General features: G+C 40.3%; 16 protein-coding genes and 1 long non-coding RNA gene across 23 annotated transcripts; 5 read left to right on the top strand and 12 right to left on the bottom strand.

Annotated features, from left to right (window-relative positions):
- Positions 1 to 3655: 3655 nt before the first annotated feature.
- On the top strand, positions 3656 to 14703 carry LOC141013258 (N-terminal kinase-like protein). Of its 2 annotated transcripts, none has more exons than XM_073486917.1 (18): positions 3656 to 3828; positions 4491 to 4631; positions 6213 to 6335; positions 6437 to 6663; positions 6900 to 6990; positions 7244 to 7399; positions 7621 to 7779; positions 8000 to 8107; positions 8363 to 8476; positions 8597 to 8752; positions 8839 to 9027; positions 9425 to 9500; positions 9712 to 9909; positions 10382 to 10530; positions 10653 to 10742; positions 11058 to 11369; positions 12037 to 12115; positions 13158 to 14703. In XM_073486917.1, exons 1-18 carry the CDS (start codon positions 3721 to 3723, stop codon positions 13280 to 13282), a joined length of 2601 nt encoding a protein of 866 aa, XP_073343018.1. In that variant the 5' UTR covers positions 3656 to 3720; the 3' UTR covers positions 13283 to 14703. The 2 variants fall into 2 exon arrangements, with proteins under 2 accessions (XP_073343018.1, XP_073343017.1); XM_073486916.1 differs by having other exon boundaries at positions 3659 to 3828; positions 10653 to 10727; positions 13158 to 13367.
- Positions 14704 to 16793: 2090 nt separating this feature from the next.
- LOC141013031 (phospholipase A and acyltransferase 3-like) lies at positions 16794 to 17415 on the bottom strand. The gene is made up of 2 exons (XM_073486570.1): positions 17292 to 17415; positions 16794 to 17146 (listed from the first exon to the last, which is right to left on the bottom strand). Exons 1-2 carry the CDS (start codon positions 17413 to 17415, stop codon positions 16794 to 16796), a joined length of 477 nt encoding a protein of 158 aa, XP_073342671.1.
- A 12853-nt stretch (positions 17416 to 30268) lies between these two features.
- LOC141013369 (phospholipase A and acyltransferase 4-like) lies at positions 30269 to 38875 on the bottom strand. The gene is made up of 6 exons (XM_073487072.1): positions 38502 to 38875; positions 37897 to 37951; positions 36534 to 36610; positions 31489 to 31609; positions 31002 to 31270; positions 30269 to 30843 (listed from the first exon to the last, which is right to left on the bottom strand). Exons 3-6 carry the CDS (start codon positions 36546 to 36548, stop codon positions 30754 to 30756), a joined length of 495 nt encoding a protein of 164 aa, XP_073343173.1. The 5' UTR covers positions 36549 to 36610; positions 37897 to 37951; positions 38502 to 38875; the 3' UTR covers positions 30269 to 30753.
- A 240-nt stretch (positions 38876 to 39115) lies between these two features.
- LOC141012787 (uncharacterized) lies at positions 39116 to 40166 on the bottom strand. Its single transcript, XR_012180408.1, has 2 exons — positions 39627 to 40166; positions 39116 to 39410 (listed from the first exon to the last, which is right to left on the bottom strand). It is a non-coding gene; the product is annotated as an uncharacterized lncRNA (long non-coding RNA).
- An 11659-nt stretch (positions 40167 to 51825) lies between these two features.
- On the bottom strand, positions 51826 to 93984 carry LOC141013030 (phospholipase A and acyltransferase 4-like). Its single transcript, XM_073486569.1, has 4 exons — positions 93934 to 93984; positions 52843 to 52925; positions 52330 to 52444; positions 51826 to 52181 (listed from the first exon to the last, which is right to left on the bottom strand). The coding sequence occupies exons 2-4, from the start codon at positions 52861 to 52863 to the stop codon at positions 51826 to 51828; spliced, it is 492 nt and encodes a 163-aa protein (XP_073342670.1). The 5' UTR covers positions 52864 to 52925; positions 93934 to 93984.
- On the bottom strand, positions 54272 to 56463 carry LOC141013029 (phospholipase A and acyltransferase 4-like). Its single transcript, XM_073486568.1, has 3 exons — positions 56383 to 56463; positions 54783 to 54900; positions 54272 to 54561 (listed from the first exon to the last, which is right to left on the bottom strand). The coding sequence occupies exons 1-3, from the start codon at positions 56461 to 56463 to the stop codon at positions 54272 to 54274; spliced, it is 489 nt and encodes a 162-aa protein (XP_073342669.1).
- Positions 56693 to 61866, top strand: LOC141013028 (N-terminal kinase-like protein). Its single transcript, XM_073486566.1, has 7 exons — positions 56693 to 56716; positions 56948 to 57056; positions 57528 to 57676; positions 57799 to 57888; positions 58204 to 58515; positions 59183 to 59261; positions 60312 to 61866. The coding sequence occupies exons 1-7, from the start codon at positions 56693 to 56695 to the stop codon at positions 60434 to 60436; spliced, it is 888 nt and encodes a 295-aa protein (XP_073342667.1). The 3' UTR covers positions 60437 to 61866.
- Positions 62075 to 64962, bottom strand: LOC141013027 (phospholipase A and acyltransferase 3-like). Its single transcript, XM_073486565.1, has 3 exons — positions 64839 to 64962; positions 64441 to 64709; positions 62075 to 62098 (listed from the first exon to the last, which is right to left on the bottom strand). The coding sequence occupies exons 1-3, from the start codon at positions 64960 to 64962 to the stop codon at positions 62075 to 62077; spliced, it is 417 nt and encodes a 138-aa protein (XP_073342666.1).
- LOC141013026 (phospholipase A and acyltransferase 4-like) lies at positions 70058 to 79315 on the bottom strand. Its single transcript, XM_073486564.1, has 6 exons — positions 79277 to 79315; positions 74814 to 74906; positions 74159 to 74305; positions 72763 to 72880; positions 72288 to 72541; positions 70058 to 70180 (listed from the first exon to the last, which is right to left on the bottom strand). Exons 1-6 carry the CDS (start codon positions 79313 to 79315, stop codon positions 70058 to 70060), a joined length of 774 nt encoding a protein of 257 aa, XP_073342665.1.
- Positions 81984 to 83116, bottom strand: LOC141013024 (phospholipase A and acyltransferase 4-like). The gene is made up of 3 exons (XM_073486563.1): positions 83043 to 83116; positions 82509 to 82623; positions 81984 to 82291 (listed from the first exon to the last, which is right to left on the bottom strand). Exons 1-3 carry the CDS (start codon positions 83055 to 83057, stop codon positions 81984 to 81986), a joined length of 438 nt encoding a protein of 145 aa, XP_073342664.1. The 5' UTR covers positions 83058 to 83116.
- Positions 85653 to 89427, bottom strand: LOC141012786 (phospholipase A and acyltransferase 4-like). Its single transcript, XM_073486309.1, has 5 exons — positions 89326 to 89427; positions 87488 to 87570; positions 86952 to 87072; positions 86467 to 86735; positions 85653 to 86249 (listed from the first exon to the last, which is right to left on the bottom strand). Exons 2-5 carry the CDS (start codon positions 87506 to 87508, stop codon positions 86106 to 86108), a joined length of 555 nt encoding a protein of 184 aa, XP_073342410.1. The 5' UTR covers positions 87509 to 87570; positions 89326 to 89427; the 3' UTR covers positions 85653 to 86105.
- On the bottom strand, positions 90627 to 91334 carry LOC141013023 (phospholipase A and acyltransferase 4-like). The gene is made up of 3 exons (XM_073486562.1): positions 91050 to 91334; positions 90751 to 90813; positions 90627 to 90665 (listed from the first exon to the last, which is right to left on the bottom strand). Exons 1-3 carry the CDS (start codon positions 91317 to 91319, stop codon positions 90627 to 90629), a joined length of 372 nt encoding a protein of 123 aa, XP_073342663.1. The 5' UTR covers positions 91320 to 91334.
- A 781-nt stretch (positions 93985 to 94765) lies between the features above and the next one.
- LOC141013419 (phospholipase A and acyltransferase 3-like) lies at positions 94766 to 98464 on the bottom strand. 2 transcript variants are annotated; one of them, XM_073487137.1, is made up of 5 exons: positions 98381 to 98464; positions 97843 to 97899; positions 97474 to 97582; positions 96987 to 97255; positions 94766 to 95688 (listed from the first exon to the last, which is right to left on the bottom strand). In XM_073487137.1, the coding sequence occupies exons 2-5, from the start codon at positions 97855 to 97857 to the stop codon at positions 95563 to 95565; spliced, it is 519 nt and encodes a 172-aa protein (XP_073343238.1). In that variant the 5' UTR covers positions 97858 to 97899; positions 98381 to 98464; the 3' UTR covers positions 94766 to 95562. The 2 variants fall into 2 exon arrangements, with proteins under 2 accessions (XP_073343238.1, XP_073343237.1); XM_073487136.1 differs by having other exon boundaries at positions 98347 to 98423.
- A 1294-nt stretch (positions 98465 to 99758) lies between these two features.
- ints5 (integrator complex subunit 5) lies at positions 99759 to 105592 on the top strand. Its single transcript, XM_073486296.1, has 4 exons — positions 99759 to 99987; positions 101140 to 101392; positions 101899 to 103875; positions 104216 to 105592. The coding sequence occupies exons 1-4, from the start codon at positions 99893 to 99895 to the stop codon at positions 104933 to 104935; spliced, it is 3045 nt and encodes a 1014-aa protein (XP_073342397.1). The 5' UTR covers positions 99759 to 99892; the 3' UTR covers positions 104936 to 105592.
- An 828-nt stretch (positions 105593 to 106420) lies between these two features.
- On the top strand, positions 106421 to 121805 carry ganabb (glucosidase II alpha subunit b). 4 transcript variants are annotated; one of them, XM_073486617.1, is made up of 25 exons: positions 106421 to 106496; positions 107341 to 107442; positions 107885 to 107993; positions 108315 to 108442; positions 109873 to 110052; positions 110217 to 110282; positions 112685 to 112742; positions 112857 to 112938; positions 113087 to 113183; positions 113312 to 113492; positions 113585 to 113738; positions 114575 to 114810; positions 114938 to 115064; positions 115231 to 115310; positions 115858 to 115998; positions 116344 to 116440; positions 116800 to 116901; positions 117267 to 117510; positions 117753 to 117817; positions 118164 to 118240; positions 118348 to 118422; positions 118555 to 118668; positions 118798 to 118907; positions 119030 to 119130; positions 120310 to 121805. In XM_073486617.1, the coding sequence occupies exons 1-25, from the start codon at positions 106477 to 106479 to the stop codon at positions 120417 to 120419; spliced, it is 2856 nt and encodes a 951-aa protein (XP_073342718.1). In that variant the 5' UTR covers positions 106421 to 106476; the 3' UTR covers positions 120420 to 121805. The 4 variants fall into 4 exon arrangements, with proteins under 4 accessions (XP_073342718.1, XP_073342720.1, XP_073342719.1 ...); XM_073486618.1 differs by lacking the exon at positions 106421 to 106496 and adding an exon at positions 106718 to 106735; XM_073486619.1 differs by lacking the exon at positions 110217 to 110282.
- A 1349-nt stretch (positions 121806 to 123154) lies between these two features.
- LOC141012779 (pre-mRNA-processing factor 39) lies at positions 123155 to 130932 on the top strand. The gene is made up of 15 exons (XM_073486300.1): positions 123155 to 123237; positions 124787 to 125055; positions 125171 to 125296; positions 125399 to 125517; positions 125633 to 125800; positions 125934 to 126114; positions 126224 to 126328; positions 126849 to 126966; positions 127074 to 127228; positions 127331 to 127457; positions 127860 to 128131; positions 128697 to 128881; positions 128986 to 129060; positions 129383 to 129554; positions 130423 to 130932. Exons 1-15 carry the CDS (start codon positions 123180 to 123182, stop codon positions 130492 to 130494), a joined length of 2202 nt encoding a protein of 733 aa, XP_073342401.1. The 5' UTR covers positions 123155 to 123179; the 3' UTR covers positions 130495 to 130932.
- Positions 130933 to 132416: 1484 nt separating this feature from the next.
- On the bottom strand, positions 132417 to 138319 carry ubxn1 (UBX domain protein 1). 2 transcript variants are annotated; one of them, XM_073487471.1, is made up of 10 exons: positions 138257 to 138319; positions 137612 to 137676; positions 137463 to 137516; positions 137256 to 137383; positions 135701 to 135791; positions 135303 to 135494; positions 134665 to 134716; positions 134433 to 134555; positions 134002 to 134185; positions 132417 to 133288 (listed from the first exon to the last, which is right to left on the bottom strand). In XM_073487471.1, the coding sequence occupies exons 2-10, from the start codon at positions 137668 to 137670 to the stop codon at positions 133248 to 133250; spliced, it is 924 nt and encodes a 307-aa protein (XP_073343572.1). In that variant the 5' UTR covers positions 137671 to 137676; positions 138257 to 138319; the 3' UTR covers positions 132417 to 133247. The 2 variants fall into 2 exon arrangements, with proteins under 2 accessions (XP_073343572.1, XP_073343573.1); XM_073487472.1 differs by lacking the exon at positions 138257 to 138319 and adding an exon at positions 137813 to 137822 and having other exon boundaries at positions 133153 to 133288.
- Between the last annotated feature and the right edge of the window lie 289 nt (positions 138320 to 138608).

The following is a 138608-nucleotide window of genomic DNA, read 5'->3' as shown; positions in this document are numbered from 1 at the left end:
TCCCTTTTGGTTTCTCAGGTCAAATTACCTAAAAATTGTCTTAATTTGTCATCTGGGATGGCCTAACCTGTGATGGAACACTGAGAATCCAGTCACATTAAGATCAAGAGCTGCAAGCTTGTCTCGCTAATACTGCATCACTTCAGTCTCATGGGTGCTAAGTTAAGTAATTTCGGTTCCCTTGATTTTTCTTTAACATACCATGGCTTTAATGTGTAACTCAAACATGTTGCATGCACATCAGCTCTGCATAACATTTATTTGTAATACACGACATAATGTTCATGAAGTCGTTGTCAAACATTGCAGTAGTATTTGGTCAGGGGATTATTGGGGTGGGGCAACGCTCTTCTTTCTTCCTTTCAGATTTCTCGTTCAGCTTAACTTGAAACTGAGCCAGGGGACTTAAACCTCTGCAGGAAGTCATGGGATCACTTGGTACAGCCAACCTCTAGGGTACAGTCTTAATTTCTTTGAAGAATTGAGCATCGCTCCTGAAGAATAGCCTTGGTAAACGCTGCTACGCCAGTCGCGGTAAACGATAACCATATTGACATCATTTGTCATTGGATGAGTATTGGTTTGTTGGGTTTATGTGGGAGGGGGGTGGGGAGGCTTACATTGTCTGTCTTTCTTCCGTTACAGCTTTAAATTTGGCGACAAAGCCTTGACTGTCCATTTTGCCGTGCAAGTCCTGCCGAATTGCAAAGGGGAAACGGCTTTGAGTATCACCAGGGATGCTGGTATCGTGGTCTTGTTAATATGGATCAAAAGGATTTCGTGGAATCAGTCATATTTGCCAATACAGTGTCGTGGGGAAATGCTGGGGAATGGGGAAACGGTTGTCTCTTTCTTCTAGTTTCAGCCTCGTGACCAAGAGAAATCCCCATGTGGTGACAGGATAATATAGCAGCCAGGTGTTTAGGGGTTTTCTTTTCCTGGAGGAACAAATTTTTGTTCCTCCATGTTTTGCTTTTGCCCTTTATTACAGCAACAACAAAAAAGCAAAAGACTCCGGTGGTGGCACTCCTGACTTTGTCGGGACAGGGTTCAATCCCCTGCGGTGTCTTGCTTTTTTTAGTATGCTGCGTGGGGAAAACTTATGTCATTAAAGAACCATTCCAGGTTGTAATATTAGATAAAATATGGCTTTTACGACCCATTTATGTATTTAAAAATGATTCTCTAGCTACAGGGCTAAAGTCGTCATACATTAAAATTGGATAAATTGAGCCTAAAGTTCATAGTGGGAATGTTGAGCTAGCATGTGCATAATTGCAATGCATTTTAAGACATTAGGTAACTGCTAGAGCCTCGAGGTCCATTATCTACAACAGTGACAATTCATTTGACAAGAGATAAAACGGTTACAAGCAATGGTCTTTTTTTGAAATGTATTAACGTTTTCTTGTGTGAATTGTTTTTGAAAAGCGATTTAAAGCAAATCATGTTTACATCTGTGAATGTTTAAATGATCAATAAAACTGTTTCTGCCATTCTGTTACCCTGACTTGAAATGTGACAATTCATTCTCCCATAATACTGCTTATTTTTTCCAGTTGAAACATGAGTCCTGAATAAAATGTGGTCTAAATATCAATAAATCCATATACTAATAGTAATTATAGGCCTTTTGGTATCAATAATTTGGTGAGTATCAATGTGATAAAGGTAATAACGTTATCTCGTGGTATCAAAGATCTTAAACTATAAGGTACAGTATCAACCATGCAATGTAAAAATTAAGAATGAATTGTCAATGTTTGCAAACGTAACATCTGATTCATCTAACTGGAGTGTTGATCTAAGCATCAAGTAAAGACAGGCTATTTGTTAAAACTGTCACATGTGTCCTTTAACTTTGTTCTGGTTGTCATGTTATAATCTCCAGTACACCTATCCCATGGAGGACATATCTGTGACATCATTTGGACATTTTCATGACGATATCTGACATATCTGAATGATGAATGAAAGATAAACGGGACAAATACCAGGATGGGTCGCTGAGCCAAAATCTACGGAAGCCCTAAAGGGCCATGCATTCATAGATTGTATATCCTGTTTCATTTGTTTTCTCGAGATCTCAAGTTATTATCTCGAAATAATAACTGCCGTTTTCCCGAGATAACAGGATACTTTTCTCAAGATCTCGAGATAACGAAACTTTGTTTTCCCGAGATAACAATATAATTCATTCAAGCTCTTGAGAAAACAAAACTATAGCGTAGTCTATTAAATCATTGCAGGAAACATCATTCAGTGTAGCAATGTCAGAGGAGCAGGAGCATATCGATCACCGCGTCACATATCTTTTCAATCAAGGCCTGACACAGGCTGAAATAGCATTATGCCTTATGGAGACATCCTCCTGACAAACATCCTCTCGTAAAGAAACAAAGAGTTCACTTTATTGACACTTGTGATTTGGGTACAGCAGGAGAACTATGGGGGAGGACAAGCCTGTCCTGGGCATCTAAGTCCAGTACACCTGGATTAACCCATATTTGACTCCCCGTTTGTGACAATTTGGTGAAACACAAATTTACCATTTATAATTATGGCCTGGTTTCTGTACAATACAGCTGCACAAGACAGATATGCATGACCTGCCCAGAAGCCCTGATCATTTGAGATATGCTGGTCTGGTGGTGCATATCCCCAGATAAAATTAAAATCCTATTTCTAAAGGAAATACTTCTGCTTTGCTTCTCAAGATTATGTTGTGACTCACAAAAAGAGGCTTGGACAGAATTTTTAAGTATAACATCTCCTAGACTGCCTTTACATGAAGAGGAACTTAAGTAAGATAAATATAATCTAGAATAAATTTGATATGGGTAAGAGCTGGACTGAAAATGAAGCTATCGCGGCTACATGAAACATAGTTTAATATTTTGAAACTCCCAGGTCTCTCCTTTGTTAAAAAACTTTAAGTTACATACTCATACTTCTCCCATTGTTTTGGTCTTGTCATATAATCTAATCTTTCAGGGATGGTTTTTAACTTAATTTCCATCAGAATATTAATGTTCATCCATCCTGTTTTCTTCTTGATGTTAACCAGGGGACATTACACCTAAATATAAGTTTAAACTTTTGGGGAAACGTTTGTCACCTGCAAGAAAATATATATTATCTTGAAGGATTGAGTCTGAGCCCCCTTCAGGATATATGTGGTACAATTAAATACTTATAATTCTTCCCTCAGAAAGGCCAATGAAGTTAATGAATATCGGTATAAAATACACACTATAAACATGCTGTGATCAGCAATAATACTAATTAATTATGAAAGGGGGCATCTACCTTAGCATTCTCTTTTTTGTTTTCCTGAGCTTTGTTTTAGCATCAGGGTGATCTTTTATCTTGTTTATGATTTTGTTACAGAACATTGACTGAACCTGCTGTTTGTTTGTGTTTATCTGTAGTGTTGTGATTGTTGTCTGGGTTGATTGGATTGGGATGAATTTGGTGGTGTTACTGTCAATTTATGTTATCTTTTTGTCTTATACGTCGGGTTCACTATGAAACAATAAAATATTATCTGAAACAATAAAAAATAAAAACTATGGCGGAACGAATGTGCAGAAACAAAGTTTTACACGGAGCCGTTTTACATCCGTGCCATATGCTAGCTAGTTAGCTCCTTGTAGCAGTCTGTGCACTTCTGCAGTCGCTGCTGTGTGTGTGTTTGATGAGGTGTGGAGGAAAGAGGAGATGTGGTCCTTTTTTGCCAGGGATCCTGTCAAAGACTTTGCTTATGAACTTCTTCCAGACACCCAAGAAAAGTCTGGAATATGGACTCTACATCGAGGGAAGCGGAAGGTAAAAGCGGCAGACCGCTGCCGATCCCCCGCTAACAGTTCACGTTAGCCCGCTTCGTTATGGAGGCCTGTCAGTTAGCCGGCTAGCTAGCTAGCTAGTTACTGTCTGCTCGCGACTTTGTTTTAGCCTATAAACACGACGTCCGGTGTTTTTAATGGCGTGGTTTCATATCCAATCTATCAGTGTAATCCACGTCTTTCTCGCTGATTCAATGTCAGCGCTCATTACTTTTATTCTAGGTGCTTTACGTCTCGTTAGGTTTTGCTAACAAGGTGAGCTCAGGCTTTGTTTACTCCGAGACACGTATTTCTCGCCACGTCACCTCATTTTAGCTTCGTTAACAACTGTTTTCATAATCGTTGTCAGGCTAATGCTTCACGACATTAATACAGGTCCAGTTCTTTAACACTTACAGCTCCTCACATAACTAACTGTCCTGATTATTATCGCTGAGCAGCTCAATCTGAACTGTCATCATCATCATCATCATCACTGCAGGGCCGGATAATAACAACCAAGCCTCCTCCTTCATCATGTTTATTGTCATTTCTTTACATATGACGCCGTGGTTGCGATTGTTATTTATTTGATGTGATTTCACAGCATAAATGTTTCACATGGTAATGGTTGAAGATTCGTTTCACCCCAACCTGTCTCCTCAGACCAACGGAGAGCCGGTGTCGGTGTTTGTGTACGAGGTAGCACAGGGGACGGAGCAGCAGACCCAGCTGGCCAAGGCTGCCTTCAAGCGGATGAAGACCCTGCGTCACCCTAACATCCTGGCTTATGTTGATGGATTGGAGGTATGTGTTAGTATGAGTGCACCCATCTGTAGCTCCACACACAGTGCCATTGTTGGTAATGTTGAGAGGAAAATGTCACTCGGCTTGCTCGATGACATGTTGTAGATTAGTGAGAGTTTTCTTCTGTGACTAACATGTAATTAGTGTCTCATCACCACCATCTGCTTTTCTCTGCATGTTTGCGTTCAGATAGAGGTGAGTGTGAATATGTCACAGTAGATCTGTAATACTTGTGCAAAATATGTGGTGAGTAGTGTGCTATGTAATGTAAGCAGATCCTCACAATGCTTTCTCAGTTTAGTCAGGCTCAACAAGATCAGAAAGTATCCCAACTATTAGTTCAGTTAGTTGGACTTTAAATGATAGTACAGCTTGATACAGGGTTTTTGTGGCCGATGTCGATACCGATAATAGGAAGTAAACAGAATTCCAGTATCGATTTATCAGCTATCAGAATATAAACAGAAACACACATGCTTCTGCAATGATCTCTCAATTTTGGTTGTCAAACACTTTATTGTCCCAGATGACATCAGTACACTGAAACAAAAACCCTCGCTGGGAATTTAATAGTTATAATTTAACCCAAGGATCTTTTTTTGCAAATATGTTCTGTTAAAAAGAGAAAAAAGTTTTCATATGGGCACATATCTGTCAACATATCAGTGTTGTGAAAGTCACCAATACAAATAGTACTTGAGTTAAAGTCATTAAGTATCTGATATGACATGTACTTAAGTATTAAAAGTAATTTTCTGGCAATAAATGCACTTAAATATCAAAAGTACAAGTAAAAGTACATTAAAAATACATGTGTAAACTGTATACTTAGTGTTGGCGTTATCAACCCGGCCAATTATGGGATCTGATAAACAGCATTTATTTGGTCACAGAATCAGTATTTTTTCATCCAATTGTGGATAAAACACATCAATTAAAAAATGCATTGCTTTGGCTCTGATGCAGCCTGCAATCTACAAAGAAACTAGTAACTAAAGTTATCAAATACATTTAGTGGAGTAAAAAGTACAACAGTGGTGGTCTACTATTGTTACTGTTTCAATTCTAAGTGATGCATCTATTACATTTTTTGCCAAAAGAATGAACTGAGAATCAAAAACATCAAGAGAAATTTGACAGTTGATTACTGGCCAGGGAGACTATGTCTTCCTCCTTGTCCGTGTTTGTTAGTTGCATATTTATAATCTGAAGACGCTTACCACTCATAATACTGCCCGAGATTGAGCAGCAGCTGGGAAGTTTCAAATCTCATTATCTTAGTATAATACCCACCATGAATCCCTTTTAGATGTTACTGTGTGTACAAGGCTGTGCTGTGTTTCACTTGCTCTAGTTTAGCAGCTCTGGGTTATAATCCAACATTTACATGTTTTGCCTTTTAATAGAATAGATAGTTGTTAGAATAATAAACAACTGAGTACTAGTAACTAGTACTAGTACTGTTATTGTGATATTTGTTTAACCCTTTTCATTCAGCCAGAGAGATTGTTCAATGAAACATACACAATGGTTCCATACACATAAAGTAATAATTGCTTTTAAATGTGGTTGTTTTCGCAGACAGAGAAGAGCCTGTACCTGGTTACTGAGCAGGTGACACCTCTGGCAGTCCACCTGAAGGCCCAGGCAGAGAAGGGTGGATCAGGGGAGCTGGAGGTCTCCTGGGGACTGCACCAGATCGTGGTAAGGATAGGAGCCATCTGATACTAAGAGGAGAGCCATTGTTCTGTCACCTGTCCTCTGTGAGCGCTTACTCCACTCCTGATGTTCGCCTCCTCCCACAGAAAGCTCTGAGTTTCCTGGTCAACGACTGCCACCTGCTCCATAACAACTTGGGCATGTGGTCTGTTTTTGTGGATCGTGCTGGGGAGTGGAAGCTCGGCGGCCTCGACCATGTGGTCCCAGAGCAGGGTGACCCAAGCGGGGTCTCGCTCCCTGCTCCGAAGGCTGTTTACCCAGACATGGAGAAATATGACCCACCAGAGATGTCCAATAGCAGTGGAGAGAAATGGTAAGAGAGGGATGCAAAAAAACATAAACTGAGAGAAGCAAGTCATAATTATAACAATATGTTATACAGGAAGAAAAGGGGAGCAGCAGTAAGAATATGTGCAGAAGTGGCAGAATGAAGGGGTTCATAATAGGAATTAAGACACCTGAGTAAAGTGTTGATGTAATGTTTAAGCTGGTCTTGGTTACTGCAAGTTTAGGAACTTTTGTGTTGAAGTCTGTGTATGTTTGTTGCAGGGCCGGGGAGGTGTGGCGGCTAGGCTGCCTGATCTGGGAGGTGTTCAACGGGCCGCTACCTCGCACGTCCTCCCTTCGCTCACTGGGAAAGGTACAACACCTGGACAGATCCTTTGTCGATTCTATTTCAATATTCTAAAGATATTTCAGATTGTCGTTTTAGTTATTGAAGTGTTGTGATGATCTCAGATAAAATAGAAATATTGAGATTATTCTGTTTTTTTGTATTTTATGTATGGCATTTGGGTCATGTAAAGAAAAAGCTAGTTGTCAAATTGAATGAGAGCGGGACGGGACGTTCACAGAGTTGTGTTCTCTCACGTGTGTCCTCTTTGTGCCCACAGATTCCCAAGGGCCTGGTTCCGCATTACTGTGAGCTGGTGGGGGCTAATCCCCGAGCTCGGCCCAACCCGGCCCGCTTTCTCCAGAACTGTAGAGCCCCCGGGGGATTCCTCAGCAACAGCTTTGTGGAGAGCAACCTTTTCCTGGAGGAGATACAGGTCAGCATAAAGACACACCTGTATCATCACATCAGTTGTGGTTTTATTAGTGGTAAAGTCAAACTTGACCAGTAAAGCCACAACCAAGAGTATCAAGATAGAAATAGATCAAGTTCTAATGGAACTATCCTGTCCCACTGGAAACTGTATAACAGTATAACAATTAAGGATAGTTTGATAGATTTTAATTACAGTAATAATAATTCTAACTTTCTCTCCAGATCAAAGAGCCAGCTGAGAAGCAGCAGTTCTTCCAGGATCTGAGTGACAATCTGGACTCTTTCCCAGAAGACTTCTGTAAACACAAAGTCCTGCCTCAGCTGCTCACCGCCTTCGAGTTTGGTAATGCAGGTGCCGTAGTCCTCACACCGCTGTTCAAGGTGAGTCCAAACCTCCCAGCACAACTTTAAAACCTTATTAAACATCAGACGGTAGACTGCAACATCTCCAAGCATCCCTGATCACTTTTAAAGCAAATCATAACCCTTTTTCAAAACAAATTAAAAGTAGGACATGGTTATACTGGTATCAATATCTTAGTACAAAAGTGCTTAATACAAAAAATTTCCCTGATCTCATCTCCCTCTGTCTGTCTGCCAGGTGGGGAAGTTCCTGTCAGCAGAAGAGTACCAACAGAAGATCATCCCTGTTATCGTCAAGATGTTTTCCTCCACAGACAGAGCCATGAGGATACGACTGCTGCAGCAGGTATGTGAGGCTTTTTTTGTGTATGTATTTAATTTTCTCATTTACCACCCAGCAAGAAAGGAACAAAGTTAAAACTTGGATGATTTCAAAGAATAATTAGCAGGAAATGATATCTCTACTTGTCGTTTTTAGATCTGTGTCGATGTATAGAAGCATTTGTTTGTTGTAACATTGTTTCTTCTCTCGTTCCATGTCTCTCTCTCACTCTCTCACTCTCTCTCTCTCTCTCTCTCTCTCTCTCTCTCTCTCTCTCAGATGGAGCAGTTCATTCAGTATCTGAATGAGGCAGCAGTCAACTCCCAGATTTTCCCTCACGTCGTTCACGGCTTCACAGACACCAACCCCGCCATCAGAGAACAGACTGTTAAGGTAGTTCACTTATTTAAACGCAACCACAAACCAGCAGATGTATTATATACATTTTTACTTGCGCACAGGATGTTGTCGGCCCGCTGTAGCTGTAACTCTTCTCTGTTTCTCCCCCTCCAGTCTATGTTGCTGCTGGCTCCCAAGCTGAACGAGACCAACCTGAACCAGGAGCTGATGCGTCACTTCGCCCGGCTGCAGGCCAGAGACGAACAAGGCCCTATCCGGTGCAACACCACCGTCTGCCTGGGCAAGATCGCCTCCTACCTCAACGCCGGGGTAAAATACACTCACAACATTCATTTAATGCAGAAAACACTGAAAACAAAGTTCGGAGAAGATGTTGGTTATCCTTTTCTTCACAGACTCGACAACGTGTTCTGATTTCTGCCTTCTCACGAGCCACAAAAGACCCCTTCCCAGCTTCACGCTCCGCTGGTGTTCTGGGCTTCGCCGCCACACACAACTACTACAGCATTACAGAGATCGCCGCCCGCATCCTGCCCACGCTCTGTGCCATTACAGTTGACCCCGATAAGAGCGTCCGAGACCAGGTACACGTGACTTGTCACTACATGATGGCGAAATTATAACTGAAGATAAAACTGATTTCCTCTGCCTTGCTCAATGTTTAATGTATAATCAAGAGTATTTAGATTGTTTTTATCAGTAGCAACAAGCCTCATTCATTTTTAATTACTGTGTTCCTATAGTAAAGGTAATAGAAAAAAAAGACAGGGCTGGATTCTAGCTAATTACAAGAGCCGAAGAACACACAAGAGTAACATAGTAGTAGATACAGTAGTGTAATGTTACCCCCAACAGTAATCATCCCTCTCTAGCTTATGAATTCAACCTTCCTCACTGATGTTTAACCTCTTGTCGTCGCTGGAATATGCTGATGTATTTCTGCTCGGGATGTTCTCTCCCACCTTTCTCTCTGCGTGTCAGGCATTCAAAGCCATCAAGAGTTTCCTTTCCAAGCTGGAGACTGTGTCAGAAGATCCCACCAAGCTGGCTGATGTCGGTATGTGACGCTGCACTGAGCTGCAAAGTCTGCTCTCTACTTTTATGTCTCACTCGGCAAGAAAACCTGTGATTTCTGGGGAAAAGAAAACAAATACTTTTGTGATTTACTCCTTTATCTGGAGCAGACTAAATAGAAACAGTTCTTAAAATTATATTTCTGATTTTCTCCAACTAAAAACTTGAAATTTGCTCTCCTGTCCCTCCTGCAGAAAAGGACGTAGGGTCATGTGCTCAGCCTGCAGGTGCCTCTTCCAGCTGGGCAGGCTGGGCCGTGACTGGCATGTCCTCGCTAACATCTAAGCTGATCCGCAACGCTCCAGGGACAGAAGGCGGAGCAGCAGCGGAAGACAGCGGGCCCGCCAACGACACCAGCCCTACCAGTGCCACTGACGAAGCACCTGCACCTGGTAGGGTTATATCACACTCGATTTGTCCTGTAACACTGCTGCACTGAGCAGTTTCTTAAGAGGATAGAAATTAATACAGCAGGAGAACCAGACATGTCGTCTTTTTTTTATTCCAAATGTTCTTCTTCCTTGTCAAAACCTGGAGCCTACATTACCCAAAATGCAACTTTGCTGATCTGAGTTTGATATGAGAATTGGGGCTGTGTATGTTAGTAGCGACTAATGTAGCATCTAGCTGCTTTCCTCGAGCAGAGAAGAGGAGCTCACTTCTTTCTCACTCCACATTGCCAGATTTTATTTGATTACCAAACTTCTTCAGACCCAAACATTGTTGATTCAAGTGATAACCCTCGAGGCAATTTATCAGCACCCTCAAAGACGTAAAGCACACTTCAATCGGTGGAATTCCGCTTTAAGAAATCTTAAATATGCCACCTGAAACCTTTTCTTTGTTTTTTATTTTCTGTTACAGGTTCTGAAGATAAAACTCCACAAGCCTCATTGACTCACCATGCTGCCTCTAGTCGTGCCAACCAATCACACACTCTCGAAGTTAAGGACAATGATGAAGAGGCGATGGGAGACCGCTGGGACGAGGAGGAGGACTGGGGAAGTTTGGAGGTAGGGTTTCAACTGTTGACTAACAAGAAAAACTGAGTAATCATTATTGTGATACATGCGTGAGATTATGTCACATCATTGTATTTTAAAATGTCATAAATTACAAACTGTTTCTCATATAGGAGCCAGATAAAACTCAAACTGAGCCAGATGACTGGAGCACTGACTGGTCAGGAATGGCACCATCCAAAAAGAAGGCCAGTGACAAAGGAGTATGAGCCCTTTCATTTGGATCCAATATACAATATTACCTTATGTAAATGTAAATATTACCCCTGACAGCACCTTATACTACTAGTTTATTGTACAGGCTTGATACCTTTCCATACATACCTAAACCTGTGTATAGTATTGAAAGCAAATGAAAGCAAGCAAATTTTCGGCACCATTTAAATTTACGATGACATTTGTTTTCTGTGTGGAGAAAAAAGAACCTAAACAGTCAAAGTCAAAGTTCTTTATTTGATCTTTTTGTATTATTTCACTTAGTGCCTTTGTTAATCGGTTATCATCTCTCCGATATCTAGATGGGGCGGTCGACAGCTGTGAAAAAGCAGAGCTCTGACTGGAGCAGCTCAGGCTGGGACGCCGACGACAGCTGGTCCAACGAGAAGGAAGGGCAGGGTCAGAGCTCTGCAGGCGAGGAGGGCTGGGGCAATGACTGGGGGGAGGAGGAAAACGACATAACACTGACCAATACGACGGTCCAGCTGCCCGATGGGGTGCGGCTAGCCAGCGATTACAACTGGGACAGCAGCAGCGCAGCCAAGGGGGCTGGTCAGAATGATCTGTTTGCGAGCGTCTCCCAGAGAAACACAAGCGGTACTGCTGCAACCACGGTGAGGACGGAGCGAGGCGAAAAAGACAGATTAGTCTCAATTAGGTTTGAAATATTTGACGATGTGAACCCTGAATGCAAAACGCTAATGATAGAAAACATTCTGCATCATTATTAATTGTTTTTCCAGGTTTTAAGTGTTGCAAGTCTGCATTTATGTAACTAACTTCATGTAATCGTTAGATTTGCAAATGGAGGTAGAGAGATAAAGGAGGTGGGAGACATTGGTGTTGACAGATCTTTTCATTGAGGCTTTCTTTTTTTTTTTCAAGTAGTTTGCCTGTGAAAACAACGCAAGACGATATTAAACAGAATCTGTTAGATGACGATAAAGGTTAAGGGACACTGAGCATAAAGAATGAACCACCTGTTAAAAATGAATAGTTTGACTTCTTGGAAGTAAGTTTTCTTGCTCATAGTTAGACAAGATCAACACCACTCTCATGTTTTGTATGGTAAATGTGAAGCTAGAACCAGCAGGAAGTTAGCTTAGCTTAGCATAAAAGCTGGAAATGGGCAAACAGCTACCCTGGCTTTGTTTACCAGCATCTTGAAGCTTATGCATATACAGATTATATCTTACAGAATAAACTTATTTAACAAAATGTAAAATACAATTCCTTTAAATTGAATTAAAAGTGGTGCATGTTGTGTTTTCTCCTCGTCAGGCTGGAGATGGTTGGAGTGCAGAGGCAACAGGAGACTGGGGAGCTGAGGAGAGCTGGGAGTCAGTGGATGGAAACCAGGGTAAGTCTCAGTTGGTCCTCTTATCACAAATATGAACCTTTATTTGCTCAGAATGAGCTGCAGACAGATGGTGCATCTCACATTTACTCTAATACGATATTTACATCAACATTTGGCGTATATGCAGGGGTTTTTTGTGGATACACCTGCTAAAAATATCTTTTTTACTTTTCCATTGCCAGTTTTTATGTTTTCCAGTTGTCCATCCCTCCGTATGTCCCATTCTTGTAAATGCGATATCTCAAGAACCTAGATTTTGGTGGCCAGAGGTCAAGGTCACTGTGGCCTCACAAAACACAGTTTTGGCTACAACTCAAGAATTCATACAATAATTCCAATCAGATTTAACACACAAATGCCTAATATGATAAAACGATGAAATTATGGCATTATATCCATAAGATCAGAGGTTAAATGCTCTTTGACATCAACATTTTCTGCAAAAAAATTTCTGGTCATTATTCAGCACCACAGCTCTGGAACAGTAATCCTGGCTGGTGCCGGAGACATTCAACTGGTGCGGTTGTTTTTGTTTGTTTGTTTGTGTGTTTTTTCTGTTGTGTCACATTAGATGTCATAAGCACACAGGAAAACAGGGAATCATAAAGAGCAGCATGGAGGCCAGTGACAATGTTACCGATGTCATTTAAAAATGTTTTACTTCAGTCGCTCACGAACTCGACAACTACTGACCGGCATTCGTGCACTGCTTGAACAGAGACGGATGTAAAAGTACTTATATACCAATGACGGGAACTTAAATGCACGTAGTGGCATTGTGCTTCCAGCACGTGTTTCCATTTACAGAGTCATTTGACACAAGATTGAATGCTGATTGTATCCTTTCCCACTGACAACAGCCAGAGGGTAGTGGGTGTTAGTGGGTGTTGTGTCCAGTGTGAAAAGGATTTTACTCTGGCATAAAATAAAGACCAATCTTCTGTGTACGATCTTCCGCCTGAACTGTATTTACACTAATGCGCAAGTATTCTTGTTAGACAACCATTAACTATCTGACTGAACTGCCTGTATTGTCATTCAGGTCTCAGCAAGGCCGAGCTGTCCAAGAAGAAACGGGACGAGAGGAGGAAAGAGCTGGAGGCGAAACGGGCAGAGCGCAAAGCTGCTAAAGGTCCTCTCAAACTGGGTGCACGCAAGCTGGACTGACGGGGCACGCAAAGAGTGATTTGAGGGTGGAAATGGAGAGGGAGGAACATGGACCACAGTAACTGGACCCAGAGCAGCGGATGGAGGCTCGACATTCCACAAAGTAACAGAAAGACATGTTGGCAGTGGACAAGATACTGTAAACGGTCGCTGGTAAAGAGGCGGCTTGTTGTTTGAGCAGAGGAAAACGTTACCGTTGGTCAGTGGGTGACTCTGCTTCTGACAACAATCCAGTGCTTTACGAATGCATTATTGTGGACGGCAGAGCTGAAACAAATGCAGAATCCTGAGAGACATGAAGCTGAACTCCTTGAAGCAGAGTTGATCACAAAATCCCCCCCTCTGTTGTTGTTTTTTTTTTTTTATTTTAAATACATAACTCAGTTGTAAAGTAAATGTATATAAATGGTGCATCTGGTCTTAAAATGACACTTTTTTTTAAACATTAAGAAATATATATAACAGAATTGAAACATGTATTATTACACACACACTCTGGATATGAATGTTTTAGTTCAGCTGTCACTATCTTACAGATTTAAGACATAAAAGCGATCAATGCATGCACTTGTGTATTTGTGTGGCCTAACAACAACAAAAGGTTTCATGACAAAGAACGTCGATTGTGTTAAGTTCACTTTGCACATACAACACTGTATTTTACTGTACTGAACTGGCCTGACGGGTGACACATTCGACTGGTTTCAGATCTGTAAATGTGTAACAGGCACTGCAGACACATGATGAGCACAGGAGGGAAATAAGTAGTTAAATTGAGGCTGGAGAACTGGTTTCAAATGTGTTTACATGCCTTTTCCTGTGATCTATGTGGGATAGTGCTGTGGTGGAGGGGTTATGAAATCAAAGTTCAGTTCAGATCAGTTTTATTTTGATATCTTTGAAGGTCCCATCGTGCATTTGTACCTGTATAATCCCACAGATAAAACCTTCACTAAAACCATTGACCCAAGTAAGAATTACCCATCAGTCATTTTTGACAGTCTTGGGTGTGGTCAGGGTAAAGGAGTGCCCTTAAAGTTTCTTTTACTCTTTTATTTGTGCCTTTTATTTAATTGCAGATCTGCTCTGTAGGATCACATCCAAGACGTCTAACAGAACATTTTAAAAAGTGGAAATGTCTGCCGATGCTGAGGTTTCATCAAAGCTTTCAGTGTAGCCCCAGATCCCCTGTCTGTGTTGGATGTGGTCCTGTAAGGTTTGATGTAAGATGCTGTATTAATAGGCCGGCTGACACAATCAACAGCTGTCTCCACTGGAGCTAATGTCCTGGTATGAGGTGTTCAGGTCAGGTAAAGAACTATGCTGTGTTGGTGGACTGAGGAAGACTGGATGCAACGTTTTACAGAGAAATCAAATCATGTAGCATGTGAGCTATTCTATAAATAAATATAATTAAATTACACATGTTTCTTTCTTTAAATTTAAAGGCTGTAATCATATACATCTTCAGCAAATTTATCAGCCAAGAATTCTTGGACATCTGTGGACTTCTTCAGTTAAAAATATAACAGGAAAGTGTTTTTCCAGGTGATATGAAGAGGTTCAGATGTGTCCTGTTATTTGTAAGGACCTGTAGTGGCCTGGAAAAAGCCAAAAGATTCAGAAAAACAAGTTCAAAGTACTCGGGTATGAAATTAGGTGGCTTGTCTCTACAACTCAACAATACTAATATAATAATACAGCATGTTGCTTCTAATTGAAATGCTTGATCCTTATCATAAAAGCAGGTCAGTATTTGAATCTGTTGTAACTGATATGATAACTATTACCGTGACTAATTCCTCAAATATGATTAATTTATTTAATTTTCTGGTTTGACTTAGTTCTGATTCTTTATTAATTCGTAAGTGAAACACAGAATCCATGTCTCCATTTTGATAAATGGCTGATGGACTCTGAAAACACCAGTGAAAATTATGGAAATGAATCTTTCCTGATGATGTCTTTTATGTTTTAAGTAAGAGATAATGCCTGACGAGGTGTCCAATATCAGGAATTTGGTTCCTTCTGTGGAGTCCATTAATTCCTGTTTCCGGACACATTGAAGAGCATTATCCCAGTTATACCATGGTCACTTGCCAGGAAGAAATAAAGATCATTAATGTAAAAAAAATGTTTAAGTTTTCCCCAAGCAGTAACATAAGATTCTTATGAAATAGAAACGTTGTTCACTACCCCAGTAAATACAAATACGCATAAATTAATGACTTTTTATCCTTTTTCCGTCTACCAAAAGCTTCATATGAAATCTGGAGATAAATGTGAAAATCGGTGTCATCGGTGTGATTTTTATTTCAAAACTATAGACTTTTGTCACACGGGAACACCAGTGATGCAACTCCAGGGGCGATTACTTTTATTTAGTTTTAGGTCATTTCTATCATATATTTGATAGTTATGTATACATTATTGCATTTTAATAGGTAGAAAACATGGTTGTGAACTCTGAATACAGCACTTTCATTATATCCATGACTAGACAAGTAGTTCTGTGGTGCTTTGCAATGTGAAATAATTGATTAAAAAAAACAAATACTCCCAAATTGATGGACCAAGAGAGAGTAATTGTTCAAATAACCTGTTGTTTTATTATAAAATCTGAAAAAAAATGCAAGTTTCAAGTGTTTTTCAGGTGTAATTTTTCTGTAAAGGCGAGGGAAAGAAAAATTGCCATAGAAAAAAACAATTCTAATTCAACAGCATGTTAAACAACGAGACAAGCTTACCAGTCATGTCACTGTCCACAAATCAATACAAGTACTGAGTTGAACAATGAATGTGATGTAGGAGGACTGCTTGATATGGTCAGTTCAGAGGGACAGTGTAGCTTGAGTGTTAAAGGCACCACCCTGTGGTGCTCAGAGGATGATGCACTGACGGCTTACACTAAAGTATTCATATTTTTATTTTTTTTATTTTTTCCAACATGGAGGTGTCTGCAGTCAGATGATGCCAGTTTGATTCAGGCTTTGGTGCATTAATTTAGATCTTTAAAATATGTCACACATCTCTTTTCCAGTACACCATGTTTGTTCACCCAACTTTGACTAAAAAGAAGAGTTTTGTCTCATATTTTAATTGTATTTATATCCTTAATTTGCAGTCTTATCTTTGACTAACTGTTGGATTTCTGTCTTTTATTGCTTTATTTATTTATTTATTGTCCTGTGTACAGAAGGTGCCCATACCAAAGAGAGGAAACTGCTCGCTGTGTTAGTGTTATTCAAGTTAGAAAGTTAGGGGGGGAAAAGCCTAAATTAAACTTAACCTTAATAAATGAAACAAAGCTGGCTGTGCTTCATAATGGACAAACTACCAACTTTTTAAAGGCAACTTGCTCAAAAGATTTTGGGTGCAGTGACCTCAGTAATGTCTGACCAATTGAACTTACTGAAAAACCTTCAGATTTATGCAAAAATCTTTTTTTCCTTTATTGTGTTTCTTGTGTGTGTGTTCTTTTACTATTCTATTACCATTAAATGAACTAAACTTAATTCATCTCATACTCACACAAACTCCACCACAGGCCCAAAAAGGTTTCTTTAATGTAAAAGACGAACATGGGTCCACTGACCTGCCAGGACTCAGCTTTTCCGTATCGCAGCTTCTTTGCAAAGTGCTCACAGTTCTGTGTCATGATGTCGTACGGCTGCTCGGTGCCCACCAACTCAAGCGCCTCCTTCACAATGGTATCAGTTGTGTGGGGCTCGTACTTCTCATCCAGGTCTTTGTTGACTTTCCACTTGTCGGTTCCCACCACATCACTTAGTGTCTGTCCCTTCACCATGGCCCTCTGAGCTGCGACCGACATCACACTTTTGGCCCCAGCACCAGCGACGTCAGCGATGAATTAAAAAGATGACAGAAGAAAGACAAAGAAGGGACATAATTTGCACATTGTACACTAATTATGGCGACATATTTGTGGTTTATTAATTATGAATCGGTTTATCCAAACAAGCAATCCAAGTTGTGTCGAGAGACTCACAGGGTGGTGCCAAGTGAACAACCCAGCCATCACCAATGTCCACAGCCCAGTGCTCATAGAGGCCCCTGAAGATCTCAATCAAGTCCCCAGGCTTTGGTTTCTCATCAGACTTTGATTTGAACATACAGGAAAAAGGTTTGACTTTGCAACAGACTGTTTGGAAACAACTGAAGTACATTTGAGAACTCTCTGACATAACCTGGGTTAAGTATCCAACTTTAAGTTGGTTTGTAGACTGCCAATGAACCACAGATAAAGACAAAGATGAATGAGGGAAGAATGAAAAAGACGAGAAGAAGACGACGCAGATGACAAAGAAAATGATGAAGAAGAAGAAAAAGACGGAGAAGAAGACAAAAGACCACAACGAAGAAGATGAAGAAGACGAAGAACAAGACTACAAAGACGATAAAGATAAAGAAGACGATGAAGAAGAAGAAGACGACAAAGCAGATGAGGAAGAAGATGACAAAGAAGACAAAGACGGAGAAGGAGACAGAGAAGAAGCAGGCGAAGAATAAACAGATGAAGACGAAAACTAAGAAGAAGAAACAGACAAAGAAGAAGAAGAAGTGGAAGAAGACGATTAAGTGTTCCTACTCAGTGATAATTTCCTAACCTGTGACTGGTTCATTTCAGCATTTGTTTCGTCTGTAAACCTTTAACTGGTTCCACCTTCCAGATGACTCTCAGCACTTGCAGGAACAAAGAGAAAGAGAAAAGTAAATGTAATGTTGATGCATCATTGATGTGGGAATTGTGTTAGAAAAGAGTAGTAGTAGCCTTTATTTAAAGCTTTTATTAGTTAGGGCAGTGGTTTTCAAACTTTTTGTGTCCAAGGCACACCTGTATTCATATCTGTGCAAAATAGCTTCATGTTATCTAATCACTCTATTTTTAGCTCCCTGGAGGGTTTTTAAAGGACTTTTTTAGGGTACAGATTTTGCAAATGTATACAACAAAGGATATAGTAAATTCAAAACTCATTCATCACTTGTTGTTTCCTTATATATTACAATAATAATCTAATTCCCAAGGCACACCAGTGTACCTCGCCACACCATTCGGGAACCACTGAGTTAGAGCATATATATATATATATATATATATATATATATATATAAAACAAAAAAACAAAAGGAAAAACACTGACTGGTTTACTCAGGTACAAGGTTAATTAATTTATTTTACAACTTTTAGTTGTAGTTCCTTTGTGACACTCACAAAATTATATGAATGGGTGAATAAAAATAAGTGTAATAACTATAATCAGACATATTTTCTATTATCTATTATAACCAGATGTTGCGTGACATCATAACAGCTCTTCTAGTTAATTCAGTTTACAAGTTTACAGTAGTTTGAGTGTGTCTTTGTAAGGGCTACATATAAAGTGTCAGTGTCAAAGACAACTTTGATTTCTTTGTGTCAACATGAAATTAAAACTGAAAAAGTTTTAGCTTCATCATCTGTTGTTTCAGTTTAGTTTTAGTTTTTCTTAAAGGGTATTTTATTTGGTTCCTGTTTTAAACACGTTTCCACTACTTCGATTTAGTTTCTGTTTAAATTTCCGGTAAGTAACCTTGTGACCAAATGAAAGAAACACTGGAAGGTACAAAAAATTCACCTTTAAAATGATGTTTTCAATGTTTAGTTTTACATTTTTCTGACAAGGTGTCGTTTTTATTTATCTTTAGTTTACGAAAATTGTTACTGCTCATTTTGTCAGGTCAGCTCATCTTGGTTTCAGTTTGATTTAGGGTAACACATCTTGAACAAAATAACGGAAACACCCCTGATTCCACCCCCGATTCCACCAGATACGTGTCTGCTGCATTACGGCCCTGCCACGGCAGCGGAGCTGATCGGTTTCACCAGTGGCGGCTGGTGAAAAATCTTCTAGGTGGGGCTGTATGTGCCAGAAGCTTTCGGTAACTATCCCAATAAAAGAACCCAAACCAAAAGATACCACTGTTTTAGGGATAAACAATAATTATTTAATTGCTCTTTAGAACTCAACAGTCTGACAGATAATGACAATGATATGAGATGTATATTAGTGAATACTCTTAATACAAAATTAAAGTTATTGAGAGACATTTACAGGTGGATGATGATTAAAAATAACTATATACAAAGAAAAACTGTCATAGGAACATAAAATGTAGCAATTGGATTAAATATATTAGTGAATAGTCTTAACACAAATTTACAATATTGTTGTATATTATTGTAATATTTACAGGTGATTGATGATTAAAGCTCACTATATACAGAAAAACTGGCATAGGAACATAAAATGTACCAATTGGAGTGTGCAAATACTGAGTTGTATATGTATGTGTTTTTTTGTGTGATAAAGTGAGTGAATGAGTGAGTGAGTGACAAACATGACATTATTAAAAAAAATACTTTTTAAGGCAAATTTTTTATTTGATCTAATTTTCATGCTCTCCTCGGACGGCTGGGTGTGTACGCGCATTTGTTCTTGTATATTTGTGAGGAGCAGGGTCAGTTTTACACGTCTGAACTAATTCAACTTTTTTTTTTTAATTGAAGAATTATTTCTTCAATTAAAGTTGGTTAACCGGAGCACCAGGAGAAAACCAGTGTGACAGTGGGCCTTGCAGATCCAGATCAGGAACAGGTACCCAGCCCAAGCTCTCTAAGAAGACAATGAACAATTCAACATGAACCTCAGAACAACCTTGAAAGGAGACAGGAAGAAACCTCGGGAAAGGCAATTCAGAGAGAGATCCCCTCTCCTCGGACAGCTGGGTGTGTACGTGCACTTGTTCTTGTATATTTGTGAGGAGCAGGGTCAGTTTTACACGCCTGAACTATTTCAAGTTTTTTTTTTTTAATTGAAGAATTATTTCTTCAATTAAAGTTGGTTAACCGGAGCACCGGGAGAAAACCAGTGTGACAGTGGGCCTTGCAGATCCAGATCAGGAACAGGTACCCAGCCCAAGCTCTCTAAGAAGACAATGAACAATTCAACATGAACCTCAGAACAACCTTGAAAGGAGACAGGAAGAAACCTCGGGAAAGGCAATTCAGAGAGAGATCCCCTCTCCTCGGACAGCTGGGTGTGTACGTGCACTTGTTCTTGTATATTTGTGAGGAGCAGGGTCAGTTTTACACACCTGAACTATTTCAAGTTTTTTTTTTTAATTGAAGAATTATTTCTTCAATTAAAGTTGGTTAACCGGAGCACCGGGAGAAAACCAGTGTGACAGTGGGCCTTGCAGATCCAGATCAGGAACAGGTACCCAGCCCAAGCTCTCTAAGAAGACAATGAACAATTCAACATGAACCTCAGAACAACCTTGAAAGGAGACAGGAAGAAACCTCGGGAAAGGCAATTCAGAGAGAGATCCCCTCTCCTCGGACAGCTGGGTGTGTACGTGCACTTGTTCTTGTATATTTGTGAGGAGCAGGGTCAGTTTTACACACCTGAACTATTTCAAGTTTTTTTTTTTTAATTGAAGAATTATTTCTTCAATTAAAGTTGGTTAACCGGAGCACCGGGAGAAAACCAGTGTGACAGTGGGCCTTGCAGATCCAGATCAGGAACAGGTACCCAGCCCAAGCTCTCTAAGAAGACAATGAACAATTCAACATGAACCTCAGAACAACCTTGAAAGGACACAGGAAGAAACCTCGGGAAAGGCAATTCAGAGAGAGATCCCCTCTCCTCGGACAGCTGGGTGTGTACGTGCACTTGTTCTTGTATATTTGTGAGGAGCAGGGTCAGTTTTACACACCTGAACTATTTCAAGTTTTTTTTTTTTAATTGAAGAATTATTTCTTCAATTAAAGTTGGTTAACCGGAGCACCAGGAGAAAACCAGTGTGACAGTGGGCCTTGCAGATCCAGATCAGGAACAGGTACCCAGCCCAAGCTCTCTAAGAAGACAATGAACAATTCAACATGAACCTCAGAACAACCTTGAAAGGAGACAGGAAGAAACCTCGGGAAAGGCAATTCAGAGAGAGATCCCCTCTCCTCGGACAGCTGGGTGTGTACGTGCACTTGTTCTTGTATATTTGTGAGGAGCAGGGTCAGTTTTACACACCTGAACTATTTCAAGTTTTTTTTTTTTAATTGAAGAATTATTTCTTCAATTAAAGTTGGTTAACCGGAGCACCGGGAGAAAACCAGTGTGACAGTGGGCCTTGCAGATCCAGATCAGGAACAGGTACCCAGCCCAAGCTCTCTAAGAAGACAATGAACAATTCAACATGAACCTCAGAACAACCTTGAAAGGAGACAGGAAGAAACCTCGGGAAAGGCAATTCAGAGAGAGATCCCCTCTCCTCGGACAGCTGGGTGTGTACGTGCACTTGTTCTTGTATATTTGTGAGGAGCAGGGTCAGTTTTACACACCTGAACTATTTCAAGTTTTTTTTTTTTAATTGAAGAATTATTTCTTCAATTAAAGTTGGTTAACCGGAGCACCAGGAGAAAACCAGTGTGACAGTGGGCCTTGCAGATCCAGATCAGGAACAGGTACCCAGCCCAAGCTCTCTAAGAAGACAATGAACAATTCAACATGAACCTCAGAACAACCTTGAAAGGACACAGGAAGAAACCTCGGGAAAGGCAATTCAGAGAGAGATCCCCTCTCCTCGGACAGCTGGGTGTGTACGTGCACTTGTTCTTGTATATTTGTGAGGAGCAGGGTCAGTTTTACAAGCCTGAACTATTTCAAGTTTTTTTTTTAATTGAAGAATTATTTCTTCAATTAAAGTTGGTTAACCGGAGCACCCGGAGAAAAACAGTTGTAGCTCAGGGAGAACAAGTGCATGTGTTTCAGTCGATCTTGGTTACTGAGCATGGATCTACTCATGGGAAGAAGATCCTGTACCATTTGTTCTTGCTTTTTTTCTCTTCCAGTTGGGACTTCATGGAGCGTTCTTTCTCTTCCCACTCCTGCTCCTTTTCCTGCAGAGTCTTCTTGGAACGTTCTCTGTCCTGAATGTAGCATGTCTTCTCCTCCTGCCACTGCATGAGAAGGATGTCCAACTTCTGCTTGACTTCATCCACAGCAGCCATAATTGGATCAGAGGTGATCTTCCTGGTCTCCGCTCTGTGCTCCTCAAGCTGGGATTGATGGGAAGCCTGGGATCTTTCCAAAGCCTCCTTTGCTTCCTGCTGCACATCCTGCACAGTCTTCTTGAAGCCTCCTGTGGCCTGAATGAGGGATGGCTTTTCCTCCTGCCACTCCACCTGATGACTCTCCAGCTTCTGCTCAACATTCCTCAGAGCAGCCACGAGGGTGCTGTTCTCGTGTTTCTGCTCATCTACTTGATGCTCATAGAGAGCTCTGGATTTCTCTTGCTGCCAGCAGAGGTACCCAGTCTCCAGCAGATCCTCTGCCTTTTTCAGGGCATCTGCCTTTTCCAGCAGGGAGGTTTTCTCTTGCTGCCAGCAGAGCTGCTCAGTCTCCAGCAGATCTTCTGCCTTTTTCAGGGCAGATGTGATCTTCCTAGTCTCCTCTCTGTGCTCCTCAAGCTGGGCTTGATGGGAAGCCTGGGATCTTTCCAAAGCCTCCTTTGCTTCCTGTTGCATATCCTGCACAGTCTTCTTGAAGCCTTCTGTGACCTGAATGAGGGATGTCTTTTCCTCCTGCCACTCCACCTGATGACTTTCCAGCTTCTGTTCAACATTCCTCAGAGCAGCCACGAGGGTGCAGTTCTCGTGTTTCTGCTCATCCAGCTGATCCTCATAGTGAGCTCTGGATTTCTCCATCTCCTCCAGCAGGGAGGTTTTTTCTTGCTGCCAGCAGAGGTGCTCAGTCTCCAGCAGATCCTCTGCCTTTTTCAGGGCAGATGTGATCTTTCTGATCTCCTCTCTGTGCTCCTCAAGCTGGGCTTGATGGGAAGCCTGAGATCTTTCAAAAGCCTCCTTTGCTTCCTGCTGCATATCATGCATAGTCTTCTTGAAGCCTTCTGTGGCCTGAATGAGAGATGTCTTTTCCTCCTGCCACTCCACCTGATGACTCTCCAGCTTCTGCTCAACATTCCTCAGAGCAGCCACGAGGGTGCTGTTTTCGTGTCTTTGCTCATCCAGTTGATCCTCATAGAGAAACCTGGATATTTCCGTCTCCTCCAGCAGGGAGGTTTTTTCTTGCTGCCAGCAGAGGTGCCGAATCTCCAGCAGATCCTCTGCCTTTTTCAGGGCATCTGCCTTTTCCAGCAGGGAGGTTTTCTCTTGCTGCCAGCAGAGCTGCTCAGTCTCCAGCAGATCCTCTGCCTTTTTCAGGGCAGATGTGATCTTTCTGGTCTCCTCTCTGTGCTCCTCAAGCTGGGCTTGATGGGAAACCTGGGATCTTTCCAAAGCCTCCTTTGCTTCCTGTTGCATATCCTGCACAGTCTTCTTGAAGCCTTCTGTGACCTGAATGAGGGTCTCTCTGTGCTCCTCAAGCTGGGCTTGATGGGAAGCCTGAGATCTTTCCAAAGCCCCCTTTGCTTCCTGCTGCATATCATGCATAGTCTTCTTGAAGCCTTCTGTGGCCTGAATGAGGGATGTCTTTTGCTCCTGCCACTCCACCTGATGACTCTCCAGCTTCTGTTCAACATTCCTCAGTGCAGCCACGAGGGTGCAGTTCTCGTGTTTCTGCTCATCCAGCTGATCCTCATAGTGAGCTCCGGATTTCTCCATCTCCTCCAGCAGGGAGGTTTTTTCTTTCTGCCAGCAGAGGTGCTCAGTCTCCAGCAGATCCTCTGCCTTTTTCAGGGCAGATGTGATCTTCCTGGTCTCCTCTCTGTGCTCCTCAAGCTGGGCTTGATGGGAAGCCTGAGATCTTTCCAAAGCCTCCTTTGCTTCCCGTTGCATATCCTGCACAGTCTTCTTGAAGCCTTCTGTGGCCTGAATGAGGGATGTCTTTTCCTCCTGCCACTCCACCTGATGACTCTCCAGCTTCTGTTCAACATTCCTCAGAGCAGCCACGAGGGTGCAGTTCTCCTGTTTATGCTCATCCAGCTGATCCTCATAGTGAGCTTTGGATTTCTCCATCTCCTCCAGCAGGGAGGTTTTTTCTTGCTGCCAGCAGAGGTGCCGAATCTCTAGCAGATCATCTGCCTTTTTCAGGGCATCTGCCTTTTCCAGCAGGGAGGTTTTTTCTTGCTGCCAGCAGAGCTGCTCAGTCTCCAGCAGATCCTCTGCCTTTTTCAGGGCAGATGTGATCTTTCTGATCTCCTCTCTGTGCTCCTCAAGCTGGGCTTGATGGGAATCCTGAGATCTTTCCAAAGCCTCCTTTGCTTCCTGTTGCATATCCTGCACAGTCTTCTTGAAGCCTTCTGTGGCCTGAATGAGGGATGTCTTTTGCTCCTGCCACTCCACCTGATGACTCTCCAGCTTCTGCTCAACATTCCTCAGAGCAGCCACGAGGGTGCAGTTCTCGTGTTTCTGCTCATCCAGCTGATCCTCATAGAGAGCTCTGGATTTCTCCATCTCCTCCAGCAGGGAGGTTTTTTCTTGCTGCCAGCAGAGGTGCCGAATCTCCAGCAGATCCTCTGTCTTTTTCAGGGCATCTGCCTTTTCCAGCATGGAGGTTTTCTCTTGCTGCCAGCAGAGCTGCTCAGTCTCCAGCAGATCCTCTGCCTTTTTCAGGGCAGATGTGATCTCTCTGGTCTCCTCTCTGTGCTTCTCAAGCTGGGCTTGATGGGAAGCCTGAGATCTTTCCAAAGCCTCCTTTGCTTCCTGTTGCATATCCTGCACAGTTTTCTTGAAGCCTTCTGTGGCCTGAATGAGGGATGTCTTTTCCTCCTGCCACTCCACCTGATGACTCTCCAGCTTCTGTTCAACATTCCTCAGTGCAGCCACAAGGGTGCTGTTCTCGTGTTTCTGCTCATCCAGCTGATCCTCATAGTGAGCTCTGGATTTCTCCTTCTCCTCCAGCAGGGAGGTTTTCTCTTGCTGCCAGCAGAGGTGCTCAGTCTCCAGCAGATCTTCTGCCTCTTTCAGGGCAGATGTGATCTTTCTGGTCTCCTCTCTGTGCTCCTCAAGCTGGGCTTGATGGGAAGCCTGAGATCTTTCCAAAGCCTCATCCAGCTGATCCTCATAGTGAGCTCTGGATTTCTCCATCTCCTCCAGCAGGGAGGTTTTTTCTTGCTGCCAGCAGAGGTGCTCAGTCTCCAGCAGATCCTCTGCCTTTTTCAGGGCATCTGCCTTTTCCAGCATGGAGGTTTTCTCTTGCTGCCAGCAGAGCTGCTCAGTCTCCAGCAGATCCTCTGCCTTTTTCAGGGCAGATGTGATCTTTCTGGTCTCCTCTCTGTGCTCCTCAAGCTGGGCTTGATGGGAAGCCTGAGATCTTTCCAAAGCCTCCTTTGCTTCCTGCTGCACATCCTGCACAGTCTTCTTGAAGCCTTCTGTGGCCTGAATGAGGGATGTCTTTTGCTCCTGCCACTCCACCTGATGACTCTCCAGCTTCTGTTCAACATTCCTCAGAGCAGCCACGAGGGTGCTGTTCTCATGTTTCTGCTCATCCAGCTGATCCTCATAGTGAGCTCTGGATTTCTCCATCTCCTCCAGCAGGGAGGTTTTTTCTTGCTGCCAGCAGAGGTGCTCAGTCTCCAGCAGATCCTCTGCCTTTTTCAGGGCAGATGTGATCTTTCTGGTCTCCTCTCTGTGCTCCTCAAGCTGGGCTTGATGGGAAGCCTGAGATCTTTCCAAAGCCTCCTTTGCTTCCTGTTGCATATCCTGCACAGTTTTCTTGAAGCCTTCTGTGGCCTGAATGAGGGATGTCTTTTCCTCCTGCCACTCCACCTGATGACTCTCCAGCTTCTGTTCAACATTCCTCAGTGCAGCCACAAGGGTGCTGTTCTCGTGTTTCTGCTCATCCAGCTGATCCTCATAGTGAGCTCTGGATTTCTCCGTCTCCTCCAGCAGGGAGGTTTTCTCTTGCTGCCAGCAAAGGTGCTCAGTCTCCAGCAGATCCTCTGCCTTTTTCAGGGCAGATGTGATCTTTCTGGTCTCCTCTCTGTACTCCTCAAGCTGGGCTTGATGGGAAGCCTGAGATCTTTCCAAAGCCTCATCCAGCTGATCCTCATAGTGAGCTCTGGATTTCTCCATCTCCTCCAGCAGGGAGTTTTTTTCTTGCTGCCAGCAGAGGTGCTCAGTCTCCAGCAGATCCTCTGCCTTTTTCAGGGCATCTGCCTTTTCCAGCAGGGAGGTTTTCTCTTGCTGCCAGCAGAGGTGCTCAGTCTCCAGCAGATCCTCTGCCTTTTTCAGGGCAGATGTGATCTTTCTGGTCTCCTCTCTGTGCTCCTCAAGTTGGGCTTGATGGGAAGCCTGAGATCTTTCCAAAGCCTCCTTTGCTTCCTGCTGCACATCCTGCACAGTCTTCTTGAAGCCTTCTGTGGCCTGAATGAGGGATGTCTTTTCCTCCTGCCACTCCACCTGATGACTTTCCAGCTTCTGCTCAACATTCCTCAGAGCATCCTCGAGGGTGCAGTTCTCATGTTTCTGCTCATCCAGCTGATCCTCATAGAGAGCTCTGGATTTCTCCATCTCCTCCAGCAGGGAGGTTTTTTCTTGCTGCCAGCAGAGGTTCTCAGTCTCCAGCAGATCCTCTGCCTTTTTCAGGGCATCTGCCTTTTCCAGCAGGGAGGTTTTCTCTTGCTGCCAGCAGAGCTGCTCAGTCTCCAGCAGATCCTCTGCCTTTTTCAGGGCAGATGTGATCTTTCTGGTCTCCTCTCTGTGCTCCTCAAGTTGGGCTTGATGGGAAGCCTGAGATCTTTCCAAAGCCTCCTTTGCTTCCTGTTGCACATCCTGCACAGTCTTCTTGAAGCCTTCTGTGGCCTGAATGAGGGATGTCTTTCCCCCCTGCCACTGCATAAGATAGATTTGCAACTGTTGCTTGACTTCATTCAAACCAGCCATAATGAGATCAGATGTGATCTTCCTGGTCTCCTCTCTGTGCTCCTCAAGCTGGGCTTTTAGGGAAGCCTGGGATATTTCTACAATCTTCCAAGCTGTTTCCTCTGTCTTGGCCAGCATCTGAACTTGAGCCCTCTCAAATACAAGATCGGCCTCCAGTTGTTTGGCTTTTGTACAAGTCTCAAGCTCTTCTCTTTCAGCATGGACTTCTAATTTAATGTCCTCTTCCTTTTTATCGCCTGCATTCTCGGCCTTCACTTTCTCCAATCCAAACTGAATGTCCTTGCTGTTGGAAATCTGCCGCGCAAGGTCAGTCTGAGTGTTGTGCAGCGTCTCAAGGACTGCTTGGAGCTGTGGTTTCAGATCCTCGATCTCCTCTAACTTCAGATTCTTCAACTCATTCATCTCCTGCGATGTGTCTTGAGAGGACTTGCTGGGAGAAGTCCGCACTTCAGCCTCCTCTTCAGGTTCATCACAGAGCAAGTGTCCATAATGGGAAAACAAAGCTGCTGTAGCTCCAGTTATTCCTACTTTCTTCTCCTGTGAACTATCTTCCTTATTTCTTTTTCTTCCTCTCCTACCTTGCTTTCTGTTATTCTGTGTACGTTCCATTGCGACAAAGAGATGTGTCTGAACTAAACTGTGGTCTGAGCACAAATGGCAAATATAAAGTCATCTCTTCTATTTATAACATTTCAACATTCTAGACTGTCATCACTGTGTCTTTGATACATTCACCTTTGATCTTCCTTTGATCTTCCTTCGATCTTCCTTTGATCTTCACCAAGCATTCTTATTGCAGAATGCTTGTTGTTATTGTTGCTATAGAAAAAATGCAAACCAACTGAAAGTCAGCCGGAAGAGACCAGAGTGACGTCATGTCATCGGGTCTTTTGGATACCAGTTGTTTGAATATATGAATGAAATGATTCTGAAAATAAATGAACTCAAGTATCAGAAGTCATTTTCTGGCTATAAATGCATTGTATACTATATACTATGGGTCGAAAGAAGAAATTCAAACTCAGAATTTTTATATTTACAATATTAATGAGGTAATAATACAAATTCTATATTAACTCTATATCTAAATATGTATTTTTTCCATAAGTGAATAAACAAGCTGCTCTCAGAGGAAAATAAGGTCCCAGAACACTGTTTGAAGCTAGAAAGGTGGCAGGGTCCACCACATATAAACAAAGTAAAACAGTATAAATTGTGTTGTCCTTTAAGATCAGTTTGTTTATTCAGTTTATTCAGTCATGAAAACAAAGAGAGTTTGTTTGTTTAGACATTAAACAATCAGTCAATAAACATATTTCTCTTCTCATTAACATTTCGTCCCCAAAACTACAGAGTGCAGCTTTAAAGACTCATTAAAGACTTCATCAGCTCATCACTACTCGGATCATTGGATCCCCTTCAGTTCGCCTATCGTCCCATAGGACAATGTTGTGTTTATAACACATACATATAACTGCGGTCGTGCGGGATTATGTAATTATCGCGGGAATTCCTCGGTGTCGTAACTCCAGCTGTTCGGCGGAGCTGAGTCAAAACGCAGCGGACATGCATCCAGTGTAAAAGTTCACTCTACAGCTCTCTAAACCAGCTTGAGGTGTTAGGACCAGGGGTGAGAAAAAATAATGAGAGGAAGTGAATAAAGTCGAAAAGTCCAGAATAAACTTGACATTTCAAGATTGAAGTCGACCCTGATAGACCCCGTTTTAAGATTTTAACAAATAAACAAAATAATACAAATTCCGCAGGTTCTTCTAACTAAAAATCATACCAGCCCTCTGTTACACTACAGTTTGTGTTGATGTTTGGACAATGTATTTTCTCACCTTTAACAATAATGTCGACATCTGACACCTCCAAGAAGCCCAACACCAAACTTCAATTATGTGGCAGTGAGCTGATTGTTTGTTCTTCAGGAACAGGAGACCTTCAGAATAAAAGCATCACCCAAAGGCCACAATGTCCATTGCTAGATCTAACACAGACTAATAACACAAATGTAGCTTGAATAAATAGATGAATAAATACATTTTAGGTAGAACATATTACATTATACAGAGAGGAGCTTCTGTTGCTTCTGCCCTCAGTGAAGTAATAACTTAAAAAACTTACTAGTACACTACCAAACATTTTAACAGAAAACTGCAGGCTCCAAAATGAGAGTTTAATTAACATCTCTCTAAAAAGAAGATTATAACAAAAACAATTCTGACCGTCATGAGGATTTATAGGAGGACTCTTATATCAGAACTAAGTGTTGTAGTGTTATTATGTGTTATTATGTGTTATTATGCACACATTTTTTGATTTACCACAGCCCTGTCTTCTTGTTGAAGCTTGTTCTCAGAGGATGATGCACTGATGGCCTACACTAAAGATATTCATATTTTGATTTTGATTGTTTTTCCAACATGGAGGTGTTTGCAGTCAGCTGATGCCAGTTTCATTCAGGCTTTGGTGCATTAATTTAGAACTTTAAAATATGTCACACATCTCTTTTCCAGTACAATATTAGAAGAGTTTTGTCTCATATCTTAATTGTATTTTTATACACATTAAGTGAACAACTAAGCCATCACCAATGTACACAGCCCAGTGCTCATAGTGGCCCCTGAAGATCTCAATCAAGTCCCCGGGCTCCAGTTTCTCATCAGACTTTGATTAGGACATACAGAAAAAATTAGGTTTGACTTTGCAAAAGATAGCGTTTGGCAATAACTGCAGTACTTTGAGCTAGGCAGACTCTCTGACATAAACTGGGTTATACAAAGTTAATGCAAGACTTTTAAACTGTTTTCAAACTAATTACATTATATTCTATATACAATAACACATTGGAGACATGCTATAAATGTTGCATAATTAAACATAATTGCTGTAATAGAAGAAATCATGCTACTTATCAGTAGCTGATTGATTAGGGAGCTGTGAAATGATAACTATTTGTCAGATTCCCTGCATACGACTTCATCCTTTTGATAACATTATTTGGGCTTCCCACACTGAGCATGACATCAGACGAAAATGGCCGCCATGTGAAATGTTGCAGAAAGAAAGACTACCATCCAGAATCATCCAAATTATTCTTTATTCAAAACAATGACAAACAATTTAATGTCAGAGGAAGACAGAACTTTATGAACTCCGGCTAAATTGTCAAACAATCAGCAGGGACATGTCATAAGTCAAGCACAGAAGTGATGAATTGGTTTAGTTATCATGACCCTGAGTTCATGGAGGTGCTCGTACAATAAAGAGGAAGTGTAGTGTAGTGTATGGGACATTACAAGGCTGTCTGTGATATATAATTAGCTCATTTTGATTGTCTAAGACATTTTTGTCTTATCATGTATTGGCAACAATAAACATTTTGGACTTCAGAGACATTCAGATTTGATTCAAGGAGCTTTTCACCCTTTTAGATCTCTTATCAATCCTTTTTTTAAAAACTAAAAATCTTTAAAACAATTATCTAAAAATATTTTTAAAAAATCATCTTGGCATCTCAATTAAACGTGGACAATTTTAAAAGGGGAGAGGTGGAGGAAAATGTCTGTCAGTCTGTCTTTTGACCGGAGAGGAGATGGAGGAGATCTACTGCATCTACGATAGCGCCCACTACAGGAATAAATGATGCCTGGACCACCTGTGGAGAGCAACAAACATCTTTAAGTTAGATGATGAGCAGAGTTTTCTTGACAATCTAAAGTCCTTTAAAATCATTCACAACTCTGGGAAATATAGAGTTTTAAAAACCAAATAATCAGACAAAGAGTCCTGTTTGTAAAAAATGGGTCCACTGACCTGCCAGGACTTAGCTTTCCCGTAGCGCAGCTTTGTTGCAAAGTGCTCACAGTTCTTGCTGATGACGGAGTACTTCATCCTCTTGCCCACCTGCCTGAGCGCCTCCTCCACAATGATGCAAGGTGAGCGGGACTCGTACATCTTGTCCAGGCTGTTGTTGATTGTCCATTTGCTGTCTCCCACCACCTCCTGCAGCTTCTGTTTCCTCACCATGGCCTTCTCAGTTGAGACAGACATCAAGCTTTTGGAAACTGCACCTGATTCTTTAGCTATGAACAAAAAGAGAGAAACAGAAAGAATTTGAGCAGGATTATGAACTAAATATTGCAACATGTTTGTTTTCATGGTTTATTAATCATGAATCAGTTCAAACAAACAATCTAATTTGATAATCTGGTCTGTAAATGTTACAGTGACAGTAGGCTGATATTATTCCAGACTAGGACAGGTCCGTATCAGAGAGCAGCAGTCCAGACAGGGGACTCACCACCTGGTGGCGATGTCACGTGAACAACCCAGCCATTACCAACATACACAGCCCAGTGCTCATAGACACCTCGGAAGATCTCAATCAAGTCCCCAGGCTTTGGTTTCTGATCAGACTTGGACTAGAACATACAGGAAACATGTTTGATTTTGTAACAGACTGTTTGGAAACAACTGAAGAACATTTGAGCACAGATAATATAAGACTTTAAAGTTAAATCATATAGCTGATAAATAAAGCAGATAACATTGAGCTGAATTGCCTCCATTGACTGAACAAGTGCAGCATCTACACATGCAGTAGATGGCAGAGTGCAAATGTAAAGTTGGTTTGGAGATTGACAATGAACCACAGATAAAGACAAAGAAGAAGACGACAGAAAAAGAGTAAGAAAACTGAAAAGAAGATGATGAAGGAGAAGTAGATGAAGATGACACAGACAGAGAAGACAAAGAAGTGGAAGAAGACGATTTATTATTCTGACTCAGTGATCATTTCTTAACCTGTGACTGGCCCATGTCAGCGTTTGATTCGTCTGTAAACCTTCAACTGGTTTCACTTTCCAGATGACTCTCAGCGCCTGAAGGAACAAATCATTTCATTAGAACACAACACGAGATAAAGAGAAAAGTAAATGTAATGTTGATGCATCATTGATGTGGGAATTGTGTTAGAAAAGAGTAGTAGCAGCCTTTATTTAAAGCTTTTATTAGTTAGGGCAGTGGTTTTCAAACGTTTTGTGTCCTCTATAGCCTCTATAGCATCATGTTATCTAATCACTCTGTACACTTATTTTTAGCTCCCTGGAGGGTTTTTAAAGGACTTCTTTAGGGTACAGATGTTGCCTCTGTATGAGGAAGTAATTGTGTACAACAAAGGATATAGTAAATTAAAAACTCATTCATCGCTTGTTGTTTCCTTGTATATTACAATAATAATCTATGGTTGTAACAAATTCCCAAGGCACACCAGTGTGCCTTGCCACACCATTCGGGAACCACTGAGTTGGAGCATATCTCATATATCTCACATTAAAAAAAACACAAAAGGACAAACACTGACTGGTTTACTCAGGAAACAATTTACAAGGTTCATTAATTTATCATTTTACAACTTTTAGTTGTTTAGTTCCTTTGTGCTACTCACAAAATTATAACATCATTTTATATGAATGGGTGAATGAAAATAAATGTAATAACAATAATCAGACATATTTTCTATCATCCATTATAACCAGATGTTGTGTGACATCATAACAGCTCCTCTAGTGAGTTCAGTCCCCATCAATACACTCAGTAGCCACTTTATTAAATACACTTAATTCAAACTAATGTAGTTTAATGCAACAGTCCTGCATTAAATCCTGCCTTCATGAGTATTACAATGTTCAGTGTTTTATCTAAACTCTTTTAACAGGTGTTACTTTTCTTAGTTTGAGTTTAGTTTAAGAAGTTACCAGAGTTCGTTTGCTAGTTATTAGTTTAGTTTTTCAGAATGGTTTAGTTTTTATACATTTAGTTTACAGTAGTTTGAGTGTGTCTTTGTAAGGGCTACATATAAAGTGTCAGTGTCAAAGACAACTTTGATTTCTTTGTGTCAACATGAAATTAAAACTGAAAAAGTTTTAGCTTCATCATCTGTTGTTTCAGTTTAGTTTTAGTTTTTCTTAAATGGTATTTTATTTGGTTCCTGTTTTAAACACGTTTCCACTACTTTGATTTAGTTTCTGTTTCATATCCGGTAAGTAACCTTGTGACCAAATGAAAGAAACACTGGAAGGTACAAAAACTACACCTTTAAAATGATGTTTTCAATGTTTAGTTTTACATTTTTCTGACAATGTTTCGTTTTTATTTAACTTAAGTTTACGACAATTGTTACTGCTCATTTTGTCAGGTCAGCTCGTCTTAGTTTCGGTTTGATTTACGCTGACACGTCTTGAACAAAATAACGGAAACACCCTAAATCCACCACCAAAAAGTTCACTCTACAGCTCTCTAAACCAGCTTGAGGTGTTAGGACCAGGGGTGAGAAAAAATAATGGGAGGAAGTGAATAAAGTCGAAAAGTCCAGAATAAACTTGACATTTCAAGATTGAAGTCGACCCTGATAGACCCCGTTTTAAGATTTTAACAAATAAACAAAATAATACAAATGCCGCAGGTTCTTCTAACTAAAAATCATACCAGCCCTCTGTTACACTACAGTTTGTGTTGATGTTTGGACAATTTGTTTTCTTACCTTAAACAATTTCCGATATCTGAGACACCTCCAAGAAGCCCACCACCAAACTTCAGTTGTGTGGCAGTGAGCTGATTGTTTATTCTTATGGAGCAGGAAACCTTCAGAATAAAAGCATCACCCAAAGGCCACAATGTCCACTGCTACATCTAACACAGACTAATAACACAAATGTAGCTTAAACAAATAAATAAACACATTTTAGGTAGAATGTATTACATTATACAGAGAGGAGCTTCTGTTGCTTCTGCCCTCAATAATAACTTAAAAAACCTCCGTGCCCACCAACTCAAGCGCTTCCTTCACAGTGGTATCAGTTGGGTGGGGCTCGTACTTCTCATCCAGGTCTTTGTTGACTTTCCACTTGTCGGTTCCCACCACATCTCTTAGCTTCTCTTTCTTCACCATGGCCCTCTGAGCTGCGACCGACATCACACTGTTGGCCCCAGCACCAGCGACTTCAGCTATGAATTAAAAAGATGATAATATAATTTGCACAGGATTATACACTAATTATGGCGACATATTTGTGGTTTATTAATTATAAATTGGTTTATCCAAACAAGCAATCCAAGTTGTGTTGAGGGACTCACAGGGTGGTGCAAAGTGAACAACTAAGCCATCAACAATGTACACAGCCCAGTGCTCATAGTGGCCCCTGGAGATCTCAATCAAGTCCCCGGGCTCCGGTTTCTCATCAGACTTTGATTAGGACATACAGAAAAAATTAGGTTTGACTTTGCAAAAGATAGCGTTTGGCAATAACTGCAGTACATCTGAGCTAGGCAGACTCTCTGACATAAACTGGGTTATACAAAGTTAATGCAAGACTTTTAAACTGTTTTCAAACTAATTCCATTATATTCTTTATACAATAACACATTGGATACATGCTATAAAAGTTGCATAATTAAAATAATTGCTGTAATAGAAGAAATCTTGAAGTATGGCCCTATATCCCCCCAGATTTTCAATATCTATTGTCTTATCAGTAGCTGATTGATTAGGGAGCTGTGAAATGATAACTATTTGTCAGATTCCCTGCATACGACTTCATCCTTTTGATAACATTATTTGGGCTTCCCACACTGAGCATGACATCAGAGGAAAATGGCCGCCTCGTGAAATGTTGCAGAAAGAAAGACTACCATCCAGAATCATCCAAATTATTCTTTATTCAAAACAATGACAAACAATTTAATGTCAGAGGAAGACAGAACTTTATAAACTCCAGCTAAATTGTTAGCTTCATGGAGGTGCTCTTACAATAAAGAGGAAGTGTAGTGTATGGGACATTACAAGGCTTACATTTTGGATTTGGACATTCAGATTTGATTCAAGGAGCTTTTCACCCCTTTGAATCTCTTACCCATCAATTAAAACAAAAAAACAAAAATCTTTAAAAAAGGTTATCCAAAAATATTTTTTTAAAATCATCTTGGCATTTTAATTAAAAAGTGGAAATTTTCAGATACGGGGAGAGGTGGAGGAAAATGTCTGTCAGTCTGTCTTTCTATTTCTGGAGAGTGCTGCTGCAGTTGCTACTGCACCGATAACAACCACAGCGCCCAGTGCAACAATACCTGTTGTAGCTGCCGCTTCTGCCTCACGCACCTGTGGAGGGCAACAAACATCTTTAAGTTAGATGATGAGCAGAGTTTTCTTGACAATCTAAAGTCCTTTAAAATCATTCACAACTCTGGAAAATATAGAGTTTTAAAAACCAAAGAATCACACTTTCAAAATCACCACAGCTTCAAAGAGTCTTGTTTGTAAAAAATGGGTTTACTGACCTGCAAGGACTCAGCTTTTCCGTAGCGCAGCTTGTTTGCAAAGTGCTCACAGTTCTTGTTGATGACGGAGTACTCCATCCTCGTGCCCACCTGCATGTCTGCATTGTTCACAATGGTGGAAACTTTGTTGGGCTCGTACTCCTTGTCCAGGGTGTTGTTGATTCTCCATGTGTTGTTTCCCACCACCTCCTGCAGCTTCTCTTTCATCACCATGGCCTTCTCAGTTGGGACAGACATCAAGCTGTTGGAAACTATACCTGGGACTTCAGCTATGAATAAAAGAGAGAAACAGACAGAATTTGTGCAGGATTGTGATTTAAATATTGCAACATGTTTTTTTAATGGTTTATTAATCATGAATCAGTTCAAACAAACAATCTAATTTGATAATCTGGTCTGTAAATGTTACAGTGACAGCAGGCTGATATTATTTCAGACTAGGACAGGTGAGAGCAGCAGTCCAGACAGGGGACTCACCGCCTGGTGGCGATGTCACGTGAACAACGGAGTCATCACCAACATACACAGCCCAGTGCTTATAGACACTTCGGGAGATCTCAATCAAGTCCTCAGGCTTTGGTTTCTGATCAGACTTGGATTAAAACATACAGGAAACATGTTTGACTTTGCAACAGACTGTTTGGAAACAACTGAAGAACATTTGAGAACTCTGACATAATCTGTGTTACACAGATAAGCACAGATAATATAAGACTTTAAAGTTAAATCATATAGCTGATAAATAAAGCAGATAACATTGAGCTGAATTGCCTCCATCGACTGAACAAGTGCAGCATCTACACATGCAGTAGATGGCAGAGTGCAAATGTAAAGTTGGTTTGGAGATTGACAATGAACCACAGATAAAGAAGAAGAAGAAGACGAAGAACAAGAGTAAGAAAACTGAAAAGAAGATGAAGAAGGAGAAGAAGATGAGGAAGAAACAGACAAAGAAGACAAAGAAATGGAAGAAGACGATTTAGTGTTCTGATTCAATGATAATTTCCTAACCTGTGACTGGTTCATTTCAGCGTTTGTTCTGTCTGTAAACCTTTAACTGGTTTCACTTTCCAGATGACTCTCAGCACCTGCAGGAACAAATCATGTATGATGATAAATATATATATGATGTTGATGTGCCATTGACCTGGGTGTTGTGTAATTCATTTATTTACCATTCTACAACACAGGGTTGTTTAACTAAGTGGTAGTTTAAAAAAAAAGAAGTTGTCCTATGGCACAACTTGCCCCAAGGTGGGGGTGAAATGGGCATGGGGTCAGGGTAAATTGAGTCCTCAAGGGGTAAACAGCCACCGTTAAATATTGAAATAAAAATGACACAAAATGAAACAATTTTGAGATCACTGACCTTCATTAATGTCACCGATTTAACCAAGGCAGAAACTCATACTTTGAAGTCCACCCATATGTTTGTGTGTGCTAAACATGCTAAATTAACATGTTCAGTAAAGATTAAACTGTGATCATTGTGTGTTAGCTACAGATGGATTGTAAAGTATGTGTCATGATTGGGACTGTTGATGTGGTTTCTGTACTGTTGTGTTTACAGAGGTGCTCTGCAGAGGCTGGGTGTGGCTTCCCTGATAACTGGAGTGCTACGAGCTCCAGCCTCTCAAGCCACCAGCCTCCAGCCTACGCACCTGTGCAATCTTGTGTTACAAAATGACAATGAATGAACCTGATACTTCATTGCTAAAATAAAACTGAAATGACTTTAACTTTATTTCATTTTAATTAGTTTTGTTTCTCTTTAGTTTGAGTTTTCTTGAGGCTATCATTCAGGTTGGACAAGTTATTTTCAAGGGCTTCGATTTAGTTTCACTTTTAATTTACGATAATAACCCTGGGGCCAAATAATAGAAACACCCTCAGGTAGCCCATAACATGGCCTACCTTGTTTGAAAGCACCAAAAACTAACCTGAACACCTCTAAAATGGGTTAGGATTAGGCTGTGTGAGCGTTTTTATAATTAAGTTTGAGTTTTTCATAAAAGGTTTTGTTTTAATTTAGTTTAGATTTTTTTTCCACTGCTCATTTTGGTTTTAGTTTCTGTTTTAATTTAAGGTAATAATCTGGATGACAGCACAATTCAGCAGCACCAAAAGTAAACATTTAAAATGAAAGTTAAGTTCAATAAACACCTCTCTCAAATAGTTTCACATTAGTATTAATAGGTGAAGTGAATTTAATAAACTGGCAACATAGTTTATAAAGGCATAAAGCATTAGCTAACTGTCTGTACAGTACAAAATAAACAAGTTTTAACATTTTAGCAAACACACAAATACTGACGGGTCTTCTAACAAAAAAAATTACATTTTATGCAAATGTTTTGTCAGTCTGTCCTCTTACCTTTAACGATGAAGTCGAATGTCAGAGACACCTCCAAAGAGCCACATAACTTCATCTGCGAGCGATCAAGTTATTCAAGTTTACCTTCACAATGAAAGTGTAATCCAAACGTCACAATGTGCACACCTACATTTTATACAGACTAAATTCAGGTTGGTAGATCCTCCAGTAAACTTACGAAAAAACTGTCTACTCACTCCAGTAATGTTTCTATAAATTAATTTAGGCCATTTCAACATTTTTATGTTGATTTTAATCTGGAATATGCATTTTTCTAGAGGCTACACATCTTCATACATACCATGACCCCTCTCTGACTCTGGCAGCATGTTCAGGTAATGTGAGACAGCTTGTTTGGTAAAGTAGGACGCTGTAATTCAAATGGTTATTATGAGGACAAACTTCAGTTTTTGTTCTGCATCAATGTGTACTCACTCATCAATACCAGCCACCTAAATACACCTGATTGTTTTCATCAAGATCCATGATTGATTGTTTTCATCAAGATCCAATAGCTTAAATCAATATCTAAATAAGATAGACCTCCATTTGGACTTCTGTGGACTTCTTCAGCTAAAAATATAACTGGAAATTCATTCATTCACCTCCATTGTATTGGGCACTGATTTTGAAAGCCATACCGCTGCTGTTAATGCTTTTTAAAAATGTTCATTTCATGGCTTCTCAATTCATCAGCAACTGAAAGGCAATGGATAATGAAAATTCAGAGGCAACATCGGGTCATTTTTCAAGGCAAAACACAGCCTCTTTTTATTACCTGATAGCTAACGTTACCGTTACACAACAGTTAACATTAGCATTTAACTTCTTCCTCATTTAAAAAAAAACTAAAAGTCTTTTTAAAAAATCAACTAAAAATATAGGGAAAATTTCATCTTGGCATCCTAATTAAAAAGTGGAAAGTTTCAGATAGGAGGAGAGGTGGAAGAAAATGTCTGTCTATCGTCTTCTGAAGAATGTTGATGCAGCTCCTGGTCCTCCTGCTGCTGCTAATACAACCACGATAGGGCCCACGAAAACATATTTTGCTGCTTTTTCTTTTACCTGCGGAGGGCAACAGACGTCTTTAAGTTCGATGATGAGCAGAGTTTTCTTGACTCTAAGTCCTTTAAAATCATTCACAACTCTGGGAAATATAAAGTTTTAAAAACCAAAGAATCAGACAAAGAGTCTTGTTTGTAAAAACATGGGTCCACTGACCTGAAAGGACACAGCTTTTCGGTAGCGCAGCTCGTTCACAAAGTGCTCACAGTTCTTGCTGATGATGGAGTACGGCATCCTCTTGACCACCTGCCAGAGCGCCTCCTTCACAATGATGCGAGCTGAGCGGGGCTTGAAGTTCTTGTCCAGGTTGTTGTTGATATTCCAGTTGTCGTTTCCCACCACCTCCTGCAGCTTCTGTTTCCTCACCATGGCCTTCTCAGTTGGGACAGACATCAAGTTGTTGGAAACTGCACCTGGGTCAGACGTGCTGCTGGAAACTGCACGTGGGACTTTACCCATGAATAATAAGAGAGAAACAGACAGCATATGAGCAGGATTATGAACTAAATATTGCAACTTTTTTGTGTGTGTGGTTTATTAATCATGAATCAGTTCAAATAAACAATTTAATTTGATAATCTGGTCTGTAAATGTTACAGTGACAGCAGGCTGATATTATTCCAGACTAGAACAGGTGAGAGCAGCAGTCCAGACAGGAGACTCACCGCCGGTTGGCACTGTCACATGAACAACGCAGTCATCACCAACATACACAGCCCAGTGCTGATAGACACCTCGGGAGATCTCAATCAAGTCCCCAGGCTTTGGTTTCTGATCAGACTTGGACTAGAACATACAGGAAACATGTTTGACTTTGCAACAGACTGTTTAGAAACAACTGAAGAACATTTGAGAACTCTGACATAATCTGTGTTACACAGATAAGCACAGATAATATAAGACTTTAAAGTTAAATCATATAGCTGATAAATAAAGCAGATAACATTGAGCTGAATTGCCTCCATCGACTGAACAAGTGCAGCATCTACACATGCAGTAGATGGCAGAGTGCAAATGTAAAGTTGGTTTGGAGATTGACAATGAACCACGGATAAAGACGAAGAAGAAGACGAAGAAAAAGAGTAAGAAGACTGAAAAGAAGATGATGAAGGAGAAGAAGATGAAGAAGACACAGACAGAGAAGACAAAGAAATGGAAGAAGGCGATTTAGTGTTCTGATTCAGTGATAATTTCCTAACCTTTGACCACCAGTTGCCCATTTCAGCGTTTGTTTTGTCTGTAAACCTTCAACTGGTTTCACCTTCCAGATGACTCTCAGCACCTGCAGGAACAAATCATTTCATTAGCACACAACACGAGATAAAGAGAAAAGTAAATGTAATGTTGATGCATCATTGATGTGGGAATTGTGTTAGAAAGGAGTAGTAGTAGCCTTTATTTAAAGCTTTTATTAGTTAGGGCAGTGGTTTTCAAACTTCAGTGTCCTCTATAGCCTCTATAGCATCATGTTATCTAATCACTCTGTACATATATTTTTAGCTCCCTGGAGGGTTTTTAAAGGACTTCTTTAGGGTACAGATTTTGCCTCTGTATGAGGAAGTAATTGTGTACAACAAAGGATATAGTAAATTAAAAACTCATTCATCACTTGTTGTTTCCTTGTATATTACAATAATAATCTATGGTTGTAACAAATTCCCAAGGCACACCAGTGTGCCTCGCCACACCATTCGGGAACCACTGAGTTAGAGCATATCTCATATATCTCACATTAAAAAAAACACAAAAGGACAAACACTGACTGGTTTACTCAGGAAACAATTTACAAGGTTCATTAATTTATCATTTTACAACTTTCAGTTGTTTAGTTCCTTTGTGCTACTCACAAAATTATAACATCATTTTATATGAATGGGTGAATGAAAATAAATGTAATAACAATAATCAGACATATTTTCTATCATCCATTATAACCAGATGTTGTGTGACATCATAACAGCTCCTCTAGTGAGTTCAGTCCCCATCAATACACTCAGTAGCCACTTTATTAGGTACACTTAGTTCAAACTAATGTAGTTTAATGCAACAGTCCTGCATTAAATCCTGCCTTCATGAGTATTACAATGTTCAGTGTTTTATCTAAACTGTTTTAACAGGTGTTACTTTTCTTAGTTTGAGTTTAGTTTAAGAAGTTACCAGAGTTCGTTTGCTAGTTATTAGTTTAGTTTTTCGGAATGGTTTAGTTTTTATAAATTTAGTTTACAGTAGTCTGAGTGTGTCTTTGTAAGGGCTACATATAAAGTGTCAGTGTCAAAGACAACTTTGATTTCTTTGTGTCAACATGAAATTAAAACTGAAAAAGTTTAAGCTTCATCATCTGTTGTTTCAGTTTAGTTTTAGTTTTTCTTAAAGGCTATTTTATTTGGTTCCTGTTTTAAACACATTTTTCCACTACTTTGATTTAGTTTCCGTTTTAATTTCCAGTAAGTAACCTTGGGACAAAATGAAAGAAACACTGGAAGGTAAAAAAAAATCACCTTTAAAATGATGTTTTCACTGTTTAGTTTGACATTTTTCTGACAAGTTGTCGTTTTTATTTATCTTTAGTTTACGACATTTGTTACTGCTCATTTTGTCAGGTCAGCTCGTCTTAGTTTCAGTGAATAAAGACAAAATGTCAAGAATAAACTTGACATTTCAAGATTAAAGTCGACCCCGATAGACCCCGTTGTAAGATTTTAACAAATAAACAAAATAATACAAATGCAGCAGGTTCTTCTAACTAAAAATCATAACAGCCCTCTGTTACACTACACTTTCTGTTGATGTTTTGACAATTTATTTTCTTACCTTTAACAATAATGTCCGATATCTGTGACACCTCCAAGAAGCCCAACACCAAACTTCAATTATGTGGCAGTGAGCTGATTGTTTATTCTTCTAGAGCAGGAAACCTTCAGAATAAAAGCATCACCCAAAGGTCACAATGTCCACTGCTACATCTAACACAGACTAATAACACAAATGTAGCTTGAATAAATAAATGAATAAACACATTTTAGGTAGAACGTATTACATCATACAGAGAGGAGCTTCTGTTGCTTCTTCCCTCATTGTAGTAACTTAAAAAATCTTCCAGTACACTACCAAACATTTTAACAGAAAACTGCAGCCTCCAAAATGAAAGTTTAATTAACATCTCTCTAAAAAGAAGATTTTACAAAAACAATTCTGATCGTCATGAGGATTTATAGGAGGACTCTTATATCAGAACTAAGTGTTGTATCGTAGGCAACTGGAATCACACTTTCAAAAACCGCTGGCTACATCCTGGCTAACACTGCTAACCCTTCTCTGTTTTTCACCACAGCTACAAAAAGAGTCTTGTTTGTAAAAAAATGAGTCCACTGACCTGCCGGGACTCAGCTTTTCGGTAGTGCAGCTCGTTCACAAAGTGCTCACAGTTCTAGCAGGGCGTGCACTTCTAGTTCAGGCTGTTGGTGATTTTCCATTCGCTATTTCCCACCACATCCTGCAGCTTCTGTTTGCTCACCATGGCCTTCTCAGTTGGGTCAGACATCAAGCCGTCTGCTTGATTACTTTACCTTTCTTACTCACCTTTTTATGAATTATCCATTACTATTATTATGGACAGTTCAGCCAGCGGCCACATTTTTTGATTTACCACAGCCCTGTCTTCTTGTTGAAGCTTGTTCTCAGAGGATGATGCACTGATGGCCTACACTAAAGATATTCATATTTTGATTTTGATTGTTTTTCCAACGTGGAGGTGTTTGCAGTCAGCTGATGCCAGTTTCATTCAGGCTTTGGTGCATTAATTTAGAACTTTAAAATATGTCACACATCTCTTTTCCAGTACACAATGTTAGAAGAGTTTTGTCTCATATCTTAATTGTATTTTTATACACATTAAGTCAACAACTAAGCCATCACCAATGTACACAGCCCAGTGCTCATAGTGGCCCCTGAAGAACTCAATCAAGTCCCCGGGCTCCAGTTTCTCATCAGACTTTGATTAGGACATACAGAAAAAATTAGGTTTGACTTTGCAAAAGATAGCGTTTGGCAATAACTGCAGTACTTTGAGCTAGGCAGACTCTCTGACATAAACTGGGTTATACAAAGTTAATGCAAGACTTTTAAACTGTTTTCAAACTAATTACATTATATTCTATATACAATAACACATTGGATACATGCTATATATGTTGCATAATTAAACATAATTGCTGTAATAGAAGAAATCATGCTACTTATCAGTAGCTGATTAATTAGGTAGCTGTGAAATGATAACTATTTGTCAGATTCCCTGCATACGACTTCATCCTTTTGATAACATTATTTGGGCTTCCCACACTGAGCATGACGTCAGACGAAAATGGCCGCCTCGTGAAATGTTGCAGAAAGAAAGACTACCATCCAGAATCATCCAAATTATTCTTTATTCAAAACAATGACAAACAATTTAATGTCAGAGGAAGACAGAACTAAACTCCAGCTAAATTGTCAAACAATCAGCAGGGACATGTCATAAGACAAGCACAGAAGTGTTGAATTGTAATTTAATATCCCTTCTAATCCCACAATGGGGAAATTCTCTTTATCACTCACATTACACACAGTGTATAGAGGAGATGAGTGAAGGGGCCGCCACATGCACGGCGCCAAACGAGCAGTGATAGGGGTTGGTGCCTTGCTCAAGGGCACCTCGGCAATGCCCAGGATGTGAACTAGCATTCTCCATTACTAGTCCACATCACACTTTTTCTGGTCCAAGTGAGACTTGAACCGGCCACCTTTGAGTCCCCAAGCCAAGTCCCCATGGACTGAGCTATTGCCGCCCCAATTGGTTCAGTCATCATGACCCTGAGTTCATGGAGGTGCTCTTACAATAAAGAGGAAGTGTAGTGTAGTGTATGGGACATTACAAGGCTGTTTGTGATATATAATAAGCTCATTTTCATTGTCTAAGACATTCTTGTCTTATGATGTATTGGCAACAATAAACATTTTGGACTTCAGACACATTCAGATTTGATTCAAGGAGCTTTTCACCCTTTTGAATCTCTTATCCATCAATTACAGAAAAAAAACAACTAAAAATCCCTAAAAACAAATTATCTAAAAATATAAGATGTTTCATCTTGCCATTTTAATTAAAAAGTGGAAAGTTTCAGATGGGAGGAGAGGTGGAGGAAAATGTCTGTCAGTCTGTCTATCATTTTGCATATCTGATGAGTGCTGATACAGCCACTATAGGAAGCACTATAGGGAGTATTGTAGGCCAAAGAGAAAATGCTATGGCAATCGCTGCCTGGACCATCGTGGAGGGCAAAAACATCTTTAAGTTACATGATGAGCAGAATTTTCTTGACAATCTAAAGTCCTTTAAAATCATTCACAACTCTGGGATAGAGTTTTAAAAACCAAAGAATCACTGTGCTGTCCTCATTACACGTGCGCTGTGCATAACTTGACAGTCAGATAAACTCCTTCCTAACATCAAGACTCTGAAGACAGTTGTCCCTTTGTCCACAGGTTTATTGACGTTGCGAGCAAAGGTGAAACTAGGACAGATATACAGAAAATATAATCAACGCTGTGCTTGCTTTTAACATACAAAATCCACAATGTAAATGTACCAGCTCAATCTTCAATATGAATTAATCCACTTGTTTTCCTTTTTAATTGTTTTTAACTGTGACAGGGTTCATGTATTAATTACATTTTTAACTTGAAACGTCATATATGAAATAATATCTTGACATGTAATCAATTCCTGCTCATTTCTTAATTGTAATTATGCTCTCATGAACTTGCAATGGCTCAGTTACAGAGTGGTTAGCTTGGTAACTTTTTTAGCATCAAACTTCACAGAATGTCACAAAACAATAATCTGCAATTGTAGATAACGATAAAACAAACTAGTACATACCCATGATGCTACCAAAGGCATAAGATGTATGCATATGTCGCTGGATTGACTCAGATGGAACAAAACAGCAGCTCTCAACAGCTCTCTTGCTTACTTCCTGGTTACTAGCCACATGACACAACTCCCTGTAATTTAGTTCCTGAGTTTCTTAAAGTGACCACAACCAAAAACACACATGAGCAAAAAAGACTTCTAACATCTAACTAAAGACTCCCCGCCTGGCGTGATTACACGCCACCCAACAGTTCATGACACTTAATCTAACTAAGCATCTGCGAGGAGAAGAAGCACTATCTCCGTGATAGGCCTAAGGAAGAGAGTAGTCCCTCCTGGTTTAATGACCTTCACCTCAACTTGGCGCACTTTCCCATTTTTGCTAGGGAAGGTCTGTGTTACCAGTCCAAGAGGCCATTCATTTCTTGGTACTTGACTGTTTTTGAGCAGAACAACACTTCCTGACTTGATGTTCGGATGAATGGACTGCCATTTCTTGCGTGCTTGTAGTGTTGGGAGGAACTGCTTCTGCCATCTGTCCCAGAAAGTGTTGGACAGGTGCTGAACCTGCCGCCATTGGCGCTTATAGAGGTCTGAAGCCTCAAACTTGCCTGCAGGAGCAGGAACAATGTTCACTTTTTGTGTAAGAAGAGCAGCCGGTGTGAGTATAAACAAATCATCAGGATCAGTGGTCACAGGAACAAGAGGCCTGCCATTGATAATTGCTGCTACTTCTGCCATGAAGGTCACAAGCACTTCATGGGTAAGTTTGTCTTTCAGCTGGAGAAACATGGAGTCCAGAACTCTCCTTGTAAGACCAATCATCCTTTCCCATGTTCCACCGAAATGGGAAGCATGCGGAGGATTGAAGGTCCAAGAGCAACCTTGGTCTGACAGGTAAGTCTTCACAGTTGTACTGTCAATGTTTGAAGGTATCTTCAAGTCTTTGCAGGCACCAAAAAAGTTAGTGCCACGATCCGAACGAATATGTTTGAGTGGCCCACGCACAGCAATAAATCGCCTAAGTGCATTAATGAAGTTGGATGTGTCAAGGGATTCTATGACTTCAATATGAACGGCTCTTACGCTCATACATGTAAAGATCACCGCCCACCGTTTACTGAGTGCAAGGCCTCCTCTGGTTCGACGTGAGGAGACACTCCATAGGCCAAACACATCTAACCCAACATTTGTAAAGGGAGGTTCTGTTGAAAGACAATCAGCTGGAAGACTGGCCATTTTTTGGATGCTAAGTGGAGCTCTCAGCCGTCTGCAAGTTACACACTGATGGATGATGCTGCTTACTTTTCTCTTCCCACCAACTATCCAAAAACCAGCTGAACGGACAGCCCCTTCTGTAAACTGCCGACCTTGGTGATGGATCTGCTCGTGATGACGTCTGATGAGTAGAGTGGCAATGTGATGTTTGCCAGGAATAATCAAAGGAGTCTTTTCATTCTGATCAAGGCTCGAATGGTGGAGGTGGCCTCCGACTCTCAGAAGACCGTGCATGTCAATGAAAGGGTCCAGATTTTTGAGTGGACTACTTTTGGGAATCTTCTTGTGTTTTTGGATGCATTTGATCTCTTGACTGTAGACTTCCTCTTGTACCGCTCGAATGATTATGGCTGAAGCTTGATTGAACTCCTCAACATCAAACTTTGCTTTGCAGTAATGCCAGCCCTTACAGAAGCTGTTCTGCATCAGGGTTGTGCTGAAAAGACAGGCTATGTGTCTGAGGCGAGCAATAGCACGAGTCAGCGTCTTCCAAGAAGAGAACTTGGCAAATCTTTGGGAACCAAGCTGCTTGGATGGTGTTGTAGTGCTTAAAGTAGACACTAGAGGCCGGATGTCTGGGTCTGAGCTTGGATCAACAAGATCATAGGTGCTCTCAGAGATACTTGGCTCTGGTACGGACAGAAACTTGGGCCCACTGAGCCAGTTGGTGTCTTTTAAGTAGCCTGCAGCAACAGAACGTGTTGCATGATCCGCAGGGTTCTGGTCTGTTGGCACAAAGCGCCATTGGTCTGGATGAGAGGATCTTCGGATACTTAGTACCCGGTTGCTGACATAAATGTAAAAGCGCCTAGTTTCATTATTAATGTAGCCTAGGACCACTTTGCTGTCTGAGTAGTAGGTTATAGCATCGAGCTGAAGGTCTAGTTCTGCTGAGACAAGGTCTGCTAACTCAACAGCAAGCACTGCTGCGCAGAGTTCCAGTCTTGGTATTGTATGCTCAGGGCGGGGGGCCAGCTTGGCTTTCCCCATGACAAACCCAACAGAGTTGTTTCCGGCTGTGTCTGTGATTTTTAGATATGTGACTGCAGCAATAGCTTTGGTTGATGCATCAGAAAAAACACATAATTCTCTTCTGACAGCTGCTGAGGGTGAAGTTTCAGTATAGGGTCTGGAGATGGAAAGATTGGACAGTTCTGCCAAAGAAGCTCGCCATGATGTCCAAGCTTCCTCCATTTCTTGAGGTAATGGCGCATCCCAGTCACCATTTTCGCCAGTGAGTTCTCTCAAAATAGCCTTGCCTTGAATAGTAACAGGTGCTACAAACCCAAGAGGATCATAGAGGCTATTTACTGTGGATAAGACACTCCGCAGAGTGTAAGGCTTTATCTCATCGGAGACACTGAAGAAGAAACAGTCTGTTTGTAGGTTCCAATTGATTCCAAGACTGCGCTGCATTGGCAGCATTCCTGCCTCAAGATCCAAGTCTTTGAGGTCACTTGCATGATCTCTGGACGGAAAGGCTTCCATGACCTCTTTCTTGTTTGCTGCGATTTTATGCAGCCTCAGGTTTGATTTGGAGAGACCATCCTGTGTCCTTTTTAGTAAGTTGACAGCAGCTTCTGTGGTAGGCAGGAACTCGCTGACCTGAACAGACTGGTGCAGGCCATGAATAGCCACTGCAGGCGAGGGGCTATTACCAAAGACGTGGACACTCATGCGATACTCCACAATGTCTTTGGAGAGGTCATTGTCCTGAAACCACAGAAAACGTAGGAAGTTCCTGTCACCCTCCTCTACCAAAAAACAATAGAACATCTGTTCTATGTCAGCCGTAAAGGCAATAGCTTCCTTTCTGAAGCGAATCAGTACACCAAGCAGTGTGTTGTTCAGGTCAGGCCCCATTAATAGCACATTGTTGAGTGACACACCATTGTATTGGGCACTAGAATCGAACACAACTCGGATTTTCTTTGGTTTCTTCGGGTGGTACACACCGAATGTTGGTAAGTACCATCGTTCTTCTTCCTCACTGAGAGGAGGAGCTAACTCTGCATGGCCATTTTCAAGCATCTTCTCCATGAAGCTTAGGAAGTGGTCTCTCATTTCAGGCTTTCTTTCAAAGTTGCGCTTGAGAGACATGAGACACTTCAGTGCTTGGGGCCTGTTGTTGGGGAGCCTCTGACGTGGACATTTAAAGGGTAATGGCGCTACCCAACTGTTGTTTGAATCCTTCCATAGTCCTTCATCCATTATTTTCATGAAGGAGGCATCCTGAATCGAAGGAGCCACCTGGTTGTCATCTTTGGTCCGCTTAAACACAGTGCATCCCAGGTGGTCATTTTCACAGGAGAAGTTCTCCTCAGAATATGTTGTGGAGTGATTAGTGACCTGGATGTCGCTGTAGTTTTCCTTGATATGAAACACGTTAGGGCATGGATCAAAGAGAGTAGGACGCCTTGACTCTGTGGTGTTGGTGTAGAAGGTATTGATCGTCAGTGGTTTGTGGACCCTACCTAGGCACACGTTGCCCACAATAACCCACCCCAAATCCAACTTCTGTGCATAGGGTAGGTTGTGTGAGCCATTAACCTGTTTGCGGACTTTATGAACTCTGATAATGTCCCGTCCTAAGAGAAGAATAATTGGGGCTTGTGGGTCAATCTCTAGGATGAGGTGTGCCACTGACTTCAGGTGTGCATGATGAAGAGCCACATTGGGCGTTGGAATTTCATCTCTGTTGTTAGGAATGTCGTTACATTCTATGAGACTGGGTAATGGGATGCGGACAGTTCCATCCAGAGATTCCACTTCGTAGCCGCTGGCCCTTCTTCCTGAGGATTCTTTTACTCCAGCACGTTCTCAATGTGTAAGGAGCGTTTGGACTTTCGTCATTGAATACTTGAAAGAACTGTGAATGAACTAGTGACCTGTTGCTCTGCTCGTCCAGAATTGCATACAGTTTCACTGCTTTTTCTCTGTGGCCAGCTGGATATACCTTTACAAGACATATTTTAGAGCAAGACCGGTCTGTCAGATCCCCACCACAAATTTTTGTGCATTTGTTAGTGACTTCAGGTTGAGTTGAGGTTTCCTCCTCCCCGCCGTACTCTGGAGCAGGGTCCACGTCTTCTGTCCAGGGTGCGGGTCCAGGGTGCAGCGCTGTGTGGTGTCTCTCACTTTTACATTCAAAACATTGAATCTTAACCTTGCAGTTCTTTGCAATGTGTGATGACGAAGAACAGCATTTAAAGCACACATTGTTCTCTTTTAAGAATATCTTGCGATCTTCAATGGGCTTCTCTCTAAATGCGCGACATTTACGCAGAGGGTGTGGTTTTCTATGAATGGGACACAGTTTATCACAGTCATCAGATTTCATTGGGGACTCACCAGTGTCAAAGGTGGCTCTGCGCAACACCTCGGTTTTGTGTACAGAGACTTCCTGACGTTTGTTTGGCTTCCAAACTGTCCTCTCTGCCCTAGGAGCCATGTCTGTGTGAGTGATGAAGTTGAAACTCGGATCATTCCCAATCCTAGCCTCCTGGCTAACAAAGTCTACAAAGTAGGCAAAGGGAGGATAGGGAACACACTTTTGTCGCTTGTAAGATGCACCAACTGATGCCCACTTTTCCTGCAGACGAAATGGAAGCTTCTGTACTATTGGGTTGACACCTCTTGCTGTGTCGAGGAAAGAGAGGCCAGGCAAGTCTCCCTCAGCCCTGGCAGACTGAAGTTCCATCAGCAGATCGCTCAACTTTGTTAGTTTAGAATAGTCTCGATTTGTTATCTTTGGGAAGGAGTCGATTCGTTTGAATAGAGCATCTTCGATCGCTTCCCCAGAGCCATAAGTTTGTTCGAGCCTGTCCCATATCATTTCCAATCCTGCGTCTGGATGATGAATGTGTATTGCTCTTATCTGTTCAACATGTTCTGCCAACTTTTTTCCAAGCCACTTAAGCAGAAGATCCATCTCCTCGCTTGGTGTCAGGTCTAAACCACTGGTTGCGGTTTGGAAAGAACGTTTCCAAGCTCTATAGTTCTGAGGTTGATCGTTAAACTGAAGTAAGCCTGTAGCCACAAGCTCATGACGAGCGAAATATCTGACAAAGTCATTTATGTTTGAGCTGCGATCATTGAAGTTTGGAGACATGGGATAAGGCACGTGAGTAAGACGACCAGTGTCATTTCTGGGTGTGAAATGCTGCACAGGAGTGGCCTGATTGTTGTCGAACTTAACTTGGCGGGAATGGCACATATATCCATCTTCATAGATGTGTGGCTGTTGCGAGGTAAGCTGAGGTAATTCAGAGCCAGTATTGATTTGGTCTTTAAGGGAAAGTTTGGCTTCAGGTTGGAGATATGAAGGTGAAATGTTGCAGCTAGGGCTTGGCTCTGTTTTTACTGCAACACCATCATCACATAACTGGAGTTCTGTCTGTCGTGTTTTGGCTTGGTCAATAACATACTGTTCAGTGCGTAGTATGGGATCTAATGGGGAAGAATTGAAATTTGATTTGCAACTGTGCAAATGTTTCTCACTATTCAATTCAACAGCAGCTTCGAGTGCTTCTGCTTCAGCAATGGCTGCAGCCGTCTCCTTCTTATAATTAAGCATTTCCATAGATGCTTCCAACTTAGCCTTTTCTAGCTTTAAGTTGATTTCCTCCTCTGCATAGGAAAGCCGGGCTTTTTCTCGCTCTCGCCTTAGCTGCAGCGCTCCCCGTTGATGATGCGCTTGATCGTGATGAGGAGCACGAAACGCGGAAGCACATTTTTAATGAAGCTGCTGCCTCTGCCATGACTCAGCCTGGTGGTAAGTTTCCATTTAGACACTGCTCTGGAAGACATCCACTGACTTTGTGTGACGACGTCGTTGTTATCTGCCAGCTTTCACTGCGTTATCCTGCCCGCTAGAAAGCCATGGTTTCACTGTGCTGTCCTCATTACACGTGCGCTGTGCATAACTTGACAGTCAGATAAACTCCTTCCTAACATCAAGACTCTGAAGACAGTTGTCCCTTTGTCCACAGGTTTATTGACGTTGCGAGGAAAGGTGAAACTAGGACGGATATACAGAAAATATAATCAACGCTGTGCTTGCTTTTAACATACAAAATCCACAATGTAAATGTACCAGCTCAATCTTCAATATGAATTAATCCACTTGTTTTCCTTTTTTAACTGTTTTTAACTGTGACAGGGTTCATGTATTAATTACATTTTTAACTTGAAACGTCATATATGAAATAATATCTTGACATGTAATCAATTCCTGCTCATTTCTTAATTGTAATTATGCTCTCATGAACTTGCAATGGCTCAGTTACAGAGTGGTTAGCTTGGTAACTTTTTTAGCATCAAACTTCACAGAATGTCACAAAACAATAATCTGCAATTGTAGATAACGATAAAACAAACTAGTACATACCCATGATGCTACCAAAGGCATAAGATGTATGCATATGTCGCTGGATTGACTCAGATGGAACAAAACAGCAGCTCTCAACAGCTCTCTTGCTTACTTCCTGGTTACTAGCCACATGACACAACTCCCTGTAATTTAGTTCCTGAATTTCCACAACAAAGTGACCACAACCAAAAACACACATGAGCAAAAAAGACTTCTAACATCTAACTAAACAATCACACTTTCAAAAATAACTGGCCACACCCTGTCTAACATTGATAACCCGTCTCTGTTTTTCACCACAACTTCAAAAAGAGTCTTGTTTGACCTGGCAGGACTCAGCTTTTCCGTAGCGCAGCTCGTTTTCAAAGTGCTCAAAATTTTTGCTGATGACAGAGTACTTCATCCTCTTGGCCGCCAGCCTGTCCGCCTCCTCCACAATGATGTGAATTAAGTGGGGCGTGTACTTCCTGTCCAGGCTGATTCTACATGTGTCATTTCCCACCACCTCCTGCAGCTTCTCTTTCACCACCATGGCCTTCTCAGTTGGGACAGACATCAAGCTGCTGGAAACTGCACCTGGGACTGTACCCATGAATAATAAGAGAGAAACAGACAGCATATGAGCAGGATTATGAACTAAATATCGCAACTTTTTTTTGTGTGTGTGGTTTATTAATCATGAATCATTTCAAACGAACAATCTAATTTGATAATCTGGTCTGTAAATGTTACAGTGACAGCAGGCTGATATTATTCCAGACTAGGACAGGTCAGTATCAGAGAGCAGCAGTCCAGACAGGGGACTCACCGCCGGTTGGCACTGTCACATGAACAACCCAGTCATCACCAACATACACAGCCCAGTGCTCATAGACACCTTGGAAGATCTCAATCAAGTCCCCAGGCTTTGGTTTCTGATCAGACTTGGACTAGAACATACAGGAAACATGTTTGACTTTGCAACAGACTGTTTGGAAACAACTGAAGAACATTTGAGAACTCTGACATAATCTGTGTTACACAGATAAGCACAGATAATATAAGACTTTAAAGTTAAATCATATAGCTGATAAATAAAGCAGATAACATTGAGTTAAATTGCCTCCATTGACTGAACAAGTGCAGCACCTACACATGCAGTAGATGGCAGTATGCAAATGTAAAGTTGGTTTGGAGATTGACAATGAACCACAGATAAAGACGAAGAAGAAGACAGAAAAAGAGTAAGAAGACTGAAAACAACAAGGAGAAGAAGATGAAGAAGACACAGACAGAGAAAACAAAGAAGTGGAAGAAGACGATTTAGTGATAATTTCCTAACCTGTGACCACCACTGGCCCATGTCAGCTTTTGTTTCGTCTGTAAACCTTCAACTGGTTTCACTTCCCAGATGACTCTCAGCACCTGCAGGAATAAATCATTGATGTTGATGTGCCATTGACCTGGGTGTTGTGTAATTCATTCATTTACCATTCTACAACACAGGGTTGTATAACTAAATGGTAGTTTAAAAAAAAAGAAGTCGTCCTATGGCACAACTTGCCCCAAGGTGGGGGTAAAATGGGCATGGGGTCAGGGTAAATTACTACTTTTACTGATATATATATATATAATACTGATATGAAAATGACACAAAATGAAACAATTTCGAGATCATTGACCTTCATTAACATCACCGATTTAACCAAGGCAGAAACTCATACTTTGAAGTCAACTCTTGAAGTATGGCCCTATATCCCCCAGATTTTCAATATCTATTGTCTTATCAGTAGCTGATTAATTACGGAGCTGTGAAATGATAACTGTTTGTCAGATTCCCTGCATACGACTTCATCCTTTTGATAACATTATTTGGGCTTCCCACACTGAGCATGACGTCAGACGAAAATGGCCGCCGGGTGAAATGTTGCAGAAAGAAAGACTACCATCCAGAATCATGCAAATTATTCTTTATTCAAAATAATGACAAACAATTTCATGTCAGAGGAAGACAGAACTTTATAAACTCCAGCTAAATTGTCAAACAATCAGTGGGGACATGTCATAAGACAAGCACAGAAGTGTTGAATTGTGTTGAATTGGTTCAGTCATCATGACCCTGAGTTCATGGAGGTGTTCGTACAATAAAGAGGAAGTGTAGTGTAGTGTATGGGACATTACAAGGCTGTTTGTGATATATAATCAGCTCATTTTGATTGTCTAAGACATTCTTGTCTTATGATGTATCGGCAACAATAAACATTTTGGACTTCAGAGACATTCAGATTTGATTCAAGGAGCTTTTCACCCTTTTGAATCTCTTATCCATCAATTACAGAAAAAAACAACTAAAAATCCCTAAAAACAAATTATCTAAAAATGTAAAATGTTTCATCTTGCCATTTTAATCAAAAAGTGGAAAGTTTCAGATGGGAGGAGAGGTGGAGGAAAATGTCTGTCAGTCTGTCTATCATTTTGCATATCTGATGAGTGCTGATACAGCCACTATAGGAAGCCCTATAGCAAGCACTATAGGGAGTATTGTAGGCCAAAGAGAAAACGCTATGGCAATCGCTGCCTGGACCACCTGTGGAGGGCAAAAACATCTTTAAGTTAGATGATGAGCTGAGTTTTCTTGACTCTAAGTCCTTTAAAATCATTCATAACTCTGGGAAATATAGAGTTTTAAAAACCAAAGAATCACACTTTCAAAAACAACTGGCTACATCCTGTCTAACATTGCTAACCCTTCTCTGTTTTTCACCACAGCTTCAAAAAGAGTCTTGTTTGACCTGGCAGGACTCAGCTTTCCTGTAGCGCAGCTCGTTTACAAAGTGCTCACAGTTCTTGCTGATGACGGAGTACACCATCCTCTTGGCCGTCAGCCTGTCTGCCTCCTCCACAATGATGCAAGCTGAGCGGGGCTTGTACTCCTTGTCCAGGCTGTTGTTGATTCTACATGTGTCGTTTCCCACCACCTCCTGCAGCTTCTCTTTCACCACCATGGCCTTCTCAGTTGGGACAGACATCAAGCTGTTGGAAACTATACCTGGGACTTCAGCTATGAATAAAAAGAGAGAAACAGACAAAATTTGTGCAGTTTTATGAACAAAATGTTGCAACATGTTTGTTTTCATGGTTTATTAATCATGAATCAGTTCAAACAAATAATCTAATTTGATAGTCTGGTCTGTAAATGTTACAGTGACAGCAGGCTGATATTATTCCAGACTAGGACAGGTCAGGATTAGAGAGCAGCAGTCCAGACAGGGGACTCACCACCTGGTGGCGATGTCACGTGAACAACCCAGTCATCACCAACATACACAGCCCAGTGCTGATAGCCACCTCGGAAGATCTCAATCAAGTCCCCAGGCTCTGGTTTCTGATCAGACTTGGACTAGAACATACAGGAAACATGTTTGACTTTGTAACAGACTGTTTGGAAACATTTGAGAACTCTGACATAATCTGTGTTACACAGATAAGCACAGATAATATAAGACTTTAAAGTTAAATCCACTGAAAAAAATCAAACTTTGGATCAACTTTAAAAAATTACTCTAATTTGTTACAGCTAATTTTATTAGTTTTTCTCAAATCATAAATATGATGAATATAAATCATAAACATTTTTATTTAATATAAATCAAAATACTTCTTTTGACCAAGACAAAAATTTACATTCTCACAAAGTAAAAAGATAAGTTATTATAAAGACCATGAACCTTTTCTTTTTAACTTGTTGCAACTTATTTTTTTCATTTTGGGAAACCTAATATTTACTATTACATCCAAGTATATTTTTTACTTTAGAATAAACTAATAAAAACACTTACAATTTTATTACAGGTAATTTTATCAATTTTTCTCAAGTTAAATATCTGATTTGGTACAAACTAGAATTTTCAATTATACCTTTTTTCTTCCTTTTTTTACTTTGGTCCAACATATATTTTTTACTTTAGAATAAACTAATTGAAACACTCCAATTTGTTACACGTAATTTTATCAATTTTACTCAAGTTAAATATTAGATTTGGTACAACTAAAATAAGTTTTATAATTATATCTTAATCAATATATTTTCTTTTGACACAAACCAAAATGTTACTTAATGTAGGTCAATATAATAACATTTTTTGCTTTATTACAACTTACATTTTCCCATAAACAAAAGCTAATTTGCTTTAATGTAAAAACTAAAAACATCTTGTTAGTCAGTTTAATTTAGTTTACTTACTATTAAAAAAAAAGACATGGAATATGCTCTTCAAAAGACCTTACTGATTATTGTGATGTCTTTATAAGCATGCATCACCTTTTTAGTTATACCAACAAAAAAATCCACCAAAAATAAATAAATTCTACATCAACACTATGGGGGGGAAAAAACTAAATAATAAATAAAACCTGCACAAGTGCACAAGTCTGTTTAAGAAAAAAACATTAACCTAACTAGTACTACCTAATTGCTGGTCATTGTGAATTTGGCATTATTCGGTAGACAGGTAACGTTAGCGCCGCGCGAGTGCAGATGAAACCAAGTAGCTACGCAATCAGCTAGCGGTTGCTACGAGTAAATAAAGTCGTCAACAGTTCGTCCTCCTGCGCTTCATCAACAGAACAGCGGATACTTCGGAACTCAGGCGTGTAAAAAGTACAGGTTGTCGTCGTCCGTCACCACCACAAATGCCGCCCCAGTCGCCGCTGTAGCATCGGCCAGCACTGGTTAGCTGTTCAGTGAACGTCACTGAGCAGTTAAGTTATTTGACTGACATCTGTTCCTTAATTTAGGAGATAACATTGTTTTTCTGAAAGCTTCGATAGCTCAGCAAACCTCCAGAGAAGGACTTCCAGAGAGCGACCATCAGCTCCTCACGAGCAGCGTGTGTTTGAGCTGGAGCTCGGCTACAAACAGCTGTGGAGGCCCCTGTGTGAAGACAGGGCCACAGTGACGCATCGTGAGCCGCACATGCTAACATTAGCCGTAGTCCGCTTGTAACTAATGGATCATCAAATATGTCATTTTTTCTTGAAGTATGGCCCTATATCCCCCAGATTTTCAATATCTATTGTCTTATCAGTAGCTGATTGATTACGGAGCTGTGAAATGATAACTGTTTGTCAGATTCCCTGCATACGACTTCATCCTTTTGATAACATTATTTGGGCTTCCCACACTGAGCATGATGTCAGACGAAAATGGCCGCCAGGTGAAATGTTGCAGAAAGAAAGACTACCATCCAGAATCATACAAATTATTCTTTATTCAAAACAATGACAAACAATTTAATGTCAGAGGAAGACAGAACTTTATAAACTCCAGCTAAATTGTCAAACAATCAGCGGGGACATGTCATAAGACAAGCACAGAAGTGATGAATTGTGTTGAATTGGTTCAGTCATCATGACCCTGAGTTCATGGAGGTGCTCTTACAATAAAGAGGAAGTGTAGTGTAGTGTATGGGACAGAAGGCGGAGCAGCAGCGGAAGACAGCGGGCCCGCCAACGACACCAGCCCTACCAGTGCCACTGACGAAGCACCTGCACCTGGTAGGGTTATATCACACTCTTTTTGTCCTGTAAGACTGCTGCATTGAGCAGTTTCTTAAGAGGATAGAAATTAATACAGCAGGAGAACCAGACATGTCGTCTTTTTTTATTCCAAATGTTCTTCTTCCTTGTCAAAACCTGGAGCCTACATTACCCAAAATACACCTTTGCTGATCTGAGTTTGATATGAGAATTGGGTCTGTGTATGTTAGTAGCGACTAATGTAGCGTCTAGCTGCTTTCCTCAAGCAGAGAAGAGGAGCTCACTTCTTTCTCACTCCACATTGCCAGATTTTATTTGATTACCAAACTTCTTCAGACCCAAACATCGTTGATTCAAGTGATAACCCTCGAGGCAACTTATCAGCACCCTCAAAGACGTGAAGCACACTTCAATCGGTGGAGTGCCACTTTAAGAAATCTTAAATATGCCACCTGAAACCTTTTCTTTGTTTTTTATTTTCTATTGCAGGTTCTGAAGATAAAACTCCACAAGCCTCACTGACTCACCATGCTGCCTCTGGTCGTGCCAACCAATCACACACTCTCGAAGTTAAGGACAATGATGAAGAGGCGATGGGAGACCGCTGGGACGAGGAGGAGGACTGGGGAAGTTTGGAGGTAGGGTTTCAACTGTTGACTAACAAGAAAAACTGAGTAATTATTATTGTGATACATGCGTGAAATTATGTCACATCATTGTATTTTAAAATGTCATAAATTACAAACTGTTTCTCATATAGGAGCCAGATAAAACTCAAACTGAGCCAGATGACTGGAGCACTGACTGGTCAGGAATGGCACCATCCAAAAAGAAGGCCAGTGACAAAGGAGTATGAGCCCTTTCATTTGGATCCAATATACAATATTACCTTATGTAAATGTAAATATTACCCCTGACAGCACCTTATACTACTAGTTTATTGTACAGGCTTGATACCTTTCCGTACATACCAAAACCCACGTATAGAATTGAAAGCAAATGAAAGCAAGCAAATTTTCGGCACCATTTAAATTTACGATCACATTTGTTTTCTGTGTGGAGATAAAAGAACCTAAACAGTCAAAGTCAAAGTTCTTTATTTGATCTTTTTGTATTATTTCACTTAGTGCCTTTGTTAATCGGTTATCATCTCTCTGATATCTAGATGGGGCGGTCGACAGCTGTGAAAAAGCAGAGCTCTGACTGGAGCAGCTCAGGCTGGGACGCCGACGACAGCTGGTCCAACGAGAAGGAAGGGCAGGGTCAGAGCTCTGCAGGCGAGGAGGGCTGGGGCAATGACTGGGGGGAGGAGGAAAACGACATAACACTGACCAATACGACGGTCCAGCTGCCCGATGGGGTGCGGTTAGCCAGCGATTACAACTGGGACAGCAGCAGCGCAGCCAAGGGGGCTGGTCAGAATGATCTGTTTGCGAGCGTCTCCCAGAGAAACACAAGCGGTACTGCTGCAACCACGGTGAGGACGGAGCGAGGCGAAAAGACAGATTAGTCTCAATTAGGTTTGAAATATTTGACGATGTGAACCCTGAATGCAAAACGCTAATGATAGAAAACATTCTGCATCATTATTCATTGTTTTTCCAGGTTTTAAGTGTTGCAAGTCTGCATTTATGTAACTAACTTCATGTATTCGTTAGATTTACAAATGGAGGTAGAGAGATAAAGGAGGTGGGAGACATTGGTGTTGACAGATCTTTTCATTCAGGCTTTCTTTTTTGTCCAAGTAGTTTGCCTGTGAAAACAACGCAAGATGATATTAAACAGAATCTGTTAGATGACGATAAAGGTGAAGGGACACTGAGCATAAAGAATGAACCACCTGTTAAAAATTAATAGTTTGACTTCTTGGAAGTAAGTTTTCTTGCTCATAGTTAGATGAGAAGATCAACACCACTCTCATGTTTTGTATGGTAAATATGAAGATAGAACCAGGAGGAAGTTAGCTTAGCTTAGCATAAAAGCTGGAAATGGGCAAACAGCTACCTTGGCTTTGTTTACCAGCATCTTGAAGCTTATGCATAAACATATTATATCTAAGAGAAGAAACTTATTTAACAAAATGTAAAATAAAATTCCTTTAAATTGAATTAAAAGTGGTGCGTGTTGTGTTTTCTCCTCGTCAGGCTGGAGATGGTTGGAGTGCAGAGGCAACAGGAGACTGGGGAGCTGAGGAGAGCTGGGAGTCAGTGGATGGAAACCAGGGTAAGTCTCAGTTGGTCCTCTTATCACAAATATGAACCATTATTTGCTCAGAATGAGCTGCAGACAGATGGTGCATCTCACATTTACTCTAATACGATATTTACATCAACATTTGGCGTATATGCAGGGTTTTTTTGTGGATACACCTGCTAAAAATATCTTTTTTACTTTTCCATTGCCAGTTTTTATGTTTTCCAGTTGTCCATCCCTCCGTATGTCCCATTCTTGTAAATGCGATATCTCAAGAACCTAGATTTTGGTGGCCAAAGGTCAGAGGTCAAGGTCACTGTGGCCTCACAAAACACAGTTTTGGCTACAACTCAAGAATTCATACAATAATTCCAATCAGATTTAACACACAAATGCCTAATATGATAAAACAATGAAATTATGGCATTATATTCATAAGATCAGAGGTTAAATGCTCTTTGACATCAACATTTTCTGCAAAAAAATTTCTGGTCATTATTCAGCACCACAGCTCTGGAACAGTAATCCTGGCTGGTGCCGGAGACATTCAACTGGTGCGGTTGTTTTTGTTTGTTTGTTTGTGTGTTTTTTCTGTTGTGTCACATTAGATGTCATAAGCACACAGGAAAACAGGGAATCATAAAGAGCAGCATGGAGGCCAGTGACAATGTTACCGATGTCATTTAAAAATGTTTTACTTCAGTCGCTCACGAACTCGACAACTACTGACCAGCATTCGTGCACTGCTTGAACAGAGACGGATGTAAAAGTACTTATATACCAATGACGGGAACTTAAATGCACGTAGTGGCATTGTGCTTCCAGCACGTGTTTCCATTTACATGAGTCATTTGACACAAGATTGAATGCTGATTGTATCCTTTCCCACTGACAACAGCCAGAGGGTAGTGGGTGTTAGTGGGTGTTGTGTCCAGTGTGAAAAGGATTTTACTCTGGCATAAAATAAAGACCAATCTTCTGTGTACGATCTTCCGCCTGAACTGTATTTACACTAATGCGCAAGTATTCTTGTTAGACAACCATTAACTATCTGACTGAACTGCCTGTATTGTCATTCAGGTCTCAGCAAGGCCGAGCTGTCCAAGAAGAAACGGGACGAGAGGAGGAAAGAGCTGGAGGCGAAACGGGCAGAGCGCAAAGCTGCTAAAGGTCCTCTCAAACTGGGTGCACGCAAGCTGGACTGACGGGGCACGCAAAGAGTGATTTGAGGGTGGAAATGGAGAGGGAGGAACATGGACCACAGTGACTGGACCCAGAGCAGCGGATGGAGGCTCGACATTCCACAAAGGAACAGAAAGACATGTTGGCAGTGGACAAGATACTGTAAACAGTCGCTGGTAAAGAGGCGGCTTGTTGTTTGAGCAGAGGAAAACGTTACCGTTGGTCAGTGGGTGACTCTGCTTCTGACAACAATCCAGTGCTTTACGAATGCATTATTGTGGACGGCAGAGCTGAAACAAATGCAGAATCCGGAGAGACATGAAGCAGAACTCCTTGAAGCAGAGTTGATCACAAAATCCCCCCCTCTGTTGTTGTTGTTTTTTTTTTTTTTAAATACATAACTCAGTTGTAAAGTAAATGTATATAAATGGTGCATCTGGTCTTAAAATGACACTTTTTTTTAAACATTAAGAAATATATATAACAGAATTGAAACATGTATTATTACACACACACTCTGGATATGAATGTTTTAGTTCAGCTGTCACTATCTTACAGATTTAAGACATAAAAGCGATCAATGCATGCACTTGTGTATTTGTGTGGCCTAACAACAACAACAAAAGGTTTCATGGCAAAGAACGTCGATTGTGTTAAGTTCACTTTGCACATACAACACTGTATTTTACTGTACTGAACTGGCCTGACGGGTGACACATTCGACTGTTTTCAGATCTGTAAATGTGTAACAGGCACTGCAGACACATGATGAGCACAGGAGGGAAATAAGTAGTTAAATTGAGGCTGGAGAACTGGTTTCAAATGTGTTTACATGCCTTTTCCTGTGATCTATGTGGGATAGTGCTGTGGTGGAGGGGTTATGAAATCAAAGTTCGGATCAGTTTTATTTTGATATCTTTGAAGGTCCCGTCGTGCATTTGTACCTGTATAATCCCACAGATAACACCTTCACTAAAACCTTTTGGGATCATTGACGCAAGTAAGAATTATCCATCAGTCATTTTTGACAGTCTTGGGTGTGGTCAGGGTAAAGGAGTGCCCTTAAAGTTTCTTTTACTCTTTTATTTGTGCCTTTTATTTAATTGCAGATCTGCTCTGTAGGATCACATCCAAGAAGTCTAACAGAACATTTTAAAAAGTGGAAATGTCTGCCGATGCTGAGGTTTCATCAAAGCTTTCAGTGTAGCCCCAGATCCCCTGTCTGTGTTGGATGTGGTCCTGTAAGGTTTGATGTAAGATGCTGTATTAATAGGCCGCCTGACACAATCAACAGCCGTCTCCACTGGAGCTAATGTCCTGGTATGAGGTGTTCAGGTCAGGTAAAGAACTATGCTGTGTTGGTGGACTGAGGAAGACTGGATGCAACGTTTTACAGAGAAATCAAATCATGTAGCATGTGAGCTATTCTATAAATAAATATAATTAAATTACACATGTTTCTTTCTTTAAATTTAAAGGCTGTAATCATATACATCTTCAGCAAATGTATCAGCCGAGAATTCACGAGAAGGGGGGCAAGTATCCATATCCTAAGATTTCTACTCCCACAACACAACAAAGGCAACAATATCAAGATCTCCATTTGGACGTCACAGGAAAGTGTTTTTCCAGGTGATATGAAGAGGTTCAGATGTGTCCTGTTATTTGTAAGGACCTGTAGTGGCCTGGAAAAAGCCAAAAGATTCAGAAAAACAAGTTCAAAGTACTCGGGTATGAAATTAGGTGGCTTGTCTCTACAACTCAACAATACTAATATAATACAGCATGTTGCTTCTAATTGAAATGCTTTGGAATTCTAATAAAGGAAATAAGTGAACAGATAAAACTATTATTAAATAAATTAAAAACTGAAACCAGACTGAGATCAAGGCCGTAAGGGTTTTAAGAATTACGACTGTGCCAGGGGACCACATGTTGCAGAAAGAAAGAAAGATGACCATCCAGAATCACAGATTATTCTTTATTCAAAACAATCCCTCCACCAAGGCCCAGAAGTCCCCTTCAATTCAATCCAGCCGAGTCCAATACCAAACTTTACATTTACATTCAGGGCATTTAGCTGACGCTTTTGTCCAAAGCGCCTTACAATAAGTACATTTGTCACGAGAAAGAAAAGAGTTTGAGGAGTTTACATGGATTTCTTGATCCTTATCATAAAAGCAGGTCAGTATTTGAATCTGTTGTAACTGATATGATAACTATTACCGTGACTAATTCCTCAAATATGATTAATTTATTTAATTTTCTGGTTTGACTTAGTTCTGATTCTTTATTAATTCGTAAGTGAAACACAGAATCCATGTCTCCATTTTGATAAATGGCTGATGGACTGTGAAAACACCAGTGAAAATTATGGAAATGAATCTTTCCTGATGATGTCTTCTATATTTTAAGTAAGAGATAATGTCTGACGAGGTGTCCAATATCAGGAATTTGGTTCCTTCTGTGGAGTCCATTAATTCCTGATTACGGACACATTGAAGACCATTATCCCAGTTATACCATGGTCACTTGCCAGAAAGAAATAAAGATCATTAATGTAAAAAAAAGTTTAAGTTTTCCCCAAGCAGTAACATAAGATTCTTATGAAATAGAAACGTTGTTCACTACCCCAGTAACTCCAAATACGCATAAATTAATGACTTTTTATCCTTTTTCCATCTACCAAAAGTTTCATATGAAATCTGGAGATAAATGTGAAAATCGGTGTCATCGGTGTGATTTTTATTTCAAAACTATAGACTTTTGTTACATGGGAACACCAGTGATGCAACTCCAGGGGCGATTACTTTTATTTAGTTTTAGGTCATTTCTATCATATATTTGATAGTTATGTATACATTATTGCATTTTAATAGGTAGAAAACATGGTTGTGAACTCTGAATACAGCACTCATTATATCCATGACTAGACAAGTAGTTCTGTGGTGCTTTGCAATGTGAAATAATTGATTAAAAAAAACAAATACTCCCAAATTGATGGACCAAGAGAGAGTAATTGTTCAAATAACCTGTTGTTTTATTATAAAATCTGAAAAAAAATGTAAGTTTCAAGTGTTTTTCAGGTGTAATTTTTCTGTAAGGGCGAGGGAAAGAAAAATTGCCATAGAAAAAAACAATTCTAATTCAACAGCATGTTAAACAACGAGACAAGCTTACCAGTCATGTCACTGTCCACAAATCAATACAAGTACTGAGTTGAACAATGAATGTGATGTGGGAGGACTGCTTGATATGGTCAGTTCAGAGGGACAGTGTACCTTGAGTGTTAGAGGCGCCACCCTGTGGTGCTCAGAGGATGATGCACTGACGGCAAAAGTATTCATATTTTTATTTTTTTAATTTTTTCCAACGTGGAGGTGTCTGCAGTCAGCTGATGCCATTTTGATTCAAGCTTTGGTGCATTAATTTAGATCTTTAAAATGTCACACATCTCTTTTCCAGCACACCATGTTTGTTCACCCAACTTTGACTAAAAAGAAAAGTTTTGTCTCATATTTTAATTGTATTTTTATCCTTAATTTGCAGTCTTATCACTCTTCTTTGCCTAACTGTTGGATTTCTGTCTTTTATTGCTTTATTTATTTATTTATTGTCCTGTGTGCAGAAGGTGCCCATACCAAAGAGAGGAAACTGCTCGCTGTGTTAGTGTTATTCAAGTTAGAAAGTTAGGGGGAAAAAAGCCTAAATTAAACTTAACCTTAATAAATGAAACAAAGCTGGCTGTGCTTCATAATGGACAAACTACCAACTTTTTAAAGGCAACTTGCTCAAAAGATTTTGGATGCAGTGACCTCAGTAATGTCTGACCAATTGAACTTACTGAAAAACCTTCAGATTTATGCAAAAATATTTTTTTCCTTTATTGTGTTTCTTGTGTGTGTGTTCTTTTACTATACTATTATCATTAAATTAACTACACTTAATTCATCTCATACTTACACAAACTCCACCACAGGCCCAAAAAGGTTTCTTTAATGTAAAAGACAAACATGGGTCCACTGACCTGCCAGGACTCAGCTTTTCCATATCGCAGCTCCTTTGCAAAGTGCTCACAGTTCTGTGTCATGATGTCGTACGGCTGCTCGGTGCCCACCAACTCAAGCGCCTCCTTCACAATGGTATCAGTTGGGTGGGGCTCGTACTTCTCATCCAGGTCTTTGTTGACTTTCCACTTGTCGGTTCCCACCACATCTCTTAGCTTCTCTTTCTTCACCATGGCCCTCTGAGCTGCGACCGACATCACACAGTTGGCCCCAGCACCAGCGACTTCAGCTATGAATTAAAAAGATGATAATATAATTTGCACAGAATTATACACTAATTATGGCGACATATTTGTGGTTTATTAATTATAAATTGGTTTATCCAAACAAGCAATCCAAGTTGTGTCGAGGGACTCACAGGGTGGTGCAATGTGAACAACTAAGCCATCACCAATGTACACAGCCCAGTGCTCATAGAGGCCCCTGAAGATCTCAATCAAGTCCCCAGGCTTTGGTTTCTCATCAGACTTTGATTTGAACATACAGGAAAAAGGTTTGACTTTGCAAAAGATTGCTTTTGGCAATAACTGCAGTACATCTGAGCTAGGCAGACTCTCTGACATAAACTGGGTTATACAAAGTTAATGCAAGACATTATATTCTTTATACAATAACACATTGGATACATGCTATAAAAGTTGCATAATTAAACATAATTGCTGTAATAGAAAATATAAACCGCAAAGAAAAAAACAAAAACAAAAGCACTAGTCTAATTTTCAATATTCTGATTCAGTGATAATTTCCTAACCTGTCCTTTGTCCATGTCAGCGTTTGATTTGTCTGGTTTCACTTCCCAGATGACTCTCAGCACCTGCAGGAATAAATCATTGATGTTGATGTGCCATTGACCTGGGTGTTGTGTGATTCATTTGTTCACCATCCTACAACACAGGGTTGTTTAACTAAATGGTAGTTTTAAAAAAATGAAGTTGTCCTATGGCACAACTTGCCCCAAGGTGGGGGTAAAATGGGCATGGGGTCAGGGTAAATTGAGTCCTCAAAGGGTAAATAGCCACCGTTAAATACTGATATAAAAATGACACAAAATGAAACAATTTTGATCACTGACCTTCATTAACGTCACTGATTTAACCAAGGCAGAAACTCATACTTTGAAGTCCACCCATATGTTTGTGTGTGCTTGTTAAACATGCTAACTTAACATGTTCAGTAAAGATTAAACTGTGATCATTGTGTTTTAGCTACAGATGGAATGTAAAGTATGTGTCATGATTGGGACTGTTGATGTGGTTTCTGTACTGTTGTGTTTACAGAGGTGCTCTGCAGAGGCTGGGTGTGGCTTCCCTGATAACTGGAGTGCTACGAGCTCCAGCCTCTCAAGCCACCAGCCTCCAGCCTACGCACCTCGACCTCCTGCCTCCACCAGCCCTGAAACTCTCTGAGCCAGTTCAACCTCCATTTTGACAACTGTTCCACACAGTGGCTCAGATCCACAATGATTTTATGAACTTGTGAGAAGCTGCATATAAAATAAATGTACAAAATGTGCTTCTGAATGCTTCTAATTCAAACACTGTGTATACTGGAGGCCTATGTTGTGGCATGAAGGGGCTACAACTTTTATTCCATTGTGCAATGTTGTGTTACAAAATGACAATGAATGAACCTGATACTTCATTGCTAAAATAAAACTGAAATGACTTTAACTTTATTTCATTTTAATTAGTTTTGTTTCTCTTTAGTTTGAGTTTTTGTTGAGGCTATCATGTTTTATTAAGTTTCAGGTCAAGTTTTTTTCAAGGGCTTCGATTTAGGTTCACTTTTAATTTACGATAATAACACTGGGGCCAAATAATAGAAACACCCTCAGGTAGCCCATAACATGGCCTACCTTGTTTGAAAGCACCAAAAACCAACATGAACACCTCTAAAATAGGTTAGGGTTAGGCTGTGTGAGCGTTTTTATAATTTAGTTTGAGTTTTTCATAAAAGGTTTTGTTTCAGTTTAGTTTTTGTCTGTACAGTACAAAATAAACAAGTTTTAACATTTTAGCAAACACACAAATACTGACGGGTCTTCTAACAAAAAAAATCACATTTTATGCAAATGTTTTGTCAGTCTGTCCTCTTATCTTTAAAGATGAAGTCGAATGTCAGAGACACCTCCAAAGAGCCACATAACTTCCTCTGTGAGGGATCAAGTTATTCAAGGTTACCTTCACAATGAAAGTGTAATCCAAACGTCACAATGTGCACGCCTACATTTGGCAGAGTGCAAATGTAAAGTTGGTTTGGAGATTGCCAATGAACCACAGATAAAGACAAAGAAAAAAGACAGAAAAAGAGTAAGAAGACTGAAAAGAAGATGATGAAGGAGAAGTAGATGAAGAAGACACAGACAGAGAAGACAAAGAAGTGGAAGAAGACGATTTAGTGTTCTGATTCAGTGATAATTTCCTAACCTGTCACCACCACTGGCCCATGTCAGCGTTTGTTTCGTCTGTAAACCTTCAACTGGTTTCACTACCCACTATCATTCATTTACCATTCTACAACACAGGGTTGTTTAACTAAATGGTAGTTTTAAAAAAATGAAGTCGTCCTATGGCACAACTTGCCCCAAGGTGGGGGTAAAATGGGCATGGGGTCAGGGTAAATTACTACTTTTACTGACATATATATATATATATAATACTGATATAAAAATGACACAAAATGAAACAATTTCGAGATCATTGACCTTCATTAACGTCACCGATTTAACCAAGGCAGAAACTCATACTTTGAAGTCAACCCATATTTTTGTGTGTGCTTGTTAAACATGCTTACTTAACATGTTCAGTAAAGAACCTGAAACTCTCTGAGCCAATTCACCCGTGTCTCACCCTGCAAAAAAAAGGTTTTGTTGGTAAATGTATATTCCCCGAACTTCGATGATGTTGAAGTAGCAACCAGAGTGCTGAGTAACATCCTCTTCTTGAATACTCACCTCCTGATCCTCGGAGGGGATCCAAATTGTGTTTTTGACTCAATCTTGGATCGGTCTAATCCTTGTAATCTGACTCAATCTGCTATGTCTAAAACATTCTCAGATTTTATGAAACAGAACGGCCTTATTGATCCGTGGAGATCTCGTAACCCCTCTATTAAAAGAATGTCTTTCTTCTCCCAGGTGCACCATTCATATTCTAGGATTGATTATTTTTTCATTGACGGTACTCTTAATTCATGTGTAAATTCTTCTGACTATTTAGGTATTGTAATATCTGACCATTCACCTTTATTATTACCTGAGAGGTCAAATGATTTCTTACTCTGCTCTTTCTAATAAAAAGATTAATGCTAGGCTTAATGAACTTAAGTCTGCGATTAGTAACCTTGATCAAAGATATGCACTGAACCCTTCTCCGGAGCTACTTAAGCAGCGTTTGGGTTTCAACTAAAGAGGCAGAGCGCTTGTTACTACGCATGCGCGGCTCATATTATGAACATGGCGACAAGGCAAGTCGTTTACTGGCAAATCAATAACGACGACAGGCCACTTCCCGTTTGATACCCAGTATTAAAAACACTTATGATACTATTACTACAGATCCTTTGGAAATGAATGCTACTTTTAAATCATTTTACTCTTCATTATATAAATCTGAATTTCCTACAGACAACACTAAAATGAACACATTTCTTCAGAACCTTTCAAATCATGTCACTGATACTAATACTGCCAGGCAACTGGACTTCCCACTCTCCATTGAAGAAGTATCAAACGCAATTAAAGCTACGCAATCTAACAAAGCTCCAGGCCCCTTTTATTGTATATAACCGATCCTACACTTTCTATCCCCGCTGTTTTAAGTATTCTGGAGAACTTCAGCACCTTTTCAGGTTATAAATTAAATTTGGGGAAAAGTGAGTGTTTTCCCATTAATACTGCAGCCTGTCATCTTCAACAGTCAGATTTACCTTTTCAATTTAGTCCATCGGGGTTTAAATACTTAGGTATTAACGTGACTTTATCTAGCCGTGCATCTGCTAATTTCACTCCCCTTAACTCAAAGATTATATTATATTATTATTATTATTATTATTACTATTACTATTATTATATTATATTCAAAGATGGGGTAACCTCCCCCTTTCATTAATTGGCAAGATCAATGTTGTTAAAATGAATATTTTACCAAAATGTATATTTTTATTCCAGTCAAATATTTCTTTGACTCACTGGATAAGATAATTCTCAGCTCATCTTAGTTTCGGTTTGATTTACGCTGACACGTCTTGAACAAAACAACGGACACACCCTAAATCCACAGCACCAGAATGAGGGTGTTAGGACCGGGGGTGAGAAAGGAAGTGAATAAAGTCGAAAAGTCCAGAATAAACTTGACATTTCAAGATTGAAGTCGACCCCGATAGACCCCGTTTTAAGATTTTAGCAAATAAACAAAATAATACAAATGCAGCAGGTTCTTCTAACTAAAAATCATACCAGCCCTCTGTTACACTACACTTTGTGTTGATGTTTTGACAATTTATTTTCTTACCTTTAACACTAATGTCCGATATCTGAGACACCTCCAAGAAGCCCAACACCAAACTTCAATTATGTGGCAATGAGCTGATTGTTTATTCATCTAGAGCAGGAGACCTTCAGAATAAAAGCATCACCAAAAGGCCACAATGTCCACTGCTACATCTAACACAGACTAATAACACAAATGTAGCTTAAATAAATAGATGAAAAATATATTTTAGCTAGAACGTATTACATCATACAGAGAGGAGCTTCTGTTGCTTCTGCCCTCATTGAAGTAATAACTTAAAAAACACACTTTAAACTGAAAAAAAGTTATGACTGGTACATATTAGTATCTTGTGTCTGTCCTCTTTAAGACATATCCAGATTCCAACATTGCATTATTGTGCTTGATTTACAGCTCCACCATGTGGCTGTTTGGGCTCATAATCCTTGGGAAGCATTTGCATGTTATTTCCAGTTATTAGGCCATTTTTAATGTTTCTAGCCAATTCCAGCTACTGACAATTTGAGCTGCGGCATAAGGCGACAATAATAGGTTACTTAATTATTATTGTTGCACATAAAACCAATAGAGTTGGACAAGATAAAGACAAGAGTTCAATGTCTTCAGGGATAAAAGAAGGTGGCTTGTCTCTACACAGTAACATTAATATAATACAGTATGCTCATTCTAATTAAAAGTGCCTTGAAATTAAAAAAAAACAAAAGTGATCAAGGAAAATATGTGAACAGTTAAAACCATAAATAAAGAAATGAAAAACTGAAACTGAGGGATCACGTGGTGTGAGGGGACACTGTGTTGCAGACAGAAAAGTCTCATTTAGTATCACACAAATTATTCTTTATTCAAAACAATTACAAACATTTAAATGTCAGAGGAAGACAAAACATTATAAACTCCGGTTAGAGACGTTTAGATTTGATTCAAGTGGTTCATTTAATGTATTTATTTATAATAATCTTCCAGCAAGCCATTTTTGTGTTTATCAATAGAAAAGACCACCTCAACTTTGTTTAACTCACATCATCATAATCCCCAAAATATCTAAATGCATCTTCAAAAACTTCAATCACTGCGTGTTCTTGTTTTCTTTTTTGCCCTCTCTCTCCAGAGCTCCTGCCAGATACAAAATACCCAGACCTGTCGCTTCCGCCACACCTGCGGCCATGACAGTTTTTCCTGCCTGACGCACCTGCAGAGGAAAATTTAACATCTTTAAGTTTGTGGGCAGGGCTATGATGAGCAGTCTTGACATTCAAAGCCCCATTAAAATGTATCCACACATATCACTCATAATTAAAACAAATCTTAGCTATTTTTTTGTACCACCCTTTTCTATTATGATGTAAAATGTAGATTATAATGTCAAAAAGGTTTGAAGAGTTTTCATTTATGTATCGATCCTCATCATGACAATAGGTCACTTTGAATCATTGTAACTGACATGACAACTTCTACTATGCCTTCTTCATGACCGGCTGCAGCAGCAAGTACTGAGTTGAACAATGAATGTGATGTAGGGGGACTGCTTGATACGGTCAGTTCAGAGGGACAGTGTAGCAGGGCTCAGGTGGGGAGTAAACGCACATGAAGTCAGTTTAACCAGCTTTTTCAAATCAGCTCACCTTTTTATGAATTATCCATCACTTATTATGGACAGTTCAGCCAGCGGATACATTTTTTGATTTACCACAGCCCTGAGTGTAGTCTTCTTGTTGAAGCTTGTTCTCAGAGGATGATGCACTGACGGCCTACACTAAAGTATTCACATATTTATTTTGATGTTGCAGTCACCTGATGCCAGTTTCATTCAGGCTTTGGTGCATTAATTTAGAACTTTAAAATATGTCACACATCTCTTTTCCAGTACAATATTAGAAGAGTTTTGTCTCATATCTTAATTGTATTTTTATACACATTAAGTCAACAACTAAGCCATCACCAATGTACACAGCCCGGTGCTCATAGTGGCCCCTGAAGATCTCAATCAAGTCCCCGGGCTCCAGTTTCTCATCAGACTTTGATTAGGACATACAGAAAAATTAGGTTTGACTTTGCAATAGATTGCATTTGGCAATAAGTGCAGTACATCTGAGCTAGGCAGACTCTCTGACATAAACTGGGTTATACAAAGATAATGCAAGACTTTTAAACTGTTTTCAAACTAATTACATTATAGTCTATATACAATAACACATTGGATACATGCTATAAAAGTTGCATAATTAAACATATTTGCTGTAATAGAAGAAATCATGCTACTTATCAGTAGCTGATTAATTAGGTAGCTGTGAAATGATAACTATTTGTCAGATTCCCTGCATACGACTTCATCCTTTTGATAACATTATTTGGACTTCCCACACTGAGCATGACGTCAGACGAAAATGGCCGCCTCGTGAAATGTTGCAGAAAGAAAGACTACCATCCAGAATCATCCAAATTATTCTTTATTCAAAACAATGACAAACAATTTAATGTCAGAGGAAGACAGTACTTTATAAACTCCAGCTAAATTGTAAAACAATCAGCGGGGACATGTCATAAGACAAGCACAGAAGTGATGAATTGGTTTAGTCATCATGACCCTGAGGTCATGGAGGTGCTCTTACGATAAAGAGGAAGTGTAGTGTAGTGTATGGGACATTACAAGGCTGTTTGTGATATATAATAAGCTTATTTTGATAGTCTAAGACATTCTTGTCTTATCATGTATCAGCAACAATAAACATTTTGGACTTCAGAGACATTCAGATTTGATTCAAGGAGCTTTTCACCCCTTTGAATCTCTTATCCATCAATTACAGAAAAAAACAACTAAAAATCCCTAAAAACAAATTATCTAAAAATATAAGATGTTTCATCTTGCCATTTTAATTAAAAAGTGGAAAGTTTCAGATGGGAGGAGAGGTGGAGGAAAATGTCTGTCAGTCTGTCTATCATTTTGCATATCTGATGAGTGCTGATACAGCCACTATAGGAAGCCCTATAGCAAGCACTATAGGGAGTATTGTAGGCCAAAGAGAAAACGCTATGGCAATCGCTGCCTGGACCACCTGTGGAGGGCAAAAAAATCTTTAAGTTAGATGATGAGCAGAGTTTTCTTGACTCTAAGTCCTTTAAAATCATTCACAACTCTGGGAAATATAGAGTTTTAAAAACCAAACCAAACCACACTTTCAAAAACAACTGGCTACATCCTGTCTAACATTGCTAACCCTTCTCTGTTTTTCACCACAGCTTCAAAAAGAGTCTTGTTTGTAAAAAAAAAAAAAAATAATAAAAATGGGTCAACTGACCTGGCAGGACTCAGCTTTTCCGTAGCGCAGCTCTTTTGCAAAGTGCTCACAATTCTTGCTGATGACGGAGTACTTCATCCTCTTGTCCGCCAGCCTGTCTGCCTCCTCCACAATGATGCAAGCTGAGCGGGGCTCGTACTCCTTGTCCAGGCTGTTGTTGATTCTCCATGTGTCATTTCCCACCACCTCCTGCAGCTTCTCTTTCACCACCATGACAGACATCGAGCTGTTGGAAACTTTGGATGGGAATTCAACTACGAATAAAAAGAGAGAAACAGACAGAATTTGTGCAGTTTTATGAACTAAATGTTGCAACATGTTTGTTTTCATGGTTTATTAATCATGAATCAGTTCAAACAAATAATCTAATTTGATAATCTGGTCTGTAAATGTTACAGTGACAGTAGGCTGATATTATTCCAGACTAGGACAGGTCAGTATCAGAGAGCAGCAGTCCAGACAGGAGACTCACCGCCTGGTGGCGATGTCACGTGAACAACGCAGCCATTACCAACATACACAGCCCAGTGCTGATAGCCACCTCGGAAGATCTCAATCAAGTCCCCAGGCTCTGGTTTCTGATCAGACTTGGACTAGAACATACAGGAAACATGTTTGACTTTGTAACAGACTGTTTGGAAACATTTGAGAACTCTGACATAATCTGTGTTACACAGATAAGCACAGATAATATAAGGCTTTAAAGTTGAATCCACTGAAAAAAATCAAACTTTGGATCAACTTTATAAAATTACTCTAATTTGTTACAGCTAATTTTATTAGTTTTTCTCAAATCATAAATATGATGAATATAAATCATAAACATTTTTATTTAATATAAATCAAAATACTTCTTTTGACCAAGGCAAAAATTTACATTCTCACAAAGTAAAAAGATAAGTTATTATAAAGACCATGAACCTTTTCTTTTTAACTTGTTGCAACTTATTTTTTTCATTTTGGGAAACCTAATATTTACTATTACATCCAAGTATATTTTATATATCTAGTTAAATATTTGATTTGGTACAACTAAACTAAGTATTTTAATTATATATTAATCAATATATTTTCTTTTGACACAAACCAAAATGTTACTTAATGTAGGTCAATATAATAACATTTTTTGCTTTATTACAACTTACATTTTCCCATAAACAAAAGCTAATTTGCTTTAATGTAAAAACTAAAAACATCTTGTTAGTCAGTTTAATTTAGTTTACTTACTATTTTTAAAAAAAGACATGGAATATGCTCTTCAAAAGACCTTACTGATTATTGTGATGTCTTTATAAGCATGCATCACCTTTTTAGTTATACCAACAAAAAAATCCACCAAAAATAAATAAATTCTACATCAACACTATGGGGGGGAAAAAACTAAATAATAAATAAAACCTGCACAAGTGCACAAGTCTGTTTAAGAAAAAAACATTAACATAACTAGTACTTCCTAATTGCTGGTCATTGTGAATTTGGCATTATTCACCTCTTCGATGTTATCAGCGCCACAATATTATACCACAGAGAGAATTCTATTAACAAGAGAAAATCTGAAATTGTGGCCAGTAATAAATTCAAGTCTGTTTCTCTCTTATTTACATTCAACAATTACCCTTTCTATTATCCTCTGATGTATTTAAATACAAGCTATGAAACAGAACAAAAACATGCTGTATCCAAATGTTTTTCTTTGAGTAATCCAACATTTGGAGCTTGACACTCAGACTGTACACTCTGCGTGTCATTTTCTTTGATTCGATCTCCATGAATATTTTCTGCAGCACTTCAAAGGTGTATTTGAGGTCACTTGGATAGCTCAAGTTTAGAGTATAGATGATGCCAAATAACATGGCAAATGCATGTGCGACTGATGGAAACTCATTGAGGACTTTCACACCTTCAATGACAATCCCAATGTCTCGTGGTGGTTTGAGAGGATCCTCGTCCTCCCTGATGATGAACACTGCCATTGTACACCTCTCAAGCTCTGTTTCAGCTTCCTCCATCTGAACAACCTGGTAAAAGACAAGACATTTATTAGAAAGTTATTCTGATGAAACATGTGATGTGCCAATAACAATTCTCCCAATCAAATCTTAATTAAAAAACTTTATATGGGGTTCCAGTGATGCAAAGTCTTGCATAAAGTTAATGGCAGCTTGTCCATATATTTTAATCATACCAAGTGTTTGGACCACCCCACTTTTTCCACATGAAATATTAGTGCATCAGTTGTTTATTCAGTCAGCGCTGTTTTCAGCACTTTGTTATAAGAGTAGCATAGCCTCTTTTGGGAATAGGGCAGTGTGAGTGGTAGAGCGAAAGGGAGAGAGTGAGCGGCTGATTGATTGATTCATCTGATTGGCCAAATATATTGACATGCAGAGCGTGAATACATGGCACATGGAAGAGGCCAAAATTATCGCAGTCTCTGTGTTACATCTGCGAATGTTGATATCGCGATGACTGTAAATTTTCGATAAATTTTCGATATATTGTGCAGCCCTAATGCAAACTACTTACCAGATACTCCTTGACAAGCTTTCCCACATCTTCCCCGAGGTACGCAATGAGGCACTTCAGCAGACACTCTTGTTTGAGATTCACCTCAAGGCCCTAGGTAAAAGGGCAAACATACATAATGCAAAATTATGCTGTCAAATTGTGCAACTTGACTAACGATTCAAGCACTACACGTGGCATCAGTGTCACGCAAATGTATCTGTTGGCAGAACAAGACAAAAAATTAGTGGAACTTGAGTCCTTCTCCCTGCAGCGTTCAATCAGCCTTTCACAAATTTAGACCAAAGTAGCCTAATAACTAATGATATAGGAGCTCTGTACACATCCATAGTCTTGCAAACAGATCTCTCTCCACACCTCGTTTTAATTCCATGTCAGCGCTGGAGAAGAGAGACAGAGAGCGACGTAACCTCGATACATTTTTATAGACCTCAGACACTGCACATCACTTTACATCGTCGTCATATGGCCTTTCCGTCAGGAAACTGAAGCCTTTCTATCTGGTTTATTCTGGTGACTTTGGAGAGACCATAGATAGATATCAGTTTCAGTTTCCCGTCTGAAAAGGCTGTATGACAGCAATATAAAGCGCTGAACATCTTCTAAATATAGTATACATATATACTTTGTTTGTAGTTTTTTGTAGGAACAGTTAGCATGAGCCATATTTCTCACTATAGACTCTAATGTATTAACTAGGCTTTAGACATATGGCACTTTCCCACCACATGGTACAGCAGTGGCGGATCTAGGATTTTTCTGAGTAAGGGGCCATCAAGGGGCCACAATATTCATAGAGGGGCCAAGTATTTGTCCAACATCCTTGCACACGATCCCCGGTTTTGGGGTATACATTTCACTAGTCACACCATGTTCAAACACTTGAATGTAATTTAAAAAATCTTACACAGTAAAATATCCTTACCAATTTTACATGCATTTTTACTGTACATAGCAATCCAGAGTTATAGGGTGCAGTCACTTTTCGGCAGGGCCTGCCGAAAAGTGACTGCACCCTGTAAGTCCTTATTGCAAGGAGTGATATTGACCAAATTCACTGTACATGCACCTGGTTTCCTCTACTATTAATGCTGAAAAGACAGAGAATGTAACCCCTCCCAATCCAGAGTTATATGGTGCAGTCACTTTTCGGCAGGGCCTGCCGAAAAGTGACTGCACCCTGTAACTCTGGATTGCAAGGAGTGATATTGACCAAATTCACTGTACATGCACCTGGTTTCCTCTACTATTAATGCTGAAAAGACAGAGAATGTAACCCCTCCCAATCCAGAGTTACAGGGTGCAGTCACTTTTCGGCAGGGCCTGCCGAAAAGTGACTGCACCCTGTAAGTCCTTATTGCAAGGAGTGATATTGACCAAATTCACTGTACATGCACCTGGTTTCCTCTACTATTAATGCTGAAAAGACAGAGAATGTAACCCCTCCCAATCCAGAGTTACAGGATGCAGTCACTTTTCGGCAGGGCCTGCCGAAAAGTGACTGCACCCTGTAAGTCCTTATTGCAAGGAGTGATATTGACCAAATTCACTGTACATGCACCTGGTTTCCTCTACTATTAATGCTGAAAAGACAGAGAATGTAACCCCTCCCAATCCAGAGTTACAGGGTGCAGTCACTTTTCGGCAGGGCCTGCCGAAAAGTGACTGCACCCTGTAACTCTGGATTGCAAGGAGCGATATTGACCAAATTCACTGTACATGCACCTGGTTTCCTCTACTATTAATGCTGAAAAGACAGAGAATATAACCCCTCCCAATCCAGAGTTACAGGGTGCAGTCACTTTTCGGCAGGGCCTGCCGAAAAGTGACTGCACCCTGTAAGTCCTTATTGCAAGGAGTGATATTGACCAAATTCACTGTACATGCACCTGGTTTCCTCTACTATTAATGCTGAAAAGACAGAGAATGTAACCCCTCCCAATCCAGAGTTATATGGTGCAGTCACTTTTCGGCAGGGCCTGCCGAAAAGTGACTGCACCCTGTAAGTCCTTATTGCAAGGAGTGATATTGACCAAATTCTCTGTACATGCACCTGGTTTCCTCTACTATTAATGCTGAAAAGACAGAGAATGTAACCCCTCCCAATCCAGAGTTAGAGGATGCAGTCACTTTTCGGCAGGGCCTGCCGAAAAGTGACTGCACCCTGTAAGTCCTTATTGCAAGGAGTGATATTGACCAAATTCACTGTACATGCACCTGGTTTCCTCTACTATTAATGCTGAAAAGACAGAGAATATAACCCCTCCCAATCCAGAGTTACAGGGTGCAGTCACTTTTCGGCAGGGCCTGCCGAAAAGTGACTGCACCCTGTAAGTCCTTATTGCAAGGAGTGATATTGACCAAATTCACTGTACATGCACCTGGTTTCCTCTACTATTAATGCTGAAAAGACAGAGAATGTAACCCCTCCCAATCCAGAGTTATATGGTGCAGTCACTTTTCGGCAGGGCCTGCCGAAAAGTGACTGCACCCTGTAAGTCCTTATTGCAAGGAGTGATATTGACCAAATTCTCTGTACATGCACCTGGTTTCCTCTACTATTAATGCTGAAAAGACAGAGAATGTAACCCCTCCCAATCCAGAGTTAGAGGATGCAGTCACTTTTCGGCAGGGCCTGCCGAAAAGTGACTGCACCCTGTAAGTCCTTATTGCAAGGAGTGATATTGACCAAATTCACTGTACATGCACCTGGTTTCCTCTACTATTAATGCTGAAAAGACAGAGAATGTAACCCCTCCCAATCCAGAGTTACAGGGTGCAGTCACTTTTCGGCAGGGCCTGCCGAAAAGTGACTGCACCCTATAACTCTGGATTGCAAGGAGTGATATTGACCAAATTCACTGTACATGCACCTGGTTTCCTCTACTATTAATGCTGAAAAGACAGAGAATGTAACCCCTCCCAATCCAGAGTTACAGGGTGCAGTCACTTTTCGGCAGGGCCCTGTAAGTCCTTATTGCAAGGAGTGATATTGACCAAATTCACTGTACATGCACCTGGTTTCCTCTACTATTAATGCTGAAAAGACAGAGAATATAACCCCTCCCAATCCAGAGTTACAGGGTGCAGTCACTTTTCGGCAGGGCCTGCCGAAAAGTGACTGCACCCTGTAAGTCCTTATTGCAAGGAGTGATATTGACCAAATTCACTGTACATGCACCTGGTTTCCTCTACTATTAATGCTGAAAAGACAGAGAATGTAACCCCTCCCAATCCAGAGTTACAGGGTGCAGTCACTTTTCGGCAGGGCCCTGTAAGTCCTTATTGCAAGGAGTGATATTGACCAAATTCACTGTACATGCACCTGGTTTCCTCTACTATTAATGCTGAAAAGACAGAGAATGTAACCCCTCCCAATCCAGAGTTACAGGGTGCAGTCACTTTTCGGCAGGGCCTGCCGAAAAGTGACTGCACAGTGACACAGTGATATTGACCAAATTCACTGTACATGCACCTGGCAAACACAGAGAATGTTATGCAGAATGTAAAGGCAATCCGTTACAGTTAGCCTACAGTTCTATATATACTGCATTATTGTATTCATAATTATGCTCTTAAAAGTACAAGTTATCCAAAAAGTTACTGAAGTAAATGTAATGAAGTAAATGTAAATCGTTATTACCCACCTCTCATAGCACTTACTAATTTCTCAGTATGTGTTATATGATTGCTATCTAATGTGACGTGGAAACACTCCTGCATTCTTTTCTGCATTGATTTCCTAATCCTCGTTATAAAATCACTGAAACAGGGATATTGAATTATGACTTTATTTATAGATCAAAGCGGTGTAAAATCACATTGCAACAACGATAACAACAACAACAACAATAAAAGTGGCAAAGTAAAGCATCTACCCTCATCAATTGTTGACAACTAGCCTACATTATGGAAACATCAGGTTACTTTTTTTTTATCTGCGCCGTTCTTGTTCCGTAGCCTCTTCACTTGGGCTACAGGACTGCACAGTAAAAAAAACATTTCTCTCGGTGCTGCTCTGCCAGCTGACCCGTAGTAGACCTACGCCCACTTCCTCTGAACTGATGCGCGTTCCCGTCGGGGGCAGTCGTTTTTCTGCAAGCAGCCTCTTCTCGGCACTACACCGGTACTAAAAGTGAGGCAAGCTGAGGCGAGTCGAGCCGGTACCATGCAGTCTAAAAGCGCCGATAATGGTGTCATTGTACTATACTTCACTAACAGATGAAAGAATGGAATATGAATTATTCCTCCTTAATAAGTAGTAATTGTTTAGTACTTTATCAGTTCTCTTCATTTTAAATTATGTTAAAATAATATTTATGTTGTTACAATATTCATATGATATGTTGTCCCAAGAGCAAAAAGAGAAAAGTCAACATTTAAAATAATATAACCCTTGTAGCAATTGTAACTGTATTTTCAAACATCTGTAGGGCACAGCATAGACATATATACATAGAAACCTCACTGAGTGCTGAATCGTACGTCGACGTCGACGCCATATTGGATGTGGCAGATCTGCCCCGTGAACTAATACATGTCAATGGAGTGAACTTTATAAAGCTCCTTCTACAAAGTGCTGTAAGTTAATGCCTCTCATTTACCCATTCACACACATACAAATATATTTGGGAAACAGACAGGTACCAAAAACAACGTATGTAACATTCTCTGATTATTTTAAACCTTAAGTACTTCTTATATGTTTAGTAAACAGGTAGGCACCAAACTGACGTATGTATTTTTCTAATGTTTTTATGAGTGTTTGACAGTGTAATGACATCTTTATTTCATTTTAATTAGTTTTGTTTCAGTTTAGTTTGAGTTTTTGTTGAGGCTATCATGTTTTATTAAGTTACAGGTTAGATACGTTTTTTCAAGGGCTTCGATTTAGTTTTGCTTTTATATTTACCCTGAGGCCAAATAATAGAAACAGGTAGCCCATAACATGACCTACCTTGTTTAAAAGCACCAAAAACTAACCTGAACACCTCTAAAATGGGTTAGTTTAGTTTGAGTTTTTCATAAAAGGTTTTGCTTTAATTTTAGTTTTGGCTGTACAGTACAAAATAAACACGTTTTAACATTTTAGCAAAAACACAAATACTGATGGGTCTTCTAACAAAAAAATAATCACATTTTATGCAGATGTTTTGTCAGTCTGTCCTCTTACCTGATGAAGTCGAATGTCGAGACAATTCCAAAGAGCCACGTAATCTAATGTAATCTGCGAGGAATGAAGTTATTCAAGTTTACCTTGAAACATCACAATGTGCACGCCTACATAGACTTAATTCAGGTTGCTAGGTCCTCCAGTAAACCTACGAAAAACTGTCTACTCACTCCAGTGATGTTTCTATAAATCAATTTAGGCCTTGTCAACATTTTTATTTTGAAATTAATCTGGAATATGCATTTTTCTAGAGGCTACACATCTTCATACATACCATGACCCCTCTCTGACTCTTGCAGCATGTTCAGGTAATGTGAGACAGCTTGTTTGGTAAAGTGGGATGCGACAATTCAAATGGTTATTGTGAGGACAAACTTCAGTTTTTGTTCTGCATCAATTTGTACTCACTCATAGAAACCAGCCACATAAATACACCTGATTGTTTTCATCAAGATCCATGAATTATTTTCTGAGAAATTAATGAAAATGTTGGAAGTCAGAAAAACTTCCTGGATCCGTCACTTTATCCGGATCAGCACCAAAAGTTAATGAGGTGAATGAAAAATTGATGAAAATGTAGAAAAACGACTTATCTCTTAACGTTTCGTGGATCAGTCCTTTAATCCACAACACAACAAAGGTAACAGTCACCAGATCTCCATTTGGACTTCTGTGGACTTCTTCAGCTAAAAATATAAATATAAACTCATTCATTCATTCACCTCCATTGTATTGGGCACTGATTCTGGAAAGAGAGACTGCTGCTGTCAATGCTGTTTTAAAAAATGTTCAGATTTTAAAAAGATGTGTCCTGTTATTTGTAAGGACTTGTATGGACTGGAGAAAGCCAAAAGATTCAGAAATTCACTAAACCAAGTTCAACAAAGTTCTCAGGGATAAAGTAAGGTGGTTTGTCTCTAAAACACAGAAATACTAATATCATATTACAGTTTGAAGCTTCTGATTAAATTACTTTGACAGCAATAAGTGAACAGTAAGGACAGTGTTATATGATGATTAAATATTAAATAAATTCAATACTGAAACCAGCCTGACCATAGTCACACGGCAGCCATTTTCCTCTGACATCAAGTCAGGGTGGGAAGGTCATCCTTTTGATAACATTATTTGGGCTTCCCACACTGGGCATGACGTCAGAGGAAAATGGCCGCCGTGTGAAATGTTGCAGAAAGAAAGACTACCATCCAGAATCATGCAAATTATTCTTTATTCAAAACAATGACAAACAATTGAATGTCAGAGGAAGACAGAACTTTATAAACTCCAGCTAAATTGTCAAACAATCAGCAGGGACATGTCATAAGACAAGCACAGAAGTGATGAATTGGTTTAGTCATCATGACCCTGAGTTCATGGAGGTGCTCTTACAATAAAGAGGAAGTGTAGTGTAGTGTATGGGACATTACAAGGCTGTCTGTGATATATAATTAGCTTATTTTGATTGTCTAAGACATTGTTGTCTTATCATGTATCGGCAACAATAAACATTTTGGACTTCAGAGACATTCAGATTTGATTCAAGGAGCTTTTCACCCTTTTGAATCTCTTATCCATCAATTAAAACAAAAAATAAAAATCTTTAAAAAGGGTTATCTAAAAATATTTTTTTTAAATCATCTTGGCCTTTTAATTAAAAAGTTGACATTTTTAGATAGGAGGAGAGGTGGAGGAAAATGTCTCTCAATCTGTCTATCAATTTCTGGAGAGTCCTGCTGCAGTTACTAATGCACCAATAGCCACAGCGCCCAGTGCAACAATACCTGTTGTAGCTGCTTCTGCCTCACGCACCTGTGGAGGGCAACAAACATCTTTAAGTTAGATGATGAGCAGAGTTTTCTTGACAATCTAAAGTCATTTAAAATCATTCACAACTCTGGGAAATATAGAGTTTTAAAAACCAAAGAATCACACTTTCAAAAACAACTGGCTACATCCTGTCTAACATTGCTAAACCTTCTCTGTTTTTCACCACAGCTTCAAAAAGAGTCTTGTTTGTAAAAAATGGGTCCACTGACCTGCCGGGACTCAGCTTTTCCGTAGCGCAGCTCGTTTGCAAAGTGTTCACAGTTCTTGCTGATGACAGAGTACTTCATCCTCTTGCCCACCCACCTGAGCGCCTCCTTCACAATGATGTAAGCTGAGCGGGGCTTGTACTCCTTGTCCAGGTTGTTGTTGATTCTCCATGTGTTGTTTCCCACCACCTCCTGCAGCTTCTGTTTCCTCACCATGGCCGTGTCAGCTGAGACAGACATCAAGCTGTTGGAAACTATACCTGGGACTTCAGCTATGACTAAAAAGAGAGAAACAGAAAGAATTTGTGCAGGATTGTGATTTAAATATTGCAACATGTTTTTTTAATGGTTTATTAATCATGAATCAGTTCAAACAAACAATCTAATTTGATAATCTGGTCTGTAAATGTTACAGTGACATCAGGCTGATATTATTTCAGACTAGGACAGGTCAGGATTAGAGAGCAGCAGTCCAGACAGGGGACTCACCGCCTGGTGGCGATGTCACGTGAACAACCCAGCCATCACCAACATACACAGCCCAGTGCTGATAGCCACCTCGGAAGATCTCAATCAAGTCCCCAGGCTTTGGTTCCTGATCAGACTTGGATTAAAACATACAAGAAACATGTTTGACTTTGCAACAGACTGTTTGGAAACAACTGCAGTACATTTGAGAACTCTGACATAATCTGTGTTACACAGATAAGCACAGATAATATAAGAGTTTAAAGTTAAATCATATAGCTGATAAATAAAGCAGATAACATTGAGCTGAATTGCCTCCATTGACCGAACAAGTGCAGCATCTACACATGCAGTAGATGGCAGAGTGCAAATGTAAAGTTGGTTTGGAGATTGACAATGAACCACGGATAAAGACGAAGAAGAAGACGAAGAAAAAGAGTAAGAAAACTGAAAAGAAGATGATGAAGGAGAAGAAGATGAGGAAGAAACAGACAAAGAAGACAAAGAAGTGGAAGAAGACGATTTAGTGTTCTGACTCAGTGATCATTTCCTAACCTGTGACTGGCCCATGTCAGCGTTTGATTCGTCTGTAAACCTTCAGCTGGTTTCACTTTCCAGGTGACTCTCAGCGCCTGCAGGAACAAATCATTTCATTAGCACACAACACGAGATAAAGAGAAAAGTAAATGTATCTTTACATCTTTATTTAAAGCTTTTATTAGTTAGGGCAGTGGTTTTCAAACTTCTGTGTCCTCTATAGCCTCTATAGCATCGTGTTATCTAATCACTCTGTACATATATTTTTAGCTCCCTGGAGGGTTTTTAAAGGACTTCTTTAGGGTACAGATGTTGCCTCTGTATGAGGAAGTAATTGTGTACAACAAAGGATATAGTAAATTAAAAACTCATTCATCGCTTGTTGTTTCCTTGTATATTACAATAATAATCTATGGTTGACTGTTTACTCAGGTACAAGGTCCATTTATTTATCATTTTACAACACAGGGTTGTATAAGAACACCCTAGTTGTAGTTCCTTTGTGCTACTCACAAAATTATAACAAAATTATATAAATGGGTGAATAAAAATAAATGTAATAACAATAATCAGACATATTTTCTATCATCCATTATAACCAGATGTTGCGTGACATCATAACAGCTCCTCTAGTTAGTTCAGTCCCCATCAATACACTCAGTAGCCACTTTATTAAATACACTTAGTTTAAAAAAAGTTAAAAACTGAAATTTAAGCTTCATCATCTGTTGTTTAAGTTTAGTTTTAGTTTTTCTTTAAGGGTATTTTATTTGGTTCTTATTTCAAACAAATGTTTCCACTACTTTGATTTAGTTTCTGTTTTAATTTACGATAAGTAACCTTTGGACCGAATGAAAGAAACAATTGAAGGTACAAAAACCTTTAAAATTATGTTTTCAATCAATGTTTAGTTTTACATTTTTCTGACAAGGTGTCGTTTTTATTTATCTGTAGTGTGTTACTGCTCATTTTGTCATTTCAGCTCATCTTAGTTTCAGGACAAGGGACGAGAAAAAAATGACAAGAAGAAGTTGTTGTTTTTTTTCATTGTGCATTTCAAGAATACCTTCGAAATACAATTTCGTGAATAAAGTCGGAAAGTTCAGAATAAACTTGACATTTCAAGATTAAAGTCGACCTCGATAGACCCCGTTTTAAGATTTTAGCAAATAAACAAAATAATACAAATGCGCAGGTTCTTCTAACTAAAAATCATACCAGCCCTCAGTTACACTACACTTTGTGTTGATGTTTTGACAATTTGTTTTCTTACCTTTAACAATAATGTCCGACATCTGAGACACCTCCAAGAAGCCCAACACCAAACTTCAGTTGTGTGGCAGTGAGCAGATTGTTTGTTCTTCAGGAACAGGAGACCTTCAGAATAAAAGCATCACCAAAAGGCCACAATGTCCACTGCTACATCTAACACAGACTAACAACACAAATGTAGCTTGAATAAATAGATGAATAAATACATTTTAGGTAGAACGTATTACATTATACAGAGAGGAGCTTCTGTTGCTTCTGTCCTCAGTGAAGTAATAACTTAAAAAACCTTCCAGTACACTACCAAACATTTTAACAGAAAACTGCAGCCTCCAAAATGAAAGTTTAATTAACATCTCTCTAAAAAAAAAAATAGGTCATTACAAAAACAATTCTGACCTTTATTTTGGACCAGACAAACATTGTAAAGTTGTTAATTCATAATCGTAATAATGTTTTTAAGGAAAAGAGATAATTTTATCCTGCACCTTTCTACAAGCTCTGTAGATGTATTATTTAAAAAAAGAAAAGAAAAAAAGATTTGTCTTTATAAACATGTTATTAATATGACCTTTAAGTTATGGTTGTTTATGATAAAGGTTAGTATTAAATTCAGTCTCTACCCCCTTAAGTAGTCAAAGAGGCTCTAATAGTAGCATCTACAGCAAAATTAGGTCAATTAGATATTTTCGACAACTGAACTGTCAGCTGTCAGCTTTGGGATTTCAGTGAAAGAAGTTGTGAGTTGAAGAATTAAAGTACAACAGAATTAATATAAAGTTTATTTATTTGTATCAATCAAATTACCTCAACCTGTTTTCTCAAATTCAGACAACTTAAAATTTTAAAGCAGCCCAACACTAACTTTTTACAGCGATACACTGTGTTGTTATGATTTTACAAAAGACTCTTGGTCATTAATTTGAAAATCAGGTTACAAAGTAATTGACACTTGTTTTTAATCATTAGAGGAGCATCTCAAAGAACAGGTATTTTATTTCTCTTCCTGATCTCAATTAGGTCACATGTGTTTTTATTTAACCTTGGTTGGAATATTGTAATTCTTTGCATTCAGATTTAAGGCAAAAAATGATCTCACGCATTCAGCTGGTACAAAATGCTTGGCTATTAACGAATACTAGAAGATCATATCAGTCTTCTTCTTCAGGGTCTTCTTCTGTGTTCTGTGTGTCAGTAGCTGATTGATTGGGGAGCTGTGAAATGATAACTATTTGTCAGATTCCCTGCATACGACTTCATCCTTTTGATAACATTATTTGAGCTTCCCACACTGAGCATGACGTCAGAGGAAAATGGCCACCGTGTGAAATGTTGCAGAAAGAAAGACTACCATCCAGAATCATGCAAATTATTCTTTATTCAAAACAATGACAAACAATTTAATGTCAGAGGAAGACAGAACTTTATAAACTCGAGCTAAATTGTCAAACAATCAGCGGGGAAATGTCATAAGACAAGCACAGAAGTGATGAATTGTGTTGAATTGGTTCAGTCATCATGACCCTGAGGTCATGGAGGTGCTCGTACAATAAAGAGGAAGTGTAGTGTAGTGTATGGGACATTACAAGGCTGTTTGTGATATAAGCTCATTTTGATTGTCTAAGACATTCTTGTCTTATGATGTATCGGCAACAATAAACATTTTGGACTTTAGAGACATTCAGACTTGATTCAAGGAGCTTTTCACCCTTTTGAATCTCTTATCCATCAATTACAGAAAAAACTAAAAAAATTGTATCTAAAAATATTTTAAAAATTCATCTTGCCATTTTAATTAAAAAGTGGAAAGTTTCAGATGGGAGGAGAGGTGGAGGAAAATGTCTGCCAGTCTGTCTTTCGATTTATGATGAATATTATTCCAATTGCTAAAGCAGCCACAGAGACAGCGCCCAGTACACCTGTTGCAACTTCTGCCGCTTCTCCTGCCTCACGCACCTGTGGAGGGCAACGAACATCTTTAAGTTAGATGATGAGCTGAGTTTTCATGACAATCTAAAGTCTTTTAAAATCATTCACAACGCTGGGAAATCTTTCAACACTTTCAAAAACAACTGGCTACATCCTGTCTAACATTGCTAACCCTTCTCTGTTGTTCACCCCAGCCACAGAAAGAGTCTTGTTTGTAAAAAAAAATAAAAATGGGTCCACTGACCTGCAAGGACTCAGCTTTCCCGTAGCGCATCTTGTTTACAAAGTGCTCACAGTTCTTGCTGATGAAGGAGTACGGCATCATCTCGCCCACCTGCCTGAGCACCTCCTCCACAATGATGCGAGCTGAGTGGGGCTTGTACTTCTTGTCCAAGGTGTTGTTGATTCTCCATGTGTCGTTTCCCACCACCTCCTGCAGCTTCTGTTTCCTCACCATGGACTTCTCAGTTGGGACAGACATCAAGATGTCGGAAACTATACCTGGGACTTCAGCTGTGAATAAAAGAGAGAAACAGACAGAATTTGTGCAGGATTGTGATTTAAATATTGCAACATGCTTTTTTAATGGTTTATTAATCATGAATCAGTTCAAACAAATAATCTAATTTGATAATCTGGTCTGTAAATGTTACAGTGACAGCAGGCTGATATTATTCCAGACTAGGACAGGTCAGGATTAGAGAGCAGCAGTCCAGACAGGGGACTCACCGCCTGGTGGTGCTGTCAAGTGAACAACCCAGTCATCACCAACATACACAGCCCAGTGCTCATAGACACCTCGGAAGATCTCAATCAAGTCCCCAGGCTTTGGTTTCTGATCAGACTTGGACTAGAACATACAGGAAACATGTTTGACTTTGCAACAGACAGTTTGGAAACAACTGAAGAACATTTGAGAACTCTGACATAATCTGTGTTACACACAGATTATGTCAGGTAATATAAGACTTTAAAGTTAAATCATATAGCTGATAAATAAAGCAGATAACATTGAGCTGAATTGCCTTCATCGACTGAACAAGTGCAGCACCTACACATGCAGTAGATGGCAGAGTGCAAATGTAAAGTTGGTTCGGAGATTGACAATGAACCACAGATAAAGACAAAGAAGAAGACAAAGAAAAAGAGTAAGAAGACTGAAAAGACGATGATGAAGGAGAAGTAGATGAAGAAGACACAGACAGAGAAGACAAAGAAATGGAAGAAGACGATTTAGTGTTCTGATTCAGTGATAATTTCCTAACCTTTGACCACCACTGGCCCATGTCAGCGTTTGTTTCGTCTGTAAACCTTCAACTGGTTTCACTTTCCAGATGACTCTCAGCACCTGCAGGAATAAATCATTGATGTTGATGTGCCATTGACCTGGGTGTTGTGTAATTCATTTATTTACCATTCTACAACACAGGGTTGTTTAACTAAATGGTAGTTTTAAAAAAATGAAGTCGTCCTATGGCACAACTTGCCCCAAGGTGGGGGTAAAATGGGCATGGGGTCAGGGTAAATTGAGTCCTCAAGGGGTAAACAGCCACCGTTAAATACTGATATAAAAATGACACAAAATGAAACAATTTTGAGATCACTGACCTTCATTAATGTCACCGATTTAACCAAGGCAGAAACTCATACTTTGAAGTCAACCCATATGTTTGTGTGTGCTTGTTAAACATGCTAACTTAACATGTTCAGTAAAGATTAAACTGTACTGGACTTTTGGTGTGGCTGTTTTTGTGCCATCTGTACTGTTGTGTTTTCAGAGGTGCTCTGCAGAGGCCGGGTGTGGCTTCACTGATAACTGGAGCTGCCGGTTCTGTCACACCTGCTGGTCATCTAATCCTCAGCTCCAGTTTAAATACTCTGGTCTGCTTTTCACTTGGTGCCAGATTGTTTTCGACTCTACTAGGTGGTAGATTTAACTTTCAAGCCTCTACTTGTATTTTTGCTCTTCAGCCTAACCCTGTTTTCTTCTCGGCCTCTTCAGTGTTGGCGTCTTCCACAAGCCACCAGCCTCCAGCCTACACACCTCGACGTCCTGTCTCCACTAGCCCTGAAACTCTCTGAGCCAGTTCACCCATGTCTCACCCTAATCTCTGTGGGGAGAGCCGCAGGACAGCCACCACACTCCTCAGCCTTCTCCAGTGCAAGTAACCCCTCTGCTCTCTGAGCCTCCCCTGCAACTCCACCTCTGCCAGCTAACTCAAGACCTGCACTACATTCTGACCTTTTATGTTAAATAAACCTCTTAAATCCTTCCCAGTGTGGTTTGGATCCTGCAAAATCATTTCCAATCTTCACAGTATCTTTGTGTGTGTGTGTGGCTTAAACAGCCATCAATAACTAACAGTGACACTGTGTGTGTGTGTGTGTTTGCCACAACATCACTGGCAAATTTTACCCCACAACCTCCATTTTGACAAAACTGTTCCACACAGTGACTCAGATCCACAATGATTTTATGAATCTGTGAGAAGCTGCATATAAAATAAATGTACAAAATGTGCTTCTGAATGCTTCTAATTCAAACACTGTGTATACTGGAGGCCTATGTTGTGGCATGAAGGGGCTACAACTTTTATTCCATTGTGCAATCTTGTGTTACAAAATGACAATGAATGAACCTGATATTTCACTGCTAAAATAAAACTGAAATGACTTTAACTCTATTTCATTTTAATTAGTTTTGTTTCAGTTTAGTTTGAGTTTTTGTTGAGGCTATCATTTTTTATTAAGTTTCAGGTCAAGTTTTTTTCAAGGGCTTCGATTTAGGTTCACTTTTAATTTACGATAATAATCCTGGGGCCAAATAATAGAAACACCCTCAGGTAGCCCATAACATGGCCTACCTTGTTTGAAAGCACCAAAAACCAACCTGAACACCTCTAAAATGGGTTAGGGTTAGGCTGTGTGAGCGTTTTTATAGTTTAGTTTGAGTTTTTCATAAAAGGTTTTGTTTCAGTTTAGTTTTTGTCTGTACAGTACAAAATAAACAAGTTTTAACATTTTAGCAAACACAAATACTGACGGGTCTTTTAACAAAAAAAATCACATTTTATGCAAATGTTTTGTCAGTCTGTCCTCTTACCTTTAACGATGAAGTCGAATGTCAGAGACACCTCCAAAGAGCCACATAACTTCATCTGTGAGGGATCAAGTTATTCAAGTTTACCTTCACAATGAAAGTGTAATCCAATGTGCACGCCTACATTTTACACAGACTAAATTCAGGTTGGTAGATCCTCCAGTAAATTTACGAAAAACTGTCTACTCACTCCAGTGATGTTTCTATAAATCAATTTAGGCCATTTCAACATTTTTATGTTGAAATTAATCTCGAATATGCATTCAAGTGTTGAATTGTGTTGAATTGGTTCAGTCATCATGACCCTGAGTTCATGGAGGTGCTCTTACAATAAAGCCATCACATTGCCCACCTGCCTGAGTGCCTCCTTCACAATGATGCGAGCTGAGTGGGGCTCGTTCTTCTTGGTTCAGTCACCTGGGTCAGACATGCTGCTGGAAACTCCCACACTGAGCATGACGTCAGAGGAAAATGGCCACCGTGTGAAATGTTGCAGAAAGAAAGACTACCATCCAGAATCATACAAATTATTCTTTATTCAAAACAATGACAAACAATTTAATGTCCGAGGAAGACAGAACTTTATAAACTCCAGCTAAATTGTCAAACAATCAGCAGGGACATGTCATAAGACAAGCACAGAAGTGTTGAATTGGTTCAGTCATCATGACCCTGAGTTCATGGAGGTGCTCTTACAATAAAGAGGAAGTGTAGTGTAGTGTATGGGACATTACAAGGCTGTTTGTGATATATAATTAGATTATTTTGATTGTCTAAGACATTTTTGTCTTATCATGTATTGGCAACAATAAACATTTTGGACTTCAGAGACATTCAGATTTGATTCAAGGAGCTTTTCACCCCTTTGAATCTCTTATCCATCAATTAACCTCCTGTTATGTTTGTTTCTCAGGAACAGCAATAATGTTCCTGGGTCAATTTGACCCGGGGCATGTTTAATTGTCGAAAAGTGTCAGAAACCAAAAAATCCCAATAAGCATTGTTTATATCTCATTATTACCTCCATTACTAACCATTTCAATCAATATTTAGTGCAGTGGTGTCCTTTATCTCTCACAGATCTTGGTTCAATGAGGATAATTCACTCGTTTTTCATAAAAAAATGCATGTTAAAACTTTTTTAATATCCATTGAAAAGACTTACATATAAAATACAATGGTTTTGATATTGATTTTTTAAAAATGCAATATTTAGCTGGTTTGGAAGGCATTTACTTTGCTTAAACTGGCAGCGACCTCTGAATTCCACTAGCCTTTCATCCACTGTGACATTAGGGCCTCGGTTATAGAGTTGTGGAAGTACCCACTTGTCCCACACTGTCCTAATACGCAATATAACAGGAGGGTTAAAGAAAAAAAAACTAAAAAGGCGGACAGCCAGAGGAAAATGCCAGTCTGTCTATCGACTTCTGAAGAGTCCTGTACTGCACCCACTAAAGTGTCCACTATAGCAACAGCTGCCTTAAGCACCTGTGGAGGGCAACAAACATCATTAAGTCAGATGATGAGCTGATTTTTCATGACAATCTAAAGTCCTTTAAAATCATTCACAACTCTGGGAAATACAGAGTTTTAAAAACCAAAGAATCACACTTTCAAAAACAACTGGCTACATCCTGTCTAACATTGCTAAACCTTCTCTGTTTTTCACCCCAGCCACAAAAAGAGTCTTGCTTATAAAAATAAAAATAAATGGGTCCACTGACCTGCAAGGACACAGCTTTCCCGTAGCGCAGCTTGTTTACAAAGTGCTCACAGTTCTTGGTGATGACGGAGTACTCCATCACATTGCCCACCTGCATGAGCGCCTCCTCCACAATGATGCAAGGTGAGCGGGACTCGTACGTCTTGTCCAGGCTGTTGTTGATTGTCCATTTGCTGTCTCCCACCACCTTCTGCAGCTTCTCTTTCCTCACCATGGCCTCCTCAGTTGAGAAAGACATCAAGCTGTCGGAAACTGCACCTTGGACAGACATGCTGTCGGAAATTATACCTAGGACTTTAGCTATGAATGAAAAGAGAGAAAGACAGAATTTGTGCAGGATTATAACTAAATATTGCAACATGTTTTTTTTCATGGTTTATTAATCATGAATCAGTTCAAACAAACAATCTAATTTGATAATCTGGTCTGTAAATGTTACAGTGACAGTAGGCTGATATTATTCCAGACTAGGACAGGTCAGTATCAGAGAGCAGCAGTCCAGACAGGAGACTCACCGCCTGGTGGTGCTGTCAAGTGAACAACCCAGCCATCACCAACATACACAGCCCAGTGCTGATAGAGACCTCGGTCGATCTCAATCAAGTCCCCAGGCTCTGGTGTCTCAGATTTGGATTAGAACATACAGGAAAAATGTTTGACTTTGCAACAGACTGTTTGGAAACAACTGTAGTACATTTGAGCACTCTCTCGGTTAAGTATCCAACTGTAAAGTTGGTTTGTAGACTGCCAATGAACCACAGATAAATACAAAGATGAACGAAGGAAGAATGAAAAAGACAACAGAGAAGAAGACCCCGAAGAAGAAGACGAAGAAGATGACAAAGAAGACAAAGAAAATGAAGAAGAAGAAAATGATGAAGAAGAAGACCAAAAAGACGAAAAGACTAATAACAAGACTACAAAGAAAACAAAGACAAAGAAGACGAGAATAAGACGAAGAAGCAGATGATGAAGATTAGGATGAAGATTAAGATGAAGAAGGCAACAAAGAAGATGATGTCGAAGCAGATGAAGAAAAAGAAAATGAAGACGGAGAAGACGTAGACGATGAATAAGCGGACAAAAACTAAGAAGAAGAAACAGACAAAGAAGACAAATTTAAGTGGAAGAAGACGATTTATTGTTCTGACTCAGTGATAATTTCCTAACCTTTGACCACCAGTTGCCCATTTCAGCGTTTGTTTCATCTATAAACCTTTAACTGGTTTCACCTTCCAGATGACTCTCAGCACCTGCAAGAACAAATCATTTCATTAACACACAACACGAGATAAAGAGAAAAGTAAATGTAATGTTGATGAATCATTGATGTGGGAATTGTGTTAGAAAAGAGTCGTAGTAGCCTTTATTTATAGCTTTTATTAGTTAGGGCAGTGGTTTTCACTCTGTACACATTTATTTTTAGCTCCCTGGAGGGTTTTTAAAGGACTTTTTTAGGGTACAGATTTTGCCTCTGTATGAGGAAGTAATTGTGTACAACAAAGGATATAGTAAATTAAAAACTCATTCATCATTTTTTGTTTCGTTGTATATTACAATAATAATCTCACAACGCCATTTGAGAACCACTAAGTTAGAGCATATATATACATATACATATATATATATATGTGTATATATATATATATATATATATATATATATATATATATATATATATATATATATATATATATATACACATATATATATATAAACAAAAGGACAAACACTGACTGGTTTACTCAGGTACAAGTTTCATTTATTTATCATATTACAACTTTTAGTTGTTGTTCCTTTGTGACACTCACAAAATTATAACATAATTTTATATGAATGAAATAAATGTAATAAATGTAATAACAATAATCGGACATATTTTCTATCATCCATTATAACCAGATCATAACAGCTCCTCTAGTTAGTTCAGTTTACAAGTTTACAGTAGTTTGAGTGTGTCTTTGTAAGGGCTACATATAAAGTGTCAGTGTCAAAGTTTGATTTTTTTTCTTTGTGTCAACATGAAATTAAAACTGAAAAAGTTTTAGCTTCATCATCTGTTGTTTCATTTTAGTTTCAGTTTCAGTTTTAAACACGTTTCCACTACTTTAATTTATTTTCTGTTTTAATTTCCGGTAAGTAACCTTGGGAGAAAATGAAAGAAACACCCGAAGGTACAAAAACTACACCTTTAAAATGATGTTTTCAATGTTTAGTTTTGCATTTTTCTGACAAGTTGTCGTTTTTATTTCAATTCAATTCAATTCAAAGGGCTTTATCGGCATGAAAGTTTTAACAACAATGTTGCCAAAGCATCTGTCCAAACACTCTGACAGAAGACAACAAATAACAACATGAACACCAAGATTGATTTACATTAATTATATATACAGTATATCCTGTGTGTGTGTGTGTGTGTGTGTGTGTGTGTGTGTGTGTGCGTGCGTGTGTGTGTGTGCGTGTGTGTGTGTGTCGTCATTCACTTAATACATATTGGGCAGCAAGATATGCCCTGTCTCCCCTCCAGGAGTATTTTTAACTTTGAGGTGTCATTCAGCTCTTTGAAATCTGAGATTACAGAGCTGAACTTAAAATAAATGTTCCTTGTTTCGTTAATGTTTATTTATGTTTTATTTATCTTTAGTGTACGACAATTGTTATTGCTCATTTTGTCAGGTCAGCTCATCTTAGTTTCGGTTTAGATTTAGGGTAACACGTCTTGTCGAAAAGTCCAGAATAAACTTGACATTTCAAGATTGAAGTCGACCCCGTTTTAAGATTTTAACAAATAAACAAAATAATACAAATTCCGCAGGTTCTTCTAACTAAAAATCATACCAGCCCTCTGTTACACTACAGTTTGTGTTGATGTTTTGTTTTCTTACCTTAAACAATGTCCGATATCTGAGACACCTCCAAGAAGCCCACCACCAAACTTCAATTATGTGGCAGTGAGCAGATTGTTTATTCTTATGGAGCAGGAGACCTTCAGAATAAAAGCATCACCCAAAGGCCACAATGTCCACTGCTACATCTATCACAGACTAATAACACAAATGTAGTTTAAATAAATAAATGAATAAACACATTTTAGGTAGAACGTATTACATCATACAGAGAGGAGCTTCTGTTGCTTCTGCCCTCATTGAAATAATAACTTAAAAAACACACTTTAAACTGAAAAAAAGTTATAAAGTTACCATTTAACTGTTCACCACTGACTGGTACATATTAGTATCTTGTGTCTGTCCTCTTTAAGACATATCCAGATTCCAACATTGCATTATTGTGCTTGATTTACAGCTCCACCATGTGGCTGTTTGGGCTCATAATCCTTGGGAAGCATTTGCATGTTATTTCCAGTTATTAGGCCATTTTTAACGTTTCTAGCCAATTCCAGCTACTGACAATTTGGGCTGCGGCATAAGACGACAATAATACGTTACTTAATTATTATTGTTGCACATAAAAACAAGAGTTGGACAAGATAAAGACAAGAGTTCAATGTCCTCAGGGATAAAAGTAGGTGGCTTGTCTCTACACAGTAACATTAATATAATGCAGTATGCTCATTCTAATTAAAAGTGAAATTAAAATAAACAAAAGTGATCAAGGAAAATATGTGAACAGTTAAAACCATAAATAAAGAAATGAAAAACTGAAACTGAGGGATCACGTGGTGTGAGAGGACACTGTGTTGCAGACAGAAAAGTCTCATTTAGTATCACACAAATTATTCTTTATTCAAAACAATTACAAACATTTAAATGTCAGAGGAAGACGAAACATTATAAACTCCAGCTAGGTTGTGAACTCATTAAAAGTGACAAGTCATGATAAAAGTGCAGAGGTGTTAAATTAGTTCAGTCCACATCTTTCAGCTTTGGCCCCTCAGCTCATCAAGGCAATCCAACAGTATAGAGAAGGTTATAGTGTACATGAGTTTACATGGCGTTTCTGTGCAATAACCACAACATCAACATAGTAGCTTATTTTTCTTATGGAAAACATTCTTGTTAAATTAAGTATTTGCTTATGAGAACCACATTTTGGATTTCAGAGATGTTTAGATTTGATTCAAATGGTTAATTTAATGTATTTATTTTAATAATCTTCCAGGAAGCCACTTTTGTTTTTATCAATAGAAAAGACCACCTCAACTTTGTTTATCTCACATCATCACAATCCCAAAAATATCTAAATACATCTTTAAAAATATTAAAAAATTTAATGATATTTTATCTTGGCACCTTAATTGATCAGTGGAAATCATGTTGTGCTTATATTTGTTGTGTGTAGAAATTTAAAAAGTCCTTGATCCCAAACCAACCAGCCTGCCATGTTATTCAACTCAAAGAAGGCATGAGGAACAGATGGAGCAAGTTTCTCACTAAATCACAGGTGTTTGCACAAAAATTACGCCGCGTTTTCTGTGAGTGACCATGATAAGTACTCATTAGGCTTTGCTGGTGATCTGTTAATCAAGCCCCTGAAGAGGTGACCCTGGACTTCAATCACTGCGTGTTGTTCTTGTTTTCTTTTTTGCTTCCTCCAAACAGAGCTCCTGCCAGATACACAATACCCAGACCCACCGCTGCCGCCACACCTGCGACCATGACCGCTTCTCCTGCCTTACACACCTGCAGAGGAAAATTTAACATCTTTAACATTGATTGATATATTTATGATTCAATTTTCTAGTTCTTATCTCATTTTTTTTCTTAAACATTTCCCAAGTCAAACACAAAATCCATGTCTCCATCTTGGTAAGTGGTTGGTGGACTGTGAAAACACCAGTGAAAATAATACCAATGGCTGATATACCTTCATTTATAAATGCATTAGAATGATTTAAGTTGACAAAATTACAGAATGAAAATCTGTCACAACTCTTCACTTGTACACCGTGCTTAAATCAAACTTCCAGCAAAAACAAGATCTATGTGTCATATTTTAAGTGTTGGGTTTTGCCTTTTGCTTTTATTGTCCTGTGTACACAGGGTGTCCATGCAAGAGAGAGCAAACGGCTCTCATTGCAACACCCTGTATAAATCAAGATAATATACAAACACAGGCACAGTGCTTCATAACAGACAAAACTCGCAACTTCTTAATGGCAACTTTCTTGAAAGATTTTGGACCCCCTTTAACTTCCTCTCCCCACTTTGTTAGTCCCAGGTTGCTTCATTCCTCTATGGGCATTATTATCATTAGTTCACATTGTTTTATAATCTGATCTCTGCTATAGCTAGCTCTGTTATAGATCTCTGACCAACTCCACAGAGATCTTCATCCCTAACAAACTTCAAATTTACGCTTATAGGATAAGTGAAATACCTGAAAATGAAAGTGTCATTTATCTATTATCAGATCACAAAATCATTTAAAACCCTTTACACCCTCCGTGCGCAGTTGAGCTTGTTCACCCACTTTAGACAGTTTGTGAGCTAATGCTTTTAGATTAGCAGATACAATTAATATTTAGGCTTCTAAAAAGGATGTAAATAACATCTTTACAAATCAGTTTGCGATCTCTTGGCTTCCCGAGACTTCACGACAAGCTCTATGGAGCCATTTTATGTTTTTTTTAAAAAGTCTCCATCTATTTCAGTTGTGTAGGAGAATGCTGGAACACGGTTTTGCTGTAAATCTTCAGAAATGTTTCTGGACTACAAAACTTCATCCAACTTTCCATCAGCATGGGGGTGAGTAGTTAATGACAACGTTGTCACTTTTAGGTAAACTTTAAAGCTTATGTTTAAATCTTCACCAGTGTTTTCAAATCTTTAATGTTTTTTGTGTGTTTTATTGAAAACTCATGTCACACTTACAAAAACCACTGGCTGCACCATGTCTAACATTGCTACCCCTTTGGTTTTTCACCCCAGCCCCTCATATGAGAGTCTCATATGTAAAAGTCAAACATGGGTCCACTGACCTGCCGGGATTCTGCTTTTCCGTATCGCAGCTCGTTTGCAAAGTGCTCACAGTTCCCCCTGAAGACGCAGTACGGCAGCTCCGTGCCCACCATTGCATTCGCCTCCCTCAAAATGATACGAGCCGGGCGGGGCTCATACTTCTTGTCCAGGCCGTTGTTGATTTTCCACTGGTTGGTTCCCACAACGTCCCACAGCTCCTGTTTCTTCACCATGGCCTTCTCAGTTAGGACAGACATCATGCTGTTGGCTCCTGCACCAGGGACTTCAGCTATGAATAGAAAGGAATGACGGAAAGCGAATGAAACACAGAATTTGTGGTTTATTAATTATGAATCAGTTCAAAACAAACAACCTAAGTTGATATTCTAGTCTAAAACGCGATAGAGTGTGTGGGCCGCTATAAAAAGGCTGTCATTGTGCAAGACTGGCACAGGTTAGGATTGGGGAGTAGCAGTCCAGACAGTTGTGTAATGTCGGGGGACTCACAGGGTGGTGCCAAGTGAACAATGAAGCCATCACCAACATACACAGCCCAGTGCTGATAGGTGCCCCTGAAGATCTCAATCAAGTCCCCAGGCTCCGGTTTCTCATCATACTATAATAAAAGAACACACACAAAAAAGTTTGACTTTAAAAACAGACTGTTTGGCAGAACCTTTGACCTGGCCGGACTCCATTAAACAGTCTTGGTCACACAAAGATAAGATAAGACATTTAAATGAATTCAAACTACTTACACTAAATGCTAAATAAAACAATACATTGGACACATGCTATAAACGCTGCATAATGGAACATAACTGCTAATATAAAACACACAAAAATATATAAATATATAAAGTGATGATTGCCTACCAGTGTGGGGGCCATGCTTGATAGTTGGAAACCTTGGCTTGGTTTCACTTTCCAGTTCTTGTACATGCAGGAATAAATCATTTTACAGATATTAGCACTCAACATGAGATACTGAGAAAAGTGCAGATGCATAAATAGTCCAACATATTTGATATAAATGGTATTAAAATATCAAAACGTGTCAGTACAACCCAATACAGCTACAAAAATCCTCATTTTCATATATGATAGTCGAAAAAAAAAAAGTGGGTCATTTCATTCCCTGATAAAAGAGTCGGTTCAGAAGCTGCAACATAAACACAATATAAAGTTTTAACAAACAACACAAGTGACGTAGCATCAAAAACTAGCCGAAAGCTAACGCACTGATTAGCTTCATCTGCTCTGTTTACGTCGTCATAATGCCGGTTACGTCATCTATAAAAGGCCCTATAATGACGACAGACGGTCCACGCTTCACAACACGGTTCAGTCTATGTTAATATTGACAGTCGGCTGTATTACCTTAAGCGACAATGTGTACAAAGCGTTTTATTACCAGAGACGTCACCGAAGAGCCGACACCAAAGCTCGGCTGAGAGCGATCAGCTGATTGTTGCTCCTCTTATCCAGAGAGCGCGACCCTTCAGAATAAAAGCATCAACCAAACGTCGAAAATGTGCCTCCTACTACAACAACAAGGACTGCACACACAGTATAAACAACAACAAGACAACAACAACACATACTCTAATACAGTATAATGACAGTCAGTAGTACTGGTGGCTGGACTATCATTTCATTGCTGTGTGGGTTTTTATCCTAATATTCTTGCTTTCACTCTCAAATTCTAGTTTCTATTAGCATCAGCAACATCAGATAGTTTCTTATAATTTCATTTTTCTGTAGTGTACTTATTAAACATCACACAGGACAGCATGCTGCCGAATGACAAAGTGCATATGAACAGTGCATATTGTTTAACTGTTCATCCCTCTCACTGACAAATACACAAACAAAATGATGTCTCTGTTGTTTCCCAAAAACAAGGTCCTTCTGTGGCTCTGTGGGTTGGATCTCATTTAGTATTTAGGTGACAACCTACTCACAAATTTTGAGATTAAAGTGGTGTTGAGATGAAAATATTAAAGCAGGAAAAACACATGAATCATGAAATACAAGACATAAACAGGCCAAATGAAACAACAGAAAGGAAAATTTAAAAATCCTTATTGAAATGTGTTTTGATATTCGTGTAGAATTAAATAATTATTTTAACATTTATAGACAGAATAAGGACACATAGGCCTAAGATTAATTGTAAAATTATAAGATCATTTATTTAATGAGTGTGTTTATTAACAAGCATTTAAAGAAACATTATTTACTCAGGGTTTTTGTCAATTACTTAATTTTACCTTTGCAGATAAATTAATAAATAAATAAATTATTTTTTGTCTTACTTAGATACACTAACAATAACTAGAAAGAAAGAAAGAAAGAAAGAACGAAGAAAGACAAACAGAAAAACAAACAAACAAACAAACAAAAAGAAAGAAAGAAAGAAAGACAAACAAACAGACAAAAAGATAGGAAAAACAAACAGACAAACAAAACAAACCAACAAAAAGAAACAAAGAAACAAACAATAAAAAGAAAGAAAGAAAGAGAAAAGAGAAAAAAGGAAGGAAGGAAGGAAGGAAGGAAGAAAGAAAGAAAGAAAGACAAACAGACAAACAAAACAAACCAACAAAAAGAAACAAACAATAAAAAGAAAGAAAGAAAAAAGAAAGAAAGAAAGAAAGAAAGAAAAAAGAAAGAAAGAAAGAAAGAAAGAAAGAAAGAAAGAAAGAAAGAAAGAAGTTTCAGCACCACAAGATGTCGCTAGTGACGTCAGCTCTCTGCGACGTTTTGCCTTGTAGTGCCGACGAAGAAGAGCTCACTTCCGGCTCAGGAGCGCCCTTTCGGGGTATTTTTGTTCTGAAATTGGACAGAGGAAACAACAAAAAGCTGTCACAGTCGCTCGCCTCGAAGCCCCGCAGCCGAGAGGAGGATTTAATGTGACGCTTTCATGCTAAAGGATCAAGCGATGTCTGTGGTGTTTGACGGGAGTCCGCTGAAAGCGATGCAGAGCTCACACACTCACACACCGCAGACTGCCCTGAGGTGAGTGGCAGTGTGGAGGAAGCTGCTGGGCTGACACAACTACTGCATTTAGTCTCTGAAGTCAGTTCAGCACATGCCTTTTGTTTTCTATTTAAGTTAACTGCACAAAGATCAATACTAGTCTGGTCTTCAGAGCCAGCTCATGGTGAAAGTTACTGTGCCACAGTACATTGGGCGTCAGGGCTGCAATGAGGATTCTCAGTTAATCGATTATCCATGTGCTTTATTAAACGATCAACAAAGACATCGACACATGACAAGCTGTTGGAGCCCAACGTGTTGTTGTGCAGATGTTATTTGTCCTGAGCAACACCCTTAAAACACTTACAAATTATATTAATTAGAGAAAAGCTCATGTTTGTGGGGAAATGTTGTGTATTTAAATGTTATAAAATAGTTTGTTATCCCCATTATTTATCATTTTCCTGTTGAGCTACAACAATCAATTAGTTGATTGTAGGGTTAGGTGATATGGCCGTAAAATAATACTGCAATATTAATATATATTTATATATACAAAATATATATCTCAATTTTTTTTTATTAAGTCTCCTCAAAAATCAATTTTCTTGACCAAATATTTAGATACATTTATAAGAAATATGCTGATAAATGGATAATGAATATGATTCTTACTTGATGCCATATTCCGGCCATTTTTATTTTCGATTAATCAATCAGTCATTTAGTGTATAATATGTCAGAAAGTAGTGAAAAATGCCAACCACAGCTTCCAAGAGCACATCCTTGCTTGCTCCAGGTGGCTTTCTCTGGCTTAAACCTCAGGACCCAGTCATTTTCACTCAACCAGAACAGCAGCCATTTCTGACATTTGGTGAGCTGGACAGAGCAAGCTTGTTAAATGATTTAAAGGTTGATCAGTTATTAAATTTTGAGGATTAATTTTCTGCCCGTCAATTTTTAATGCAAAAATACCAACTACTTTCTGGTTCTAGCTCCTTATACAGAAGGATTTGCTGCTTGACTTTGTCATATATGATATATTTTAAGGACATCGCTTTTTTAGTGATGCAAAACTAGTCTGAAATGATCGTTTCCTTCTTGCACAGTCACACTCTCTTTTCTCATCCCTTTCCTCATCATGTTCTGCTTGTGCTAAATTTCCATCCTTTGTCTGTCCCTCTCATCTAGCGCCCAGGAACTGTCCCAGGAGATCAAGTCCTTCATCAGTGGCGTTGACACCGTTCAGGGCCGGAAGCTCAGTGTGCGGGAACACGCCCGCTGTGCTGTGCGCCTGCTGCGCTCCGTCCCGGCCTGTCGAGGGGCGGTGCTGGAGCATCTGAGGGGCGTTTATGACGAGCACGTCTCCGCCTTCCTGCACAACCTAGAGACAGAGGGTGATGCCAGCTCCGGGGTCAGCTCCAACCTGGAGGACATCATACAGGTGTGATGACACAGGAACACACATAGGATTTCTTATTAAACAAGAACCTTATCATGAAAATTATAACTGACTAATAAATATTAAAACATAACAGGCCATGCTGCTGCTTTTCTTCATAAACCTGAATATTTATTACTTTTAGTCAAAAAAGCAATGTGAAGATGTTACCTTGGGCTTTCGGATATTGTACGGGCATGTTCCACCTTTTTTTTTTAACAGATCAAACAGTTAATCATGAACATAATAGGCAGATCACTGAATAAAGAAAATAATTGTTTGTTGCAGCCCCAGTATTTTGTGTGTTGAGCTAAAAACTAACTCAATACTTTTGATATAACTTTTGTGTTATTTTCTTACTCTGAATCAAAACGTCTGAATTGTTTTTATAAACTCAAAGAGCATCAGTATCGAGACCACACCATGTCTCACTAACCTTACCTTTGTTTTCTTGCATTAATAAAAATACGACCCAGTAAATGTTCTTAATTATTTCGATTTGTCTGTAGGAGGTTCATGGTGTCCTGTCAGAGTTCATCCGCCTCAACCCCCGGGCCTGGGCCCCTCTGGTATCTGCCTGGGCTGTGGACCTCCTGGGTCAGCTGAGCAGCAAGCATGCCGGCCGCAGGGTGGCCCCTCACTCCTCCAGCCTCAATGAGCTGCTCCAGCTCTGGATGTCCTGTGCTGCCACCCGCTCCCTCATGGAGGCCTACTCCCAGTGTTTGGCCGCCATGCTGGCCTGGTGCCCTGACGCCTGTGTGGATGCGCTGTTGGACACCTCCGTTCAGCACTCCCCGCATTTTGACTGGGTGGTGGCTCACATCGGTTCTGCCTTCCCGGGTACCATCATCAGCCGAGTCTTGGCATGCGGACTCAAGGACTTCTGCTCTCATGGCGCTAAGGACCAAGGGCTTCTTGTGATGGGAGCAGATAAAGGCAGCAGAGTGCCCAAGATTGGCTCAGTGGTGGGAATCCTCGGACACCTTGCAGCGCACCATTCAGACAGCATCAGGAAGGAGCTGCTCAGGATGTTTCAGGAGAGCCTGACTCCATCGAGCCCTATGTCTCCCACTTCATCCTCAACGTCCTGGGAGAATTCCCCTCAACTCCGTCGTGCTGCAGTACCATTTCTGCTGCAGCTGGCTGCAATGTCCCCCAACCTCTTTGGTGCCGTGTCTGCAGAACTGGTAGAGCTGCTACGCCCTCCTGTCCTGCTCCACCTGCAGGCTTTGCTGCAGGGCCTCCCCAGAGAAGAACTAGATAACATGCTAGGGCTGGCTGTCCACCTCATAAGCCAGAGTCCATCAGGAGGTGCCCGGGTCCTCCGTTTTCTGGCAGACACAGCCACCCCGGCCTCAGTCATCATCTCCGGCCCTACACCCTCCCCTCATGAAGGAGTCAGAGAAGGATGCGATCGCCTTCTTCAGATGCTGCTTCTTCATCTCCACAAACTGGTCTTCAACCGCTTGGATGGAACTGAGGTCAACCCCCACCACTCAGCTTCCTCTCAGCCCCAGAGGGTTATCCCCTTCTTGGAGGAGCTGCAGTCTCACATAGGTGAGCTCTGTGCCGAGACGCTGCGACTGGAGAGGAAACGTCACCTCTGGCTGCACCAGTTGCTGTGTCTGCTGTCGGTGTATGGGGGTCCCAGTGTGGCCACTGAGGCCTTCTGCCAGCTTCTCACCCAGGCCCGCAACCCGGAGGAGTTGGCTCTGGCCTGGCAGCTCCACACAACGCTCTCCTCTTGCATAGCAGGACTCATTCCTGCCGCTGTGACTCGCTGTGTGGCCCAGATCCATACACACACTCTGGGGCCCCGTCAGCTGAGACAGCTGCTGCTGAACCTGGCCGCAGCCATCCAGAGCCAGGATGAGGAGAGAAGAGGAGCAGCAGGTGTTCAGTCATCCATGGCCATCCAGGTGGGCTCAGCGGTCTCAGGGCACCTCCATGATTTTGGTCCGCTCCTTCTCCACGGTGACCCAGCTGTATCTCACGCTGCAGTGCGCCTCCTGTCCTGTAGCCCGCTCCCTCGCACCTCCTCCCCAGCACACCTGCTCCTGCTTTCCCGTGCTGCCGTGACACATTTCTTTCTGGCACTGAGGAGACGAGGAGAAGGGGGGAAGGTGGGGCGAGATGGGGGACAAGCAGGGGAGGCGGTGAACTGGTCAGTCCTGCTGCTGTCCCGTTTCGCAGCGTATTCTCCGCTCACTCTTAAAGCAGTTCTTCAGCAGTTGGTTGAGGGAGCGCTGCACAAAGGCAACGCTGAGCTGTTTGGAGGGCAGATCGCGGACATGTCTGGCGCACCTGTGACTTCGCCATCGGTATCCCCCGACCTCGGAGCCTCTTTGCTGGACATCAACTGTCGGTTTGGCACCACAGTCAACTTTTCTGGCAGCGTGTGGTCTGTGTTTCATGCCGGGGTGATTGGCAAGGGGCTGAAGGTCCGCACTGCTGCCAAGCTGCCTGACCCATCTGGGGTCATCCAGGTAAGTTGCACAATTTGAGAGCACAGTTTCAATACAATTAAATTGGATTTTAATACAGTAACATTAGCCGACAAATTCGCATCTCCCTTCCCCCCACTTGCTCCCTCCTTAAGCAAAGTAGTTGAGCATACTTTCAAGCAAAATGTGGAATATAGAAGATAGCACCAGTACAGTCAAAGCTCTTCTATGGATGTACATTTTATCAGGCCTTTTAATTTGTTTGAACTTGAAACTACATTTTCACGTAAACATTTAACTGATTGGGTGGAGGTAGATTTGTGTGATGTGTTGCAGCAGAAAACACTGAAAATGTGTCACCATCATTTTCTCCTGTCTGCAGAATGTCCAGACTCTTCTGGCTGTCGTAGTCCAGTGTTGTAGCTCCTCTGGTCTCAATGGCTCTATCAACGGCTCACGACCACCATCTGACCCTGACGAGCCAGCTCCCATCAACGCAGAGGCAGCCAAGGTCATTGCAGTCACATTGGTGGAAAACGTCTGTCCAGATGTGGCCAATGGTGAGCTGTCCTGGCCCCCAGAAGAGCACGCCCGCACCACAGTGGAGCGAGACATCCACATCCGGCGTTGCTTCGAGGCCCACCCCGTGCTCTTCCCTCTTCTTCAGGTTGTGGCAGCTGGACGTCCGGCTCTCTGCTACTGCTCAGCTGTGCTCAGAGGCCTCCTGGCCACTCTGCTGGCTCACTGGGAGGCGTCACGTGAGGCGTTGTCCACAGACTCCCCATGGCACCTCCAGGCCTCCTGCCTCCTGGTGTCCTGCATGGGAGAGGGCCAGCTCCTGCCTCCCGTGCTGGCCAATGTCCACGAAGCCTTCCCCCACCTCACTCCCTTCGAGGTGAGGCTACTGCTCCTGGCTGTGTGGGAGTATGTGAGAGGAAACGGGCCAATGCCCCAGAAGTTTGTCTTCAGCTCAGAGAAGGGCCTCTTCTGCAGGGATTTCTCACGGGATGGTGACGTAGCAAGATACGTGGCACCGATCCACAGCGTCCTGCATAAAAACATAGATAGATTGGGACACCTGTGTTGGCGGTTCCAGCTCTGAAGGTTAATGGGGAGCAAACTTTGAAGAGGGAATAAATAGAGACTATTCAATGTCTGTGTGCTCTATGAGTGGACTGCAAAGTTGCCATCACTGTAGTTCAGTTTCATACAAGTATAGCTGTATGCATGTGTGTGTGTGTGTGTGTATACCTTTTTGTACCATATTTGTAGACATGATACATTTCTAACTATTTGTTATTTGGACAAAAGAAATGCCACACGTATATTCTGTGAAAACAGAATTTGCTCCACACAAAATAAAGCCTTAATGTGTCATATCGGTTAGAAAATAACAACTTGAAGAGGTACTATGTTGTTTTGGAGAACGAATTCAAACTCAGAATTTTTATATTTACAATATTAATGAGGTAATAATACAAAATGAGAAATATTTATTTTTTCTGTAACTGAATAAACAAGCTGTTCTCGGTTTATTCAGTAATGAAAACCAAGAGTTTGTTGACGCATAAAAAATCAGTCAATGAAGATCTTTCTCTTCTGATTAAGATGTCTTCCCCAAAACTACAAAGTGCAACTTTAACTTTCTGTCTGTTTTGCATCATTTTCAGACTGTTCATGTTCTTAATGTGTGGCCACAAACACGCTTTGCATTTCTTATGTTGTTTCAACCACTTTACAAATAAATCTTCATCTGTTACTAGAATGTGTCATGAATTGAGCAACCGTGTTGAGGTTAAAATGTGTTATGACAGGACTCTCTTTGCGATTAAAGTCTCTGTTGGTGATTAAAGTGATCAGAGCCTGTTTAAATGTACAGCCTGTAAATCCTCTAAGACAGTGGTTTCCAACCTCTTTTGTTTGTTATTCCTTAATACTTTAACACTAAGATCTAAATTGCTGGGAACTGTTTATTCCTCCGAGCCAGTTGCATTCGAATAAACCTCAGAGGTTTTTCGAAAAGTAAAACTATACCATAGTTCATAAGAAAATACTACAAAATAAGCACAATAATGTGTAAGAGAATCTGTCTTTTCTGTATTTTACATCCTGGTAATGATCTTGCAGCCCCTTATAGGAGTCCTTGTAAACCACTGAGGGTTTGGACAGAATAATGGAAACACCCTTGGTCATAATTAGGAAGGACAAAATAAGACTAATATTTTAAAATATTCTTCAGATTTATTGCAGGGTTTATTCGTTGCATTGCATTGCATTGCATTAGACTGTACACGTGTTCCCACCACTTCTACGTTGCATTGGTTGGAAATCAATCCAGGACAAATGTGTGCACTTCACTGACTGGAGCTCGGCGATGACGTGTCCGTGCCTGAGAGGATGAATATTCATAGGAAGTTCACATAAATCCTCCCTTTATCCCCAATCTGATAACAAGATAACGTCTTTATAAAGAAAGAAAATAAAACTACACAAAGTAAATGTTGCAATCTGGATGATTTAATTCACATTTAAAGGTTTTAGAGAGATCTTTTTTTTTTTGAGAATCTCGGTTGAGAATCTTACTTTTTTAACGATCTTTGTTGCGGAGTGAAATGGGCGGAGTCAAACGGGAACATAGTCAAGATGGCCGCCTTCACTGAGAGGTAAGACAAAGCAGGTCCGCAGTTTCATTGTGAATTTTTATCATTTATTTGATTTATTATCGGCGTGTGAGAGGCCAGAGATTATCGCTGTGGGTGCACACTTAGTGGGCGTTTAGGCAAAGTCACTGTTTCAAGCTTTAATGGCCGCAACGGAAAATCATTATGGAAAAGTCGAGATCACCCCCCAATTGAATTAGCGGCTTGACAGGCTCCCTGTTCCGTTACCGCTGTCAGCAAAGGTTAGCTCGACATCCTCCCTATCCGAAGATGTGATAAACGATAACAATGCTGTCAAACAAACAAGAATAAGTCCGTCTGTAAAAGACTAATACATTATTATCCTCAAATGAATCATGTGTGCCCATTTTCCTCCTGTATTTGACCAGATTTCCGATTGAATGCTAGCTAACTTTAGCCCGCATTAGCTAGCTGATACGTTAGCTAGTTAATGCTGTCACCTGGCATCAGTTCAAACACACCACATCACACGGCTTTGACAGGAGCATGACGGCTAGAAATAAGTCCTTACATGTCCGCTCTGACATGAAAAACAAGTTTTAATATTTTTGAACACCGTGTGGCTGCAGCAGGATGAGGAAACGGGAAATGGGTTTAGCTGCCTGTGACATTTTCTGGCGCTGGCTTCACATTTGAGGACACATTTTACCACCACGCAGAGATCAAAGTCCGTGTGTGTCGGTATAAGTTTAACTCCTGTATACGTGCTATAGTTTGACCGGGGGCCTCTTTGGCGATTACTCAACCATGTATGAGTCAATGAACTGGAGAGGTGATCGGTCTGAACCATCTTAAACTTGGGTTGTCTCCTTGATTTTCTCTGTAGGATGGCGTCTGTCTTGCTGCTCTGGCTGGCCGTGTGCCTCAGTGGGACATGGGCCGTGGACAAGGGCAACTTCAAGACCTGTGACCAGAGTGCCTTCTGCAAGTGAGTGTGCAACAGAAGAAGATGGAAAAATAATACATTTACTTCCTCTCAAGGTCCCATATTATGCACATTTTCAGGTTGCTGCAGAACATTTATTCACCCTTTGTCTGAACGCTTCATTTAAGCTACTGTCTCTTTAAGGGCCCCTCCTTAAAAGCCCAGTCTGCTCTGATTGGTCAGCTCTTGTAGGCCTGAGCAAGCACCGCCTACTGTGTTTCTGCCCCAACTCTTAAATGAACATTTTCTGAATACGGACTGAGTGTTTTGATCTGTTCACACTCACAGTATTGAAATAGCAGCTAGACCTCCTTATAATATAAAAAAGACTGGAAATGTAACTTTCTACAATATGGGACCTATTAAAATTTAGTGTTGGTCAAAGAAAAGCGTTCAGGTATTGATGTATCACTGGTGTCCACTCTTGTTATTAAACTTTCAACAGGCGTCAGCGAGCTCTGAAGCCAGGCGAGTCTCCCTATCGAGCCCTGCTGGAGACCATGGAGCTGACCAACACCAGACTCACCTTACAGCTCATCAATGACAACAACAAGGTAAATCACACATAGAGAACTAACTCCTTATTAACATTACGTCTTTATGATTATGGCCATATGATGAGTCTGTTCCCACATTTCAGTGAACATACACATGCTGTCGTGAAAGCCCAAGTTAACAGCTTCCCTTCTCTGTGGTATCAAAACCAAATGCCTAATATGGCAAACAAAGTGTAATGCTAAAATAATCCTAGCCCTTGGCTGAACCCATGTGCAGATCTCTGCTGCCGTGTTTGAGATCACAATGAAATTCCTATGTACTCTCCTTTGCTTCTCCTTCATCCCCCTCTCACCCCTCTTTCTGTGTTTGCCTCTCAGGTGCGTCTGCTGCTCGAGCTCTACCGTCTCCAGGGAAACATAACGAGGGTGAAGATTAACGAGCTGAAGCCACTGAAGCCTCGCTATGAGGTCCCAGACGTGCTCATCAGGGAGCCACCTACTGAGCCGTAAGTCTCCCAAGGGTGCTAATAAAAGTGTGGCGGTGGTGGGTGGCTGGGTGTAGGTTTTGATATGTCAAACTGAAAAGGCAGGTCTTTTCTGTGTGCAGTCCTAACAGTTGTGTGTGTCAGTTTTAGAGCAGCAACTATTTGATTATTTTTCAACTATTAAATAAATTGCCAACTATTTTGATAATTGACTCATCAAGTTTAAGGGAAAGGTTCTCTGATTCCAGCTTCATAAATGTGAATATTTTCTGGTTTCTTGACTCCTCTATGACCGTAAACTGAATATCTTTGGATTGTGGACAAAACAAGATGTTTGAGGACGTCATCTTGAGCTTTGAGAAACATTGATCGTAATTTTTCACCATTTTCTGACCTCTTAAACCAAACCAATCGATTTAATCATGAAAAAACAACAGATTGATTGACAATGTTAGTTGCAGACCTAGTCAGTTTTATTAATTTAGCCCAGAATCACTAATATATTCTGAAAACTACATTTGGATAGAAAAAATTGCTTTTACAAGGAAAAAATGGGAACCTTTTTGTGTTTAAGTAGAGAAAGAGAAAAATAATATAGGCCTTTCTCACAGCAGACATTTCAATAGGTCATCTTTCAGGCCCAGATACACCAAACCAACATCAGAGAACTGGTGGTGGTGAAAGCTGACTGTTGCATCTCCTCTCGGCCTAAAAGCTACAGTTGAACACGCCTCAAAGGCTAAAGCACACAGCCAACTAGCTCATACTTCCTGCATCTGCGTGAGAAAAAATCCCTCTCCACACCACCAGGTAGTGTTAGTCGGTATTGGACATTCATAAAGGGAAACCAAACCGTTGTAGAGATAAAGCAGAATTTTTGCACACCGCTAAATCGCTGATATAGTCGCTTCTAATCAATAATGTCTCATTAATGTAGTTGGGAGGGAAAAAAATAATGGATACTATGGCAACAGGCTCTTTTTCCACTTCTCTTCTCGTGCACTGATTAGTTGAACAGCTACTGGACACACTGCAACAAGGAGGGCCACAGGGGCTCACTGATGGCCATGACGTTGGCCTACAGTTGATGTGTCAGGGTCCTCAGGAGGGTACAGGTGTAAAATAACAAGAACACCTGTGCTTTTCCTACTGCAATCGGTCAGAATATCTGCTGTGACAAAGACGTGTTGTGTAAAAATCTGATTATAAATTCGTCCAGTGAAACTAAGGAGCCCATTTGAAAAAGAGCCAGCCTTTTAAGATAATTGCTTTCTGGCTTCATCTCTCAGAAATGCTGTCATTTTACCTTTATTAAATTCTTGTGAAGCCGAACTCAACATTTGAAATGAGCTTCTAAGTTTGGAGCAGATAGTGAGTAGATAATAATTCAGTTTTTCTAACTAAATCCTCTCTTTAACCTTCTCTCCCCTTCCTCTCTCTCTCGGCCCCAGCCTGTCTCTCTTGTCTCAGGACGAGAACGGAGTTGTGCTGTCCCTGGGGGCGGAGTCTCAGAGGGTCATCGTCAGCGCCAGGCCATTCCGGCTGGACATCATGGAAGGGCGAGACGTGTTGATGTCGCTGAACTCTCGCGGCCTGCTGGCCTTTGAGCACCTGAGGATGCGCAAGGACACGTGAGAAGCCGCGCATGAACACACATTTCCAAATGCCAGCCGTCTCTTTTAATCCACGTCCTCACTCAGTGGATGATTTTCTATTTTTGTTCCCATGAAATGGTTTGTTTTTTGAGTATTGTCTCTGACTCGTTGTTCTGTCCTCTTCTCCCCTATCATCCTAGTTTCTCCTATAAAGTAACTAGCACAGTGGCTAGCGTGTGGGATAATATCAAGAGGGTATTCTCTAGGTAAAGACCCTTAAGATTTGTAAGTGTGTATTCTGTTCCTTGTGCTAATGCTGCCAATAGTGTCAAAAAGTGTAGGGACTCCCATCACACCAAGCACCCTGAAATAAATGTGACTGAGAGTGAGAGAGGGGCGTGGGTGAGTGTGTGTGCATGTCTGTGTTTAATTCGAACCAGAATTAAGGGGTCAGTCCAGCCCCTTGTTATCATCCTCATGTTTTCAAAGGATCATTTAAACAATAATAGCCACTTAGGTGTTTGATTTTTTTTGTCTTATTTCATGAAACAAAGAAAAAATCATCCTGATCATGAAAAAACACATACAACCCAATGATGTAGGGTCTGCTGTGCCTACCAGTGATTTAACTGTGCACCACTGTTTTGTCCAATCAGCGTCTGATTTACTAAATCATCTCCGTAGAGTAGATCTAACACTGTAGCTGCATGACTGACTGTTTCTCGAACAGTTATGTTAACTGAAATGATTCGTCACGCTTGCTCAGTTTCCAGTGAGAGCTAACCGCGGTAGATGAAAAATAATGCTAGTCGCAGAAGGTGCATCAACCCAAAGCTTTTCTGTCCTCACACACACGTAGTCTGCCTCCTACCAGCTAGTTTGTGTCTAATTTTCAGACAAAGAAGCCCAGTTCCCAAACCGGACAGCAACATCTCTCTTTGTGGTTATGCTTTAGTTTGCGTTCCAGTTTTCGAGGTAATAATTCTCTAAATTGGGACATTTTTTTCTGCTGACCGTACTGTCATTACTGCGGAAAAACAGGTTCTGTAGGAGCCCTCCATATTGTTGTGTGTGTGTGTGTGGTGTATTGTGACCATCCCACACTGATTTATGTGGTGTAGCTGCAATTTAAGATGGAGGGCAACTAAATTAATGAGTAGTGTTAGTGAGTCATATTGAGACAAAACTGAAAACATTTCCTGGGGAAAGTATGAGCCATTTGTTTCCAGGTTTGTTACAAAAACACAGTTTGAGTATCAGTAATAGTCGTTTCAGTAACTTTTCAAGCAAAAACACATCCTGGTTCCAGCTTCTTAAATGTCAGGATTTGCTACTTTTATTGTTTGAGAGGATGCGCCTTACCAGTCTTTTATATTGTGGTGCTAAACTAAAGTCATACGTCCCTACTGCTGAATACCCAAAGGTGTAAAGGTAACACACACAAATCTTCAGGACAGATTTGACAAATCTCAGTCTTACCAATTTATTCTAGCCATGTCAACCAACATGTTAATGCTTTGGCCTGGGAGCCTTCATCAGAGCATCTAAATGAAGAGTCGTTTTTTAGTTTTGGATCGTTGGTTGGATATAAGAAGGAATTTGAAGATGTCACTTTTGGTCTGGAGTATTTTTTTTTTTTACTATCATGAAAATGATAAACATATTAATCGATAATGAAAATAATTGTTAGTTGCAGCCCTAGTAGGGATCTTTAGGGCCTACAAGGTAAAGCGAAATGTCTGAATGCTGTCCCATTCATTTTATACCATTTCAGCCCCTTGAAGACTCTCTTACTCAAACACTTAGCAGTTGACGTCAGCTAAGTCCACGAGGGGCTCAGGGCTTAAGGTTTTAGCGGGGACATTGGGATTGGGCCCTCTGCAGCCCGTTTCTCATCTCTGCTTGAGGTTAGCTGTGAGTAGCATAACACACTTAAATCTTCAGCTGATCTTCTTCATTGCTGGTTTGTGGGTAATGTAGGCGCCAGGATGTGACAAGGAGGAAGAGTGTATGGAATAAGGACAAAATATATCTTTGGTTTTGCAGCAAGGTTTTTATCTCTTGTCTAAAATTGTTGATTGTGAGTCTGCCCTAAGAATCCTGCAACACAGAACATGTGACACAGGAACCTTGTTTTTCCGCTTTAATATGAATACGGCATAACAAGCTTTCGACAACCCATTTTGGCTCCACTGCCTCTTGCATGTGCGTTGCCTGCTGCAGATCCTGCACCAAACCTTTGTCGGTTGAAGGCTTGTTTGAGTGGGTCTTTGGTGCAATGCCATGGCCACCTTTACATCATGTTATACGGGGGATCCACTGGGTAGCACTTGATTCTGTAAGGAGCATTGTGGGTGTTACGTGTCGCAGCCTCAAGAGGTCCTGTCCCAAAATGCCTAGCTTTAAATAGCCACAAGGTAGGGAGTTGCTCAGTCCCTTTTGTCATTAAAGTAATGTAAGACCATGTAGTGTATTTTTTAGTTGTCATTTTGGAGTCAGGGGGCATTCACCAATCTCCCTGTTTGTACGTCCTTTTCCTTTTTGTCATAGTTTAACTATACTCCCCACATTTTGTTAGTCGTCACAAGATAGCATGACTATGCCAAGGTGACATTTCTTTCTTTCTCCTGTGTCCCCTTCCCCCTCCGTTCTTTTTCCCATGGAGCAGTCAGGCAGACCCAGAGGGCGAGAAGAAAGAGGAGGCTGAGCCGGCAAATCAGGCCGAGGTACAACACTCTGAAATACTTTCTTTTCTGTTCCTCTATATTTTACATTTCTATGCTCTCAGCCTTATTCTTCTCTTGTAAATGATGTGTCTGTTCCCCCTGTTCGCCTGCCAGACAGCAAAAGAAGAGGAAGAGAAAGTAGAAGATGGGATGTGGGAGGAATCGTTTAAATCGCATGCAGATAGTAAACCTAGTGGTAAGTCCTACTTACGTATATTATCAGTCACGGTTCATTTTAACTGAACTGTGTTTTTGTATCATCTCTGAAATAAGTCTTGTGTGTTACGTGGCTTTTTCTCTCCATTTTGTTTCCTCTAACTGATCATGGGTTTCTCTCTCCTCAGGTCCTTCTGCTGTTAGTTTAGACTTTTCGTTGCCGGGGGTTGAGCACGTCTACGGCATCCCAGAACACGCAGACACCCTCAGACTCAAAACAACAGAGTGAGTGTCAATAGCAAGTTGTATCTCGCATACAAAATGAAGATATTTGAGGGGTTCTTTTACATAGAGTGTTGTCTTCTCTACAGTCTTCATTGAATCAAGCCTGAGTAAGTGTTCTTCTGTTTCAGTAATGGTGATCCATATCGGCTCTACAACCTGGATGTGTTCCAGTACGAGCTTTATAACCCCATGGCCCTTTACGGCGCTGTCCCTGTCATGTTGGCCCACAACGCCCAGCGGACCACGGGCATCTTCTGGCTCAATGCTGCTGAGACCTGGGTGGATATCAGCTCCAACACAGCTGGAAAGGTAAGTCTCTTCTTCCACCTGAGTTCCTTGAACTGTTTTTGTCACAAATAGCCGGCCCAGTCCATCACTCACATACTTTCCTCTCTCTCCAGACTGTGTTTGGGAAAATGCTGGATTATGTGCAGGGCTCGAGTGAGACACCACAGACGGATGTGCGTTGGATCTCTGAAAGCGGCATCATCGACGTCTTCATTATGCTTGGACCAACACCCAAAGACATCTTCTCTCAGTATGCCTCCCTCACAGGTAGGAAGTTGGACAACTTGCCATTCATATGAAGATATAATGCTTTCTTTACCATGTTTTTTCTAGGACATACCTTACATTGGCACTTTTGGCCGCTCTGAGTCAAACTGTGCCGTTCTTGTTTGTCTGTGCAGGAGATCAGAGAGAGTCTCTGTGTTCATCTCTTAGTACTTTGGTAGCTTCTACCTGAATCTTGTGACTTGTATCCTAATATTCTGCTACTTTCATCGTATCCGCTTTCAGCTGTACTACAAGGAGTCCTGTTAAGTTGCTGCTGGTGAAAACCCAACATTTGGATTTGCTTCCTCATGATTAAAGCTTTTATTTAAATAACTAGATATCGGGGGACTTTTATTGTGAGAAATTAATAGGAAATTAAATAACTGTTAAGAAACCTGTTGTTATTCTTCAATAATACTGCACCGACGAGTATTTACAGCCGCTCTTCTGACCACTATTCAAAACAAGTGCCTCATTGGCTAAAGAAACACCTTCGAGCAGGTAGCCCTGATGTAGTCAAAATGCAAATCCCTGCAGTGCTGGGCTGTCGTGACGAGTGAAACAGAGTGAAGCCAAGCTAGCACGCGCCTTGAAAAGCCCCAGGTGCTACCAGTAGTACATATTGCTCTTGACAGTACGTAAAATAAAATGCTGGTTAATCATATAGAACTCTGGTCATGCAGACATTAAACACAAAGGTATTCGCTCAGTTTTTAACGTGTCTTAACAAGTCAAATCTCTAACTAGGATGCTAAAGTCAAGATAAAATTTGAACATGTTTTACTACCTGATAGAAGTATCCTATCACTCAGCTTTTCTCCTCATGTCGTCATCAGGCACCCAGTCGTTCCCTCCCCTCTCTGCTCTGGGCTACCACCAGTGCCGCTGGAACTACAATGACCAGGAGGACGTGCAGACGGTGGATGCAGGCTTTGACGAGCACGACATCCCCTATGACTTTATCTGGCTCGACATCGAGCACACGGATGGCAAGCGTTACTTCACCTGGGATCCACACAAGTTTGCATCACCAAAGGAGATGCTGCAGGGTCTGGTGGACAAGAAACGCAAGGTATAATGTTAGGATCCACAACTTTAGGGTTCTTCAGTGTCTATTCTGCTGATATCATCTCACTTTACCTGAAATAATAGAAAATAAAGTTTACTTTCTACTAATTTTTGTTCCGTTGTTTTTACAGATGGTTGCCATTGTGGACCCTCATATCAAAGTAGACAGCAACTACAAGATCCACAATGAAATCCGCTCTCGGGGTTTCTATATCAAGAATAAAGATGGGGGAGACTACGAGGGCTGGTGTTGGCCTGGTAAGAGACGACTGACAACTCAACATCAATGTGTAGAAAATGTATCTCTAAATATACTTTTTTGAACTGGATCTTCACTGAGGAAAAAGTGTTTCTTGGTGTGCAGAGATCTTCATTCTAACAAGGAACACTTCTCTTACTTCCCTTTCGCATGACATCTTTTCAGGTAGTGCCGGCTATCCAGATTTCACCCGTGCAGACATGAGGGCCTGGTGGGCCAGCATGTTCGCCTACGACCAGTATGAGGTGAGTCTTAAGCAGCGATGGAATGTCACTACATTTACTCAAGAACTGTACTTAATTACAATTTTGAAATACTTGTACTATACTTGAGTAATTCCTTTTTCTGCTACTTTATACTTCCACTCCGCTACATTTTGGAGACAAATATTTAACTTTTTACTCCACTGCATTGATTTAAAAACTTTAGTTACTAGTAACTTTACAGATTACATGCTGCATCAGAGTCATGATGGGTGACTTTCAATTTTTCCAAAGTAACATTTAAATACTATCTTTACTGTTACTCAAGTATGACTTTTACAACCCTGGTATCAAGGACACTTCTTTCTCTGTTATGAATCTTCAATGCTCACTGCAACTATTCACAGAGTGTCATTAGCATATTTTGACTCAGGAGCTGCCCACTACAGCCACAGTTTGCTGCTATTGGCTACTGTCTTTTTGTAATGTCTCCACTGAGGTTTATTGAATCTGTTCACAAGTTTAATTAGTAATTTTGTAATTAGTCCGGCATTGAGACTGATATCCACAATCCCTGTCTGCTCTCCAGGGTTCCATGGAGAACCTGTATACGTGGAACGATATGAATGAGCCATCAGTCTTTAATGGGCCAGAGGTCACCATGCACAAGGACGCCATGCACGGAGCCTGGGAGCACCGCGACGTCCACAACCTGTATGGCTTCTATGTGGTGAGTGCACACAGGTCGTCTGTTTCTTTGTGTGAAAGAACCGAAGCTTTCTGTTCAATATTTTTATTTCAGACTTTGTTGTTTTTTGGTCTGGTTGAGTATTTATGCATTCACCAAGCAGAAACCAGTACAACACAAATTATGAAATATTAGTAAAACAAAATGACACAGCAGCCCTTCAACATAATCTTAGTCTAGTAAATTTAAATAATCTTAGTGATATGATCACACTGTCAGAGCTCACAAATTGCTTTGAAAGAGAAACAAAATATCCTCTATAAAATCAGATGATTTGCATAAAAATCCCCCCTCTGCTTCAATGATTATCCTGTGTACAACCTGCAGCAAATGGCCACGGCGGAGGGTCTGATCCAGAGGTCAGGAGGAGTCGAGCGACCATTTGTCCTGACCAGAGCCTTCTTTGCTGGGTCACAGCGCTACGGTAAGACCTTTGGTTCTTCAATGAAACTTGGATTAGATAAGATTAGAGGTAGAACTTTATTAATCCCAAAGGAAATTCTCAAAATAATTGTACAGTACAACCGGTAACGAGTAGGTTTTTATGAGGATAAAGACAATGGAATATTAAATATTAGTGAAATATAAAAAATATAAAGTGTGTAAGAAGTAAATACAAAAACCAGTACCTAACAGAATTACGATTGAAGTAAGATATGTTGAGAAGAAATTGAGATCCTGTAGTGATTTGAACTCTAAGTCTGTTTGGTTATGTGCTAGAAACCTATTGTCAGGTTATTTTAGTGCAGGACCAAGTGTGTTGAAGTGTGTTTGTGTCTGTAGGTGCTGTGTGGACCGGAGATAATGCTGCTGAGTGGGACCATCTGAAAATCTCCATCCCCATGTGTCTGAGCCTGGGCCTGGTTGGAATCTCTTTCTGCGGTGGTGAGTGTGATCAGTCTACTGTTACACCGCTAGAAGTGTAGAATATGCATCATTTCCCTCTTTAACTTGTTTAGCACGCCACTCTAAAAATCATCTGCCAGAGTCACACAACTTCAAACATTTGACTCATATCGCATGAAGTTCACATTCATGAGGAGATCAGGTGTTTATGTCAATGCATCTACATTAAATAAAGCTTATTTTGTACAAATAAATAACATCTAATTCTCCTCCAGTTCCTGCGGAAAAGTTCTAAAAATGGCAGATCTCAAGACGATGTTGTTTCTGGCTGTTTGCTTTACATCAGGCTCTAAAAGCACCTTGCCTGACTCTAACTCTTAACACTGACCCCGTCTGTCTCACAGCTGACGTCGGTGGTTTCTTCAAGTCTCCCAGCACTGAGCTGCTGGTGCGTTGGTACCAGACTGGGGCGTACCAGCCGTTCTTCAGGGCCCACGCTCACCTGGACACACCCCGCCGCGAGCCCTGGCTGTTCGGTCCTGAAAACACAGCGCTGATCCGTGAGGTGGTGCGCCAGCGCTACACCCTCCTGCCTTACTGGTACCAGCAGTTCTACCAAGCACACCAGACTGGACAGCCCATCATGAGGTGAGGACTCGAAGAAACACCATTTGTGTTTGTGTCTCTTTCATGTCGTCTTTCCTGTGGTGTTGAGTGGGGACGGGAGAATATAAGATTTTACTGCAGATCATGATAAAAACACTCTGGTCGCAATATCCCGATTACCAAAATCGGGAGATTTGGTGAATATCCTCACATTTACCCCTTTCATACATATAAAAATGTTGTGCATTCATGTCACTCAGCTGACACTTGTATCTCTGTTGCAGACCTCTGTGGCTGGAGTATCCTCAGGATCCTGCTACCTTTGCTATCGATGACGAGTTCTTGATCGGTGAGACACAGAACATTAAAACTCTAATGTGCTTTGTTCCAAGAGATCTGTTTATGACTTTAGATACGAATCTACTTAAAAACCTCAATGTCTGATGTTAAAACTAGCCTCCAATTATCGATTTAATTAAATGCAAAATCTCAGCCGAGTTCTCCAGATCTGTTGCACTGCAGATATTGTTGTGAAACTGATGATGTGTTGGGTGTGGATCATGTCTGTTTATTGTGGAAACAGCCGAGTTACTAGCGGACAAACTAGAATGAAAACCTGAATATCAGGCATTAGTGAGGCAGGAGTGATTCAAAACGAGTATCAGACTCGCTGATGTGACTCAACTGTCCTGCAGGGAGAGACTTGTTGGTGCACCCGGTTACTGAGGAGGGAGCCAGGGGAGTCACCGCCTACCTGCCTGGCAAAGATGAGGTAAGAGAACACAGTTACTCATCTTTCTGCACCGACTGTGTCAGTAACAACACTCAGGAGTTCTTTGTCTTGATGAAACCTTTTCTGAACTTGTGTGTGTTCCTCAGCTTTGGTTTGACGTCCACACCTTCCAGAAGCACAATGGAGCCCAGAACCTTTACATTCCTGTCACCATGAGCTCTGTAAGACACTAAGATGCCCGTTCAATGATTTCACCTACAATCACAAACTCCTTCAGTTCGAGGCCTTCCACATTCTTTCATAGTTTTTATTGTTCCTCTTGTTTTAATATGGAGCGCTCTCTTTCTTTTAAGATCCCTGTGTTCCAGCGTGGCGGCTCCATTATTCCCAGGAAGCTACGAGTTCGCAGGTCTTCCACCTGCATGGAGCACGATCCCTACACTCTACACGTGGCTCTTAACCCCCAGGTAAGTCAATTGCACAAACCACTATGACGGCTACAAGAGCCAACCGTCACCCACTGCTATTTTGATATGTTTGCAAGTGCGATTGTCTTCCATGAAGTTCTGACCTTTCATTTTTGTTTTGTCTGACAGAGAACTGCAGAGGGCGAGCTCTACATAGACGATGGCCACACCTTCAACTATGAAAAGAAGGAGTTCATCCTCAGGAAGCTTTCCTTCGCCAAAAACATCCTCTCCTCTGTGTGAGTGATGAATAATATCTCTCATTTAAGAAAACCTGCCTCTTTTATTATAGTGTTACTGTATAATTTTAATTTTGTAAAACCTCTTAAATATTAAATCCATGTCTCTGCCTGGTCCACAGTAACATGGCTCCGGATGCCCAGTTTTCTACCCGCTCCTGGATCGAACGCATTATCATACTGGGAGCCAGTAAGCCCAGCAAGGTTACTCTTAAGACTGCTGGTGAGTGACATAACAACATCTGTCTCATGTCAATTCTCACAGGTTGATTTATTTTGAGACTGAATGCTGCTCAGTAGGTTTGAGCTGACATTAGATAGTATTGAATACAATTGAACAATCTTCCCATTAACTTAAATCGAATTCATGTGAACAAAGTTCAAGAGAAGGATGTAGAAATAGTTTTTAATCTTCTCTTTTTACAGTGACTAAAGCAGTGTGTAAGTGTATCTGTGCCTCTCTTTGTGCTAAAGTAAATAGTGTTCATACAGGTCATAGGAAAAGGAGAGCCTGATGATTTATTACTCATGAATATTATCACGGCTTCTCATGTTACTTTATTTTTAGCTGTTCATGTACGAACAAGTCAACTGCTGCCAGATCACACTTCCTCGAGGTATAACACTGAATGTGCTTTTAAATTAAGCCATTTTGTGTGGACGACTGAACTTTGTGCGCATTTGAGCCCCCCAGGTTTGGAGAAGTTCAAGTGTGACCTTTTTTTTTAGAAAATGTCTTTGAATTTCTTTCTTTATTCAGCATAAGGACTACTGGTCTTTATTTTGCCTTTCAACTGAAATGAAAATGAACGAATCACTTAATGTTCATGAAAGGAAACTGAAACCAAGGGTACCTGGCGTGTAACAGCTGCTTTTTGGCTGCCAACAATCAGACAGCAAACTTAGCCGAGGGATACATTTTATGCGGCTGCCGCTTTGAAAACAAGAAACGCAGGCTCACGTAGCCTACACAACCACACTTACACATCCACAGGTGGCTGCTTACGCTTGCCAAGACGTAGGAGAGAAACACAAACAGTGCAAATGCATCAGTGATTTGTCTTTATTTTTTGTGGAAACAAAAGAAACCGGGAAATGCAGTGAAACTTGTAAGGCCGGAGATACACTGGCTGTTGAACCACATATTCGCGCAGACATCCAGCTGCAAGTATATCTTCAGCCTTACAGTGACGGATTACTTGTTTGAAAACATAACTAAAATACGTATTACTTTAATTGCAAAACTAACGTGTTACGTTACCCGTTACCACAACAAAGTAATGACTCCTGAAAAGTGATTACCCCCAACACTGATCCTGAGTGTGAGATTTTCTGATTCTTGTCTGAGATGAGATTGTCACTCTTTTCTCTCTCACTGACTGTCTCTTCTTCTGTCCTGCAGGTGGTCAGGAGAGCCAGGTGGAGTTTGAATTCGACGCCTCAATGTCCATGTTGACGCTCCGCAAGCCCGGCATGAACGCAGGGGTAGACTGGTCTGTCACACTTCAGTAACCATGGAGATGGGAGACAATGAGGAGGAGCAGGAGGAGAAAATGACTGAACTGGACTGAACAGAGAGGGCGAGAAAGGAGGGCTGATGCCTACGACTAACTAAAGCAAAGACAACAGGATAGCCACCGTGGAAAATAAAGAACATAAACGCATTAAAACACACACACATGCATAAACCCATGTAGACCTGTTAGTCGAGCTGAGCCACGTAACGTCTCTGCCATGTCCTTCTTATGTTCAGTCACACTGTAAAACCTAACAAGAATGGTTACTGCTAGATAGATAATTCTGTTTGTCAGGTTATTCAGATAGATGGCAACTGAGCAACTCGAATCACGTCATTGTAATGAATCTGTGGGGTTGAGGAGAAAACATTCAGACACTCTTTGTTTTTTTAATCGTCCATCCTGTCTCCCTCCGAAGAAAGATCACTGTGATTTCAAAATGAAGGTTCACATTCAAAGCACATGCTCCACCTGCTGGTGATTCCCTCGATCTGTTTCTGATAAAAATCATTCCATCCCTTCTATAAACAAAGCACTTCAATCAGCTAAGAGCTCGACCGTCTTTACTTCTGCCACATTTCATATATTTGGGGGGAGCCTGCCAACAATCAATTCATCCTGCGGCTCTGCCACAAAGTCAAAAGAAAATCGTCATGGCACGTTAATTCCTGTTTAGCCTCTCCCAGAGAACGTCAGTGATGAGTTTGATTCATTATCATCGCTTCACAGTGGGAGCGATCAGGTCGGGTGACTGCTGCACCGAGAGGGGATTTTCAGCTATTCTTTGGAAGAAACTTTGCAACTGGGGAATCGCTTCAGGGGACTAAACCACTGGTGTTTGTGGATCATCCTGTCGATGTGCTTTCTTTCTTTTATCGAGTCCTTTTTCTCAGCGTCGTTTACTAGATTATTTTTAATGCACTTGAGGAAGTGAGAACTTAAAAGATGTTTAGACTTTCATGTGTTTACTAGATGTCGGGACTGTCTAGAATTTCCGGAGTGTCGTTTGGAGCTTAACGAACAGGTCCGATTTAATTCTTGAAAGGTGTTTCACTAGCAGATATCCATTTCTGCTGGTTTATACGAAAGTAAATCCTTAATGACACCGAGCAGTCGTGAACTTTCAAATGATTCTCTGGAGACTCTGGAGTCCTGACAAGTCAAATCATTGGGCCTTTTTAGGAGTTTTGTTCTATGAGTTTGTCTCCTTGATTGTTTTTATGATTATAAATGTACATGTTGCTTCAGTTTTGTTGGTGATGGCTTGAATTGGTGGAAAACGGAAGTGAAGGAAAAAGACTTCAGCTGTCAATCAAAGTTGTCAGATGTACTACTAAAAGATGAGACCAAGTGAAAATAAAGTTGACCAAATGTGAAAGAAGTGTTTGGTTTTGATTGAATTAAGTTAAGAGTTCCTTCCTTACTACGTTTCTCTCATTAATGAGACGTCTGTTGTCTGTATTCATTGTGTTTTCTAGACATTTGTCACAGTCACATCTCAGGAGGTAATAACTTAGTGAAGTCTTGGACTAGTAGAGAATGTAAATGATTATTATTAATTGTTGGATCTTCTTTAGACATTGTGCCATCTTTTCAGGGCCTTTCTTTATCTTTAAACAAGCAGAAATATTAAAAATTGATGTTGTGGGTGTGCCCATGGTTTCTTTACAGGAATCTGAAAAGGTTTCCCTTAGAAGTCCTTTGTTCACAAAGAGGGAATATGTAAATAATTACATGTGGACAAATGCTGTACTTGTATGACTTTGTTTCAATAACTTTTTTACTACAAGGTTGAGATATTATGGAAACCCATTTTTGCCAGTTTAAATAAAAAGATTTGATGAAAACATAGCCATGATTTTAAAAGACAAAATTCTCATGGTAGGTCACAATTATGAGATAAAAAGACAAATTGTATCTCATAATTTCAACTATTTATCCCATAATTATGATTTTGAATCTAATAATTTTGTATTTGATCTCAAAATCTCAACCTTTTATCTCATGTTCATTACTTTTGATCTCATATTCACGACTTCTACCTCATATTTATGACTTTTTATCTAAAAATGTCAACCTTTTATCTCATATTTATGAATTTTATCTAAAAATGTCGACCTTTTATCTCATATTCATGACTTTTTAGCTCATAATTTTGACTTTTTAGCTCATTCATTATCTCATAATTGACTTTCTATCATATTCGTGACTCTGTCATGATTTCAATTTCAATCTCATAATTCAAATTTTTTATCTCATATTTACGACTTCTCATCTCATAACTTTGCCTTTTCATCTCATCAATATGACTTTAATCTCATAATGTCGAGTTATTAAATCATATTCATGACTTTCTATTTCATAATTTTGACTTTTTAGCTCATATTTGACTATGTGTCTATAATTTAGACTGGAAATTGTAATCTGTTAATTTCAATTTTTTATAATTTCTTTTCTTTTATAATCTCATAAAAGTATTTGTTATTTTTTCCTTCTTTAACTGGCGGAAATGGCCTTCCATAAGATTTAAAGTTAATATAACATACAAACCCTAAGAGTCATTAGAAAATGAACACCTGGCAACAAGAAAGTACATTTAAATTTCAAAAAGATTTCCAGGATTGATTACCACAGTCTCCGTGCCAAACCATCGGCTTATTATATACAAAATAATAAATTTGTTGTGTTTTCGTGACAGCTGAGCATGGACGCCGTGTTGTCGCGCATGAATGACGTAAACGCGACGTTTTCCATCATGGCGGCGGAAGGCTGTGAGGAGATGAGCGGCAACGGGGAGCTCGAAGAGTCTTCAGGTAGTTTCATTAACGTTAATGAATTTATTATACACAGTTTCGTCTTTTCACAGATATCGTTGAACTTTTCATTCATCTGCAGGGATTTTAAATAACGCCGCCGATTGCACCTGTTTTAAGGACAGGCATGACAAGCTAGGCTAGGCTAACGTGATTTCAACACACCACGAAACAGCACAGTGTTCTGCTCACTAACTTTAATCCACTTACTGTCCTGTTTTTGAATACGTGCCTCGCGGCTACTTATCGCGTTTCGTCACAATTTAGTTGAATAATGTTAATAACAATTCAGATGTAGTGAAGTCAGCCCCGTTTGTACTCTGTGTACTGAGCTTTGTATGAATGAAACACACCTCTGCAGGTGTAAACAGGTGTTTTAAGAATAAAAGCCGAGAAATAGCGACTTTGTTCTTGTTTTGTTGGATGTTTTAGTCATGTGTGGATCACAGGCTGCTGGTAATAGTTAGTGTACTTACATTTTCAGCTGCATTATTGGTATGACTGCTCAAAGTAATCTCTACATCAGTCAAACCACAACCTATATGGATTTGACTGGAAGCCTAAAATCAGAGCACTGCTTACAGTCTGTGATTGATTTACTGCGAGATTGTTTTTACATCTGAGTCTGCACATGCAAACGTTTGGGGTTTTCACACATGGTTGTTGTTGTTGTTTAGGACATCATGGCCCTTGTTCCCAAAACTGTACAGGAAGCAGAGAATCTGTAAAGTTAATGAATTACATCACATTACATTCATGCGGCCAATAACTGTTTCCTGTAGAGGTTCATAGAATTTTTAGAAGGAAAAAAACAGCTAGATGTCATCATCCCCCCAAACAAACAGAGTATATTCACTGCCTCTGTAGTTTTGCTTGTCTTTATCATTTACAAACTAAGACAGCGAAAAAGAAAACGGCAGCACTCAAGTCTCTGTCTTTCTTTTGCCACCACGAGGGCTGCAACGAACGATTGTTTTCATTATTGATTAATCTGCCCATTAGTTTCGTGATTAAAGGTTCAATCAAATGTCAAACAAAAGAAGAGAAAATCCTCAGCACAGAGTCCAAAGTGACATCTTTAAGTTGCTTTTATTAAGTTGCTTTTGTCCAACCAACAGTCCAAAACCCAAATACTCTTCATTTAATATCATAAATGACAAAGAAAAGCAGGAAATTATTACATTTAAGAAAAAAATATGTGACATTTTTGCTTCAAAAAGGACCAATTAATCAATTCAAGCTCTAGCCACCACACCTTAAGAAAATAAAGCAACTTAAGGGGAACGTTTAAGAAAGGTAAAGGTTTAAAGTCGAGACACAACAACTTTCACTTTCTGTTTAGGACGATCTTGATTTTGATCCAAAAGATGAAGATTTGTTAAAAAACGTTGACTGTAACATTTTTCTTGCTTTTGTAATGTTCCTTGAAGCTTCACGGAAAATGTCTGAAGTTATTGTGATAAGTGTTAGTGAACAACAGAGGCTTACCTGTACAGTTCACTTCTGTTATGAGACTGACAAATTTACCTTCGATATTCCCCCTCTGTAGCTATGGAGGCCTCTGAGGCTCCTGCATCGCCTCCGACTGAGGTGGTGAAGATGTCAGAAGAGAATGGCAGTGCTTCTGAGGTCCATGAGGCCCCTGAAGCCCCTGAACCCCCCGTAGGCCCCCACCCTGAGTCCTTCTCCATGCCCCCGGCTGCAGAAGACGAGGAGGGAGAGCTGCCTGCCGACTTTGAGCGTCTTTGGAAGGCCGCCCACGACAATCCACAAGACTTCACCAGCTGGACTGACCTGCTGCAGTACTGCGAGCAAGAGGTGTGTTTGTGTGTGTGTGTGTTGCATTTGTGCATTGACTTTTGTCGCCCCCATGAGGCCACAAACCATGCAGGTCTGGAAGCTGTAGGGTATAATATTTCTCTTCTCTTCTCAGAGTCATGTCACAGCATCCCGCAGAGCGCTCGAGGCCTTCCTCGTCCGCTACCCGCTCTGCTACGGCTACTGGAAGAAATTTGCCGATCTGGAGCGCCGCGCCGGGTACAACGACAAAGCAGAGGAGGTACAACGGGAGAGAAAGTAGCCACAATTAGATGTGCATTAAAGAAGTGTTTTCCACAGGTTTTTATGAGCTTATGATCACGTTTGTGGTGTGTTGTGTCAGGTGTGCATCCAGGGTCTGCAGGTGATCCCTCTGAGTGTAGATCTGTGGATCCACTACATCAATCTGCTGCTGGGAACACTGGACATGAACCTGCCCGAGTCGCCCGTGCGGATTCGCAGGTAGATTAACATTCACACACACATTTAAAAGCTGCCAGTTCACCTCTTGCATGGTAGCACAGATAAAAGAAGAGAGAATACAACGAAAAAGTGAAAGTTGTTTTCCAACCCGCAGAGTGTTTGAGGATGCGGTTCAGGCAGCAGGTCTGGACTTCCACTCGGACCGGCTTTGGGATCTTTATATCGAGTGGGAGAAAGAGCAGGGGAACATGAAGAACGCAACGGCTGTACTGGACAGAGTCCTCAAAGTCCCCACCCAGCTTTACAACACACACTACGACAAGTAAGATCAGACCAATCAAAATCGTATTGAGGAAAGACTCATCTTTGCCTTTCTCAATTTCTCGCTCTTTTCTTCTTCCATTAATCTCTTTATGCGTCCTGCTCCATCTTCTCCCGCCCGCCCTCTCCGTCAGGTTCAAGGAACACCTCAACAGCCAAGAGCCCAAAGAGATTCTCCCCCCGGAGGAGTACGAGGAGCTGAGGGCGTCGTGCCGTCAGAGTCAGAAGGCGGAGCGTGCCGAACAAGCCCAGGAGGAGGAGGAGGAGAGGCCGCCGGGGGAGGAAGAGCCCGCCACACCCGAGGGCACAGACACGGTGAGTAACACATTCAACCCTGACAGGATTTCAGAGTAATGACACGTTTTAAATTTAGATACAAATGAGATGTAAATTAAAGAGATTATTTTTATGATTTTGTGTCCAGGAGGAATTGATGCAGAAGATCAGGGAACAGGTGCTTCTTCACAGGGACAAAGTTTACCAGGACAACGAGGGAGAAGTCCGCAAGAGATGGCACTTTGAAGACGCTGTGAGTTTCTCTTCCTACTCAACTCTGTTAGTTTATGATTTCTCTCTAAACTTTTTGTGCTTTCCCTCACTCTCTCATTCAGGCAAATTCTCAATATGCCTGTGTGCACAAGGCTGAAGACAGTATTCATGATTCTTGTGCCAAAACAGAACAATCTTTAAAGCAATATTGTGTTTTAATTGTGCAAATGGAGAAATTCATAAACAATTTCAAGTCTGCTGATAATCTTCTGCAAGGCATTTCAAGTTTGAGAAAAAAGATTGCATAGTTTCTGGATTGGTGATTAAATAGATCATGATATTTATTTTTTTGGGACATATCTGCCAACCCTTCTTAATGTTATTTCATGTTAAGTTATCCCAAGTATCCTTTAATGTTATTGTTTTGGGTTTTACAGGAATTGATTCAGCGTTAGTTTCTATTTTCTTGTAAATATTCTGTTGTCTCTGTTTATAATTATTGGTCTTTCATCACTTTCTACCTCAGAAACTGAATCTTTTTTTTTTTCTCTGATCTGTAGATTAAACGTCCGTACTTCCACGTTAAGCCACTCGACCGTCTCCAGCTGCGGGCCTGGCACTCCTACCTGGATTGGGAGATCGCTCAGCTGAGCATCGACTCCAAAGACTCCGACCAAGGTGACTATGTGAAGATACTGCCCGCTGTCAACGTTATAATAGTGATTCTAGACATCTGTGTTACTGTCTAAAGCGTCCACAGCTCTGACACCATTTTCTCCGATTAGATCCAAACCAGGCAGCCACAGAGGGGTCGGAGGTCACAGCACAGCCTCAAGAAGCACCAGAGGATGCTGCGGTTGCCCGTGACGACCACAGGGTTAGAATCCTCTTCGAGCGCTGCCTGATCGCCTGCGCTCTGTATGAGGAGTTCTGGACCAGGGTGAGGAGAACAGGGTGTTTGTGTGTGACTAAAATTTAGAGAAAGAATACACAAGAGCATATTTCAGTGTGTATTAATGTCCCGTGTGTATGTGTCGATCAGTACACTCAGTACCTGGAGTTGCAGAGTGTGGACGAGGCTCGGGCGATTTACAAACGAGCCTGTGAGGTCCACCTGACGTACAAACCCAACATCCACATGCACTGGGCCACCTTCGAGGAGAGGCACGGTACGACACAACACACTGAACACACTGATAATAAACTGAATATCTTTGGAATGTGGACAAAACAAGATATTTGTGGATCTTCTTCAGCTTTTGGAACACTGATCAACATTCTTCTCAATCTCAATCCTCAATCAGTCCGTGTTTCTTGGTGCATTACAGCTGCATGTAGATCAGTGGAATAGTGTAAAAACCATCTGCAGGACAGTGTATCTTGCGCTTCAACGTGCAACAGAACAAACGAAACATGGAAAAATATTACTTCATTACACACAGGGTATCTTTCTAAAAATGGAGTAAGCCTCAAAACTTCACATCAGAGTCCTTTTAAGGAAACGATTAGAGGCTTCTCTCCATATTTTGCATCCACCCCACTCATTAAAACTCCTTCATCCTCTCCATCAGGTGACCTAACCGAGGCCCGGCGAGTGCTGGAGGCTCTGGAGAAAACCCTACCAGGGTTGGCAGTGGTCCGTCTTCGCAGGGCGGCTTTAGAGAGACGAGCGGGCCAGCTGGACCAATCAGAGGCCTTGCTGCGGGAGGCGGTGGCCGAATCCAAAGAGAAGCCCACGCTACACGCCTTCTACTCCATCAAGCTGGCTCGTCTGCTGCTGAAACTGGGCAGGAACCCGAGCAGAGCCCGCAGGGTGTTACAGGAGGCGTTGGAGATCAGTCCGGTGAGAAAAGTTACTAACAGCCGCAAATATTTCAGCTAATATGAAAATCACAGGCTTTTGATCAAAGCCCTCTCATCTTCTCGTCCAAAAAACTTTTAATTTAAAAGTTAAAGAATGTCGGTGTAGTTCAGCTGCAAAATCCTGCTCATTTTCTATGAGACAATTTACGTACCAGTCGCTGGAATTTCTTTATTTTTCAGGAAGGAGTCACAGATATAAATCCACCACAACAATTCTGAAATACAAGTCTTAAATGAGAGTTTTTTTTTTTTTCAAAATCCACGAAAAATCAGTGAGGAATAGAGACTGTAGTGTAGCAACAGCAGGGCGGGCGTGTTTTATTTTACGGTCACTCTCAACCATAACACGAATGTGATCCGCCTAGAGGAGACTTTGCTCCACAAGATGGTCGATAGTTTTTTCACATAAATAAATAAAAATATGATATGCTGAACACTATGACTCAGATCCCATTTACTTTGTGTGGTACTAGCAAATTAAAATTGCCAAGACTCTGTACTGAAGACGCATAATGAATCTAGTTTGGCTATGTGTCCTCCCTCAGGATAACGATAAACTACACATGAACCTGTTGGAGCTGGAGGTGTCGGGGGACCCCTGGGCCTCAGCTGAGGCGGTGCAGGAGTGTGTGACCCGAGCCCTGGCAGCTCCCCTCACCCCAGACACCAAGATCCTCTTCTCACAGAGAGGCCTGCAGTTCGCCGAGGACTACAGCAACTCTATCCAGAGGTCAGAGGTCAACAACAGTCTTACTGGCAGATATCTTAAATCCAATGGGTCACGTAAACCATTCATCGACTTTTTGTTCCTCACTGTGTGTCTGTCCTCGACAGTGTGCTGTCTGTGTACGACGAGCACCAGAAGCTGCTGCAGGAGCTCGGTGGAACAAAGAGAGGAGCAGAGAACGGGTGAGAGGGGGAGGAAGAACCAGCTTAAAGTTAATCAAGTAAAAAAAAAATAAAAGAACGTCATAATTAGTATGACTGACTGGTTTCAAGTTATTACACTGATTTTTTCAGCACTATTAGAATAATTGAAAGCTTTTAAATGTTATTCTGTCAGCAACATTTTGAAAACTGACATAATTGCAGCTCCTACATCAAATTTTCTTTAAAAACCCATTCATGAGTTCAACGTATGAAAATGAAGTATGTACATGTTAGTATTGTAACATCAGTAATGAATGGGAACATCATGCATGCTTCTGTTTTGTAAAAATGTGATTTATAGGGATGAGGACCCGGAGAAGCTGAGCAAAAGTGACGACGGCTCTGCTGTTGCCGTGTCTGCAACGGCCCCACCTACCATGCCGCACGTCCCCATCACCACACCCCCTCCACCTGTGATGGGCGCAGACGTGAGCGCACAGGCCGGCTACGGAGGATACAGCAACTGGTACCAGGTAGGATTTGAGATTTTGACACAGACGGCGATATTTTCAAAACTGAAGATGGCTGTTTTGATGAAAAATGAACCAACACTGCGAAAGAATGAGGAGGAAGTTTGCTTTAATGAGGTGCAGGAAAACCAGAGTCCATAAAGTCATAAAGATTGTTTTCTTTTTTTATTGCTCTTCTTCTTATATTTATTTGGTCTAATGTGATGTGGTCTTTTTTTTTCATTGTTTTTATCCTTTTATTTGTATTTATTTATATTGACATTTTGTGTTCTATCTTTTGTCTTGTTAAATTTTTATCTGAACCTTTTTACTTTTCCTTCAAGGGCACACTGTGTAGTTTTGGAGAATAAATTCAAACTCAGAATTAAAATAGTTACAATATTAATGAGGTAATAATACAAACTCAAAAATATTTTTTCCATAACTGAACAAACGAGCTATACTCAGAGGAAAATGAGATCCACAGATCACTGTTTGAAGCTATAAAGGTGGCAGGGTCCGCCAAATATAAACAAAGTAAAACAGTATGAAACTGTGTTGTCCTTTAAGGTCAGTTTGTTTATTCAGTGATCAAAACAAAGAGAGTTTGTTTAGTTTGTTTAGGCATAAATCAGTCAATAAAGATCTTTCTCTTCTGATTACAATGTCTTCCTCAAAACTACATAGTGCACCTTTATTCTGGTCTGTTGTTACAATTATTATTACAAATTATATATTATGTAAACTAAAACAGGGTCCATATGTATCTAAAATGGTTTCACTGAAAGTAAACCGACTCTATAGTTGGGTTAGGTTGGGTTCATTTTGACAAAGAACAGTTTGAGATGCTCTGTGAAACTTATCATCACCTGTTTGTTGTGGTTCTTTCCAGCAACCGCAGTACGGCAGCTACGGCTACCAGAACACCTGGAACTACAACCAGGGCTACTATCCTCCCAGCTAAAGTGGGCGACAGTGACTGTGACACAAAATGGCCACAGGAAGCAGTTTGACCCCTAGTGACTTCTCAACCAGACGACAAACTGAACCAGCCGGTCGTGCTAAAACATCCCAGCATCCTCTCCTCTCCGTCCTCCTCTGAGTCACCTCACTGTCCTGGAGTCACAAGAGGTCGGCGGGGTTTTAGCATGTCGTGTCATTCAGTGTTGATTCTGAGGAACAGGTGGAATCATGAGGGAAGGAAACACCCATTCTCAGCACATCAGTGTCTCCATTTTAATCAGAAATATTTTTGTATTTGTTTGCTCCTGTTTTAAAGTCATCCAGTTTTATCAAAACTCTGCAAGCTGATGTACGATTGACATTTTGTACCATTCCAGAGTAGGCTAATTGTTGTTTTTCTAATGTATATAAAGGTGTTTTATAGTGTGTCACAACAGAACCGTTTTGTGTCACGTGTCTTTTTACTCACACTTCCATTATGAGAGTGAAAAAATCAACTCAGAACACACAGAACTCTGGTCTGTACACGAGGAAAGGCTCTGGTATGTGTCCTTCTCGATCAAAACAAAGGAAGGAACGGCCTCTACCGGTTCTCTTTTAGATTAAATCTTTTAAAATCATTCAGGGCGTTACCATCCAAAAGCAAAAGACGCAATGGACATGTTTCACGCTCTGGTGAAGAAAGTTATAGTGAATTTTAATGGACTTTTAGGATAAAGATAATGAGCTTAATTCATCCTGTTTTTGTCCATTAGTCTAATAATCTGAGGACTAGAGCCTCTGAAAGCCACTGGCTGAATAAACCAACAGGCCATTTTCACAGCAGATATTTTCACATGTCATGGCAGGACAAGCTCAGGTGTTTTTTGATCATCACTAAATCGTTTTCAGTATTTTTCTTTTTTTAAGGAAAGAAAGACCAAATTGTCTTACTGAGGGTTCTGAAATGTGAATATCTTCTAGTTTCTTTCCCCCTCTGACAGTAACCAGAATCACTCATAGATACCAGCCACCTAAATACGCTGGATTGGTTCAATAAAATCCCTGAAACTGACCACATCACACAACTCTTATAATGAAAATTCTGTTGAAGAGGTCGAGTCAGTTTTGATTAATCACCCTTTTGAAATCAATCCTCTTGAGTTTGACCAGTCCTGATAATAAGAGCAATGGCCAGTGAAACCAGGACCTTCTTACAGTTCCTACACAACCTCATTATATGTGCACTAGTTCAGTTCACTGTAGTTGTATGCAGTGATTGTATCTCTTAAAGGTTGAGGCTGCCAATATTCTAGTTCTCTTATTGTCAACACATCATATGAAAAGACGACAACAATGTGTCAACATGTCACAGAATTGTTCAGCTTCCCTATTGTGGCAACAAAATGTGTCACAAATGTTGTTTCTTTTTAAAAAAAAAAAAAAAAGTTCATCTTTGTAGTTTTGGACAACAATGAAGGTCTATGGCACAAAGGAAGATTTATCAAGCTTTGGCCACACAAACAGAATCAGTTCATTGTTGCTTTTCATTTCATGGGATTTTTTGACAAAGTTTTAAAAAAGAAATCACCTGCCTTGCTGTAAGGAAAGTTACATAGGCCGCGTTTCCACCACAGGAACTTCCGCCAGACACGAGGAACCTTTGGAGGAACTCGGTGCATTTCTACCGCAAGGACAAAGGTCTAAATTAAGTTCTGGGGACATTATTCACCTCTTAAAAAGTCCCTGCTCAAAAAGTATATGAGCTTTGAGGGTTTGGGCTTGATGGCTAAGCAGTTCTGATTTGTCGAGTACTTGCAGCATTTTAATTTCAGCCACCATTTTAAAACAAATCTGCAGCCACAAACCAGTTTTTGTTCGCTGTGCTTCGACACGTCAACATGGAGTTTCAGAAAAAAAAGCGTAAGACAGATGAAACAAAGATGAAGTCCAGGCCCTGTTGTTTAATAAAAAAGCAAAAAGCGGCAAAAATTACACTTAAAAACAGCATCACTTTTTTCTAAGTCAGCGGACTAATTTGCCCAATCTTCATGGGTCCTTTGACCATGCCGAAGGGACATTTTAGTTCCTTGAAATGTAGTTTCATGGACTAAAAGTTCCAGGTACTTTAGGCGGAAATGCGGCTTTATGTATGATATGTAGAAAATTCAGTCCACCATTATAATTCTCTGAGTCAGCTTTATTTTAAGTAGATTCTTGGTGATTATGCAGACATAACTGTCAATATATTTAACTTATAAAAAAAACTGGCAAAGTAGAATGTCACAAAATCAGGAAGATTGCGGGGATTAAATTTAAGGCCCTTCAAGAACCGATCGAGTGTGTCTAGTGTTGTACTTTGCTTTGTAACGATCATCTTAAAATTCAACGATTTTGTACTTTATCGTTTTTATAAATGAGTTGCTGAAAACCATGAAGCAGTATCCATCAGAAGCCAGCTATCTTCACTTTGTAAAAGTCCATCTCACTGCACACAAACCAAGCCATAACAAATCAATCAGCCCAGAATGGTGTAAGGCGTCATTCAGTGAGTTAACCCAAAATGTATTACACTATTACTCTCCAAAAACATCTTAAAATTAGTTAAAACACAATCTGAACGAAGCTTCGAACTGCGTCTTGTCTGCTTCAGTTCAGTTAGCTGGCTTATTGAGTGATACTGAACGGTGGCGGCTCTGTTCCTGGATCGATATCTTTCATGTGTTGATGCAGTGGAGGTGGTGAGGTAGGCTCACAGAGCGGATCCTCCTGATCTCACTTTTTGGTAACAACCAGCACAGCTGAAGGCACCAAACCTGCAAAAGAGAGGGAGGGGAAAGTCATGAAAGGCGATCAGATAGAGCCGCTGACTGGACAGTTATAAGTCCATACGGACAGTAAAACACTGGGAATATGTTAAAGGATATGTTCACAAAATTAAAAAATTTAGATATTAACTTTTAACCTTCAGGGCAAAACAGTGTTGCAGCATTCTCCTAAATAACTGAAGCAGATTGGGACTTTTAAAACCTAAGAAAACAACCGAAATAACATGAAATAGCTCCATAAAGCTCGTCCAGTGTAATCCAAGTCTTCGGAAGCCACAATATAACAAACTGAAAAGACATTATTTACACTCTCAACGTGCAGTCGAGCTTGTGCACCCACTTAAGATGGTGTGCACACTAACCTTTAGCTTCACAGCTGCAGTGAAGAGTTCAGCCTAAATAAGGGTGTAAATAACATCTTGACAAACAAATTTGGGATCTTGGGGCTCCCAGAGACTGGGATTTTGCCAGATGCGCTGTATGGAGCCATATTATGTTTTTGTTTTGGTTGTTTTTTTTATATTTTAAAAACAAGTTCCTGTCTTCTTCAGTTGTTTAGGAGAATGCTGCGACACGGTTTTCTGTGGAAATCCAGAAGTGTTTTGTGGACTACAATGCTTCACTATTCACATTATTCTCTTCGAATGCTGACTACAGAGATGTGCTCCATATTCTAACGTAGTTCCCAGTCCAGTGCTCACCCAGTTCCTTAAGGGGCTTCTCCATGTCCAGTTCGGTGTATACGTGGCGGGGGTACAGCGACAGCAGCGTGAAGTCCTGGCCCTCGGGCACGTTGCTGTTCATCTGCACGTAGACGCGCACTGCCGCCAGCGGCTCCTGGGCCTTAAAGACTGTGGCGATGGTCGAGCCGTCCAGCAGACGGACCTTTACGGTAAGGAGGAGGGAAGAGCAAGTGAAGGAGGAGGAGAGATGAAACAATGACGGAAAGGGTAATGTTTTTTGTCGTCTCATGCAAAAAAAATGTCTCATTAAAATAAATAACTGGTGATGGGACATTCCTTGTGCTATTTTGATACACAGGCTTGTGACAGAAAACAAAGGATGTAAAATATCCCCAGTGTGTTTTCTGTGCTTTATCATGTAGATGTACGAGTGTAAGTGAAGCCTGTACCTGTATCCTGGACTCATCATACTCCTTCTTAGTGGGTGGAGGGCCGTGGCTGGTGGGCGACGAGGGGCTGGGCTGGGCAGGTTGGGACGCTGCGGCTGTGCTCGGTGTTCCACCGCCTCCGAACTAAACAGGGAAAAAAAAACATCTAAGTTGTGACTGTTTCCAACGGAAGAGGTGGTAATAAATTCAATAAGAAAAAAAAAAGACGTAAACCGTTAAAAAGGAAGTTTACCTTTTGTGCTCTCTCCTCTCGGTCTCGTGCTATCTTTTCTTTAACCCTCTGCCTGATGGGAACAAAGACAAACAACACAGTGAGAGCCATAAAGAATGAACATTAGCTCCATGATTTAGCAAACTTTGACAGTCTAATTTGATTTGTTTTTCATGTCTGGTCTTATTATGAGTTTGTTATCTTGTACTGTGCCACAGAAATCCCTGCTGCTTGGTTCTTGATGCAAATCTATACATGTTGTTATGGTACCAGTGCTTGGAGCAGCCAATAAGGAAGAGAAAGTTGCATTTCAGCAATACTTTCTCACTTCTCATATACCAAATAAAAACATCATCGTATATTGAATATTAATATTTATTATATTACATATTATATGATAAAACATAGTATTATTAGTGTACTGATGTTTTTATTTGTTCCTCAGTTTTATTACGTTTAAAGATCAAGGAAATCCACTGTTACAAAGATACGTTCTTATAAAAGTTTGATATGATTCAAAAGCAAATCAGAAATCATATTAAATAATCATGATCTCAATATTGAGCAAAATAATCTGTTCACAATTTTCCCCATAATCGAGCAGCCCGATCATCTGCTGCATCATTATCCGAATAAATGTGCGATAATGAATATCTTACCTTGCCAGTTTGTCCTCCATCTTCTCTCTCCTGCGCTGCTCGGCGAGTTTTTTCATATCGTCATCCTGCAGCTTTTGGCGAATCTGCTGCAGCTCTTGGCCCTGTTTCCTTCGCTGCTTCTCCCTCTCCAGCTCTTCCTCCCGCTCTCGCTCTCTTCTCTCCGCCTGCTTCACCCGCATCAGCTCCTCTAGCCTGAAAAACAGCCAACACAGGCATCAGCTTACAGACAAGAAGGACAATCCTTGTTTTACTTAAACATTGGAGGTGTTCAATCTTTCTAACAGGATGAAAAATTGATGAACAGAAGTAGTTTAGGTCGTATTTTTAAATTATGTTTGTCTACAAGCTAAACTAATGGTCACATCCAACGCTGGAGGGATCTGTGTGTGTGCTCTTACCTTCTAACTTGCTCAAGTTTCTCCTCCTCCGTCAGTGGCCTCCTCGCACCTGTCTCACTATCAATGCAGGTGTTTTCTGCATCTTCTATCCCTGAAGCCAAAACAAACATACATGAGAAAGTGAAACAGAAAGAAACACAATAAGAGATCAAGCGATATGTTTTGAGTGGTATTGAAATGTTTTATGGTCAAGCACAAATCAAAGAAGTCGCATTCTGTCAAAACAACAACACACAAAGCGAAAGAGAAACTTACTCACTGAACTCATATCATGTTCAGTGTAAATCAGCAGTGACTTCCACTTAATTAAACTGAGCTAATTTAGATTTTAAATATTGTTTATAGATAGAAAATACACGTTACTGAGCAAGAGTGGACCATATGGAGAAACACCTCTGTGACGGTATATGCAATTTTATCCAGATGTTGGAAATTTTGTGGAAAAAATCAATTTAGAAACTGTTTTTGGATGAAACTACAAGATAGTAATGTCTGTTTTTGTCTAATCATGTATATTATACACCTGAACAATCAAGAAACTTCATACAAGAAACAACAGTTTGAAAGTTTTAAGTAAGGCTAAAAGTCACGACGGCAAAAGTGATTCTGACCCACCCAGTTTATCTATCGTTAAGGTTATCAATCTGTTTAGTTTCAGCAGATTATACGCTTCACACCGTGCGCATGTCAAAAAGGTCTATTCTGATTAAATGCTTGTTTAACAGATCAATTTATTTAGCATCCATGCTAAGGTGGAACAGCTGAAATCAATTTTAATTGGATTGAGAAATACTGTCCGTGTAACCGCAGCTAATGCAAGCAAAGCAAAGCTTATTACACTTGGAGATAACAAAGCGATGACCCTAACGGTATATAAAACATTCTGACAAGAAGCAAATGTATACTTTCTTATGATATACAGTATAAACATCTAACACATCCCTTGGTGACATTAATGGATAAGTTCATCCAAAAATGAAAATTCAGTCATTTTCTACTCATCCCCATACCGATAAAAAGTCAGCTGAAGTTTCGTACTCCACAAAACATTTCTGGACATCCATAAAAAACAGTGTTGCATCATTCTCCTAAACAACTGAAGTAGATGGAGACTTGTTTTAAATCATAAAAAAACACAAATAAACAAAAAAAACACTGGCAAAAACGGCTCCATTCAGCTTGTCTGGTGTAATCCAAGTCTGAATTAATTGAAAAGATGTTATTTAAACCTTCGATGTGCAAGAAATGTTTTTCCAAATCACTTTGGGATCTCTGGCAGTGGTAGGGACTTGAATTATGCCGGATGAGCTGTATGAAGCCATTTTATGTTGTTTTTTACGTTTTAAAACAAGTCCCTATCTACCAAAACGCTGCAACGCTGTTTTGCTGTGAAGCTCCAGAAATATTTTGTGGACTACAAAACTTCACCCAACTTTCCATATGAGTAGATAATGGCTGTCTTTGTTATTTTTGGATGGACTCGTCCTTTAATGGCATGCTTCTACCATGCTATCACAACCCTTCCTGCCTCCTAAAAAGCACAACATGCCCGGACCTTCAGCGGTGTCTGCTAGTGTCGGCTGTTCTGTGGTGGACTGGCTGTCTGCATTTCCTCCCAGGACGTTCGCTACAGGCGGCACATAGGGCTCATCGATGTCTGGGTCGTCCTCATGTTCCACTAACCTGTGGAAAGCACATCACACTTCGTTGATTACAAGAAGAAAGAGGGCCATGTCCATCCAGGCACTGATTTCAGTCTTACCAGTCCATTGCTTGTTCTATTCCCTGGTTTCCTGTCTTGGCCACCGCCTTTTCCCTGAAAACATGAGACACAGGTCACACAGATTCAGTCTCATGTTTTAAGTCTCAAATCTGGGAACTCCATGTGGAAATTTTCTGGATTTCACTCACGCTCTGTTTCTGTCAAAGCCCATCTCCAGCAGGCTCTCTAGTGTTGTTTGCTCTGCCATTTTGACCTGAAACAGATTGTGCAATTACCAGCATTACATTACATTACATTACATTTCTCAACTTTCATTTCGACATATCGTTACACTACAGTTACTCGCAGTTAATTCAAGGTGAGTCAAGATAATGGACAAGGAGGCAAACCTGAGTTAAACTGCTACATAAAGTCTGCACAAGAGCTCATTACTTAGCTCAGTCATGTGTGAACGAGCTAAACACACATTAGCACTGTCGAAAATAACTCTACGTGAACAAATACTCAACTTTGTCTTGTCTAGCAGCCTGACAAAATCCGTGTTTACCCATGCTCTCTAGCAGTAGCTATATAATATCAAAGCTATCGTTATGCTGAGTGCTAAAATTAGCATAAATGTGGCTAACGTTCAAATTAGCTTCGAAACTAGCTGTGAAGCTTCGCTGGCTAGCACGATTAAAAACGATCAGAAACTCTCCTGCGCTCTCTGTCACTTAAGATATTAATGTTTGTTTGTATGTCACATGTAAAGGCACACAGAGGTGTCATTTTATTTCTAATAGAAGTAATATCATTTAATATATTCATGAAGACAACGTTAGCTAGCTACTCACACATCAGTCAACACCGCTTCAACAGTACGGGAGCCAGCACAGGTCAAACAGAACCGCATGAGGAAAGCGATTTTTTTTCCCTTTTTTTTGTCATGCTTTCTGGGAATATTTAGAAAAAGCTTCCCCTTCTTTGAACATTTCCACCAGTTAAAGCAGATAATAAAATGAAAACTAGGCTTGATGGAAAAAATATTCCCATGGTAAATCATAATTATGAAATAAATCCCATAATCATGTTAGTTAGTTAATCATCAAAAGTCAAATTTATGAGATAAACGTCAACATTTGTAACTCTTTATTTAACTTTTAAATATTACTATCTAATAATTATGACTTTATCTCATCATTTTAA

Source organism: Pagrus major, chromosome 18 (assembly GCF_040436345.1).
Source record: "Pagrus major chromosome 18, Pma_NU_1.0".
Lineage (NCBI taxonomy): Eukaryota > Metazoa > Chordata > Actinopteri > Spariformes > Sparidae > Pagrus > Pagrus major.
Note: the sequence above shows the minus strand (reverse complement) of the source record. Positions and strands in the feature narration are given on the sequence as shown.

Coding starts and splice junctions, on each gene's coding strand:
- LOC141013369 (XM_073487072.1), bottom strand. Junction 31,271..31,488: donor CGTGACATCGCCACCAGGTG/GTGAGTCCCCTG, acceptor TTTTGTTCATAG/CTAAAGAATCAGGTGCAGTT. Junction 30,844..31,001: donor GGAAAGCTAAGTCCTGGCAG/GTCAGTGGACCC, acceptor TGCTCTCCACAG/GTGGTCCAGGCATCATTTAT.
- ganabb (XM_073486617.1), top strand. CDS start 106,477: ATGGCCGCCTTCACTGAGAG. Junction 115,311..115,857: donor TCGCCTACGACCAGTATGAG/GTGAGTCTTAAG, acceptor TCTGCTCTCCAG/GGTTCCATGGAGAACCTGTA. Junction 115,999..116,343: donor ACCTGTATGGCTTCTATGTG/GTGAGTGCACAC, acceptor TACAACCTGCAG/CAAATGGCCACGGCGGAGGG.
- LOC141012779 (XM_073486300.1), top strand. CDS start 123,180: ATGGCGGCGGAAGGCTGTGAGGAGATGAGCGGCAACGGGGAGCTCGAA. Junction 128,882..128,985: donor TACAGCAACTCTATCCAGAG/GTCAGAGGTCAA, acceptor TGTCCTCGACAG/TGTGCTGTCTGTGTACGACG. Junction 129,061..129,382: donor AAGAGAGGAGCAGAGAACGG/GTGAGAGGGGGA, acceptor TGTGATTTATAG/GGATGAGGACCCGGAGAAGC.
- LOC141013024 (XM_073486563.1), bottom strand. Junction 82,292..82,508: donor CGTGACATCGCCACCAGGCG/GTGAGTCCCCTG, acceptor TTTTAGTCATAG/CTGAAGTCCCAGGTATAGTT.
- LOC141013023 (XM_073486562.1), bottom strand. CDS start 91,319: ATGTCTGTCCAAGGTGCAGTTTCCGACAGCTTGATGTCTTTCTCAACT. Junction 90,814..91,049: donor GGAAAGCTGTGTCCTTGCAG/GTCAGTGGACCC, acceptor TGCCCTCCACAG/GTGCTTAAGGCAGCTGTTGC. Junction 90,666..90,750: donor CAGTACAGGACTCTTCAGAA/GTCGATAGACAG, acceptor ATTGCGTATTAG/GACAGTGTGGGACAAGTGGG.
- LOC141013027 (XM_073486565.1), bottom strand. CDS start 64,962: ATGTTCAAATCAAAGTCTGATGAGAAACCAAAGCCTGGGGACTTGATT. Junction 64,710..64,838: donor TGTTCACATTGCACCACCCT/GTGAGTCCCTCG, acceptor TTTAATTCATAG/CTGAAGTCGCTGGTGCTGGG. Junction 62,099..64,440: donor GAAAAGCTGAGTCCTGGCAG/GTCAGTGGACCC, acceptor GGCTTTTTCCAG/GCCACTACAGGTCCTTACAA.
- LOC141013026 (XM_073486564.1), bottom strand. CDS start 79,315: ATGGCGTCGACGTCGACGTACGATTCAGCACTCAGTGAG. Junction 72,542..72,762: donor TCACGTGACATCGCCACCAG/GCGGTGAGTCTC, acceptor TTTTATTCGTAG/TTGAATTCCCATCCAAAGTT. Junction 70,181..72,287: donor GAAAAGCTGAGTCCTGCCAG/GTCAGTTGACCC, acceptor TTTCCTCTGCAG/GTGCGTCAGGCAGGAAAAAC.
- LOC141013031 (XM_073486570.1), bottom strand. CDS start 17,415: ATGTTCAAATCAAAGTCTGATGAGAAACCAAAGCCTGGGGACTTGATT. Junction 17,147..17,291: donor TGTTCACTTGGCACCACCCT/GTGAGTCTCTCG, acceptor TTTAATTCATCG/CTGACGTCGCTGGTGCTGGG.
- LOC141013419 (XM_073487137.1), bottom strand. Junction 97,256..97,473: donor TGTTCACTTGGCACCACCCT/GTGAGTCCCCCG, acceptor TTCTATTCATAG/CTGAAGTCCCTGGTGCAGGA. Junction 95,689..96,986: donor GAAAAGCAGAATCCCGGCAG/GTCAGTGGACCC, acceptor TTTCCTCTGCAG/GTGTGTAAGGCAGGAGAAGC.
- LOC141013028 (XM_073486566.1), top strand. CDS start 56,693: ATGTCAGACGAAAATGGCCGCCAG. Junction 56,717..56,947: donor CAGACGAAAATGGCCGCCAG/GTGAAATGTTGC, acceptor CTTACAATAAAG/AGGAAGTGTAGTGTAGTGTA. Junction 58,516..59,182: donor GCGGTACTGCTGCAACCACG/GTGAGGACGGAG, acceptor TCTCCTCGTCAG/GCTGGAGATGGTTGGAGTGC.
- ints5 (XM_073486296.1), top strand. CDS start 99,893: ATGCTAAAGGATCAAGCGATGTCTGTGGTGTTTGACGGGAGTCCGCTG. Junction 99,988..101,139: donor ACACCGCAGACTGCCCTGAG/GTGAGTGGCAGT, acceptor CCTCTCATCTAG/CGCCCAGGAACTGTCCCAGG. Junction 103,876..104,215: donor ACCCATCTGGGGTCATCCAG/GTAAGTTGCACA, acceptor TCCTGTCTGCAG/AATGTCCAGACTCTTCTGGC.
- LOC141013258 (XM_073486917.1), top strand. CDS start 3,721: ATGTGGTCCTTTTTTGCCAGGGATCCTGTCAAAGACTTTGCTTATGAA. Junction 4,632..6,212: donor CTTATGTTGATGGATTGGAG/GTATGTGTTAGT, acceptor TTGTTTTCGCAG/ACAGAGAAGAGCCTGTACCT. Junction 6,991..7,243: donor CCCTTCGCTCACTGGGAAAG/GTACAACACCTG, acceptor TTGTGCCCACAG/ATTCCCAAGGGCCTGGTTCC.
- LOC141013030 (XM_073486569.1), bottom strand. CDS start 52,863: ATGGGCCAGTGGTGGTCACAG. Junction 52,445..52,842: donor TGGGCCAGTGGTGGTCACAG/GTTAGGAAATTA, acceptor TTCTAGTCCAAG/TCTGATCAGAAACCAAAGCC. Junction 52,182..52,329: donor TGTGACAGTGCCAACCGGCG/GTGAGTCCCCTG, acceptor TAAACCACACAC/ACAAAAAAAAGTTGCGATAT.
- ubxn1 (XM_073487471.1), bottom strand. CDS start 137,670: ATGGCAGAGCAAACAACACTAGAGAGCCTGCTGGAGATGGGCTTTGAC. Junction 134,186..134,432: donor ATGATGAGTCCAGGATACAG/GTACAGGCTTCA, acceptor CTTACCGTAAAG/GTCCGTCTGCTGGACGGCTC. Junction 133,289..134,001: donor GAAGCCCCTTAAGGAACTGG/GTGAGCACTGGA, acceptor TCTCTTTTGCAG/GTTTGGTGCCTTCAGCTGTG.
- LOC141013029 (XM_073486568.1), bottom strand. CDS start 56,463: ATGCGTCACTGTGGCCCTGTCTTCACACAGGGGCCTCCACAGCTGTTT. Junction 54,901..56,382: donor AGCTCAAACACACGCTGCTC/GTGAGGAGCTGA, acceptor TGTATGTTCTAG/TCCAAGTCTGATCAGAAACC. Junction 54,562..54,782: donor TCACGTGACATCGCCACCAG/GTGGTGAGTCCC, acceptor TTTTATTCATAG/CTGAAGTCCCAGGTATAGTT.
- LOC141012786 (XM_073486309.1), bottom strand. CDS start 87,508: ATGGGCCAGTGGTGGTCAAAG. Junction 87,073..87,487: donor TGGGCCAGTGGTGGTCAAAG/GTTAGGAAATTA, acceptor TGTATGTTCTAG/TCCAAGTCTGATCAGAAACC. Junction 86,250..86,466: donor GGAAAGCTGAGTCCTTGCAG/GTCAGTGGACCC, acceptor TGCCCTCCACAG/GTGCGTGAGGCAGGAGAAGC.